Source organism: Phalacrocorax carbo, chromosome 7, assembly GCF_963921805.1.
Source record: "Phalacrocorax carbo chromosome 7, bPhaCar2.1, whole genome shotgun sequence".
NCBI lineage: Eukaryota > Metazoa > Chordata > Aves > Suliformes > Phalacrocoracidae > Phalacrocorax > Phalacrocorax carbo.
In genome coordinates this window covers 26,729,358-26,870,755 of record NC_087519.1, presented here as the reverse complement: position 1 = coordinate 26,870,755, position 141,398 = coordinate 26,729,358, and the positions used below count along the sequence as shown (strand labels likewise).

Sequence of the window (141,398 nt, the reverse complement as noted above, 5' to 3'; positions counted from 1 at the left end):
CGAATCTATTTGACTTAAAGGTCATGAGAGACAGCGTCATGATATTTGAGGGTCTTGTGATTTTTTTAAATGTTAATACCGCAAGCCCTATGTTGGGAAATTCACTGCCACTAGTTATCAGCTATGATTTGAAGACTCAAGTTGTTTCAGATCTGCTTTAATGGAGGTTTAGTGACAGTTATCAAGTTACCTGTAGGAAAGGTCTTTTATACAAGGCCCATGAGAAAGTATGAAACTGGAGAATTTTTCCTAATTCCTGTAACATTTCTGCTATTTGCTGGCCAGTCCAAAATGGGTTTCATTTTTTAGGATTTTGGCAGCTCAAGTCACCACTGCATCTCTAGTTTTTGTCCTCAGGGATCTCAGCACACCTCAGAGAGATCATTTGAGCTCCTGCCCACATCTTGGAGAGTGAGGACTGAGGTGTGGAGGTGAAGCATCTCATGAACCTGGTGCAGAGCTGGGTTTAAAGGCACATTTCTCTTTAGTGCTTGATTTTCGGAGCCTGCCTTTTCTCTGCCTTCCCCAGCCCTGAATTCTACCTACATGTCGTCTTGAAGCTGTTGGTTGAAATATTTCATAATTTTTTAATATGTAATGCTTAACAAGGGCACCAGGCAGCTTTTAAAAGGTCAGGTTTATATAAATATATAATGCATAGGTATAAAATATATAATTTTAGAATAAATTTTGAATGACTAAAACACGGGAAGGTTTTCTTAGGGTAAGCCATTTTAGTGCTAGGTCAGAGGACTCCTGGACACAATATATTTTAATTTATCAGCTTTTCTGGCCAGGTGTTGCTAGCAGGAAGTCAAAAAGGAGTTGAAATTGTCGGTGTTCAAGCCATGCCTTGGGCTATCAGACCCCAGCAGTGTTCACATGCTGAGGAGGCTCATGAGTTTCCAGCAAAACTCCTGCCCCATTATATCACATATTGTGCTGCTTAAAATGGTAAAAGATGGTTACAGGGTTGTCAGGAAATGTTGTAACTCATTGCGCTGGTGATATCAGAGCCATTGTCTGTTTTAATTCTGACCCCCATAATGAAGTATTGACTGTGCTTTACAATAAAGGCCCAAGATACAGTAATTCTTTGCTGCTGTTTTTGGCTCACAGAAACATAATTTTTGTTTTTCCAGTAAAAGGCACAAGCATATTTCCAAATTAGACTAACAAACCAGCAGCGTTAATTCTGCTGCACTGCTGGCTCAATACAGGGGAGCCCAAGATGCAGCCAGGTGGCGAGGCACCGGGTGCAGGTGCCAGAGCCGCAGCAGGGCTGGCCGTGCTCACCAGTGTGGCCTCCTGGCCCCGCGTACTGCCCCAGCCCTCCACCAAGGAAGCAGGGCAGGCAGCCCGCTGGTAGTGCAGCACCTCTGGCATCAGGAGGAGTTTTCTGCCTTTAAGTTGTTTCATATGTGTGTGTGTGTATGTATGTGTAGGTGCTGGCATGTTCTGCCATTGCATTATTGCAATTTTTTGCAGTTCTTATTTTTTTTACAGCCCTGCAATGTTCTTTGACTTGTGAAGCATGAATCTTCATGTAGAGTATCTTATCCTCCCTCCTTGGTCTCATCCATCTCACAGCACCACTACAGCTCAACCCCCTCCTCTGAAAGCCATGGGCTCCCCAGCCCCTGGTGTGGTCCAGGCATCCAGCACCAGGGGTGGGTATGGGTGTCCCCTACTGTGAATCTCCAGCCCTTCCTTGAGCCTTCCCCCATCTCTCCTCTTTCTGGGAATGGCTCCAACCTGCCATGGAGCAGGTGGTGTGGGCCATGCCTCTGGCTGCTCCGTCACCCTGGCACTGAACGTGGAGGTGACACTTCTTCCCTGCAAGTGCATGTGATGCTTACATGGAGCCAGGGGCACACCCAGCAGCAAACGCTGCCCTTGGAGTCTCTTCACCAGGGCTGGTTGCTCTTATGACAGATGGGTGTTTTCCCACCCAGAGCTACTCAGTGTATAAAAGAAAAGGAAGTGAAGTATAATTATGGTGTCAGCATAAGGGCTGTGATTCATAGGGCTGATGACATCATGGGGTCAATGACATCATGGGGCTGGATGCTGCCTGATTGACTTCTCAGCAGAAATTACGGAGGGTATTGGTTAGTTGGGAAAAGGCATCCTCAGTAACTCAGTTACTTAGAAACAAATACCAATGATTAAATGTTGCCATATATTACTTAGATTAGGTTAATTCTTGTTCTGCACTTAGATATAGAGGGGCAGGTGCTCAGCTGGTGCAAACACATCTGCCTTGGAGTAAATTAATCCCCGTAAGTCAGGGGAGCCTGTGGTATTTACACCAGTGGTTTACTAAACTTTAATGCATATGTGCAGCCAGGAAGCCTCTCCGGTCATTGCCCACATTATGCTTGGTGCCTGCCAGTCCCTTACTGCCGCTAACACCTAATTAATTCCCATGCTTTTAAGGAAATGAAGCCATACAGAAATATGCCACTGATAACAAATTACACAGTACCGATGCCACCAATTAATGCCGCAGGAGATAATACTATATTTCAGATGCTGAATGTTTTTTTTCCTCCTTAATTAATTTGTCACTGTACAATAAAATAAGGTTACTGTCCTGCCTGGAAGTTGCTAAATTAACATTCAGACATCATCCAGACTGCTAGAAGGGGAAAAATATAAGGGCCATAGGTCTTTATTTTTTATTTTTTTCCCCTCTTGTTTTCTTTATGTCTGAGAGCAAACAGCCAAATAAGCATATAAGCCTGCCGTACCACCAAGGGATTGCAGCAACTGTCCCAGTGCTCCCAGTCTACACCACCAGCACACCTCCTGTCCCAGTGCTCCCGTCTCACCTCTCCAGGGAGCCTATGTTGCTCGTGGCATGCTGTATACTGCAATATTTTCTAAAAAACAGTGGCTGCTAAGATGTCATTGGTCCCTCACACAATGAGCCTGTGGGGCTTGTTTTTACCTCCTTGCCCATGTGATGCAGAAGCTTCTGATGTTTCCCATGCAGGTGAAGATGTGAGCGAGACCTCTGGACTTCTGAGATTCCGTGAAACAGGTTGCAGCTTCACTTTCCTTAGAGAAAATAGGATGAATTATGGCAAAAGGAGGAAATGAGATGAAGTATGTACTCCTGCCAGGGCTGAACTTTGTACCCGCAAGCTCGAGTCACAGGGACAGTACCATTTATGTGAGCTTGCAAAGGAGAAGGTCTCTTTACCTAGCCAGGAGTGGTACAAATGCACAGGCTGAGATTTTTTTTTTGATTGAAAGGACATATGTGAATGCATCAGGAAATGCCGATACATGCTGGTGCCATAGGGCACAGAGAGGCATCAGGGAAATAAGTTGGGGCAGGTTACCTGCTCCTTCCTGGATGGCTCGGGAGGGAGCACGAATGGAAAGGAAAAGGGAAAGCAGGGTTGCTGGGTGGTGGCACCTGCATTTGTCCAAGGAGGAGGTGTTTACCAATGTGGGCTGTGGCTGCCTTTAAAGCACCCTTGTGTTATCACCAGGGTGCTCTGTGCAAACACCCTGGAACCACTGCTTCAGGAACACTTATAGGATTAAAAAACAAATTAGTCTCACTTCAGTTAGGCAACAGAGACAGGATGCAACACCAGTTCAGCAGGGCTGGCGTGCAGAGTGTAGCCTATCTCTGTTTGCAAGGATTAGCTCAAAAATAGCCAGGCTATTGTTGTTGATATTTTTATCTATTTATGTAATATATAGAACTGTTCTAAGTGTATGATTAAGAAAAAGCAGCCCCTTGAGACATTTACTACTTCCTCCACGTCGCACCATGGTTCTGGTCAGTGCTGGGTGGTGGTCAGCTGGGTGGGTACTGGCATCATTCTTGTAGGGCCATCAGAAACAGTCCTCAGGCCACCAGCCAGGGAAGCATCTCACACCAGGAGACAAATGAGGCCTCAAACAGAAACTGGATGTCAAATTAATAAACAGGAGAAGAGAGTTGGCTGGGTACAACAGCTCTTTTGCAGGGGCTCCTGCGTCCATGGCTCCCAGGTGGTGTGGCCAATGTGGCATGTGAGGCAGGTTGCATCCTGGTATGATGGCAGCACACGCTGAAGAAATGCAAAACGAAGCCTGTTTCTGACCCTACAAACCAGCTTTGAGAGCAAAGGCAGCAATTCTTGCAATGTGTTTTAAAAAACAGTGCCGTGTAGCAGCTCCTGAAGTCAGAAATGGTAGTGCTTCCCCCTGCTCTCCCCAGTCTTAATCCTCTCTCCTGCCAAGACATAAAGTTAGTTAAAAAGAGATTTTTTCTTTAAAAACACAGACTCTCATCCAGAGAGGACAGCTGTCAGCGGGGCATATTCTCAGTGGGCTCTTGGCGGCTTGGCTGTCTGGAAGGAGCATTTCACAGCAACGTCAAAGTGATCCATCCGGCTACTGAAATGAATTTGATAATGTGGAAAATCTGGGTGTTATTGAGAAATTAGATCAGTCTCCAACTGGATTAATTCACTGCTGGTAGCTGGAAAAATTAATAAAGTGCAGATCTGTACCAATCTAGGTGAATTTTCCGTAAAGCTGTAAAGTATGAACATTATCCACCCAAAACTGTTGGAATAGCAGCTAAGGCTCAAACCCGCAAGAGGATTTGTGTGCTGGGATGCTGACTGTCACAGTGCACCCCTGGAGCATGTCGGAAAAGGGCTGGGAGGGATGTCCTGGCTTCCAGCCCCTCTGCCAAGGCTGGCTGGACATTTGGTTGGGTGCCCCCCGTTGCCAGCCAGTTGCCTGGGTGGCCCGGCTCTCATGACAGTGCCTTCTCGTCTGAAAAGTGGAGCAGCGTTGCGGGCTGGGCTGGGTGTGCCTTTCTCCTGCTGTACCTTATAGTCTGGTGGCTTTGCCATGCTGTCCTGAATATGGAGCTGTACGTTTAAATCCCTTTGGGCATCAAAGGCACCAACATCCCGAATACCAGCTTCAGGATGCAGGTTTCAGAAAATAAAACTGGATGAGTTGACCTCTGACTTTGTGACTGCAATGAGTGCAGTGGAAATCTATTAAATGCACTTCTGGGGAATAATTTCCCAGCTTGTACTGGACTGATCACAGATGAGGTTTGAATTTGGGCTAGAGATGTAAAAAAATGCACAAATGATGCTGGGTTTTTTGCACCTGGCAAGAGGAAAGCATCCAAAAGTTAAACTGGCTTTGGCTTGTGTTAAGAGGAGTTATCTGCGCTGGCCATAAATCGAACTGGGATGGCTTAATTGCTCTTTCGCAGTAAATAAAGCAATAACTGAGACGTCTACTTTATAATATAGAGGGGATCTCCCATGCTATAGAGGATGATAGCTAGCCAGAGAAATCCATTTGGAGGCTCTTTGGGATCGATAAGCAGTTAAGAGAGCTTTGGGAAGATGACATTGCCTGTCTTTGTGCACAGGCACCGGGAGAGGTGCCTGGTTGTTAAAACCATGAAGGGCAATGCTTGGGCTCGGATCCATCAGGTTTACATGGTGATTTCTAGCTGAGTTTCCACTTGGTGCCCAAATACAGAGGGGTAAGAGCAGCTTGTACACCAGGCTAAATGGCTGGGGACCCATCAGCTTCAGTAGCAGCGTACGCACCCTCACCAAGGGATGGTGTCTGAAGACAGGGTGATGGACTTAGGCACCAGGTTTATTAATATTAGTGAGGGTTCTATGGCTCGGAGGGTATCCAAGGCCAGCCTGGCACTTGCAGGCATGTGGCAGCTCATGCCAGTAACCAGCCTAACTTAGGCTGGAGCAAATCCACTGTCAGGGTAGAGGAAGCAGTTAAGAGGCTTAGAGCTGGTTTTAGCTGAAGACTTCCAGGAGGCACTGTGACAGGGGGGTGGCTCCATCCAGCTGTCTGGGAAGGGTCTCTTCCACTCACGAATATACTGCTGGTGGGATGGTTTGTGCTCTTGACGTTTTGCTAGGCAGGCTGTGCTGTTTCACCTGTCTGTGGGGCAGTTGAAGCCTGCCATCAACCATGGGAAAAGTAAATGGCAATGACCGGCTCATCCCTAATGATTTACTTTGAAATACTGTTCTGCAGAAGTGAGATCAATTGCCACTTAGCTTCCAGCTTCTGCCCTGCTGGTCTTTTTAAACAGAAATATTACAGCCGCCTTCTAGCCCCACTACTCCTCACTCAGCCCATGTTTAATTATTAATTCTCCCATGCCGTGGGAGAGCCAGAGGGAATGCAATGGGAGCTGGACCAAGCTGCTGCCCCTCCAGCCCCAAATCCAACTGAGATTCAGAATAGACTAGGAACACCCAAATTGTGAAGCAATCACTGCTGTGATTCTGCTTAGTGATACGCAGGGGTTTCACCTGGCATCTCTCCCCTCGGGTACACGCACTTTCCTCACTCTGGTAATGCAGGATCCTGGAGTATGTGGGTGATATCAGACTCCTTCTGGCCTCAGAAGGAGTTAGAAAACCCTTCTGTCCTCTGAACTAGGTCCTTTTAGAAAGAGGAAAGTTCTCCCTGCTGGTTTTGGGGCAGACGCACCCAGCATCATGGTTTGCCAGCAAACACTTGGAAAGGTTTGGGGTCGGGTCGTGGCATGGAAAATTATATGTTATGTCTTCCCTAGTGAGCGCATGAGGAAATGTACTGGCTCACGATCACTTCACAAGGAGGAAAGGTATGAGGCTCACTAGAGCCATTATTTCCAATGACTGATTTGCTCAGCCTTATTTAATTAGCTCTTCTTGAGCCAATCTGCTTAAGCAGCAGTGAGTTTACCCTGTGCAAAGCACAGACTCATAAAACTAGGGCTGGATGAGGCGTCTGGTGTTCCAAGGCATCACCAGCTTTTGCCTTGATTATTTCCAGCAGATAGCTGTCTGATCTGTTCTCAGAAATGATAATGATAATGACTTTTTGGTGGGGAAGGTGGGGTAGCTCACTGCTAGGTGCTTGGAGATCTGGGCTGTTCAAACTGGACAAGCTTAATGGTAGAGTTTGAAATACAAACCAAAAGTGCACTCAGTGAGCTTGGCTGGGGTTTGGCCATTCAGCTGCACCAGCAGAAATATTTTTAATTATTTTTTTTTTCTGAAAGTATATTATATGTGTTTGAGCAAGCAGTAGTGTCACGTTTCTCCAAAAAATGGGGAAGTTGAACTGGGGAGAAAATATAGCCTAGCTAACTGCATGCTATAGGGAAGCTGGCTGGAAATGGAGGTGTTTGATCTGCAGACTGAAATATCAACCAAAGAAAAGAGCATGCTGTGCACCATAGAGGGGAAGCGGGGTGCCTGGGCTCAGCACTTCTCCAGTGCCCGGCTGTCCCCAGGGAAGGAAAGAAGAAAGGCTTTGCTGGGTGCATTGCTGGGAGCAGGATCAGTATTTAGCCATTTCCACTTGGTTTTCCCTTGAACCTGAAATAGACACAGGTATAAAAGACAAGTGCTGACCTGCTACTAGCCAGAGGGCACAAGTGGATTTTGTGCCCTGGGATAGCAGACTGCCCCACAGCACCTCCATGGGATTCGTTAGTGGGGCTGTCCGTGACCTGGCTGTCTCCACTTCCTAGAAAGCATAGGAGCAGAAGTCCCCTGAGACATCCTCCCCTCCCGCCTGGCTAAAATTAACCAACAGGTTCTGAAATTGTGGGGTAGAGAGGGGAATATGGATGTGGACGTGCTTTGTTTCCTCAGGTATGCCGGCTACAAAACCTGTCATCTGTACATGCTTCACCCTTTGCCATCGGGAATGTTTTCCCACTTGTGGTGCCCATTAAAATGAAACTTTAACTGTTTAAAATGATCCTGCCCTTAACTCTGTGGCCTTATTTAGATCTGCATGCTGCCTTGCATCCCTTCCTCCCTCCCCGTACTGCCTCAGTGCCCTCTGCACTGCCAGCCAGGTGCCAGCCCTGACACAGCGACATGTAGCATCATGATGTTGCACATGTACTGGTGGCATTTCCAAAAGCATCCATGGGGACAGATACTTGGGTCCTTGGCTGTCAGTGAGGACAGGGCTGGCCATCCCATGGGAGCATCGGGCTACCATCCCCTAGAATATAACCCCTTCACAGCATCATCCTCTAGCACTCTCCTGCCAATAAATCCCTTCTTTGCCTTCGTTCCTCCTCTGCTTTGGCCTCAGAATTATGTGTGGTTTTTTTTTTTTCCAGAAAAGGCAAATGCTGAAATGTTGCTGGGCTTGGAGGCATTGCATGGACATGTGTGAGCTGGGGGAGGGATGGGAGCTTTCTCCCTGCCCTTTGCCACACCATAAAACGTGCTGCAGGCACTAAAAAGCAAAGGCAGGGGTATTGCTGAAGCCTGCAGTGGCGCGGGAATCGCTCTCCAAATCCAAGATGTTCTCTATATTTATTTTTCTGCCTGGCTCCGTTTGCTGACAGCGAACAACCCGTGGCTTTGGGCAGCCTGCGCTACATATTTTTGTTCATCCGTCCCTCCCTGCCAAATGCTGAAGTCAGACAACTGGCTCCGGCTGGTGCCAGCTCTGGTTGCTCACACTGGGATTAGCACGTAAACTGGTTCAGTCCCACTGCGGAGGCCGAGCGTGGCCTTTTCTTTTACCCCGCTGGCTGCAGTTGCCTTGGTAAAAGATGTCTGTTATGACTTTGCTTTTGACTTTCTGCAAGAGGCCATTGTAGTAAGTTTTTTTTACCTGGTTTTTGCAGATGTCTTTTCACCCTGTGTGCATGTGGGAGACCATGAATGCTTCTTGGTCCACTGTGTCTCAGGCTGGCCTCATGCACTGTACCTGGGCCGGACACCTTGTTAGAAGAGTTTAAGGGGAAATGTCAGACCCCAGGGCTCTCCAGAAAACTAAGGAGTAGTCTCCAAAGCACTGGAGACCTAAAGAAAGCAAACCCTCTGCCAGGCAGTGAACATGACTGAACATCTCAGTTACAAGTAAAGCTGTCCTGGTCCACTTTTTTGCTTGCAGCATTCACTCTCTCCCCAGGTCTCTGCAAACAAAACTAAAATGAGCTGAAAAATAAAATAATCAAGTATCTTTTAAAAATTGTTAACTAAATATTCAGCCTTTTGTTCAGCTTAGAGTGATTATAGATGGATTAGCTGAAAGAACGGGGTTGCATTTTGCTTTTTATCTGAGGCTAGAGCACATTCCAGTTGCACTGCAGTGCAGGAACGGCCCTTGCGCATGCTCTTGGCCCCGTCCTGCAAAAACCAGGCACCAACCCTGCTCAACCTCTGCAGCAAGTAGCTCAGTCCTTGTTATCGCTTCTAAAATCCTCCCCATTATCCTGTGTCTCTGAGCTGAACTGAACCCCCCAAGAGCTAGGGGATGCTCAGGATGTTGCTTGGTGGCTAGCAGAGGGCTGGGCATGAGGCTTAGTGCCAAGCAGCTCCAGCAAAGCATCCACCAGCTTCAGCACATCTGGTCTCTTTTCTCCTCTCTCTGAGCCCTGTTTACACCTCGTTTTAGCCTGAATACACATGTCCTTCTTGAATTTCTTTATGAAGACAAACTTCAGTGAGAGGGCCTGAAACGGGAACTAGGCAGGTGATGGCAGAAGACAGTAAAACTAATACAGGGATCCTGGGCCACCTCATCAAATAACAGAAGCTGGCATAGGGGAATTGATTTCAGCAGAGCTGTGCCAGTTTACACAAGTTAGGTCTTTGACCGAAGTAATTCACTGTAATAAAGATATCCAAATACTGGAAAACTTCCAGGAAAACTATCTCCTTCAATCAGGTTGGTTATCAATATATATGCATTAACACCATGTGGGGCTGTAAAATCCCATATTTAAGGCAAATTATAGCTAGATTTCAACTGCGCTGCGGCATTACCTGCGCAACCTGCGAGGTTGTTGTCCTTGGCAGGAGCGAATGCTATTCCTGTTCTCCGGTGGACAGGGAAACTTGATCTTTGCTCTTCCCATCACTCCGGAGCGTGACCAGGAGGTGGCTGGCGGGGCTGAGACACTGGGTTTCTGTGAACCCGCTGGCGAGCAGGTGCGAGGGGGATTGTTGGGGCAGGAGTGTGGCCATGGTGCAGCTGGGGGAATGTGCAAACTCAGTCCTGCCTAGGCACTTGTCCTTGGAAAAGCCAGGGGAGTGCTGCTGGTGAGGAGGGGGCTCATTTTGGGGTCCCCAGGCTGTAACCCTGCCTGCCAGTTGCTCAGCAGTGGTGTGTCTTATTGCAGGGAGTGGTGCTGGTCAGAGCCTGTCTGCAGCACACTGGGCAATCCCAGTGCCTGAGTGTGGCACTGTGCAGAGATGCTGGTTATGCTGGCCCTGTCTGGGGTGACTGTGGATGGTGTGCCCTTGATCCCCTCCCCAACTGCTGGCTCAGGGCACCCCAGGAGGTGTTCTCACAGCATGGGTGCAGGGCACAGGACTTGGGTGTATCTTGCAAGTTCCAAGACTGTTCTTTGAAGCCTGCAGGTTTGGCTGCCAACAAAATAAAGCCAGGTCTAAGGCTTTATGTTTCCCATGCTTCAGACGGGTCGCTGCGAATGCTGAGCAGGCTGCTCGGAGGTCACTTGAGTGTATATGGTTTGCTTCCATAGAATATTACTCCTATTTTGAACCACCTTGTTGCGACTTTTTGCGTAAAGCCCCCTCCCCTTGGAGCAAAGTATCTGCTTAAGTCTAATTTCTTTAAATGGGACTTCAGCATGTGCTCAAGTACTTTGCTGATTTGGGGCCCAAGTCATTAGCTTTACAGTTGATTACTCAAGTGGATTTTAGGTGGAGGAACGGGAATGCTAACATCTAGTGAGAACAGCTGAGCCAACAATCAGGATTACATTGAAACCAGCTTCAAAGTATTAGCATGGACCTGTTGTGACCATTGGTCAGCCCTGGTCTTAGCATTATTTCTCACTGGCTCCATCTCCCTGTGGCACCCAGGTGTCCTGGCTGAAGGGAGCATCCGCTACAGCAGCTGGTCTTGGTAGCAGCCTTTGCCTGCTCCATTTAACAGTTTAATGGCATTTGTTAGCTTTAAAATTACAGTCTTAGCGGCTTCACCCACAACAGAGTGGTGAACGTTGCAGAGCTGATTGCGTGCACTAGAGGAGCTGATTACCTTCTCAGTGTTTAGGTCATCAGAAATGCAAACAAGCTGGCACTGTAAGTATACATACATTTTAAGGCAACCAGATCAGCAGTGCGTACATGTTCTCAGGCCCTCACCAATTACCCAAATTGGTATGTTCCACTCATTGCATTGGTGTATTTGGATATATCATATAAAAATCAATGGCTCACAGCTAAGGTTGTCTGTTGTACTGTGGTTCTCAACTTGTTGATTTTTTTTTTTTTTTAAGAAATAAGTAGATTATTTTCTACATACATTTATGAAGTTTGTAATACTGTAGATACAGTCAGGGCTGGAGTGTGTCAGCCCCGATGTGCTGCCTGGCCCCAAGGCAGCAGCATCGTGCCAGTCCCCATGCTCTGGCACGTGTTGGCCTGGCTTGCTAGTGGTGAGGGGCAGCAAAGGGTTTTTTCCTTTTTAAATAGTGATTGATGGATGATGTACAACCAACTGCAGGGGCTTGGATTCTGGCAAAATGTCAACATTCAGTGCCAATGGGCAAAAAGCGTATTTTCGTCCCAGCGCCCCCAGTTCAGTCTAGCCTGCGTGCTGCAGCCTCCGGCTGCCAGCCATGTGGGCTGGAGCAGCAAAAGCAGGGCAAAGCCCATGTTTTACACCATAGTGGGGCTTGGGCATGCTCTGCAAGCAGGCATGCTGCAAACTGAGTGCAGGGCACACTTAATTCTAGCTGAAAAGAGAAATGTCTCTGCACAGCATCTCCCCTCTTGTGCTTCCAAGCCAGCACATCTTGCATACTTCATCTTTTATTCCAGTTGCAGGTTGTCTGTGGTGAGGACTGCCCATGGGATGGCACAGTGGGTATTTGCTGGTGGCTTTGGGTCAGGCCTCAGCGTCCTTGATGCTGCAGAAAACACCACTATTGCTGAAAGCCTTCACTCTCCTTGGGAAGGCAGAGGCAAGCAGCTGAGGGCTGAAGAAGGCTGGCACTAGTTTGGGGGCTGTCTGGTGACACCCTAGGGCACAAGGAACAATTAAACGGTTAAAAAACCAAAGAAGTTTCAGTGAACAGTTTGTGTTTGTCTGTGAATGATTTTAAAGATTTTCCAAATTATTTAGAGAGAGATGAAGGGAATGAACTAAACATAACACTGAATAGCCTCAAAAAGGGTCAATGTTTTGCTTCAAACACACACAAGCAAACCTGCACAGGTCTTCTGACCTTTGAAAGAAACCAAACAGACACAAAAATCAGCTAATCTGAAATGAAGGGATGATTTTGCTGTTGCCAAAGAGGCTGAAAAACATCGCTTCGCTCAAGCTGTTATCTCTTCTCCCTCTCCCATGTCTTGCTTTCGTGTTGTACTGTCTCTGCACCCTGATGGTGGGAGCTTTGCACCTGTAACTGGAGATAACCTCTGTGCCTCTGGCTGTGCCTGCCTGTCCAGCTTGGGGGATCTTCATCCTACACTGGTGCAATTTCCCCACTTCTTCCTTTAGCATTTAGGATCGCAGCTCTTCACTGTGCTAGCGTGACACGAGCACGTTTGTGTGTGTGTGTAGACTCCCACAGATTAAACGTTGTGTTTTGAGCCTGTGCTGTGTCTTCCTTTTTATATGCATGTGCTTGCCTGATAGATGCAGACACACACCTCATCCCACATAACTCTATTGTAACCTGTTTGGGAGCTCATGAGGCTCAGGGGGGCTTTGAGCTGCGCTGGTGCTGGCGTTCACTCCCCCCAGGAGGGCACCATGCCAGTGCCTGCTTCCCACCTCCATGCTGGGCACAAAGCATTTCCCAGTGCAGCGTCATGGCTCTGTGGGCTGCTGAGATGTGAACAATAACCCCCCTGAAGCAAGGAGGTGGGAGATGAAAGGAAACTTTGATGAGAGAAATGAAGGGGCAGGGAGAGGAAGGGGGTGTAGTGTGATGACACCAGGAGGTGCTTAAAGCTCCTGGAGAGAAAGTGGGAGCAATACTATGGGTGAATGCAAGTTGCTGGGTTTTAAGGAGATGCTGATGGATGGGAGCAGCAAAGATTCTGGTGGCAGCCCTGTGGCTGCCAGGCCACATTCACAGTGTGGAGCAGTTTGGGTTGTGAGCATGTCACAACCTATAAACCCAGCCCAGTCTCCCTTCCTGCTGCTTTTGAAGCCTTTTCCTCAGCTTAGACAGCCCAGGAACTCCTCTGCAGCTGGCTGTCACTTGGTGAGGAAGAGCTGAAGGTGGGCCAATACAGAGAGGTTTTGCCCACTACTGTACCCCAGCTGGACTCTCCAGCTCAACTTTTCAGCCCAGCTGCAGCGAGGCCCTGTTAGGAAGAAATGAGCTGCAGCTGAGATGTGGTCACAGGATAAATAAGAACCCAGGTACACTGCAAAAAGTTCTGGCTAGCTGCTGTGGTGCTTGGTATTGCAAGCAGCTCTGGAGATGTGATGAGGATTGTGTGCAGGAGTGAAGTGCCTGCTGTGGGTGAGCATCTGAGGAAACTTCTCTTGATTTGGGAAATCTGGGTGTCTGATAACATTGCGCTGTTGTGTAGCAGAGAGCTTTTGCTGTGTGGACAATACCTGATGGGAACAGCAGGAGCCTTTGTCTTAGTGGCTGTGAACACATCCCTTATGGCGATGGGGTTATGAGAAAACGTATCGTGCCTGCCCTTTCCCCTTGGATATCACATCAGGTTTTCCTTGGTGCTTCCCAGAAAAGATGGTGCAGGCAGGGGCAGAGGTGGTGTGCTGCTGCAGAGGCTGAGGTCCTATATTGGGTGCTTCAGAGAGGAACAGGGCTAGGGGCAGGTAGGGTGGGCCTGCTGCTGGCCAGGGCTAACTCCTGGTACTGTGGCAGAGGCTGTGGATGGATAAAGTGCTTATTTCCCCCTCTGACAAAGTAGGGGCTGTTTGTTCCTTCCACCAGAGTGGTGGCTTGACTGGAGTATCCATGCCTTAAAACCCTGAGACTGAGTTAGGGAGTGAGCTGTTGGGAGGCTGTGGTATGGGACCATTTTGGGCATGGAAAGTAAGTGCAACTGCTTGCTCGCAAAGAGGAACCTGTGTGTCAGCAACATGCTGGACCCAATGTCCCATAGCCTGTGCTGACTGCCAGTGAGCTTTTGGGGTGTCAAAGCCCTCCCTTGATGGGGAGAGGAAGGAGCAATTGGCTGTCCTCTGCCAGATATCCTCTAGCTCTCCTCTTTGATGTCCCCAGTCCCAGACTTTCATGTGCTTCCCCTCATTTTCAGGAGTGATCTCATATCAGTGAACGATGGACCTGTCCTCTTGTTTGTGCTTCTGCTATGAGCCTGGAGTTTTGAGAACACACCTAGAAATGTCGCCTAAAAATAACGAGATTAATAATCCTCACTTTAGCTTTTCTAGAGAGCTGGATGAAAAACAGCAATGAAAACTCTTTCCCAGTGGGCAGGAAAACTTTTTTCCAGCCATCAGACAGTGAGTTGTAGCCCCCACAGCCCCATCTTCGGGGGGCAGTCCTCCTTTTTGTTTAATATTTAGCTTCTGGCACACAGCAGAGCTGTTGCTTGGAGGGATGCTGGCTGGTGGCTTTCCTGCCAATGCCCAAGGAAATGTGTCCCTGGGATGAGATGTCAGCCTTGTCCTGGCAGAGCTGCTGCCTTTCCCTTTGTGGCTGGGGAAATACTCCTTCAGTATTTACCTTTTGGAGCAGGTGAAGGAGATGTTTACCTTTCCTGTTCTGCACAGTGGCTTTTTCTGGGGGGTGTGGTCTCTGCCCTGCTTCCCCTCCATACCAGGTAACCCTCCAGTTCACTTGCCTATGCTCTTGTTACTGTCTTTCATTTACTGGAAATCTTTGTATTTACTAGGAACGCTGAGATTTATGCAGGACGATGTCAGATTCTATGTAATAAATTTACCGAGAGTTTTTTTACGTTACCAGCTACTTCTAACCTCTGTAAATTCAGTAATGATTTAGCTGTAAAGGGTTTGCTGTAGTGTCCTTCAGATATGAAATGAGAAAATGACATTGGAGGTTGGAAAAGTGAAATGTGGATTCATTTCTGTTCCCAGAAATGGGGCTTACTTGTGGACAAATTGGCATGAGACCCATAGCTTTTAAATGGGCAATGCAGGCTTTAGAAATGAATCACTTCCTATTAAGGAGAAAGGTTCTGCACTCCTGCATGCCTGTGGGGAAGGAGAGTAGTGCAGGGGGCATGTGTGCCTGGCCCCTGCAAATATTTGGGGTCACCTATGGAATGGAGGGAGCATCTTGTGCCCAGACCACTGGGTCCTTCCTCACATTGCATTGCTTTCCTGGGTATGTCTCTCTCTTTTTTTTTTTTTTTTTTTTTTAAAGACAGCCGCTAAGGCAGAGCCCCAGCGCTGCTGGTTGCTGACCTCCAGAGGTTGGTGGGAGAAAACCTCAGCCACCTGCATGGCCAGAGGGGTATCGGGTGTCCTGGTTCCTAGCCACGGGTGCAGCGCAGAGAGCAGCAACATGGGAGTTCTGGACTCAGCTGAGCACTGCTGCTTGTCGATGAATAGCTGGGGAGAGGAGACAGCTAGCCTGGATGAAGCCCAGAGCAGCTCTCTTAGCTTTTGTGCTCCCCAAGGGTTCTCATCTACTTTGTACCAGCAAGGAGCCCATCTCTGGACTGAGGGGTCTCTGTGTGGGCCCACCCAAGGTTAGGGCTGGCAGCTGCTGCTCAGGCTTGGGGATTTGGGGTATGCTGAGACCGTAGGAGTGGGGACAGACCTTCCTGGTAACCTGTGCTGAGATGCGCAGCTCTTCTTGAGAACCTCTGCAAATGCTGCTCTCCATGGGATGGAGCTGCTGAGTGGCCTCTTCCTAGGGCTTGTGCCCCTGAGCCAGGGATGTGCAACCTGAAAAGGGGTCTGGGATGAACCCAGTGCCATATCCATGGGGAATGACTGCAGAGAGGCAGGATATGTGTTCAGATTTCATTAGGGCAATTTCCTTTAAGTGAAAAATCTGCCTCCCTGCTCTATAAGCCCTTCCTGGCGAAGGCCATCACCTTCCCAGGCTGGGCTGCGGTCATCTCAAGTGCAAAGCTGGCAGAGAGGCAGGGGCACAGGATGCCACTCAGGTGGAGAGTATCCTTTTGCCCACAATGAAATAATCTGGTCACAAGTGATGATCTTACAAAAGGCATTATAGCACTTGCTTGTTAATTTTCAGAATTACTCCTGAATAAGTTTCAAGTTTTGGCTGAAAGATCAGAGCAGGCTTAGCTTTCTTTTTATCTAAATCCAGATTTTTCTGTTGGTTTTCTGTAACCAAGCCCTGTATTTGTAAATGGAAACAATTTGCTTTCCTTGTTGGCTTTTTTTTTAAAAGGGAAATATAGGTAAGAGTTAAAAGCTTTCTTTGCAGTCTTTGATCAAAAGTCTTTGCAGGTTTTGATCAAAAAGCTGTGATTTTGGTCAAAAAAGCTGTGTCTGTGTTTCTCCTTACCCTACCTGTGTCTCCCTCTCTGCTTTCCTCCCCTCTTCCACTTAGACAAAAAAAAGTTCCATGGGCTCAATTAGCATCGAGGAGACACTTATTTAAAGGGAGGAAGAATATTGTGGTGTTTGTCTGGCTGTTTTGGATTCTGTGAAGGAATTTCATCCTTTCCTGGTTGCTGCATCTCTGGCATCTCTCCCAGATCTGAACTCTCTGGAGGATGGAGGCAGAATTATCTCTGAGCTTTGCAGCTGCCAGATGTTAACTGATGAAACGACAGTCTTGCTGTTTCCCTCTTTACTCTGGGTAAACCTCTGCCTGCCTTCCCTGTTTGAAATGCAAAACTTCCTCACATCCCCTCTTGCAGGGTTCTTGATGTCTCTTGCCAATCAAGCCTGACAGACTTGCTTCATTCCTTTTCCAGCTATTTGACTTAAGAATTACACTTGAATGTGGCTGTGTAAAGTGCCTGGGCATTGTGAGCTGAGGCATGGAGCTGAGAACTGGGCAGTTATCACATGCCTTGAAGATAAGTGTCCTTTCCTGCCTGTCAGAGTAGTGAGACAGTCTTCCTCCCCCCCCTTGTTCCTGGTGCGAAACGGAGCTAAGGATGTGCAGGTCACTAGCAGGGTTATGAACATGTAGACCCTAGCTGCCCAAGCAGGAGGTTATGCACGGCAGGAGCCAGGATGTGCATCTCATGGACTTGGCAAATGGTTCCCCAGGAGGGGCTGCAGAAGGGCAGCCTGCATGTTGCCAACCAGCCCTGTGGTGCCCATCATCCCTATGTGAAGGGGCCCACGGGTGCTGCTGGGGCAGTTTGAATGTGCACCTGGGATGCGTATCTTTGTAAAGACTTTGTCGATATTCAGGTTTCTCTTGCAAGCAGTCAAATGATCAAGGTAAAACTTGCTGGGTGAGATTTAGTGTCTATGCTGTCAGGTTAGGGGGGTGCAGTAGGTCCTTCTGGCCTCCACACCTGTCTGTGAGATCAAAGATAAATACAGCAGGCAGGCTATGGTGCCTGCAGTGATATTCATTTGCTTGTGTATGTGTCTAGCATGTGAGTTTGCAGGTTTGAATATTCCTGATGTTTTTCCTTTACCTGGGCAAAAACTTGTGCTGTTCTGCCCTGGTGAAGACAGCAGTACCAGGTGTGCAAGGGTGCAGGACACATGCTCTTGCCCTTGAGTGTAATCATCCATGTAATTACCCTGTGAGTGATAAGAAAAAGGAAAAAAAATTCATATTACCCTTATGATAGTGTTCATGGGACCATTGATCAAGGTGACAACTAGAAATTCATCATGGTGTAGTAGGAAAAATGGGAACTTTCCTGCGCATGAGATGGGAAGCTTATCCAAACCAGCCACCGCAACCAGCTTTTTGCTCTCTAATGGGTGATTTCAGTAGGGAAACATCTGAACGGCACCCTGAAGCAGCAGATATGGAACAGGCTGCACCATTCTCCCTCCTGCCTGCTGCTTTAGGTAGACTTGCACCTTAAACTTTACGTCTCTTGTTTGCTTCCAGAAGTAGAACCACAGCTTAGACTGCAACAAGCCAAATGCTGTGATAGTGAAACTCCTGTGGCAGGTTCCCCTCCCCACTTTTTTTAAAGCTTCCAAAGACAAATTGCATTTTTCTTCAAGATAATGAAATTTCCTTGGAGGAGAGACATATTTTTCTGTAGCTTTTTCATTCAGAACATAAGAGTTTTTATTTTAAATCTCTATTGAAAGTGTTTGTCTGCCTATGTTTTGCTTTCTTCACTGTGAATGCTCTGACTTCACAGAGCCAGTGGAGACCCTGAGACGGAGTGTTTCTGTCACTTACTATAGCTTGCCTTGGCATAAAATTTAATCTTCAGATTTTTTCATCCCAAAGAAATGAAAGTTGAAGCCAGATTAGAAACAGATAAAAAGTCATCAATCTGCAGACAAAGGAGGTTTTGTTTTTTTTCTTTTGCATTTGCCTTTGTTAAGCCTCTGCCTTCAAAGGGAACAAAGAGATCCTTCCACCTGGAAAGACTGGAGGTAAAAAGGCAAAGACGTGGATCAAGTAGTATGCCTGATCTGTGTTCCTGTTGTCCTGTGGCTGGGATGTTTACTGCGACTTGCAACCATCCTGAAAAACTAAATTAAAGGGAAAACCCAGGAAGCAGAAATTGCAGCATCTAGGAAATCAAAGTGATTTTTTTTCTCCTCCTAAAAGAACTCACTGATCTTTACCTTGTCCTGCAGAGAAAGGTTGTCCTGCTGTCCATTGCTAGAGGAGCAGGCACCTTCCCTGCCTCTGCAGCTGGTGGCAGGGTGGAGCAGAGAAAACTGGCTCCATCGCATTATATGATGCCTGATGTCGCACCAGAGCCTGTCTTAATACCGCTCTCATCTCTTGTTCAATCATGTGTAGTGATTAATATGTTCTCAGGCACTGAGAGGCTTGAGGCACTTGGCACTTGACTGTCTCCTATTTCTGTACTTAATAAACAGAATATTCCACAAGAAGAACTTTCAATTTATCTTTCGCTACTTTGCAGGGAGTTACTCTGAGTCCTGGCTCTGACTGCATCTCTCTTTTGCCCAGGGAATTAATCTTTTTTAAACTCTTCCATACCCTAGCTCCCTCTGTTCTCACTCCAGTTGCCAAATTAACCTTCATCTCACCTCCTTTTTCTTCACGTCTCGCTTCAATTTAGTCCTCAAATTGTTCACATGACAAAGGAGTTGTCCTTCCCACAGCCTCTACTTCTGCTCTGATAAGATACCTGACTTTTCTGTGAATGCCTGAAGAGAATAACTTCTTTCTCTCCCTTTAGTTTCCATATGGTATTTTAAGTCCAGAAATCTCCCTGAGGTTATTTCTCCTGGGAGTACAGTAAGCAGTTTGGACTGCACTGTGCCAAGTGACTGAGTTGTGTCCTGAATACACAGAGTCTTTACTGGTGCTAATTAATGTTATTCTATCATATTACATTTATTTGGACTCAGAGGAGAGGGTTCAACTGCGCAGGCGGTGCTGCAGGGGCTGGATGCTGCTCACTAGCATTGCCTGTGCTTACCTGTCTCACCCGGATTGCATGTTGTGGCTCACTAGACAAGTCTGAAATGCTGGAAAATGGAAGGAATTTGCTTTTCTTATCAGAGAGAGGATTTATCAGCTCCTCAGGCTCTGACTTCTGGGAGGAAGCTGTAGGTGCATGCTTTTTCTCTGCAATTAATGCACAGGCAAGCTGCTGGGAGCAGCCTGCACTGTCCTGGCAGGATTAGGGATGCAAGAGCACTGCTGAGGATGGCTAGTGTGCCATGTGGCGATCTTCCTGCCCTCCCTGCAGGCCTGGCCTCGGCTTGGAAAATAAACTGGGAGTGTCAGGGCTGCTTTAGTGCCTGTGCTTATTCTGGCTACGGGAGGCTCCTGTGTCCTCTGCTCTGTGAGGCTGACACAGGGGAAGGCTTGTTTGACCTTTGTGCTGCTCTGAGCTGCTCCTACATTAGTAAGCAGCTTGCTGGGGACCTCCTACATGGAAGGGGACCTTGCCCATGAGCCCACTGGTCTGAGCAGGGTGGTAGCTCTGGTGCAGGATAGGAGCCTTGGTCACCTGCTGGGTGATGCACCTAATGTCACAGGAGGTGTCAGACTCCTAGGGCTCAGCTTTGCTGATTTGCAGCTCAAAGGGTTTGGGGTGACCCCCTCTAGAGCCCCCCTTGCAGTGTGGACCTGCCACCACACGGACAGGGATGCTTGGTTGGGATTCTTCTTTGTGCTTCAGCTGGTCCCTTCGCAGCTGATGCAGTGTGGTGGGGGAAGATGGGGACAGTCGCAGGCTGTGACACCTTTGGTCCCAAAAACGGTTTCAAGGAATTTTTTTGAAGGGTTATCATACGTTGCAGCAGAGAACTCTTGATGTTTCCTTTCGCTGGGACCCCAGATCTTCATCTTCTAGAAAGAGTTCGGCATTGCCTGAAGCATCATCAAAGAACAAAGGCAAAGCTGTTAATTAAGACGGAGCTAATTTCGGCAGCCAACTGCTGCCATCTCGATGTGCTGACGGCTGTGTGCTGTGGGAACAGAGAGACCTGCAGTACTCACTGGGCATGGGGCTGCCAAAAGCCTTCTTGGAGGTTGTTTTGTGCTTGTAGCAGGGCTTTGCCCTGTGTCCTTCCTGCATGGGTGACTGGTGGACAGAACTGGAGGTTACTCATGGCCTAGAGGGGTGGTTTTGCTTTCTGCCGCATGCTTGCTGAGAGCTGCAGCATGGTGCTGCCCTTGCCTTGAGTTTGTGGCCTTTTGCTCTGCTGGGGATGGTGTCAGCTCTGGGACACGGGGTCCTGGGGAGAAGCAAGTGAGATGGGACCTCACTGGTGGCTTTCTGGTCCTACAGTGGGGACCAGGTGATGGATAGGGTGCTGTGGGAGAGGAGTCCCACCAAATGGCCAGCTCAGAGGGGGAAACAGAGCAAAATGTGCCCAAAGAAGGGCTGGATTCAACGTCCTTGGAGCTTCCTCCAAAGGGATAATGGTGGGCACATCTCTGAGGTGGCCAGTGGCTACAATCTCATTGGGTGGGCAAGAAAGAGTGGTCCTGCAGCATGATGATGCTCTTTTCCTGTGCCTGCCCTCTGGCTGGTGATGTGGCCAAGAGGTTTTTCTGAGCCACTTGTTCCAGGAGAAGCAAAGTGTTGGTATTCAGAGACTCGGAGCAAGGCTGAGAGAATAGAAAGCTTTTTGAACAAACACAGCTGGCTTTTACCCAGCGCAGCCAACTCTTTGGCCAGCTGAAAAGAAATCAGAAGAATATTGATGTATTTTTCTCCACACACCCCCCCCCCCCCCCCCAAATGGTCAGGCTTTTTTTGGTCAAACATTAGTTTCTGAATGCAAGTTTTTCAGTTGATAACAATTATTTTGGGAAAAAAAACCAACCAACTGAGGCAGTTGTCTGGATAAGTCACAGGCTCAGCTCTTTGCCTCTTGTATTTTCAAACGATTAACATTTTTTTTTTTTGCTTTGCACATCATGAATATTCTATATTTGAGCTGTTACTGAGTTGTGCTAGATCAGATAAATAACATGGTGTTGCTTTTGTGGCAGACTGGATAAAGATGCAAATAATACTGACATTTACTTCACAGTTTTCTTTCTGTGATCCTCTGAGTGAGTAAACTGGATTGCTGAGATATTCATGGGAAGGAAATGAAGAAGGGTTGTCACGATGAAAGCAAATTTCCTTAAAACTTAGCCAGAATGTTCTTGGCAATTTTTTCTGTTATTTGCTCAGCTGAATAGGAGCTGCTTGAAATATATTTTGCACAACCGCAGAAGAAAACTCTTGTTCCCGTGGCGCCGCTGAATATTTTTTGTGCTCTTTCACTGAAAAGCTGATGATTTTCCAGTGCTCGGTACCTCTGTGGGGTTGCTGGTCCTACCGCAGTAGCAGACATGAGCCCTGGATGCAGACAGGCAACCATGATCCAAACAAGCCCTTGGTGCCTTCCCTGCCCTCACGTTTTCCCCTCTCCTGTGTGTGCTGGGATGCTTGAACCTGGCAGGAGGAAGGAGGGAGGGATGCGGTTGGCTTTGCACCAGGTGAAGCAGTTGCTTGGTTGGGGAGAGGAGCTAAGGGGGATGCTAATCCCTGGGAAGGGCAACCAGAGCTGGTTTGGTGCAGCGCATGGGATGAGCAGGATGGGGTGAGTCTCTTTCTGGAGGGCTCCTTTCAGCAGCTGCATGTGTAAATAGCTCCCAGCTGCGCAGGGGTGACATCCCATGTTGCCAAAGGCTCGTAGGCACAAGGCCACAGCCCTGTGTGTGGGTGGCTTTGGGGGCAGGAGCCTTGGGCTGGTGGTGATGGGGGGTGCCAAGGGCTGGGGACCCTGGTGTCTCCTGAGGCAGGGAGGACAGCCTGGTGCTCCTGGGTGCCCATCTCGCTTCAGGCCCTGCAGCAATGCCCAGCACATGGTGAGGGTGCCGGGAGGAGGCAAGGGGCTGAGGAGAACCCCCCCTCCCTCACTGACTTGTGTGGCCACTGTGCTCTGAGCCTAAGGTGGGAGCAGCCATGTTTTGAGGGGCCGAGGCCCCCCCTCGGTGTGGGGCCGCCTTTTTGTTCCAGCTTCCTTTTTGCGGGTAAAAGAGGAGGACTAGATTGCGGTGGTCTGAGCCAGCCGGCCCACCCACCCCCGCCTCGGCCCCCAGCCTGGGTCCCTGCGGTGCGGGCTCGGGGTCCGCCCCGTCGGGGGTCCCGCTGAGGGGGGCGGCGGCGGGCCGCCAGGGGGCGCCGTCCCCCTTCGGACGGCAGCGCGGGGCGGGGGCGGGGCGGAGGCGGGGCGCGTCGCGGCGATTGGCGAGGTGGCGGCGGGGGCGTGGCCGGGCGGCGGCGGGGGCCGGCGGCGGCGTGGCCGGGCGCCCCACTCGCGGCGGCGATGTGACCCGGGCGGCGCGGGGAGGCGGCGCGGCCCCGGCTCGTCCCGTCCCGCGGCCCCGTCCCGGCCCTGCCCGGCCCCGTCTCCGTCCCGTCCCGTCCCGCGGACGCACCCCCATGCCCGCTCACGGCCGCCCGCCGGTAGCGGCTGACGCCTGCGGAGCAGCGACGCGCGGGGCCCGGGGAGGCGATGGCTGCGGATCTGGTGGTGCTGCTCTGCCTGGCCGCCGCCGCGGCCGCCGTGGAAGGTGAGGCGGGACCGTGACGGGTGGGGGATGTCAAGCCGCGAGTGCCTGCGCTCGCCGCCTTCACGCGTGGGTTAGGAGCGCCGCCCGCGGCGTCTGCGACCGGGGAACCGGCTTCCCGCCGTGCAGCCTACCAGGCGCTGCGAACCGAGATGGGGCTGGCTGCCCTCCCCGTCCGCTTCGGAGGGCGCGGAGCTCCCCTTGGCACCCGGCCGGTTTGAGGCAGCCATCCTCCGGCAGCCCCGGGGAACCGGCCCGCGGGCGGTGCTGGCAGCCTGAGGCTCGCCCACGGGCCGTGGGTGGCCTCGGGAAGGGGCAGGGGGGTTTCCAGCTCTCGGGGACGGCTCTGGGAAACCCTTCTGGATCTGCCTGGGGCGGACGGCTCCTCTGGATCCTTTCCTTGGTAGAGCCCTACCCGGGGTCGCGGTGGGGCACCCCCCAGGGTCCCCTCTGGATCCCATCCCCGGCAGGGCTCTGCTCGCGGTCACGGTGCAGGATGTCCCGGGGCCGTGGCTGTGCAGAGGACTGCTTCTGGCCATCCTCCTCCTCTCGTGCCTCCCAGCACCCATGGGAGCTCAGGGGAGCTTTGCAGAGGAGGGGGATGGATGCAGCAGGAGGTGTGGGCAGGGGTTTTCCTTCCCTTTGGGATGGACAGGGTGGGGAGATGCTTGGCCCATTGGTGGAGTCATGGGGCAGATGTGTGGCCGTCCCTTCAGCAAGGTTCATGCTGCTGGGCTAAAGTCTTTTTTTCCCCGTCACCCACCTGGTCGTGGGACTTGCTGTGCACCGGGACGGTGCCCGCAGCTGAGACCCAGCCTCTGGGCGGTGGGCCTGGCCAGACTACCAGATCACCCCAGGCTCATGCTGGTGGTGCATTGCTGCTTTGTGGACGGCATGGCTTTCAGAAGTGTTGCTTGTATTATTACTATTTTTCTTTATTTTGCCATTGCCTCCATTATTCCCTGTACAACGCGCGTGAAAGGTCTTGAGGCAGGGATTGCCCAGCGCTTGAGTGGTGGCCGTGAGCTGGGCATGCAGTGTGGCCCCTTGCCTGTTGGCAGCAAGAAATGCGTGGTTGCAGAGAAATGATGCGCGAGGTCTTGTGGGCGAGCTGAGCTGCTGGCTGGCGTGGGGCTTGGCCCCTCCTTGGGGGGATTTAGCTGATGTGAGCGTGGTTGTGGCTGAACTGGAAGCTGCCGGAGCTGGCTAGAGACCAGTGGCTCAGCTCTGGGCAGCGCAGAGCTGGTTCAGGAGCTGAAATGCTGCTGTGATGGTCTCCGATGGAGTGGGAGCAGTGCTGGCTGTGTTTGCCCTCCACTTGCAAGCGTGCCTGCCGGATCGCGGTGGGCAGGCCCACTTGCTGCGGCGTCTGCTTTTCACCAGCTTTTGGCTGACCCAGGTGTTTGCTTTTCTTTTTGGGCTTCCTTCCTCCTCTCATCTCCTTAAAAATATCTTGACGTGGAAATGCTGATGCCTTGCCTAAGCGCGATGCAAACATGCGTATGTTTGTTTGCCTGCAAAGCTGCACGTGAAAATGCAAGACCTGTTAGCAGTGCTTTGCTAGCTGGCATTTGCAGTGTCAGCTGCTTGAGGCATTGCTGAAATCGTGGCTGTCTGGGAGACCTTGGCTTGGTCCCTGTCTGAGAGCACTCCTGGGTGTTGTGTCCATGTGTTGTGCAGGGTCTTCCTCAGCTTACCCCAAGCCACCCCTGGGAACATGTGCTGGACTGGCAGAGCCAGCATCTCTGATTGGGACCGAACCAGTTGAAGATCGGTGCTATTTTTACTCTGCTGAGGAAATTACTTGGACAGTAAAGTAGCATCCTGGGAGAGAACTTGGATTTAAGGGAAAATTTTGAATGGGGAATTTCTGAAGCAGAGCAATTAAGTCTGATTTGGAGTTACGATGACAGTCTCCTGGTGTGGTCTTATAAAGAAAACACCTTTTTATGGAGCTTATTTAAATCTTATGGATCCTCCTGATGCAGGGGTTGAATTTGCTAGATTAAAACATGGGTTTCTGTAACCGAGCTGAAGCATCTCTGAGAACCTGACCTACCCTGGGGTCTGGCTTTCCCCCTGGAGCGGCCATGAGACCGGTTTTGCCAGCAGCCCTCTCCAGCAGCAAGGCAAAGCCATGGCTGGAGCCCAGCTCTGCCACAGGCTGCAGAAGCAGCTGAGAGGGGGATGGCTCCCTGCATCCCAAATAATCCATGGAGACACAAAGTCTTTTTTTTCCAGGATGGTGGGGGGGAGACATTTGGGGGTCTGGACCCAGTGGTGGGGGGGAGGAGAATGCAGCTGGGGTCAGGGCCAGGGCTGCCTGCAAACGTATCTCGTTACCCTCTGTAAAACCTTGCTAGCTCATTGCCTGCTGCATGTGAACCCAGAGATAGTAGAGTCACTTATCTGAGTTTTGTTATAGTTACTTTATTGTCACTAAATCCTGTGGCTTAGCTGACTGTTTTCTGCTGAGCACCTGGATGTTTATAGTCATGTTGGGGTTTTTTTTGTGGCTTGTGAAGAGGAAGAGGGATGTGAGAAGATGACAGGAACAAATACTCTCTTTCCCACACCCTGCAATCACTCAGGAGCTGCTCGCGTGCTCTCTCTCATGTTAGCTGAACCAAATATAATCACATTTAGCATATGGAGAGGGTGGTAATGGGCCGATGTTACATGCTTTAACTCTGGAGCTGTTGGAGTTTGAGGTGTCAGTAGGTCAGGTGGGGCGGATGTCCATTTTGGTGCAGCTCTTCCACATATGCTGTTTAATCTGCCTACCTGCTTACCTATCTATCAGCTCCCTGCCTGGCGCCTGCTCTTTTAAAAATGAGGTTTTTCTCTCCATCTCCTGTATTGCTGCTTGCAGCATCGCAATAAGCAAAGCATGGGCAGGGAGGTACAAAGCCCTGCTTGGTACTTGTGGATCCGGCTTAATTTTGCTTCCTGTGCTTATCTGCTCACTTGCCCTCCTGGTCTTTGGAAACGCAGCCTGTGAGACGACTGGGAAGGGGGGGTTGGTTTGAGAGCGACATCCCTGGCTCCTGCTCCTTGCATGCTGCCTGCCCTGAGAGCCCTCTCCTCCTGTTTTGGCTTGGGATGTGCACATCTGTTGCAGGCATCCTTTGGGCTTCCTCTGCTTCCGCCAGGCGCTGGAGCGGTGCCTGTGCCGAGCAGGCTGAGAGCTGGTGGCCGCCCAGCCGCCCTTCCCACCACCACAATCACCATTACCACGTGGGCTTCCACCTTTGGCCTAGCTGCTTCACCCTGAGCAGAGCTGTTTTTCAAGGAGAAGCTAGAAATAAGTCTTCAAGAGAGAATTTGTAAGTGCTAGTATCCTGCATGGGAATTTGCAAGTGTTAGTATCCAGCCATCCCTTACTTTTACCTTTTTTGCACAAACTACCTGGGGGGGTGGGGGGCAGAAAACCCTAAGAGGGAAAAAATTGTTCTTGGCATGAGTGAGTGAGCCCAGGTCTTGTCAGCCTGAAGGGAAACTGTTTTGTCAAGTCATGGAAAAGGGGACTGAGACTGCGGATGCCTATGTTGCTTTTTTTTTTTGAGTAATTGCTGGTATTACTGACTCATTATGCCTTGCATCAGTCTTCCTCCTCCTTTCCTATTTCCCTTGCGCTTTGGGCTTGGAGGTGGAGATGCAGGAAAGGCAATGTCTCCAAAGGTCCTGCTGGCCTAAAGCTGCAGGTGACCCTGGTGGCTCACGCTATGCCGAATGACAAAGTGCTGGAAAACCTGAAAAAGGGGATTTTTATCCCTGGGATGTACAAACATGGCTCAAGTCCTGGTGGAGATGGCTGTGGCATGCCTGCCCCTGAATTGGTGGCAGTCCCACTTGAACCCATCTTATGGGTAACTTCACGTCCATCTGAATTTCATGTTGGTCTCCTTCCTTAAGGTGGAGGTCTTGATTTTTTTGCCTTAATAAAAGCTTTGGATTTCACCTTCTCTGAATAGTAGTGCAGCTGAAAGTTGAATAACTTACAGTGCTCTGGCAGCACAGCTCTGGGAGCCTATCAGAGATAGAAATGAGCTCTGGCAATGATGGAGAGATTGGAAAAGCAGTGCTGAAAATGGAAAGCCTGCCAGTTGGGCTGTTAGTATTTATTTGATGCCGAAGATGGTCTTGGAGCAGTTAATGCAAATAAAGTCCCTGAAGGAGCTACGTGATAGGCAGGTGTGGAGAAGGTGGGGTCTGTGATAAATATATTTATTTTTCTGCTCTGTCTGTTCACCATCTCTGTATGGAAATTGGGTTGCTGCCCTGTCTGCTGTGGCATGAGCTGCCTGCAGGGTTTGCAAGGTGGCCTCTGGCCCATGCCGGGTGCAGCTCCTGACGCAACAGGACAGAGCAAAAACCTTCCACTGGCGTTAAAAGAAGAAAATACTGAAATATGAAAATACTGGTGTTTGAAGTAGCCTGAATATCTTCATCTGGCTGTGGATCCAGGCCTTGGTGCTGAATAATGGAGGTTTCTAACAAAGATGGGTTCTGCAAGCTAAAGAAATACTCAGATTTGGTGAAAAGGGGAAAGTAGTACCTTGGACAATGGGTAACTCACTGCTAATCAGGTCAGCAAAGTCTTGGAGACTCTGATCCCTGATGCAGTGGGAGTGCTGTGGGATGAGGCTGATGGAAGAGATGTTCGGAGCAAGGCTGAGGCTCGCGGAGTGCTGTTCTTGTAATGCCTGTGGTGTGTGCTGCACTGCTCCATCTGAGGTCCAGCCAGCTTGAGGAGGTGTTTTTTACCTCTTCCAGCTGTGGGTACAAGCTCATCATACCCTGGCATGGAAATGGCTTCATGCAGGAGACCCAAACTTGTATGATATTGGCCAAAGGGTGCTTCAGCACTCCATTCCCTCTAAACAGATATGGTCAGTATAAGCAGTGATTTAACAGCACAGTGAGGCTGAGTAAATAGTTGGGGTTGGGGGAGGGAATGTTTTCCCCAAATGTTCATTAGAATTTGAAAGCTCATTTCAATTTGACCTTGTTCTCTTTCTGCAAACATTCAAGCTATCAAGCATTGCACGCATGAATACTTGCGCAAGGCAAATGTTAAGCTTGGATATTTGCTGGGTAGCAATTTTGGAAGGCATAGCCTCGGTTGTAATGTTAAGAAACTGGTGGGAATTTGAGTCCACTGGTGACTGAGAGCACCTTGCAAAGTGGTGCTGGGTAGTAGGAGTGGCAAGTGAACATGAATCCAGAAGACGTTCAGATGCATCGTGGTCCACCTGTGAATGCAGTGTGCCTCTGCTAGCTCAGCCCCTGGCACCCCCTCTTCCCCTCTTGGCAGAGGCTGGTGCAGGAGCAGAAGTGTGTAGAAAGGGATGGAGCGATATCAGAGCAGTGTCTGGAGAGAGCTGGGACCTTGGGTGGCCCTGGGGCACCAAGCTGGTTATTGCACAGTCCAGCTATTAGGGGCTAAAAATAGTCTTTCCAAAAGCAAGCGGCTTAAGAGGCTGCTTGGGAGCATGCAGGTGAGGGAGTGGGTATGGGGCTGACGGAGATACCACCCAGTACAGGTAGAGGCAGCAGAGCCCTTTCTTTGGGGACAATGAGAGCAAACTCTTGCCCAAATCAGCTCTATGGCTTTCCAGGTAAGTGGCAGAGGTGGATGAGCTCCCCCCTTCCTGCACCGTAAGTGCAGTTGCTCCCAGCCACAGCTAATTTTTTTGTTGTTTTTTATTTTTTTCTGGTCACCATCCATTTTCCACAGTCGCATCATGGGAAATGGTGAGAAAACGGGATGTGTGTTTGTAGGAGCTAAAGGGTCTGTGCTTTATTTATTTATTTCTCATAACTTTTGAATTATTAAAGCACATTCAGCGGAGATTAACTTTCCCTGCTCAATATTTATTATTGTTTCATTTCCTTGGAAGTTGGAGCTACAAGAGCTTTGATAAATGGACTGAAAGGTTCTGTAGTTTCTCTGTAGCTAATCTAAATATCCCCGTATCCTTTGTTGAAAAGCTAATTTGTAATTTCCTATGGTAATGCTGCTTAGTGAATTATAATGATACACCAGGGTCTGCTTTTCCCCCTGGTTCCCTGCTGGAGGAATAATGCTACCATTGGAAAATGGTGTGAAACCTGGAAACTGGCCATTAGTCCCCTAAATTTTTGGTCTAATAACAAAAATCCAGAAAGCGTGTGGACCATATGGTCTGTTTTCTCATGTCTGGGCTGGGAAGCTTCTGTCTCCCCTGAGTTCAGTTTCTGCAGTAGGGTTGGAAGTGTTGGCCAGAGCTGGCACTGCGTGCCGATGCCGCAACCCGTTCGCCCATGTGGGTTTGCATCTGCAACCGGAGTCTGTTGTATAAAATCTCTGCTTCTGGAAACCTCTCCCACCACCCCAATTACAAATAAGTGTTATCAGTCTTTTGAATAATTGAAGAGGCTTTCTGTTGAATATTTAATTACAATAATATTTGGTTAGCAGCGGTTGTTGGTCTCCTTTTGTGCAATTGAGAATTCCTGCAAGAAAACAACCTGTTAAAAGAAAATGTTGTCTATGATCATTGATTTTTTTTTTAAGCTAATCAGTTACTCAGTTGAAATTGGTTAATTAGCTCGGTTCCATTAAGACTCTTTGGCATTTAAACTTGATGTTTCTAAATAATTATAGTTTTGCCTGCTAAGCCCACAACCCAGGGTGACCTAATTACTATTAAAGCATACGTGCTTTGGTCTGGCTTTAATAAGTTCCTGCTGGGAGCCCCACAGTGAAAAATCACAGAAACAACATTTCAAAGGGGAAGGGGCTCTGTGCTGAGACCCAGCTGAAGAAGACACCTTTCCTTCAGCCTTGCTTCTTCCATCCTAAACCTGGTGGGTAGGATGCTCCCAAGGTGAGGTGAGAAGCCCCAGAGCATCCTTGAGGCTGGCATCTCTGTGCTGTCCACTTTCAGGGCAGGTGGAAAGCAGTTGCCTGGAAGGGGGAGAGGCTTAGAAGTGGCTTTAGATAATGGTTGTAATTTGTTTGTTTTCTCTTCTAAGTGGTACCCCTTAATAAGCAGGTGGAGTCCTTTCAAGGTCTTTGCAGACGGGAGGAGAAAAAAAAAGTAGTATTAAGTTTATAATGGTTTTTTTCACTGTTAAGTGTTTTTTTTTAACTTGGAAATAGCCATGCCAAGTAATTAGGGATTAATAAAGCCTCAGGTATGTGCTTGTTAGTGTAGTGAGAAAAACGTTTAATATCTGGGGAGGCATCCAGTCAGTGTTACTGGTGTTTGAAGCTGATTAAGTTTTAATTTGTTATGCAGCAAATAACAGTGGTGGCTGAAAATAGGTAAGAGGCTGTGGAAATCCTTGCTTTCAGGCTGTTTCCTCCCATCCCAGATGGGGGCTTTGTCATGACTTTAAAGGATTGTTTCATGATATTTTTCTCCTCAAAAGTCCTTCTCTCATCCTGCCCACCTCTCTGGTGCACTGGTACCCTGTGTACTGCATCCCAGCAGCAACCAGGCACCAAGTTTGGGATTGTTCAAACCCAACCAGCATGTTCCTTGGATTCCTTTGAGCATAGCTGGGTTTTGGTGTCTTTGCCTGGCTGTGTTTTTTTGAGGGGAGGGGTAGCTCAGCCCACTGCCCCGCTGTTTGACAGCATGGGATGCTCCCTGCTCCTGGCTCTGCCATCTCCTAGGGAGCCCTTCCAGTCCTGCAAAGCCCAAGACCTGTTGCATGTCCACATCTTTGCTTCCCTTTTCTGATTTTCTTTCCATTTGCAAGGCAGAGTCTGGGGACACCTGTTTTCTGCCTGGCCTTGCTTGTTAGTCTGGGGCAGGGCAGGTTGCCTTCCTGTCATCCTCTGGGCTTGGCTCTGGATGGGGGTGGTGCTTCTCCTTGAGCTCCAAAACCTGGGAAAACAAGGCTGTGGTGTTTGCTTTTGAGCACAAGATCAATCCCCCTGGGCCTGCTGCCTGCTGTGGGGGGCTGTGGGTGAGCCAGCGACAATACCCAAAATGTGGCCGGGTGGTAAAGTGGGAGGGACCTGGGACTGGTGTTGGTCCCCTTTTCTCCTGGTGCTAAAACCTATGCTGTGGTTGGAGGGACGGAGCAGGGAATGACAACATTTGAAGTTTTATGGAGGTTTTCTAATTTTTTTTTCTTCAATCAGAGGCTGAGGATGGGCCTTTGATTACTAGAGGCCTCCACTTGCTTCAGCTGCTTCCTTAGCTGCAGGGTCAGAGCCGACTCATTGTCATCCTTGCTAGGGTCCTGTTGATATGAGGATAATTGCTTTTTGCTCAAAAGACATTAAATCACTGCGGAAGAGGCGGTATAGTGTGAATTACATCTTCCCTGGGAAAACCAGGAGCCCAGCAGAAGGGTTGAAAAGGAAATGCCATCCTTGTGAGGCAGGAGGAGAGCAGGGCTGGCTGTGGTGGTCTGTTCCTGTCCCGCTGGGCAGCCTCCTGCCCTCTTGCTGGGGGGAGCTCAGAGAGGGACAGTCTGATGTACTGGCGACAGGCTGGGGTGGCCTAAAGAAATAGCCAGGAGCTGGCCTTGCTAGGTGACTGAGCCCTTTAATTTTATCTTTTTTTTTACCGAACGCCTGTAGCTTTGTATGTCCAGATGCCCAGGAATGAGATGGATGCATAGGGATGGAGCAGGAATGGGATGCTCTGAGTGCTCCACGAGGCATCAGCTCTGCTTTTCATTTAAAACAAATGTGTTTGAAAAAAACCCCAAAATTTGACTTGTCAAGATGACCAGTGTATTGGCAGAAGTACTTCTTGCAATGTTTTTGACTAGTTCAGTACCTTTGTTTCACGTAGTGTACCTGTGGTGCCAGCAAAGTTGCTCCATAGGTGGTGTTGGCCTGCAGTGTGTAGCATCACGGAGATGCCATAATCACATGGCTGCTCCGTCCCTGCACTTCTCCTGTAGTTACTTTTAAAGCAGTGATGTTGGGTCTCTGACGTATTATTGAGTGCTGGATATTATGGGCATGACCTGGCTGCAAGTGAGCTTGAGATGCACATAGCTGCTCCCCAGCCTGTGGGGTTTGGCTGAAGCTGTCCAGAAGCTTCACACAAGCGGGTGAACCCCTTTGGAGATGACAGACTTTGCTCTCCATGCTTTGCCCCTTCGGATGAAATTGTTTGTGGGGGTCTAAGTTGTTTAAGCCCATCAGGCTCTTGACAGAGGCACCGTGAAATCACATATAATGACCTTATTGGGACCAGATATGAAGCTGTAAGACAGTAATTTCTGGTTTAATAAAATATAGGAGGATCAAGCCTATGCTGCGTTTCCTGGGGAGGGACACATGGCTCTAAGCCATGTGCATCACACCAGGTAACCTTACTTTTGCTCAGTGAAATGGAGAAGAGCATCAGCTGTGCAGGAATTAAAGGTACAAGTGACCTTTTCTTTGAACCCACCTCCCGAGCTCTGGCCATAAGCTGGCGATGGCCCCCTGACCCGTGGATGCTGAAGGTGGCCTTGCAGAGGAGAGGAGGTGGATTCAGGCTGGTGGGAGCTGTAAGATTGTGAGCTAGTTATGTTCGGTATCTTTCTAAAAATTGGCTTTTATTATCCCTCCTCGCACTGTGCGTGGGTTATTACTGAAATGGCTGGCACCACTGCGCACACGCGGGAGTCTGCTGCGCTGAAAGGCTTGCTCGAAAGCTTGCCTAAGGCTATAAAAAGACGCTCATTAACTTCAATGGGCTTTGGCTGAGGCCAGGGAAAATGGGCTGCTTTGAGAAGGATGCTGGCTTAGAGCACCCTCCAGCTCTGCCTTTGTGTGTCAGTGCTGGCCTTAAGTTGCTGGGGCAGGCGGGGGACGGGGAAACCACTACTTTTGCACAGTCTGATCCTTAACTTGTGAGAAAATGGTCTGGCTGCCTCTGACCAGAGGGACACACTCAGTGGCATCCCCTGGGCTCCCTGCTGAGGGGAATTGGGGAGCGATTGGTGGGTACCTGCCGTATCCTGTGCCCCAATAACCCCTGTGTTCTCTCACCCCATGCCAGGCATGGAACCCACCGGCTGGTGTGCAACTCGGTCAGTCCCAAATGCAATATCTTGAATCACCATCCCAGCAGATTTTTGGAGGTAGTTTGTGGCAAGGCATGCTTTTATTTATTTCTTTAAAGCTTTGTGATGTTCAGGGGAAACTGGGGTGTCTTTGAAACATTTAAAGTATTCCTAATAGGTTATCCTGAAAGCTTTCTTCAGTCTTGAATGAATCAAAGTGCAAATGTTTATAATGCAACACCCACGCAGGCTGGGAGAGGAATTTTATTAAGGCAGGAGAGTCAGAAAACAATAATAATAAACTGTGTTTTATGAAGTTGGTGAGAAACTTATAAACTAGGTGAAGTTTTACAGCATATGAATTTCATACAAGTTGTAAATTTGAATTCCCAGGCTGGTCCTCAGGTCTTGCTCTTTATTACCTGAAATAACATTCTCCACTTTTAATAGCTGGCTGCGGCAGAGCAAATGTGGTTTTATGTTTCTAAATGATCTGCTGTGCGAGTCTCAGTTTCACTTATCCTGAAGACTTCAGCCCTTTCCTTGAGCAGCGCAGTGGCTGTTGCTAATTAGCAAATAGCTGCTACTTGCTTTGCTGTGTCAGGGGCGACCTTGGAAATCCTGCATACATCCCCTGGTCTGGATTATTTAGATTTTTCCAGCAGAAACTATTCTACTGTCTGATAAGATAATAAGTTTTGTCTTTGTTAAATCTTCAGCAAAAACAGACTGAAAGGTGTTCCTGATAAACCAGCTTGTTGCACTAATTAAACCTCTGTGTTTCCCTGCTTGTGGCACTGCTGGGGGGTACATGAGCACTTGCTGGGGCATTGTGCAAGGTGACTGTTGCCCTTTCAAGGCACTTGTTGTTTGTTTTTTTTTTTTTTGACATTTTCCCAGCAAGAAGGTTTTCTTGGGGTACAATTCATGGAGTGGCGACACATTGCTAGCTGAGCTGGCTTTCGTGTCCCCTTCCATGGTGGATGTCATCCTGGGGGTGGCTTCTTGAGGGTGGCATTTAATGACCCACCCACTGTGCCTCCAGCTTCTGTCTGCTGTCGGTGGCTATGCATGAGGGAAGCATATAAAAATGGTTTGTCAAATCTGTGTCCTGTGTATGTGCATGCTGGCAGATTATTCCTCTTCAAAAAATATGTGATTACTTAAGTAAAGCATTCTAGCTAATTGCCAGATTATTTCTATGATTATTCCTACTTCCATTACATTAGGGAAAGTAATTAGGGATGTTTTTTTAAATAGGCTTCCCACCCTTGGATCTGCTGGGATTGGCGTATGTGGGTATGTAAACATTTAATTTCCAAGGACTTTTTCCCCCCTCCCCTTCCTTGAAGAAACAGCAATGATAAGTGATTGAAATGAGGCAGAAGTTATGCTTGGACACTTTCCCTAGCATCCAAAATACAATAGAAATTAAAGATGACCCACAAAGGAAAATGAAATTGAAGTTTTGCTGGCACAATGCACCAAGCGGGCTTTTAAAATGAGGGTTTTCTCTGTGTATTTGAAGTTGAAGAGAAGAGGTTTTGCCTCAGGATGCTGGGGGTGATGGAGAAAAAGTACAAGTCAGTAAGAGCTATGTCTGAGCGTGGGGGGCTTGGCTGAATCTTCCTTCTCTAGCTGCCTGCTAGCTCAGGGGGATTTTTGAGCTCATTTCCACTCATGGAGGTCTCTCTATCATCCAAACAATTTAGACTTTTTGCACCAAGGCGCTTTGATGCTTGGATTCAAAACCATGTCTTGTTTTGAAACTTGTTGCAGCATTTGCTATGTGTTTGTAAAGCTGGGAAGATGAGCAAAAAGAAGCTGAAATCAAAGTAAAATATGTAGTTAGATGCAAAAATGGCTTTAACTGAGTGATCTGGTAGAGTTGCAGATTAAAGGAAAGTTTGAAAGCAATAATTCATGCAACTTTCCTAGAAGTCTTCATCCCTCGAGACCCCCAGAGCTGTTCCTACAGCAAACAAATACCCTCGCCAAGCCAGCGGAGGCTAGAAATTGCATTCCCCATCCATCTAACGAATAAATACCAAGCCCTAGTGTGGTATCAGAAAGGCACCAGGGGAAAAGCTGGCTCAGAAGAAAACCTGCCTGGCCCCAAGGTTTGGAGGTCAGAAGCCGTCACTGGTGTGCTGTGTGGCTTTGGTTCCTATCCTGCTGCTGGGAGGTGCTCATAAGGTACTCCTGGGCCATTGGTGCTTAAAATGCTCATGCACCCATCATTTTTCCTTCTGGCAGGGGTTATTTATTGAGGTATTACCCTAGAGCCACTGTTTGTGTGCTTTGGTCTTTCAAAGATTGCATTTGTGCTGTTCAGCTGTAATTGGCAACTTTTGGACTTTTTGTTTGCTTGCCTGTGTGCTGGAAAGCCTTCAGAGGTTGTTTAGGAGGCAAAAGGAGCCTGTAGATCTAGATTTTTTTTGGTTGTTGTTATTATATATTATAATTAAAACATATTTTTAGCAGCTGAAATTTGAGCCTGTCTGGGTATTTATACGGCAAGATGTTTTGGATGAGGAATAGGCCAAGACAGTCACGTGGTTGGGGCCAATGTGAAACAAAAGAATCCATTTATTATCCAGGCAGGAAATTTGTTCTTTGGGATGTTGTAGCTGCAGACATAATGATTTCATTTCCTCCGGTTCACCCAGATTAATGGCTTGTGCTCTTTTGTTTGTGTGCCTGTGTTATTTCTGCAGCGTGGCTTCCCCTCCTGCTCTGTGCTGGCATGTGTGAACATGTATGCAAGTGCCCTGGGCAAGGTGGGGGGACGTGAAGTCTCCATGTTGGGCTGTGGCAGGCTGGTTGGGTTTTTGGGGAGGGTTGGGGTGCTGGGAGAGCTGAACAAAGTCTGTGGGACCACTTGGGGTGACCTTCCCAGTAGCAATGGATGTCCTGGTACACATGCATCTCAGAGTCTTCTCCTGCGTCTCCATGGGTCTCTTCCACCTACTATGGTCACTGGTGTTTTTTCTGTGAAGCTGAGATGGGATGGGGGAGATGGAGGGACAAATGCAAGTGTTGACCTTATGGAAGGCATGAGAGCAGCATGTCTTCTCCATGGCCACACTCAAGGGTATATGTAGGTGTTGTGTACTTGGTGGGAAACCTGAACCTTTGCATCCTCCCAAATATCGTATTGGGAAACAGACCCTTTTCCTAGGGAGCTGTGCTGATGCACAGGGGTGCAGGTGTCACCTATGTGGTGGTGGGTGAGCAGCTCCTTCCTTGCCAGCTGGGTTGGCCGTTCACACCAGGCAGGTCCCAGCCCCTTTCAGGGCCGCTGGCCATCTGGAAGCTGGCAGCACTTACACTTCTTCCTTGATTAAAAAAACAACAGACCCATCTTTGTGGACACTACAAGATTAGCGGCAGCCTTAATTGCTCCCTTTCTTGCTTTCTGAGTGTTTGGCTTTCAAAAACGATGTGACAGACAAACGATGCCTTTGCGTTGCTATTGCCTGAATGGTCCTTGTGGGATTTTGGCATGGAGCTTTCAATTTGTGTGCGGTGCAACTGTGATCTTCTGTTCTGGATTAATCTGGAGTAACCTTGTGGAGTTGAAGTGCCTGTCTCTGAAGAGGAGTTAAATACAGTACTGCCTAGGATCCGGGGTGGAAAAGGTTGGGTGACCATCTTGTTGCCCTCATACACACTTCTTCATCCTTCCCTTGCTTAGGTGTTTAAATCTGGGGAGGAGAGAGAGTTTCTGACACTCCTTCTGGAGAAGGTTTCCCTGCAGGGATGTACCTTGCTGAAGGAAGACGCTCTTGGACATCAAGGTGCATCTGCTGTAGTTCCTGCCATCTTCTGGGTGCTTGTGTGTAACAATCCCATCTTGCACGTGTGTTGCAGCTTCTTGCTTTTGTTCTCCTGAGCTTTTGTACCACAAGGGGTGCATGGGGCTGAAGGAGTGAGCCCACCATCCATAAGCTGTGGAAGAGAGGGGTGGGGAGCTCCCTGGCAAGCTGCAGATGCTTTCTCCCCACCTGCCTCCCCTGCCAAATTGCTCCTGTGTAGTCCAGGTGACAGAGTTTGAGGATGCGACAGCTCTGTTGCACAGAAGATGATGGACAGTAATGAGACCCAGAGCATAATGTGCACTAAAAGTGATTTATTTCAGTAAGGAAACCACGATCAGGGAGGATGGGTCAGTGTCATTGGAGAAGAGGTGGATATGGAGATGAGCTTAGGGGGAACTTTATCATCAGCCGGTGCTGCTTTGAAAATGAGCAGAGCTGGCGTTCCGTGAAATGGAGCTGCACTGGTCATGCCAGGACAATCCCTCGCTTGTGGTAGACTGTAGGCACCTTCCAGGGGTCAGCCAGTGATCAGGCTGGCAGGTTGCTGGAGGTGGCTCTGGTGGACTTCTCCTTGCTTACCTCCCTGCAATCCCATGCTGAAGTCTTCTGGTGAGGTGTCACTTGTGTGTTAAGTCAGCTCTACCTGTGCACTCAGGAAGGAGACCATCCTGGTGAGGAGCAGAGGGTAAATAATCCACTGAACCTGCCTTGACATGTCTCCCGGGACACAGATGGCCGTCCTCATGCTAGAGCCTTTTCCCAGCTTGCACCCGTGTAGGTGCCGGGGCCGGTGGCACTTTGGAAAAGGAGCTATTTATCACCACCCTTTGGTGCAGCCTGTCAGCCAGCTCCCCACCCACTGCACAGACCACTTGTCTAGGCCATAACGTGTTAATTTCTCCAGGAGGAGGCTGTGGGGACCGTATCAAAGGCCTTGGAGAAGTCCAGGTAGACAATGTCCACTGCCCACTCCATGTCAGCCAGGCAAGTCACTTTGTCATAGAAGGCCACCAGGTTTGTCAAGCACGATCTACCTTTAGTGAAGCCACGTTGGCTTTTCCCAATCATGTGCTTCATTTGACTTGTGATGGCCCCCAGGAGGATTTGTTCCGTAACTTTCCTAGGGATTGAAGTAAGGCTGATGGGCCTGTAGTTACCCATATAGTTACTATAGATCCTCCCTGGAGCCTTTCTTTTAGATAGGGGTAATATTTGCCTTTCTCCCATCCTCTGGGACACCCCCGGTTCTCCACCACTTCTCGAAGGTTATGGAGAGTGGCCTTGCAATGATGTCAGCCAGCTCTCTCAACACCCTCAGGTGGATGGTGTCAGGGCCCATCGATTTGTAGGGGTCAAGCTCCTGTAGCAATTCATGTACTATTCCTTCACTGATGGTGGGTTGGTGTTTGGATCAATCGGCAATTTTGTTCCCAAAGCCTCAAGCCTGACAGTGCTGGTAAAGAGAGAGGTGAAGAAAGTGTTGAGGACCTCTGCCTTTTCAGCATCGTTGGTGATTGACTATCCTTTTCTTTTTAACAGTGGGCCATATGTTAAGATGCGGGATAGTTACAGATCCTGGCTGTTGGCTGCTTTGACCAAATCTGAAAGTGCAAAAAGAAGAAAAAGAAGTCCCAGGCAAGGCTGGGAGAGCCAAGGGATGGGTTTGCAGGGCATTTTGGGAAGCAGCTTTTGGATGTGGGGCCAGACAAAAAAAACCCAGTGGGGTCTGCTCATGGGGCCCTCTGCCCTTTGTGAGGGACCTCTTGGCTTTGCCACATCCCTTTTCCCCCCTTTCCCATGCATGCAGCCTTATGGCAGGGAGGGCTAGGGAGGTGATGGGGCTCTCTGCCAAGGCATCCCCAGGGGATGCAGGCAGAACCTTCCCCCATCTCTGCTGCGTCCTGACAGAGGCTTCCCCGTGCTGCTAGCAGCTCTGTGTGCTGCCGCGGCAGCACAGATTTATTTCCCTTTGCCTCTCGCGCTCTTTGCCTCATTTGCACTCTCAAGCTGACTCCATATGGTGCAAAAACTGGAGAGACGATGCTCGGCACGGCGGCCAGCGCTGGGAGGGGAGGTGGTGTGGGGAGCCACTTGCTGACGAGCTTTTGCAGTTTCTTCCATTTGAGGTTCAATATTTCCACCTCCTCCCCCCGACGGCTGTGCTGCAGTGGCCAGGGCTGAGCTCGTCCTCTCCAACGGCAGCCAAAGCATCCCTGTGTGTTTCTGCCCTTACTCCCCTGCCTACCCCTTCTCCGCCCTGAGACCCCCAGTGCACAAGCTGGGGATCTGGGAGATACAAGCTGGGGTATCTGAGGATACATCCTCAGACCAGTGATGCTGTTGCTGTTGTTCAGTTCTTATTTACACCTGAAAATAATGGGCTGGCATCCCTGAAGGTTTAGTATGTGTTGGATGATGCATTAAAAACTACAGGACCAGTCTGGCTGCAGTGGTAATGTGTTGGGGCTATGCTGGCAAGCTTGCTTTGTGCTCGCTTGTCCAGAGCCAGGGTTTTTCTTTGTAAGCCTCTAATTTTGGTGGGGGATTCAGTTTCTGGCTTGACTGAGCACTCTGGCTTTGGCTGTCAGCAGCCAGGAGGTTTGTCGGGGAAAAAAAGGGAGGCTTTTCACCAGAATTTTGGTGTTTGGGGAAAAATGCCAAGGACTTGGATGTGTTTGGGAAGGGATGCTGTTCTCTAACCCCGAGTCCCCTGACAGCACTTGCTTGCTGTCTGAGCAGTCTGTCATGTTTGTAGCTCATGCAGAATCCCTTTGACATTTTAAAATAAGATCTAGTAAATAGGAGCTGGATGATACCAGGTGCATCCCTCGTCGTGAGGGCTCTTTGACAGCACGGCTGGCATTTTAGATCTAGGGCTCTGAGATGCATGTTTTTGTAGTGAGCGTGAAGCTTTTCTGCAGAACATGGTCCAAGACAATGACTCATTCCGAATATGTAAAGAAGTGATGGCGTGTAGGGAAATGCAGGATAAATGTTTTGATTTTTAGAGCTTTCCTCATAGTGCTATCCCAGAGTAAGGCAAAATAAATTAGCGGGGAAGGAGAGCCGCAGGGAAAGGCGGGGACAGATCTCGTGCATTAGTTCAGCAAAACTTATTGCACCTACTCCATTGTTGCCTCTGTGCCGGTGGCCTTGAAGGTCGGCTTTGTAGCTGAGCATGGTGCAGCCATAAGACACGTGTGAGCACACTGCTGGGGAGACCCTCCTGCAGTCCCATGGGTGAACACCCTGTGCATATCCAGGCATGAAGACTGAATGTCCTTTCAATTTATCCTAGCACATGTGATTGTGGATGCTGTTGATATTTACGGCTGCTCTGTCTTCTCAGTTGACTAATTCTGTATTTAGAGGCTATCACTTCCAAGGGAATCCCAGTTGATTAAGAGCCCAGTTCCACTGAACTTGTTAAGCTTCCATGGCCTTTGCCTGTGAAATCTCAAACCCTGCCCTTTTTTTTTTCTTCTTTTTGGGGCTCCTTGGTTTCTCATAGCATGATGATCAAGCCCCCTCTTCCCAAGAGAAGAGCTCCTGGCAGAATGTCCTCCTCTGTGGTGAGCTCACTTGCTTTCATTCAGCCTGGCTGGAGCACACCATGTGCAGCAAATGCTGGTACATGGCTGTTGAGCAAGAAGTGAGCTACAGAAAAGTACAAAAAAATACAAAGTTGTTGACATCGCTCCCTGGCGTTTGGTTTATCCTTGCTATCCCTCAAGGCACTGTGCTTCTGCTGGGCTGTGTGATGGGTGTGGGGTCCTGGATCCTCCTCCCTCGCTTGGCTGGTGAGATGGTTGTCCAAGCCAGCTGGTCTCCACCCAAGACATTCCCGTGGTGTGAGGCTGCTGTGCCCAGCTCTTGCTGAAGCCACCCAGCTGTGTGACAAGGGATAGTTTCCTCAGGCTCCTGACTTTCAGTGTTCATCTGCTTTGGTGTGTGTTCCTGGGTGGTGATAACATTGGATGGTGAAGAGCAGGTGATTGCCTTTGCCCAACCTAAGCAATTCCTCATTCAAGCCAGACCTCACACCACTTAGCCGGACCTCGAGTTGAAGTGTACTATTCCTGGGCAGCATTGCAAGCTTTTTGGAGGGTAAGGTTTCTGTGAAAGCCTCTGCCTATCCACTGGGTGGCTGAGTTCCTGTTCCACATCTTCTGGAGGATGAAGCAAGTAACTGCCAAGCTTGACATACAATGATTTTTCAGGGCAGTCTGTGGTGTTCAGTGATGCTTGCTGGTAACCCAGCCTTGAGAAAGCAAAGATGAGGATTTAAACGTATAGTGATGTTGTTCTGGAAAATGTTCTCCTGAAAGATAGCCTTGTCATCTTACAGCCCTGGATTGCTCCCCTGGTGGTGGTGTGGTGGAGGAGCTGGGCTCTTGGGATGGCTGGGCCTGTCTCGGTGGGCCAGAGCATTCATTAAAGTGCTCTCTCAGCCCTTGGCACTGCTTGACTCTGAGTTGTCAAACTCATCTGAACCCATTGGTAAATACATATGGACTATAATCTATGCATATAATATGTGTGGATTTTGTATATCTGTGGCCTGTGTGCAATTACAAAATTTATGCTATTGGTGACTTGCTTTGTCACTAGAGGAGCAAATGAAATCCTTGTATTTGGAAAATATTGGGTTACCTGTACCATGATATCCTAAGACTCTTCCCATTGCCTCCGATGTCTGGTTTGAGCTCAGTGAATTAAAACTGGTTCCCAAATTTTCTAAAATAAGTTTACAATTTGGAAAACAAAAGGTGTTGAAAGCCCTATCTTTTCCCTCTTGATATTTGATTTGGTCCCCTTGTCCTTTTTATCCCATTATGTGTGCTTTTTTTGGTAGTTCTCTGTCATTTCCTTCCCTTTCTTTATCTCTCACTCTGCAGTTCTCTCTTTTACACTCTATTCTGTGTCCATCCCCCATCTGTCCCATTCCTTCCCTCCCCCCCCCCTCCCCCCCCCCCCCCCCCCCCAGTTCATGTGCAAACAGGTTGTCTCTTTGATTTACTGTACCTCTCCTTGGTAGGATTATGATAAATGGATTGTATGGCTCTGGCTGAGCTTGTCCAACCCCATGTAGCCGTGCTGGGTCAAGTGTGAAAACCAATGAGAGATGCTAGTATTGGATCTCCTCTGTGTGGTCTACAGGGAGGAACAACTGTTAGTAAATGGGACCTTGTCCTTATGGTCCACACTTCACATCACCTCCTGAACTTTTTCAGCCTGTTAGGCATGGGGCTTGGTGGAGAGATTTTTGCCTGTGCTTTTCTCTTGCCTGATATTCTGGGTTTACCATGTGTGTGCAAATGCACATATGCTTGCAAAAATCTAGGCAGGTTATTTTATTGGGCGCTTTCTGGCACATCAGCCAACATATTTCAATTTACTATATCCTGATATGGATAGTGTTTCCTGCTTGTAATTAGACCGTTTCATCCCACAGTCACAGCAGGCAGCAGTTTATTGATAAAGTTGTTATAATGTTGCTGAGCAAACACCCCCAAATCTGAGCTTCATTAAGTTATCGCCTGCCCTGCTGCGATGCATCTTCATTGCGTGCTGAAATCTATGCCATTGACGGGAGATCCCGGAGGAGGTCCGGGGCTATGCTGTGTGGCTGCAGCTTAATGCATCCCGTCACAAATTGACACAGCACGCTTGTCCTTGGCTGATATATATAAATTCTTTCCCTTTCTGACTGAAAGTGGGGGTTTTTTTTGGCCACTGCAGATCATCTTCTGCTGGCTGGTGGCTGTGGACGGTGGTGTCACAGCTCAGATCTCTTTGCAGAGCAGGCACGGCTGCTCCTTTCCCCTGAGAGGTTCATAGAGACCCCAAAGCATCAGCTGTTTCCTTCAAAATACAACCAGAAAATGTTTTGTGTTGACTTGTTTTGTTGTTTGGAGCATTGTCTCCCTTCTTGACTGGGTTTGTTATTTAGCGGGTAATCCTTCATAATGAACCCGCAGGAGATTGATGGGGAGAGCTTGTTATGCACTTCCAGAGCAGTTGCACCATCATTCTGTACCAGCAAAATGCACCATTAAAGGCAGAGAGCCATGGGAATGATGGGACATAATTAGTTGTTGCTGTAATGTTTTTGATTGAAAGTGTATCGATACTGTAAGCGGCTCTTTTGGAAGCCGGTGCTCTCAGGAAACTTAAGAAAAGCAGTGCTTATCAAAGGGGAGAGGCTGATCCTGCTCTCACCTTGCCCGCCTCTCCAGGGCCATAACTAAACCGTCTGGGAGATATCACAGTGTTCATGCCATGCAGCTACCAGCTCCTTCATGGCAAAAGGGGCAAGCAGTGGTGCTCCCTCCTAATTAGGAGCAGGAACCGGGGTGTGTGTGTGGAGTCCCACAGAAGAGACTTTTTGGGTGGGATGTGCACCCAGCAGCTTGCCACCTTGGTCCATGCAGCAGAGTGCATGGATCTTGTGTTCCTGCTTTTTCCCAGCTTAGTCCAAAGTTCAGGATATAGCGAAACCTTGCACAGATGAACCTGGGCTGCACTCATGGGATGTTCTGGTCAGAAGCATGGTCATGGAGAACAACCTGGAATTACTCAGGCAACCTCCTGGTGTGTGCCTGAACCCCATCATCTATGGGGAACAGTGAGAATTAAATTCAAATTATTCCACAGGCACCTGTGGAACTTTCTTTCCATTGACATCGAGAGGTGTGACGCAAATCACAAGTGTGTAGGTAGCAGTGATGAAAGCCATGATGCAATTTGGGCTCGACTTGAACTCACGACAAGCATGGGAAAGTAGAGCTTGCAGAATCATAGCAGTTAATGTTATTTAGCACTTGTCTTTGTAACAAAGCATCTTGGCTCTGTTTCTCTATTGTTCCCTTTCTCTGGTAATGTCACCAAACTTGGACAGACGCTTTCCAAGCTGTGCATTTGCCTTGGGCTGATTTTACTGAAGCTCTCAAGAGAGAAATAGGGGTAGAAAGAAAGTTTGGCATTTATGAGCATGAAATAGAGGGGAAAATACAGAGCTTTGGTTGTAGAAAAAAGGTGCTGTTGTTCCCCTTCAGAAAGTCATGCTATGGGCTGGGACTGCCCAGGGGATGTGCCCTGGGTCTGGACAGTGTGTGCACTGACCCCATTGGTGCTTGCTTGCTCAGGCTTGCTTTGTGCTCTGTGAGGGCACATTGGGATGAGTCTCTAAAGATCCCACCTGCAGACCATCCTCTGTCCCTTTGGACTCTAGATCTGAGCCCCACATGCACCCTGCCCCTCCCTCAATGGCTGCCCTATCCCTCTGAAAGTCCAACTATTGATATGCACCTCTCTGCTCCCCACGCATCTTGGGGGGGGCTTATTTCCAGCAGCTGGCATCCTTTCCAAATCTCCCTCTATCCATCTGTTGTTATCAAGCCTCCTCTCTCCTTATTTTGCTTAATTTCTGTCTTTTTCCTCTTGGTTGTCTTAGACATGCCTGCGTCTGTTTGCATATGCCTGAGCATTTGCTTTTGAGTGCCTTAGGCTGGTTCCTGCCGTTATCATCTTGCAGGAACAAGAGCTGCTGCCTCTTGTCTTGGGAAAGGGACCATGTCTCCAAGGCATCTATTGAGGAGTGCAGCACTTGTAGAAGTTTCTTTGTGGCCTCCCTGAGCAGAAAATTTGTCCTATCTTTCTTTCCAGATGACGGTGTTGAAATGTGATCAAGTTGGGTTGGCCTCCTTGCCTCCATCTCTCTCTGCCTGTAGCCAGACCCTGCTCCCTGTCAGGCAGAAGTCGCACTTTCTCACTGTATAATCAGCAGGAGCCCTCCACATTGGGGAGATCTTGAAATACTAGTTTCAGGCTGGGGATTTCAGGAAATAAGTTCCACTTTGTTTTGGGTAGTTCAGAAAGGATTTAAGCCTCTTCCAGAAAAACCTGTTGGGAAGGGTGGTTGGTGAGACAGCATCAGCTGGTGTGAAATGAAGGCTCCTGCAGCGGATCCTGTGCTGCCCTGCTCTATGCCTGGCTACTCTCACCCCAAATAACTTATCTTCCCCCTGCTGTTTGAATGACTCCAGCGCACCCTTCGCTGCTCTGAGACACAGCTTATCCTGCTGCAGGTATCAGCTCCAGACACATCTTGCACCCGTTTGCCTGGGAGGGTGCGGGGAGCCTGCGATGGCAGCGAGTCCTCTCCGCCTGGATTGCGCGAGTGCCATCACAGATGGATGTGCTGCTCGGCGGCGAGGATGCTGGTGCATTCTAATTGCTGGCATCTTTACTCGTTACGAGTGTAATTGTGAGTAGACGTTTGTTTTTGTATTGATAATTAGGGACTGGAACAGATGGCGAAGGCTTAGTTTAAAGTAATGTGTCCATTAAAGAAAATCTACTGTATACAGCTGAAGATTCTTCATTCTAAGAGAGCTCAGCTTGCTGTAGCAGAGACTGTCTTCTCCCTAACAAGGGCTTTGGCTGTTACAGCCTGGTCAGCTGCCTTTGGAGGCTCAGGTCCTGAAGTGAAGACTCCTCCAAGCGAGTGTTAGCTCCATCCTGGGCAGAGCATCCCCTGGGCATGAGCCATGCCCACATGCAGGTGGTCAGGTGAGGAAGGAGTTGCTGGGGGAGCAGTACCCTGAGCAGGCAAGGGGAGGGCAGCATCTTGTCCATGCTTGCCTGCTGGGCACTGAGCCTGTCTGCTGGCACAGTGGAGGCCAGGGCACTGGCTGGTGCAGGTGAAGTGGTGGCACGTTGTTCACCCATTGTGGCTAATGATGCTGTGCTAGATGTAGGAGGCATGGGGAGATGATGTCCCCCTGTGCTGACATTCCTGGGGGGCTGCCCAGGCTGGGGGGACAAGTGCACCTCTCCCAGCAGGAGCCCCCTGTCCTAGGCAGGGCCCTGGTTAATCAATACACAGTGCCAAATAACAAGGACTGGTCCTTGCAGCAGGATGAGGTAAGAGGAGAGCTGCTGTGAGGTATCCATGTCGATTCTCTGCTGGTAGTGACGCTCAGGTGCTGGTCCACAGTAATCCCCTTGCTAGCAGGCAGAGCAAAGAGGTTTTTTACTGTCTGTCCCTCCTTTGCCTGCTACTAAGTGATGGATGGCCGGGGGATTGATCCCCATGTCCCACCACCAACAGCAGTGTTTTGCAGCTGAGAGATGGACATGTGAGTGCTGGGTGTCCCCCCTTTATCTGTGGGATTCTGGGGCAAGGGGCACTGGCCTCTGCAAACAGCCTGCTTGCTGAAGGAGGGTGCTCTGCAGAGCCTTAGCCCCTAGTTGCCTGGCCATAACTGTCCCTGTGGGGTTTCCCCTGTGGTCACAGCATCACTCATACGCCCTTAAAAATGAAGTAAAAAGCCAAGATTTCCTCCAAGAGGAAATAGCAGAGGTCAATGGGAAGTTGCTCAGCTGAGTCCTGGTGCCAGTACCTTTGCAGTCATGGGGTTTTGGGTGAGCTCAGCAGGAATTTGAGCTGAAGGGGGGGTTTGGATTTAACCACTTTATATTTAAAACAAAACAAACCAACCCCCCCAAAAACCCAAACAACCAAAAATCCCAACCAAACTATTTTGCCAGGTTATGGATCTTCTTTATATAGCAGTGTCTTTGGGAGTCAGGGCAGGATCTGAGCAGGAGATGGTATGTGGAAGCTCAGGCTTTTAGAGGTGGCTCTCACCCCTCTTTTTCCTTTGGATTGCAAATTGCATTAGAAATATGGAGCTGTTGAAGTGCAAGTTATGCATCTGTGGTGGAAACTTTGAGCGCGACTTCTCTGGCCACAGGCCACGCAGTTCCCTTAGGACTCAGGAAATCTCCAAAGTGAAAGCTTCTCTGTTTTTTTTCAATTTATTTTAGTGAGTTATTCTGGAGACTCCTGCTTTGGGAGCTGCTACATGCTGCACCGGCACTGCTGCTGTGCCTTCCTGCTTTCTTTCCAAAATGTGGAGCCTTTGGTGAGGAGCAGAACAGGAGGGAAGTGGTGAGATTTTGGGAGGGAGCTGCTGGGAGGGAATCCTGGTGGATGCCACCTCAGAGCAGAGCTGGTCCTCGTGTGCTAACATCCTGTACCACGGCTGTACTTTATCAAAAATACATTCCTCTGTCATTGCCCCACTGAAAAAAAGAAAATCCACACTTGGGGAAGGAAGCTGTAAGTGCATGGAACAGGAAGGGAGATGATGGAGTGACAATACTTTCTGGATAAACCCTTGCAAGAAGTGCCTTTCCTGTAACTAAGCATGACCTTATTTAGAACAAAGGGTGGGTGAGCCAGATCTGGGTCCCAGCCTGGCCACGCTCCCTGTGTCACCCTGGGCTCTACTGCCCCAGTTTCCCCTGTGTGGCACAAGGGCACCACATTTGCTGTGGGGGGAAAACCCAAGTATTTTAGAGCTCTCAGAGCATCCCTCCCCACATAGCCCTGCTGGGAGGAGGGACTGGGGGATGCCTGTATGGCCTTTTGCGTACACCTTTGCATCAATTTATGCACGGGCACGTCTGCCTGCTTATCTGAAGGGCCATACTGAGGATTAATGACTGCTTAACAAGGCACGGGGCTGATTGCAAGGGAAGGAAATATTGGTGGCAGGGGGAAGGAGGAGGGTGGCGGGAGCAGAAACTTGCTGGAGATCTGGAGCATGAGCCCTGAGCCCCATTTGGGGCCAGGGAGGAGTTGCAGATGGGATGTGTCATTTTCAGTTGGCTTTTGCCAAACAAAGGAGCTGAAGCTGCAGATGGAGGCATGCTGTGGTGGCATGAATGCCACCACACTTTTCTGTTCCTTGCACGGACTGGGCCTCTCTAAGGGTGCTGTGTGTCTCCTCTCTGAGGGTGCTGTGAGCAGGATTGGACTGGCACTGTGCAAAGTGTGGGTGCAATGGGCTGTGGGCTTTGAACCACCCCCCGCCACAGCAGCATCCTGGGACCCATTAGGGGTGCAGAGCTTTGCAAACTCCCCAAGTGCCTTTTTGCTGCATCTCTGGGGGGTTGCCTTGCTCTCCCTGCCTCTGTGGCGCCGCTCACCTCTCCGGGAGCCAGGAAGGGTCAGCAGCTATGACGGGGATTTCAGGAGAGGGAGTGTTTATCACTCATGGCAGGGTGGGGAGTTCCCGGTCATGCTTCTCCAGCTTCCCATCCCGGAGCAGCCGGCAAAGGGAGGGGTGGGAAGATTAATAGGATTCTCATTTCCCACTTGTGATTGCTGGAGCAGGCACAGAGATAAAAGCAGCAGTCCGGCAGCAGTTCATATTCCTGGGCTGGTTTTTATTTTCTGACCTTTATTTCTCTGGCTGCATCCGTTTTCCTGGTGCTGTAAAGCTGTTATGAGTACCTGGGACCACAGAGGAAAGGGGAGGTACGGGGGATGCTCAGCTATACCAGCTGCCCATGGCACATCTCCTCCCATTTGGTTGGGACACAGGAATCAAGGAAATTAATCTGCCTGTCTTCTTGCTGCAAACAAATAAATAAAACCTTGAGGATTTTCCCCATCTGCTTCTATATGTTTTTGCTCTCACTGTTATTTTTGTGGTTTTATTTTTGTTAAGAATAGAAGTAGGGAAATGTCAGCTGTATTACAGCATTTAAATATTTCCCACCAAATCCTCCATCAAAATACCCCCAGCCGAGGAACGCTGCTCCAACAATGTGATTTTTTTATTTTTTTTTTAATTTGCGTATTTGAAATCACTTTGAAAAGTAATAACTGTGTGCAATGGCAACTCGGCACCAGAAAGATGTATTGCATAGAAGGGGATGTCTGGTGTTGCAGAGCAAAGCAAGTAGCTGTGAGCGAGTTGGATGGGACCTGCTGAAAAGCCTGCATGTGTGTGCTGGGGGAGAGGGTGGGCTCTGCCTGCAGTAGGAGATTTCCCCCAGCCTCTCGCTGCTTGCGGGAGTTAATGCAAACTTGCTGCCTGGGTTTTGTATGTGCACATAATGACTCCATGAAGTGCAGCATCCTTATTTTTTTAAATGGTTTTTAGTTGGTAATGTGCTTTTCCGTTTCTAGGCTTGGGAGGGTCACGGATGGCAGCATGGGTTGGGTTTAGGCTGTGACTCTTTGCAAAGAGTCTTGTCCTGCACCATTTCCTCTGGGGTGAAGCTGCCCTTAGTTTATTAGATGTATTAGGGTGCCTGCTGCTTCATTTCTGAGCAGCTCCAAGGGTCAGATGTACACTCCATGAAAGCAACTGAATGTTTTTCTGTGGCTCTGCTCATAATTTTGTGTCATCAAAAATTTTGGGAGTAACCAGATTGCTTCCCTTTTCTTGTGTTTCCTCAGAAACTTTGATGGATACGCGGACGGCAACGGCCGAGCTGGGCTGGACTGCCAACCCTCCTTCAGGGGTAAGTGCCACTTGTCCAGCTGATTTTTATGTGACCTTGTGGGGTTCATGCTGTTTATCTTAAAATGCTGGTGGAGAGCCAGGGAAGTCAGTGGGAACAGTGATGCCCTATCGGGCTTGCGTGGGGTGGCCAGGGCATTGTTGTGCCGAGCTGCATGGCTGATCCAGGGCTGAGCGTCCCTTGTCTGAACTGGTCCCAGGGTCTTGGTGAAGATGGAGCTTTTCTCCATCCCTGTGTGCTGTCCTCCTCTGTCTGTCTTTCTCGCAGGTGAAGGGTCCAGCCCTATCACTGCTCTCCATCCACTGGCTCGCGCCTTCCTTCTCCCTGTGCCAAAAGGCTTGTAATTAGGAAACATTAGCAGGCTCAAAACAGCTTTCATACCTGGAACATCATCTGTAATTGCACTCGGCAGTGCTCTTCCCTGGCTATTAATGTCACTTTTATGAAGTAATGAGGAACAAAACACCCTGAGGCACTTAAAACATCTTTTTTATAGAATACAAGTCTTTGAGGAATGGAAGCATAAAATAACCTGACTCACATTCCCCTGACAGAGAAAGTGAGAGATGGAGCTGGGGAGAAGAGGAGTGGTGGTGGGAGGGGATGCGAGTTGATGGATGGGCATCATGGTAGGACAGGCAGATGGTTGGGCAGGGATGGGTACAGCGGCAGAGTCCATCCCTGGGGCTTCCAGGACATAGCACCAAAGGGAAAAGGATACCAGCCTGCATCTTTATTAGGGTGTGACTGGCTTGTCTGGGTCCTCAAAAGAAATAAGGTTACGTGCCATCACCAAAGCTGAACCACCCATGCAGTGGACATGAAATCCTCTCCAGGCACATCAGAGGCCCTTGAAACATGGGGCTTTGCCACTGAATTGCTTTGGAAAAAATCTGGGCCCAGATAAACTGCTGGCAAGATGCAGGGGGTCTGTGTGCAGGTGATGGAGATGGGATATAAATAGCTGCCTGCAGCTGCTATTGCTGAAGGCCCACAGAAGGCAGGTGTGGAGCTTGTGTCATAAGGCATGCTGGTCTCACCCTCTGTGGAGCAGCAGAGTGAAGCCTCTCCGTGGCCCACATCCCTGCATCCCTCCGTGTGCATCCCTGCATTACTGGTGATTCTTCTCCTTTACAGAGGCATATATTAGATCTTCCACAAAGTATTTTAATGTCCCAAGTCCTTTATTTAAAAGACATAGGGTCAGTCTGTAGCATGTGTTTAAGTGTGACTTCCTCTGTGAAGTCTGCTTGCTTGTGGACTGGGCTTTTATTTGTAGCATCAGGTGCTTTGCTGGGTGGATATGGAGCATCTTAAGGCATATTTTGGACTCCTGGAGTGAACCCTCCTATTGGTATCATGTCCCAGGTGAGGCAGGTTTTGCAGTAGGTTGGACACCAGTTGAAAATAAGCAATGTCTTCCTCTTGCTCCAAGCACACTATAGCCTTTACAAGCTGCCCAGTTACAGCACTGACTTTTAGGGTTTGTCCTGTTTCATAGTTCACAACAAATATTTGAGGGCAGATTTGTGTCGCTTATTGGCTTGTCCAGTGATAATGGCTGGTATTTGGGTGAGGCTTGTCCAGAGTGTGGGTGCCAGGGAGGGTTTGCAGACTGTGACCCATCCAAGCAGCCTGGTGTAGAGATGCTAAGATACATGTGGGGATTTCTGCTTGTGTTGGAGTCAATGAATAACCCAAATTTCGTTGGTCTTTCCTTGGTTTTAGTCTTCAGTTCCCCAAAATCAGCCACCTCAGGGCTGTGCTGTTTCTTTTCAGCCCAGACTGCTGAAAGCTGGGGTAGGAAACCAAAAGCTTCCCCTCTGCCCTGCCTTCCTCCATGGAAAAAACAAGTGTGCTGGCAGCCTTGCTTTGGGGCTTAGCAACAAGCCATAGCATTGCAGGAACGAGCAAAGAGAGGAACCAGAGAGGGAAGCAAAGAAACAAGAGGGAGAAGAGCAGTAGCCATCTATAAATGGGACCTTCCTGCTCCTTGGGGCAGGAGGGAGGAGGTGGGAGGATGGGAGAGGGGCTTCTGGCTGCTACTGGGATGTCAGCTTCTCCCAGGTTCCTCTCATCTGTCTTGAGGCTGGAGGTACAGGGATTTGATGAGCCACCTCTCCTGACCCCCGTGTTGCCATCAGCATGGGTTGTGCGCAGGCTTTGGGTCCCTTTGGGTGGTGGCATATCCCCATGATATGCTGAGCTCTGAGAGTGACAGTTCACCCTGGCAGATGTGCCCTGGGGCTTGAGTGGGGCTGTTGATGTTAATGTTGGGGCACAGAGGCTGGCCAGGCAGCAGGGGCTGTGGTTCCTGGGGATGGGCTGCAGCAGGACGTGGGCTGTCCTGCTCTCCCCGATGGATGTGCTTTTAATATCACCAAAGATGGAGAATATTGTCTTAATGCCCAGCTCCCTGTGAATTATTTAGTGGGATCTTGTCAAAATGATGCATTTGTCGCTGTTGGAGCATCGATGGCAGCAGCCACTGGCACTGTGGGTCTTCCTAGCCACGGGGACCGGCTGCTCTTCAGTGCCTGGTTGCAGGAGTGCTCAACCCAAGGAATGCCCAAGGGAGCATCAGGATCTGGCCCCAAACCCTCACGAGGGTTTTCCAAGTGGTATTTCATGTCATTCTCAGCTGCAGGCAGCCCTGTGCACTGGGCACCTGAAGTACAGCAGGGTCTGCTGGCAGGTTTTGGCTCTCAGTTTTGAGGCTCTGTTTGCAACCCCCCCAAAAAAACCGCAGCAAAGTGCAGGGGATGCTCAGTGGAAGGAGACAGGGAGAGAGCCAGCTCCCTGCTGGGCACTGTGAATAAAAGCAGAGTGGGCCAGGTCCCCTCCTGTGCACCTGGCTGGGGTGCAGGGAGCTGGCAGGTGGGATGTAGAGGAGGATTCATGCAGGAAAGATAGTGGAGCAGTGGGGCTGTTATGCTGGTGGGTGAGTGCTAGAAGAGAGCTCGTTGTCTGGCATTAATTAGATGACAGGGCTGTTATGCAAAGCCCAGGTGGGAATGGGAAACAATGCCAATGCCCTTGGTCAGGGAGGACCTTCCAGCTTCTCATGTGAAAAGGTGTCTAATAATGAAAGGACATTGAATCTGCACATCTTGGTCATGGTGGAGAGGGGTTTTTGCAGCGCCTTCATGGCGTGGGATTAGAAGGGAGAGCGCTCGGCTGGATGTGTGAGGCTTTATTGCTGTTTGGTAAACATTGCTTAACAACAATGTGCAGCCATGAGCTGTGATCTTTGCTTAAGCTTAGCAGAGCCAAGTAGGTGGACCCGGGAGCAAATGTTCTGCTGTGTTTGTTGGCAGTGTGTGGAGGTCCCTCCTTTGAAAACAAAATAAAAACCTGTATTTTTTTACATCAGGGCTGTGGTCTACAATGAGGCAGCTTGGTTGTTTAATGGAAAACGGGAAAGGGCAAAATCTGTAAGGTTATAGGGGTGTTGTGGTGCATCAGCTCTTTGGGAAGACTCAACGCTATGGGGCAGGTTGGTGTCATCCATCTGCTGTTGTGCCCCCGCGTAAGCACAAACACGGGCAATTGCTGCTATAGCATCGCTCCTGGAAATTATGCATGATATTCAGAGTGCTGCTTAAAGATTGCCATATGAATAATGCTGTTATGAGGAGACTGTAAACATGGATTAGTTAAAATGAATGGATTATGAGGTTGTAAATCTGTCTGTAGGACTCTAATGCCATCATAGACTGTTCACAGTTTGCTGCTGTCCCTTAATTGAAATTGTAGCCTGGATTATATTAATGCCCGTCTATAAATCGAATTGCAAATCTATATTCTCTCTCCCTCTCTCTCCGTGGCAGTAATGTTTTATTTAGTTAGTTTTCTTTGCTGGGGGAAATGATCTGATCATGCCCAGAGCCTGGGGTCAGGCTGGCTATCTGGCCCACGTGCTGGCTCATCCTTTAATGAAGCCGTAGCCTCGTATGCTGCTTTCCCTCCTGCCTCTGAGTGCCTGGACCATCTTTCTTCCCATTTTTACATCCTTTCCAGGGCAGTGAAGGTGATTGGCCACATGGAAAAGATGTTTTAATATCAGCTGGGAGTGATGGGGAGGGGGAGCAGGCATGCATGGGCAAGAGGGTGAGGATTGCTTCTGGTGCTGACCCAGGTGGTGCTTCTGCATGTGCATATCATGTGTCCACAAACGTGTTCCTGCTGCCCTTTGGGGCTTTGAGATCCTCATTCTAGCCCAACCCTGTACTGTGCAGGGTAAGTGGCACCTCTGTGGCTCACAGGCTGCTGCTGGTCCATTTGCCAGCCTCTCACAGCCTCTTCTCCTTTCTACAGTGGGAAGAAGTCAGTGGCTACGACGAAAACCTCAACACCATCCGTACGTACCAGGTGTGCAATGTCTTCGAGCCCAACCAGAACAACTGGCTCCTTACCACGTTCATCAACCGGCGTGGAGCTCACCGCATCTACACCGAGATGCGCTTCACTGTGCGGGACTGCAGCAGCCTCCCCAATGTCCCTGGCTCCTGCAAGGAGACCTTCAACCTCTACTACTACGAGACAGACTCTGTCATTGCCACCAAGAAGTCTGCCTTCTGGACGGAGGCACCTTACCTCAAAGTGGACACCATTGCTGCTGACGAGAGCTTCTCCCAGGTGGACTTTGGTGGCAGGTTGATGAAGGTGAACACAGAAGTGAGAAGTTTTGGGCCCCTGACCCGCAATGGCTTTTACCTGGCTTTCCAGGACTATGGGGCTTGTATGTCTCTGCTGTCTGTCAGGGTCTTCTTCAAGAAGTGCCCTAGTGTGGTGCAGAACTTCGCCATCTTCCCAGAGACAATGACAGGAGCAGAGAGCACCTCTTTAGTGACCGCCCGTGGCACCTGCATCCCCAATGCTGAGGAGGTGGACGTGCCCATCAAACTGTACTGCAATGGGGACGGGGAGTGGATGGTCCCCATTGGCCGCTGTACATGCAAGGCTGGTTATGAGCCAGAAAACAATGTGGCTTGTAAAGGTAAGGTTGCCCTTGGGTAACAGGGTGCTTTTATTGTTTTTAAGCTTTGCTAACAAAATGTTCATTCTCAAACAAGCTGTTTTGAGCAATATTGGTTTTGAAATTGGGCCTTCACCATTTACCTGCCCTGAAGTGGTTTTGCTCCAGGGACCAGGCAGGGATTTGGGAGCAGTGGTCAACCCGTGGCTTCTTGGTGCACTCTGGTCAGTGGCCAGACTTGATGAGTGGCATGGCAAGGACACAGCTGCCACCACAAGCCTGTTGGAAGCTGCCTGTGTGATCTGCTGCCTTCAAAGTGCTGTGCAGGCTGGCACTTGCTGGCAGAGCCACTTTCACCTGCCTCGTTATTTCCCCAGCAAAGCTGCGGTAGCCGGGCAGACACTGTTGAGCCTGACTGCAGCGAAGTCATTGTGATTCTTGGCATTAACTGGAATTTTTTGCTGGTTCTTTGGGTTCCCCTAGCCACACTGCCAGCGTGCTCCTGCCTGTTGGAGTCCTCTGCAGCACGGGGTCATAAATATGGAAATAGCGCTCACCATTTTTCATCTCTGTGCACTGTTCTAATGAATATTTCCCAAATAACGTTGGAGAACTTGTTTTTCCTATTAGCTTTACTCGCTGCCCTTTACTCCTCTCCCAAATTAAGGTATTGTTTTTATATACTGCTTGGAAGGAGTGAAGAGGAGAGGAGTGTTTTCATGAGAAGCTAACTTCATTTCATAGGTGCTTTCCAAATAGCTTCTAGAAGATGGTCACCACCAGGTCCAGGAAGGGTTGGGAAGGAGGAGAAGGTCAAGGTTAAGTATCAAAGTTCTTTAGGGCTGTTTTTGGGGAGGGGGGTGATGGGAAGAGGTCTGGCTTGGACCTCTTTTGGTATAGGTGGCAGCGTGTGTAGCACCAGGCTTGGCTGTGATGCTCCTTGGGTTAGCCACCACAGTGTTTCTTTTCTACCTGTAACTCCAGATATATGAAAATGGAAAATCTGGGATTCAAGCTATGGAGAAACTTGTTCGTTCATTTGCTTTAAACCTGGGAACTTGTGTAGGTTTTCACTATGAAAAACCACATATCTGCCTGGCCAAGGTGGAGATGGTGATGCCTTCCTGTGCAAGGGCTCTGACAAGTGGGAAACCAGAGTCTGTGCGCTCATGGCTTGCTTTCACATTGAGCAGCATTGCTGGTGGATTCCTCAGAGTTTCATGGCTGACCCTGAATGTGGTTTTGTTCCCAGCAGGGCATGGTCTATTCCTGTGGGGAGCTGAAGCGCTCCACCAGAGGGAGGGCTCTTTACAAACTGGCACATTTCTGGTGAGACATTCCTCTGCTATTGAACAAATAAACAGAAAGTGCATGAGGGTTTTTGGCAAATTGACGTTTTTTATCATAGAAAAATAAATACTAATTTTAGCTGAAGACTGGAATTGGGAAGTAATGTCATTTTGCCAGAAATATAGGAGAACAATGATAATGTAAAACTGTCATAGGTCTTCATGGTGTTGACTTTTCTATCCGAAATGGTGTAGGAAGTTGGGGTTGTGAATGCTTCTAACCCCCCGGGAGGAGCGTGTTGCACCTACCCAGTGCTCATAGTTTGGGGCAGGGCAGAGGATGGAGGACAGCAAGATATGAGAGGCATGGGAGCAAACCTGCTCAGGGTGGGCGTTAGACCATCTCAGTGGCTTTGTTTCCTTTTCTTGTGCAAATCCCAGAACAGTTATGATGTGTTCGTGCAGTCAAAGCTGCACAGGGCAGACCCCTGTGTATTGGGAATTTGCTGAGTTTTCTGTGCCACAGCACCCATCTCCAGCTGTGCTCCCACTCTTTGGCAGCGAAGGAGAAATCCCTTGTGCTGCCCGAATGTGGGCTCTGCAGAACTCCCGGTGAGCGTTTTGCCTTTGCATGGGGAGCATGCTTTGCATTTGGGCTCCCTGAGGGGAAAACTCAGGATCCTGGCAGGTCTAACGGGGTAGAAATGTCCTTTATGGATTGATCAGCAGCATTTGGGATGCTGAAAGGCACTGAAGTATGCTGTGGGTGCAGAGAAATCAAGTGTTTAAATGGCACCAGGCATGTGTGTGATGAGGAGACAATGCTTTTTTGATGATCCTGTGGGTCCTGTTGGGTGCTGGTACAATGCTGTTTCCAGAGCAGAGCTCCTATAACTCCCCTCTCCCAGTCCTGTGAGAATATTCCCCAGTTCCCATGTCAGGGACGCATGAAAGGCTGGGATGGTGAGCAGGACCTGCATGTTTGAAGGTCCTGCTCAGTGCTGGCAAGGAACACAAAACCTATAAACCTGCAAGGCCTTCCTAGAAGTTCACTAAAACCATCCCTAAAAGCCTGAGCCAGGGCTTACATTAGGACTGTTGGAAAACTGTGTTTGGGTAAAAAAATCTGACCTTGGGTTGGAGACCACTTTTTGATAGCTCACGTGCACCCTTTGGCTGTCAAGCTCCTCCTTGTATCCCCATGGACCTTGGAGACCACAAGGGAAGACCTGAGCCCACTGCCCACTTCCCAAAGGTTGGCAGGCAGAAGGTGACACACTGCAAAGTTTAGGAATAATAATTTGTTGTTTTCTATTTGTCTTTGTGCTCTCAAAGGGGTCATATGCCCCTGCCTTGTTCACCCGCAGGGTTTGCCTTGCAGGGATCCAGGGATCCTTGCCAGGATCACACCCCAGCTCCCGGGAGGCACATGTTCATGACATACGCTCAAAGCCTTTATCAATCTGAGATAAGCCACTTAACAAGCCTGGGGGAATTGTCACCAAGGAAAAAAAACCCAAACCCCTTGGTATTTTAAAGCTGAGAAAATGGGCTTTATTCTTCAGCAGTGGGGAAAAAAACAGGGTTGAATTGTTTAGCTCCCCCAGTCCTCTCTCATCCCTCCCACTCCTGGGATAGAGGCTGTGCCTATCATGGGGCTATTAGACCGGAGCGGTTTCGCGCTGACAGCAGAGCTCAGGGTTGCTCGGGGATTCATTAATACCAGCTTTTATCACACTTAGCTGCTCGCGAAAAGCACAGGCAGAATGCAGTCTTCCTCGGGGGCATTTTGAGTCCCAAAGAGATTATCGTTGTGTTTTAGGGTCAGAGTGATGGGGGGTCACTACCACCACAATGCTGAGAGCGGGGTGTGAGGGAGGGAGATTTGCTTTATTGATCTGCCCTGTTGTTTGTTTCTGTCCCAGGCTGTTTGGGGTTTGGCATAGACCCCCTGGCTGGTGCAAAGCCATGTTACTCTCAGCTGGGTGATGGCATGCCGTACCCGAAAACCTGGTAGGACTGCCTGCCCCATCCTTTTCGGCACCTTGTGCCTGTGAGAGCTCTGGGCCAATGTGAAATGGAGGCTGTTATTGAATCCAAAATGAATAATTCATTTGGTGTGATAGCCCATGCTCTGTTCGGGTTGATATTAAATCCATTCGTCTTGCTCTGCCCCGTCCCTCAGCCTTGCTTTATGGCTTCCTTGCGTGGTCAAGGTGCAATGCATCATGCTGGCGAGGAGGTGGGAGGAAAAGCAGGAGTGGGGATCATTGAGAGGCCAGGGAAATCATTTGAGGCCTTGGATGAGCATGCTGGGTGGAGTTCACTTGTTCTCAAGGAAAGTTATTAAACCCTTTCTCTGCTGGTGTTTCACTCTGAAACCTAATAATGGCAAGGTAACCCCTCACTAGAATAACAGCAGTTGTGGGTCTCAGTTTTTATCACTTTTGACTCTGAGGATGGGACACTGAATGGGTCTGCTGGAATCATGCTGACTCTCTCTCTGACCTTCCCAGTACCAGGCGATAACCCAATTGCAGAGAAGCCAGTGAAGGAAAAAGTCTAGATCTAAATCAGCTTTGTGCTGAATTTTTACTTTGTATTTATAAACCCAGGTAGAAGGGGCGAGAGAGCAATCCTGCTGCTTCCTGGGCTTGCTTTCATTTTTCTCCTCCTGGCAAATTCCTGTTGTAGTGTGGTCGGCAGCCTCCAAGCTGCTGTGGCTCAGGATAACGAACCGACCTGCTTGCTTGCAACAGCTGGAAATCTGAGCTAGCAGGGATGGCAAAATTAAAAAAAAACTCTCACAAAATAAGAACAAAGCTGGGCTGCAATGCCTACAATGCAGAGGCTGCTCCTTGAGCATCCTTGCTCCCAGGCATCCCTGGCTTTCCCCATGGCAGCCATTCCCCTACCCTCTGTGTCCCCCAGCCCTTCTTCAGCTGCTGACAGATGCACCAGGCTGTGCCGAGCCATTGCTTAAGCTGTGTGTGGGTTTATTTTGGCCTTGTTCATCCCTTTGGCTTCTTTGTCTCCTTCCTCTGTTTGTCCTTCCCTCCTGCCTTGCATGTGGGGGCCTGGATATGGGAAAGGGCTAGCTGGGGGGTGGGACACGTCCTGCTGGTTGAATGTTAAGGAGTGAATGGCCCCGTGCTGAGTCCCCTGTTATCCTCCCCTCCTGCCAAGCAGCCCTGGCAATAATTATTGATTTCCTCCATTTATCCATCACAGAAGGCTATTAAAAATAGCATACAGCAGGATTTATAAAGTTTTTTAATAATAATTACAAACATTTTGTAACTACTAGTAGTAGAATAATTTGCTAACACTTAAAATAAGGGAGATGCCAAGTTTTCCCAATCAAATTGTTGCTTGTGCTGAGAACTAGATCTTTTTGGTCTTTTTGGCTGTGCCTTTGCCTGCCTTTTCCGTGTGCCGTGGTCCATCTTAGTACACACACACACACACCCCGGTGCTGGGACACGAAGGAGAGGTTTGCTTGTGTGACAAAGGTGATATTGGCTTTGTCCCATGGGCAGATGGCAGCAAGGGAGGCCATGGGCTGCCTTGCTATGTAGCAGGGACACAGGACCCTGCTCCCTTGTTCCTTGGCATGCACCTGTCCCAGGGTCCTGCAGCACTGTGCCCAGCCTCTCTGCCTGGGTCAGGGTGAGCATGCCAAGCATGCCAGAGGCTGCAGAAAGGCCCTTTTTTGCTTTTTATGGTGGTTTTATTTTTGTTATTTTCTCTATGCTGGTGGTCTATGTACTTCCCCATATCTGGGAAGCACCTCTTTTCTAGCCTCTGCTGACTCCACTACCTCTCATCCACAAGTGATCCCTTTTTGTGAATGCTTTCTCCTCTAAAACAAGAGGTAAAAAGAAAGTGCTTTCCCTGTCTGTGTCTCCTGCCTGCCCTTGGATTTGGTTTAGTTGAGCTGTGGCATTCCAGCTTGCTGGGAAGTGCATCCTTTTCCCTGTCCCTGGTTTGGTGGCTGCAGGTGTTGCAACAGCTGGTGGCAGGGGTAGGTGACAGAGGAGTGCTTCAGTGTCCCCTGGGGTGCAGTGGCATGCTGGCATCTGGTTCTGTCCCAGGGCACGGTGCCTGGCAGGGCTGGCAGTGTCCCTGAGCAGGGTAGGCACATGCGAGGGCTGGACTGCCAATGGAGACCCCTGCCTGTCATTGTAAATAGTTGGGCTTAAAAACCATCAGTGCTTCCTCAAGCTCTTCCCAGAGGACCAGGACGAGGTCAATCAGTTTGTTCCAAAACCCTTCTGTCTCAGTCTGCTCTCATGGACAAATGGTTGATGCACTGGTGGGATGTCTGCCAGGCAGCTCGGGTGCAAGGGAGTCTCTGCGGCTGATGCTTATGATGCTTTAGGTGGCTTTGCAGGGCAAATGTTTCTCTGTGGGTTTGGAAGTAGGATTTCAAGCTTTTCTTTTGGTTAGCATCCCAAGGAGGGATGGCGGGACAGTGTGCCAGCATGTCGGGGCTGTGGTGAGTCTCCTCCTCCCTGTGTATTGCTGCCCCTCTGCTCCCCCGGGGCTTGGCCACCTGGCAGACACTAACCATCAAAAGAGCTGCTTTTAAGCCAAAGTGAGAGCATCCACACAGCCAAGGCACCTTCCACCCCTAAGGGTAGCAGGAACATCTGGGGGTTTTATTTCAGGTTTAGCCAAGCCACAAACCTCTGACTGCTCGAAATGGGCCTTTTTCTCCCTCCCCCCACCTTTTTTTTTTTTCCTTTTTGGGCGCTATCAACTTTACTGCTCCCTCTCCTATCTTGTGTCAGCCTGAGCTGCTCTCTGCAGCTGGGCTGCACTGGGAAGTGCCAGCTCTCCCAGCTCTTTCCAAACCTCAGTGGTGATGCTGGAGGGATGCTCCCCTTTGTTGCTGCCAGGCAAAGGCAAAGCCCCTGCAATCTTCCTGCTTCCACCACTGGGTGGAACAGGCAGCCCAGTTTTACCATGGCCATGCTGTGGAGGAGAAGCATTTGAAACACTGATCATTGCATCTCCCTGCTCCTCCTCCCCCCACCCCCCACCCCACCCCCCCCCCCCCACCCCCCCCCAAAAAAAAGAAAAAAGTGTGATTTTTCTTAAATTATGCCTTAATGAAGGCATCCATTAACCCCATAATAATTTTGCAAGGAAAATGTCTGGGAAAACCTTGTTAAATTTTTTCTAATGCGTGTGATGGGTTTTAATGGAAATCTTAATTAGACATTATTAGCCAAAATGTTCCTCCGGTGGATTCAGGCCCTTTTGTCTCCCCCAGCACAAGGATGGGGAAGGACCATATGTCCTGGCTGCTGCCAGTGGGGAGACTTAGGCACCACAGCCACCACTCCCTGGCTCTCTCCCCCACATCCTGAGTGGGGTCTGCAAGGTACAGGGGGTCATCCCTGCCACCTAGCCCCCTCCAATGGAGAAATTAAGGAGAAAACCTGGAAAAATCCCTGGGCAAGGGTGGATGAGGGCTGGGCAAACATCGCAGGGCTGGGCTGCCCTGGCCAGACTTGCACTGCACATGGCCTTGGAGGAATTAGGGAATAGCCTGAGCTGTGTTGTATGGCATATCTTTTTTTTTTCCTCCAAGTTGTACCATGGCCTGTTTATGTATTTCCCCTCTCCATAATGAGAACTTTTGAGTGTTATACTGATTCCAGTCTTAAAAGAGGAAGAAAAATTCCTCCCTTGATTTCCCACTCCCTCCTTCCCTGCAAGGGTCTTTTCATGAGTTGATTTACAAACGGGGGCATAAATCTGTTTCCAAAGCCTTGGCTTGTTAATGGTCCATCTAGGAAACTTTCTGTGGTAGCTGAAGTGCTTGGGGAAACATCTTTTTGGGGGATATCGAGGTGCAAAGCTCCATGTGTGCTTGCAGGGGCTGCTGTGAGCACAGATCCTTGAGCATCCCTGCAGCGGTGGGGCTGCAAAACCCACCTGGCTTTCCTAACCTCACTTGCTTACACCAGCCCAGGGGACCCAGTTCTCACCCTGCCACCATCATGTTGAAGGCCCTTCGCTCTCTGGCCAGAGCGGGGATTGTTCTCCTGGACAATGGGAGAGCCACAAGGAAGCACAGGATCCGGCCCGTGTCCGGTGACTGCATTGTTCCCACCCTTGTTTGCAAACAGCCAGCACCTGGCAAACCCAGTGACTCAGGCCCGGGGAGTTTTAAAGCCTTTCTATAACTTTTTCCTTTTTGGTTTTGTTTTTGGGTTTTTTTTAAAGTCATGAGAGAGCTCTTTTGGGAATGGCTTCAGCTGGTGCTGTTTTGCTGCTGTTTGCTTGCAAGGGAAGAGGATCCTGCCCATGTTTAGGGCTGTACCGCACTGCCCAGCCCATGGCAAGCTCTTCGGGAGCCAGCATATCTCCTAGCCTAGCTAGCAAGAATAATTAATTTAAAAAGTTGTTGTAGTAGTCAGGCTTCGTAGGTTTCCTGCAACCTCTTCTCTGGAAACAGGCCTTTGTTGCTGATGTTTTAATAAGTGAAAGGTTCATCACATAAATGCAAGCCATGAATAAGCCATGGGCTAGGTGAGCGAGTCATGCTGCTGTAACTCACCTTGCTCTTCTGTGGCCATCAGAGGAGCTCTGCATGGGTTGGACCTGCCAGCTGGGACCTGTAGCACTGTGGGTCCATGCAGAGGAAGGATGAAGCCCACCAGGGTGAAGGAAAACCGAAAATTAATCAGCACAGATTACTGAGGCTTTAATTTTCCACCCTTTCCAAACCCCTGTATCTGCTACCTGGGTTTTTCTGCACCAGGATGGTGACAAATGGAGCGGTGCTGTGGGTGTTAACTCCAAGTGTTTTAAAAGTGGGTCATTTGTCACGCCTGGTGGCTTGTATCTCAGAGGATGTGTTGAGAGCAGGAGCATGGTGATTAAATCAAAGCATCACTCGTGCACTTAAGCAGGGCTTCGAAGGAGGCCTGAAGAGCCACGGGAAAATCCATCTGTCTTCAGCTGGTGCAGCAAACTCATGGCTAAGAAATGATCCACACCTTGTCTATCAGAGCATCAAACAGACTAAATATACAGTTGTGGGTGCCTCAAATTAAGATGTGCAAACCTACATGAGAAGGAAATTGATACTCCCCCAAGTAGGGCTCCCGGGAGAGCCTTGCCCAGTGAGCAGCAACTGTGAAAGTGTAATTTATGGCATGGGATGGAACTGCATTGCTTTGTCTTCATATTAAGCTTAGGCATCACCTGCTTGTACGAAAATGTTTTTTAGGAAGGAGAGAGCTGTGGGCTGGGGATAGGAGCTGGTCACCTCAGTGCTGTCGGTGTGGCCACATCCTGCATGGTCATCACTGACCTCCTCTGCTACTCTTCCATGTGGGCACAAATGATGCTGCAAGCCAGTCTGGGCAGATCTAAGCAAGGCTATAAAGCTCTGGGAAAGCAAGTGAAAAATATTGGTGCCCAACTTATCCTTTCCTCCATACTACCTGTTGGAGAAAAATGGGTGACTAGAAATAGGCAAATAATACAAATCAACCCCTGGCTACATGGCTGGTGTCAATGTGAGAGTTTTGGCTTTTATGGCAATGGGACGTTCTTCAACCATAGGCTTCTAGGGAGAGATGGACTCCACCTGTCTGGAAGGGGCAAGGGAATCTTTGACAGCAGGCTGGCAAACTCGGTGAGGAGGGCTTTAAACTGAGGAACTTGGGGGGAGGGGACAAACTGGCAATGCTAATGCCATCACACACAATAGGGGAATAAGACAGGACAACCTGAGCAGTGATAAAGGTACTGTAGCTGCCTCATGCAAGTGCAACCAGGAGACCAGCCACCTCGAGGGTTTGCATAGCTGTAGTGGGTCCTCGTACGCCCCTCTGGGGAAACCTGTGCACTCAAGCACCTTTCTGAAATGCCTGTACACCAACGCACACAGCATGGGGAATAAACAGGAGGAACTAGAGGTCTGTGTGCAGTCGCAGGGCCATAATTTCATTGCAGTTACAGAGACATGGTGGGATAGCTCGTATGACTGGAATGCGGTCATGGATGGCTACAGGCTTTTTAGGAAAGACAGACCAGCAAGGTGAGGTGGGGGAGTTGCTCTTTATGTGAGGGAGCAACTGGAATGCATTGAGCTCTGCTTTGGAGTGGAAGGAGAACAAGTCGAGAGATTGTGGGTAAAAATTAAGGGACAGGCAAATGCGGGTGACACTGTTGTGGGTGTTTGCTACAGGCCATCTGATCAAGAAGAGGAAGATGATGAAGCCTTCTGCAGACAGCTGGAAGTAGCCTTGCAATCGTGGGCCCTGGTCCTCATGGGGGACTTCAACCACCCTGATATTTGCGGGAAAAGCAACACGGTGAGCCATGCATGATCCAGAAGGTTCCTGCAGAGCATTGAGGACAACTTTTTGATACAAGTGGTGGAGGAGCCAACGAGGCGAGATGTGCTGCTTGACCTTATCCTAACAAACAAGGAAGGGCTGGTTGAGGATGTGAGATTTGGGGGGTAGCCTTGACTGCAGTGACCATGAGATGGTTGAGTTTAGGATACTGCAAGGTAGAAGCAGGGCTATGAGTCGGGTTACTACCTTGGACTTCAAGAGGGCTAACTTTGACATCTTCAAAGACCTGCTAGGAGGAATCCCATGGGCTAGTGCTCTGGAAGGCAGTGGGGTCCAAGAGAGCTGGACAGTATTCAAGGACCACTTCCTGCGAGCTCAAGATTGGTGTGTCCCGAGGAGGAAGAAGTCACAGAGGAGACAGGAGACCTGCATGGATGAGCAAAGAGCTTCTAGAGAAACTCAAATGGAAGAAGGAGGTTTAGAGTATGTGGAAAAACAGACTGGCCACTTGGGAGGAATATAGGAACATTGTCAGGGTATGCAGAGATGTGACGAGGAAGGCCAAGGCCCACTTGGAACTGAATCTGGCAAGGGATGTCAAAGATAACAAGAAGGGCTTCTTTAAATACATCAGCAGTAAAAGGAAGACTGGGGATACAGTGGGCCCACTGCTGAACAAGGAAGGGACCCCACTGATGCAAGATGCAGAGAAGGCAGTTACTAAATGCCTTCTTTGCCTCGGTCTTCACTGCTAAGGCTGGCCCTCGGGCATCTCGGCCCCCAGAGAAGAGAGGACAAATTAGGAGAAAGGAAGACTTACCATTGGTTGAGAAGGATTGCATCAGCGATTACTTGTGCAAACTGGATCCTCGCAAATCCATGGGCCCCGATGTGATCCACCCACGAGTGCTGAGGGAGCTGGCAGATGCTGTCACTAACCCACTCTCCATCATCTTTGAAAGGTCATGGAGGACCTGAGAGGGGCCTGAGGACTGGAGAAAAGCAAATGTCACTCCAATCTTCAAAAAGGGCAAGAAGGAGGACCTGGGGAACTATAGGCTAGTCAGCCTCATCTCTATCCCTGGAAAGGTGATGGAGCAGTTCATCCTGGAGGTCACCTCCTGGCATGTAGAGTGAAAGAAGGTTATTAGAAGTAGTCAACATGGATTCACCAAGGGAAGACCATGCTTGACCAACCTGATAGCCTTCTATGATGGTGTGACTGGCTGGGTCAACAGAGGGAGAGCAGTGGATGTTGTCTATCTTGACTTCAGTAAGGCATTTGACACTGTCTTCCATAGCCTCCTCACAGGCAAGCTAAGGAAGTGTGGGTTGGATGAGTGGACAGTGAGGTGGATAGAGAACTGGCTCAACAACAGAACTCGGAGGGTTGTGATCAATGGAGCAGAGTCTGGATGGAGGCCTGTCACTAGCAGCGTTCCCCAGGGGTCTGTGTGCTGGGCCCAGTCCTGTTCAATGTATTCATTGATGACCTGGATGATGGGATAGAGTGTAACCTCAACAAGTTTGCTGATGATGACAAGCTGGGAGGAGTGGCTGATACACCAGGAGGCTGTGCTGCCATCCAGCGAGACCTGGACAAGCTTTCTGGGCCTTGCTGTCTAAAACTTGACTGTAAAAGCTAGAGGCATCCTGGGAAACTGATATACAAGGGCAATTAGGAACTGAATTTCTGCCCTAGTTCGACCAGCTTTCCCCTGCTGGGTCTGTAGCCTGGAGGGTGAATTGCCTGTGAGATGAGACTTGATATTGACTTGTTTTGATCTGATTTTTTAAATTTTTTACTATATTATAGTATCTGTCTGCATCCAGGCATTATGTCACCAAGGCCCTTGAAACCAATTGATTGATAAAGCTGCCCTGGACATAGTTTTGGGATGGGTTGATGCACGCTGGCATGTGTTCTCCCTCTGTGCTGCAGAAGGAGTGGGTCGCCCTCCTTGGGAGCAGGGATTACTTTGATGCTTGTGGATTTTGCTCTGTTGCAAAATGGGTAAGTTGTTTGAAAGCTTGAAATGGTTCTGGGCATGGCAAAAAGATTCTCTGCCTGTCTGGGTGCCGCTGGGGACTGTCATCTTCTGCCTAAATCCAAATCTTCCAGTTCTGCCATGGGCATCTGTTTTAGAATGCTGGGTGAGCGGGGCCGGTGCTCGCAGTGGAACGGTGGTGCTGGGATGAGGGTGACAGGGTGAGACCTGGAGCTATCACAGACCTCCTGCCTCCCTATCTGATCTGCTCATGAGCTCTTAATCACATATTATTATTTAAGACAACTTGCTCTTAGAGAGCCTAAGGTGTAAATTATGTTTCACAGCTAAGAAAAGCTTCCAGAGCTGCCTATGTACAGTAAATCCCTGCAATCTTGGGTGGCTTTGACTTATGTGTAACAGATGTTGAGGATGGAGGAGGCTGTTTTTTGCCCACTTGTTGCTACCACCAGCGTGGGACATGGGTGGGGATTTCAGCAGGGAGAAGCTGGCTGTGCTCAGTGTGTGTGCTGTCCCACCCTACAGCCTTGGGCACCTCTCCTGTCCCCGGTGGTGGCACCAAACACAGTGCTAGTCTGATCATGCTGTTTGCAGATGGCCCTTTCCCTGCCTGGAAGCTTTTGAGCAGGTTGCCTGCCTGCCTGCCTGCCCACTGCAGCATGGGGATGAGCTGCTGCAGAAATCACAGAATCATAGAATGGTTTGGGTTGGAAGGGAGCTTCAAAGATCATCCTGTCCAAACCCCCTGCTGTGGGCAGGAACATCTCTCACTAGGTCAGGTTGCTCAAAGCCCTGAACAACTTGACCTTGAGCACTTCAATGATGGGCCATCCACAACTTCTCTGGGCAACTTGTTCCCATATCTCACCACCCTCATAATAAAAAAGTTCTTCCTTATGTCCAACCTAAACCTACCCTTTTTCAGTTTAGAACCATTCCCCTTGGTCTGTCACTATAGGCCTTGATAAAAAGTCTCTCTTTCTTACAAGCCCCATTTATATATTGAAAGGCTGCAGTAAGGTCTCCTTGGAGCCTTCTCTTCTCCAGGCTGAACACCACCAACTCTCTCAGCCTTTCTCCATACCAGACATGTTCCATCCCTCTGACGCTTTTTCATGGCCCTCCTCTGGACCCGTTCCAACAGACTCCAGAGCTGGATGCAGTACTCCAGGTGGGGTCTCAACAGAGCAGAGTAGAGGGGCAGAATCACCTCCCTTGACCTGGTGGCCAAGCTTCTTGTGATGAAGCCCAGCATATGCTTGGCTTTCTGGGCTGCAAGCACACATTATTGGCTTGTGCCCAGTTTGTTACCCACTGGTCCACCAAGTCCTTCTCTGCAGGGGTGCTCTCAATCCATCCATCCATCCCCTAGCCTGTACGGATACTGGAGACTGCCCTGACCCAAGTGCAGGACCTTGCACTTGACTGTGTTGAACTTCATGAGGTACATGTGGGTCTGTTCCTTGAGCCTGTAAAGGTCTCTCTGGATGGCATCCCTTCCTTCTAGTGAATCAACTGCTCCACTCAGCTTGGTGTCATCTGCAAACTTGTGAAGGTGCACTCAATCCCACTGTCTATGTAATTGATGAAGATATTACATAGTACTGGTCCCAGTATGGAGCCTTGAGGGACACCACTCACTACTGGTTTCCATTTGGGCATTAAGCTATTGGAATGCTGCCTGCTCCAGCTCCATCTTGCTTGTCAGTGGGCTGTGGAGGATGACCTACCATAGCTTTTCACCCTTGTGCTTCAGTCTGGAAACTGCTTCAGCTGCTCCTTGCTCCATCCAGCAATGCTTGCAACCAACAATGTGATGGTAATTATATTGATGCTTAGTTGCATCGAATTACTGTAACCTGTTGTCTGCTTTGAACTCTCCTTTGAATTTGCAGGTTGCGGTCTCAGTTTGTACTGTTCAAGCCCTGGTGGCTGCTGAGGTGGGTCTGGTGTGTGGGGTCTCCAAAACACCAGCATGTCCACTGTGGGATGAACTTCATCTCCACCTCCTCACTTTGCTCTTGATCTGCAAGCGAGGGCTCCGCCCTTGGGACTGAGCATCTTTTGCAATCCAGCCTCATGCAAGGAGGAGAGAGTATAAATTTGGCCCCAGACATATTTTCCATTGGTGGGTGCAGGAGAACCTCAAAGGGGAGGGACGTGGAAGGGGATCCAACTGTTCCGTCTTCCTTGCGGTCTCTTCTCGGCCCCTTGCACCGCAGCAATGCACCGAGGAGCCTGTCTGTTATTTTTACTCTTTCATCTTTCCTTGCTTCCTATTTCTATCTGGTAGAGGGTCCCAAGTGCCATGAGAGAGCATTTTTTTCCAAGATATTTCTTTTGTAGCGAATGCTGTCGGCTGTTGCAGTGCCCAGTGGCAGCTGGGCTCGGCTGCTGCGGGTTTGGATGCTCCTGGGACCAGCTCTCCTGCCAGCTGGAACGGGGTCAGGAAGAGTTTTTAAGCTCAGCCATATGCAGAGAGAGGGAAATTGGAAAGTAAAAATTTCCATAGTCCTCTGTGCTTTCCTATGCTGTTATACTGGGGGTGTTTGAAAGTTGGGCAGCAGTGGGATGAATGCAGTGAGGTGGGGACTCAGCCAGCAGCTTACTGGGAAAAGGTGTTTGAAAGTGGAGCAGTTTGGGCAGGAAAGATTTTAAGAGTAGAGTAGAGAGGTAGACCATGGACAGGGAAAAATAAGTGGAAGGGAGACCAGTAAAACTTTCAGAACTTGCTTTTTAGGCATTTTCTGGCTCCAGGAGATTAGGGCTGATAAGAGCGACTCAATAGGGGCAGGGCAAGTTGATGGCAGCGGCCATCATTTCACTGCTTAGGGTGGGAAAGGAGGTGTTATTAAAAGAGAGAAAAATCATACAGAATGTATATATGTGGTGCTCATATATGGAAATAATAAGTAAATTGCACCCAGCTGCAGGAAATGCAGCTTTCTCCTGAAAATGCCACCCCCATGGGTGGAAAAGGGAGTGCTTTGCTCATGCCTGTGTGGGATGATGGAGGCAGTTTCCCAGGGGCTGGGGCCATGTGTGAGCAAGTACATGCGAAGGCGGGAGCAGCTGCTGCCTCTGGTCCCCTGGTCGGTGCCTGTTTCCCCTTTCTCTGCAGCTGGGTAGGAAGGCACCTTTCCTACAAGGAATAGTAATTATGGCTCATTCTGATATAAATATTTATGGAGGAGCTCTTTTAATTACTTTTCTAATTGATTCCATGCATGGGGCTCTTGGGGTGGATGAGGGATGTGGGAGAGGTGGTTGTGCTTTGGTTGGGATGCCCTCCCCTTGCCGACTCCATCCTTCCGTGCTGAATCCACCCCTGGGCATGGTCCTCAAGTAGTCAGCCAAACCGCAGCCCCCAGGGCTCATGTCTGCCAGGATGGGGGGCTCCTGCTCCATGACAGGGCATCCCACCACCCCGGTGCAACCCAAGGCATGATGTCTTCCAGTGCCATGGCATGGGCACAAGAAAGCCGTGTGTCCGTATGTCCCTGCCCATGACGGCATCCCCGCTCCAGCAGTGTGAGCCTGGCCCTGTGGCTGAAGCTCTCCCCCAACCCCATCCTGGGGTGACTCATCTGTTGTGGCGTCAGCACTAATGAGGAACCACTTCAGACATAATTAATAAGCACTTGATGCTCTCTAGATTGAGGGGATACAGTGTGGTGTGAGCTGGCAAAGGAGGAAAAGGTGCTTAATTAGTTCCTATTAGGAATGGGAGATGTTTGCTTCCCAGCCAGGAAGGGTTTGTGCTTTGGGGAGCCCAGGGGCGATGCTGTCGTGATTGGAAGAGGGCCTGGAGTTAGAGTGACATTGGTAGTTCCTGAAGTCCCCAGGAGGGCTTTGCATCATTTTGAGGGTGTTTCTAACTACAGCCCCTGCCAGCATCTGTGTACCTGGGGGAAGAGCCACTCTCTGAGATCCACTGTGAGTTTTGGTGGCAGCTCGCTTTCCTGCTCGTTAGGTGGCTTGATAGCTCTCATAAGCATTGAGGGGTAAACATGATGTGCTTGGTTAAGTGATACATGAAAGTATTGCCCCTTCTGTACAGCTTCCAGTTCATGTCCATCAACTCCTGGTGTCCCACATTGCTGTCCCCACATGGGGGAAATAACCTCGCTCTGTGACTCCTCTATCCAGCCCAATGCATGGGGTGCGAGTAGAATACTGTTTGGGGCTTGAATTTTTGGGACATGAGTCCTGGCCTGAATCTTGATCCCGCCAGTCTTTTGCTCCAAACTCATTGTGAGGTTCATTGCAGATGATATTGCAGTGCTGGGGATGCATCAGCTCACTGGGACTGGTCCTGGTGGTCCCCTCTCTAGCTTGTGCTTGGCCCAGTTGACCAGAACTGGTGTAATATGATGCACATCAGCATTGCCAAGGCAGCACATGAACATCACTTGCCCTGGTGGCACCAGCCACCCTATGCTTAGCCTTAGTTATATCACCCTTGTTAAGACCAAGTGTGCCCCAGGCTGCAAGGGTTACCTGAAATCCAGACTACAGTTGTGCCTGTAGTTAAGACGGGGCACCCAGCTGTGATAAACTGCCCTGTTTGTTAAAAATGGGTGAAGCGGTGGGGATGGGGGTACTGGGGGTCAGGCAGGAGCAGCCCCTTGGCTTTCCTTCTCTGCTGCTGGAGCCCTAGTGCTTCCCCCAGACGCCCTGCTCCTAGTGCCATCTGGCTCCCCAGCAGCATACCTGTTCTGCTCACACTTTCTCTCCTTAAACTGGTTTTTTTTTCACTGCTGCAGGATGGATTTCTTGGCTTGCTCCCCAGCCCTTAGCTCTGGTTTTGATGTACAGCAGAGATGTAAATGTTCACATAGCGTCGGTCAGGGCGGAAAAGTAAGGGGTTGAACACTACTGTCTATTTACTGGCAGATCACTCTCCCCTTTCCTTGTATCACTGTGAACATGTAAACTTCCCTGTGTATGTGCCTGAATTGTCTAGCATTTGATCAAATTAATTAGTGTTTGGTCACTGAAAGTGGGTGCTTGGAGAGGCAGAGCTGGCCTCGTCCTTCCCTGCAATGCCCCTGTCCTCTTCTCCATAGTGGTGCTTTAATTCCCAAGGGGGAAGAGCTGAAACACCCTGGAGAAATGGAAATGGGCTGGGGGGGTCTCCATGAGCTGCACCATGTCCCTGTCAGATGTGTTTCACCCCTGATGTCACGTGCAAAGGTGCTGGAGCAGAAGGTTGGACATCATTATTTCCATGGCTGGTTTATGGAAAGGAAGGGAAGACACTGCTGATGGGGGAGCTGTGACGTGAGACTGGGCAGCCTCAGCCCAGTGCAAAGTAGAAACTACAGTGGAACAAAGCTCAAGTGGGAGAGCAGTGATTTGCAAAAGTGACCTTGAGAAGTGTGGTGGTTGTTCCTCACCCCCCCCACCCCCCTTGACTGTTTTGGAGAGCAAAGCGAGTTTCCCTGCTCTGTGGTGAGCTGGCAGCCCCACGGCGCCATCTGCCCAGGGCATGCATGCTCTTCCCCTTCTCATCCAGCAAATGGATCTGGGACAGATTTCATCTTTACACCTTCAAAAGTTCCCCCAACCATGAAAAAAAGAGAAAGTCAAGTCCAGCGTGGTGATTAAAGGGGCAAGCACGGACCTGTTGGGAAGGCAGGTGCTGCAAGCAGCAGGGCATGTGGGAGCCAAAACCAGCTGCTTCCATGCCCTGCTCTACACTCAAACTCATTGTTTAGGGTCATGATACCAGCTAAACAGTTGGCATCGGAGCTCTTCTGCATCCATAGACCCTTAATTTTCCCAAGCCTGCCTTCCTGGAGGAGAAACACTTCTGGGTGAGCATTGGCTGTGTTTTGCTTGTAGCCAAGCATGTGCAGCTTGGTCTGCCCCAGGGGAGCAAATCCTTGGTTGATGAGGGATGGAATTTTTGGGAGAGGCGAATGCGGTTGTACCCACACCCTGTTGCCTCTAATTGGCCTCGTACAGCTACCTACCCCACAAGCACCTTTGAAATCTTACCCCACGCCTTCCCCCTTTGGTTCATTTCTCATTCATGAGGAGAAGAGCCAAAAAAAAGAGACCCTGAAAAGCCACATTGAATTTTGTGTTTTTTCCATGAATAAACCATGGTGGGCCAGGCTCAGAAGCTGCTAACTTTAATTTACATGTGTCCCAAGATGGATCTAAACCCATTCCTCCAGAGGTGAGGGGCCAGTTTAATTAATCGGCTGCATCACGAGGCACTAGGGCCTCTTTGCTTTGTGCACTGGGGAGAAATACAGCCCATCGCCTGCAGGATATGAACCCAGATGCTGGGAAGCTCATGTTTATCTCATGAGTTTTTTGCTTATACAGTGTTGAAATACGGAAATGCAATGCAACGAGGCAAGCACTGTTTGTAAATAGGTTGGGCGAGCACGAGGCCCCAAGGCGGGAGCAGCTCCAGGCAATCTGAAATCACAAGAATTTGTGTGTTTGGCTGCAGAAATGGTGAAGCTTGCACCAAAATGAGGTTTTATCCCTCACTGGGAAAAAGCTTTGCCGGGGTGTCCCATCCCCAGGGTGCCAGGGTTTTCTGGCACGGCTCAGGGGCTTGTGCTGAGCTCTCTCACCAGAGGAGCAAGCATCCATCTGTCTGTCTGAGATTGCTTTGGGGCTGGGGATGCTTGAGCTCTAATGTTTCCCCATCTGGATTCTGTTCCTTACCCTGCCCCAAGGACTGGATCTAGGAAAGAAGATTTGGTGGCTGATGGGGTGTTTCAGGGCCGAGTCTGGTCCCCGTTTCCCTTCTTGGCATGGGCTGGCAAGAAGGACACACGTGATGGGTACCCTCCCACGTTTCCTCGCTGGAGCACAGCATTGTTCTGGATACAGAAACCTCTCCAGATTAATTTGTGGATGTCTTGAGGAGGGTGGCGCGGCAGGATACCTGCTGGCGTTGGCGGCTGCCTGCCAAGCTTGCTGCGGCTATGCCAGGGCTGAGGTGCTTGGGAGAAGCTCTTGGCTTCATATAAAAGGGAATTGGGTCATTAAAAATTAGAAATGGGTGAAAAAAAAACAAACAAACCCACAACAAAAGCCAGCCCCACAACCCCCTCCCCACAGAGATGCAGAAGGAAAGGGATGATGGGAGAGCATCAAGTCAGGGATGCAATTAAACCTCTGGCAACTGGCACCCACTTCCTGCTTGGATGTTTGCAGGGAGGATAATGAGGGAGATGAAAGCAGGTTGAGAAGGCAGCACCCTTGTAGCCCTTTGAAGACAGGGAGATTGCAGCCTCTGCTGGGGAGCAGTGGCATGTGGGTGACAGCTTGCCTGATTCTGCTGTTTATTCCCCCAGACTGCAGCCCACATCCCTGGTGTCATCATCACATCAAAGGGATTGAAACCCAAACCCCCTGGTTGTGTTGTAGCCTGTGGTGGTGTTGGGGCTCAGCAGAGCTGGTGTGTGTGTCCTCAGGGGACATGGTGCCACCAGTCCCCTGGCACTGCCTGACTGGAAGGGTGACCAGAAGCTGAGCCGGCAGCTGCCCTGGAAAGCTGTGCCGGCTGCTGGAGTGCCTGCCCCTGTAATCACAACATCCTTGAAATGTTGTTTTTCTATAGCATGCAATTTCACGTGGGTGTTTATTTGCCTGGATGGTGTCTTTCAGCTGAAAGCATCTAGGAGGGCTTCCTACTCTGCATGCAGGCTGCACGTGGAGGCAGCAGGACGGGGAGGAGAGCTGCCTTGCCGCTAAAATATTCGTAATGGGGGCTAATCAGAAAACCTCTGTTGGAAGGCTCAAAAACTGATGGACTTTTTTTTTCTTTTTTTGGTGCGCTTAGAGATAAATACATTTTGTGTTGAAGGTGTCTGCAAAATGTTTTAAGGGGCTTCTAGCAAGCATTTCTTTTTTTTTTAAGTTTTAATCCAAAATTATGAACCTTGTACCTTGCGTAGATAGTGTCGGTTCTAGGAGCCAGTTTTTTCCTTAATGAAAAATTGTCATTTACAGAAAGGGGGGAAATGGCCTTCAATCCTTTTCCAGTGGGCTGTAAGTGGAACTGCGGCTCGTTACTCCTTTGTTCATGGCTTGTGGTGTCCTCAAACCCAACAGGCACCTTCCCTGCTGTCCATCTCCTGGGGTGCTGGTAGGCACCAGCCATATGTCTTTTTAGAGCAGGCTGGATGATCCAGGGTTTTCTAGTGCCTTTGCATGTGGCAGTCCTCTCCACACCTCGAGCTTACTTGAGGGCATAGCCTTGCACAGCACTATTACATCTAACCCATTTTTTCCTCACCTGCTGTGCTGGTGTGACCATGGACATGTTTATGGGCATGGTTAAAGACACTGGTTTTGCCCCGCAGAGGTATTGGACCCAAAAGGGAATGCAAAAAAAAAAAGCATGAATATGGGAAAACCTGGCAAATGTGGTTAGCTCTGGCACAGTGGGGACATCAGGGGTGTGGGAATGATGTGGCACAGACTCAGTGTGCTGCGAGTGAAGGGAGCTGCGGTGGGTTGCTGGTGAAGGCTGTGGGGGGAGGTGGGGAATTGTGAGCTGAAGTCAGTAATTCTCTGTAGAAGCTCCTATTTTAAAACCTGAGAAGGAAAAATGCCACTCTGCATCCCCAGGGAGCTTTAGAGCAACTTAATATAGAGGAGGTGTCTCCTTTCTTTCTGGTGTGGTTTTTTTTTTTTTTTTTTTTTTTTTTTTAACTAAAGCTTCCCTGAGAGAGTAATTAAAAAGTATAAGTTCTAGGTGCTAACAGAGAGGGTATAGTTTGAAGAACGAAATGCTTGGATACCCCTGTGCTTGCACCGTTTCCACTGAGTATCTGGTCTGTTGACAGTGGCATGCCTTGGGCAGGAGCAGGGGTGGATAGGCATAGAGATCCTGCTTACCTCTATCTCTTTCTAGGACCCCTGGCACCCAAAACATAAGGGTGTAGGACACATGCCATTAAGGCAGGAGAGTTTTCAGCAGCAAAAAGCCTCGCAATGCTACCGTGTGCTGCTACTGCTTCAATAAATCCTCCCACCCTGTGCAAGCTGCAGAGTGAGGAGGGAGGCAGTGATGGGGATGCAGGTCTATGGTGCCTTTGCTGGGTGTTTTGCCCTGTGTGGGACATGGCCACAGCCCCACCCCAAGCCTTTGGGGGGGGTAAGAGGGACAGCTCTGGCCAGGAGTTCCCCAGCTGCATCCAGCCCTCTGGGGCACTGCAGATTGGCTGCCACCCCTACCATCACATCGTTAAGCTGCGCTCCAGCAATGCTCTCTCCCACCCCCACATGCCTGCATCAGCCCTCGGAAAGGGGTCCTGCCAGCGACCCCTGGCCCTCGCTGCCTGGGGATGAGCGACATCCCTGGTGTGCAGGCAGGATGATAGATCTGCAGGCAGCTTTGGGTTATGGGGGGGTTTAAGTGCTGAGCAGGCAGCCCTGTCGAGCGCTGAAGCCGCTGAGTGGCACAGTCGGGTTTTGTGCCTCATCATTTACAAACACACCCCTAGTGCTTAAACACGAGCAAATGGATAGTTAAGCACATCATTAATCTTATCCAGCCCACGTAATCAACAATCAATTAATTCTTCTCCAGGCTGAAGAGATGCAGATTGCGCCACAGCCTGGGCACTGGCAAAAAGAGCCTGTTTCCACAGGGAAAACTGAGGCAGAGCCTCATCCTGCACTTGTCTGAGGTGCTATTGCAGATCCAGATCTTGCCAGCTCTGGGAAACTTTCTTGCAGCAGCCCTTAAATCAAGGCAAACATTGCACTTGCTGTTAGTGGGGTGATTTATTGCTCCCTCGTGGGCTCAAGCCCTCTGTCTGAGTCTTATATTTGGACTGCATGTTTACCATCTGAAGGATTATGGATCCCATGCTGTGTGCGTCTCTATAAATCCCACTGTGGCATTGCGGGGGCTTGGAGGTTTCGGCTTCATCTTTGGTGTGAGGTTTGTGGTTCAGCTGCCCCAGAAAGAGGGGAGACATGAGCAACAGTGAGAGCAGAGGGCTGCAGCCTGTGGCATTTTGGGGAGGAAGGAGAAAGCATCAGCCTCCCTGAAGTCTCCCACAGTTTCAGGGCAAGCACACTGTAATTACAGGAGAGAAAAGCTAATTGGTAATAATAACAATTAAGAGCCACGTGCCTGCAGATTAGAGGAATTCATGGATAAGTGAAGTGATAAAAGAAACCTGAGGACGCTGGGTTGCAGGGTGTACTTTGTTCAGGTATTTTGACAAAGCATCACTTGGATTAATTGTAAGTAAAAATCAACAAACCCCTTCAACTGACCTACCAACGTGCCCCTATGCTTAAAACCAATGTGTGTTCATAGCGCTGTGACCATCTCGTCTTCCTCTTCCCTCTCCCATCCCCTTCCATCAAAACACAGGTGGCCATTCCCTGATACTGCTGTCCTCTCCTTCCTGCTCCTCCAAAGAACCCAGCATGTTTCAGGCATGTTTCTGAACACGTCCTCCAGCTCTAGAGCCCACAAGTCACCTGTTGCATGTCTTGTGGCTGCTAACACTTGCTGGTGGGAGTGCAGTGCTGCTGGGACACTGCAGGGAGGTGCTGGTGGGAAGGGAAGAGGTGAAGAAATGAAGATTCACCTCAAAGTCTTGGTGTCCACATGTGGTTGTGTCTCCTACCTTGTGAGTCTGCTCTAACTCTGCTGCTTCATGCTGTTGTGAGTGTGGCTCAGGGAAGGATCTGCGTATGGCTGCCTTCTGCTCGGCATCCTGAAGTTCCCCCCCAACCCTCATGTGCCCACCCAGTGTCCTGCAATGCACGGTGACCCTGCATCCTTAGCTGCCTATCTGCACGAGGTGGTGGGTTATGGCCCTAAGCACTTCTGTAAGGGGCCATACGTGGGTGATGGCCGCTGTAGGATGCGGAGGACTTGGTGGTCCTACTGTGGTAGAGAGGAGGAAGGGCAGCAAGAGATGGTGGCTGGTCCCTCTGGCTGCCACATCCCCACTCAGCTGTTAGTGCCATTGGAGAGACGGTTCATCATAGCTAGTTGTGTGCCTCAGGCGGGGAAAAAGAATCCCCTGAATAATAAAATTGTAAAATATTGTTTTGATTTATCCTTTTTTATCATCTTTTAATATCTGGAAAGGCTGTGTGAGCAAGAGGCCTTCAGGAGTTTTGAATGACAGGTTAAAGGGCTCCAATAAAGATTAGATGGTCCACTATCTCCCAAGGAAATTGCATCAAAGTGGTTACTCCTGCTTGCTCCTATTAATTTCCTCTTCATGGCTGCTAGGAGATGCCTCATATCCTGATGCAGCAGACAGGGGCTAAGAGGCACTTTCCATTATCTCAATCATCTCTGTGTTTATGAGGCACTTAGGGTGTTTCTTCGCAGAGCTCTGCCTTGGAGATGACAGCATCATGGGGGCAGATCTGGGAGCCAAATGGAGGTGGGGCTGCCCTGTGTGCGAGGCCAGGAACAGGCTGCCCCTTGCCAGGTGCTGGGCCTGGATGGAATTCTGGTCCCCTGGGTATGTGTGCCAGAATACAGATGTTCTGCAGCTTTCAGTTTTGTAGGGGTCACCTGAGGGTTTTGTTACATGTCAAGGGTGGATGAGCATCCATTCATCAATGCCTAGCTGGTGAGGACTGGTGGGGTGGGGAAGAAGTGAGGGACCCCATCTTTGTCACTCCATTTTCACCCTCTGACTGCAGAGCAGCGAGACAGTTGATTAATGAAATCTCCCCGTCACTTACTAAAGCCTTGCCGTAACTGTAACTGGAGCATCTTCTCATTTATGAATTAGTTGCCGTTTCCTGCTTGAATGAACTCAGAGGCCGAAGGCCAGGAAGGTGGTTAGCCCCAGCCCTGGGCTGTGGGGGATTAATGGGATGGACCCGTAAGACACTGTCATGGGTGTCACACCAACTTTTAAATTAAATATTAAAATTTTGCATGGAAAAAGGGTTGCAAGCCCTGAGGCATGCTGTTGGGGTGGTGGAAATGGATGATTCAGATCAGCAGAAGGGGAGTGGTGTGCTGCCCCTGCATGTCTGTGTCCCCATGGGTGTTGCCAGGGAAGGGGGTCCCACAGCCCCCTGCCATCCCCCTGCCTGGGTACAAGTGGTGGGGAGCGAAGGAGCTGCTGCAGCCCCCGTGCTGTCCCTGGCTAATTACTGTATTGTTGCTGTATGATTTCAGTGTTTTCCTGGTGGCTTCAGAAATAATTCATGGCCAGTGTGGAAAATTATAGCTATTGTGGTTTTGCAGGAAGGTGCTACCCCGTTTAGTTGATACAGGTGTGAAGCTTTGATGTGTCTTCTTTTATTTCTTTTTTTTCTTTTTCTCTCTGTCCTGTTTCAAGGACAGGGCCTGCTTTCGCCTCTGCCCAGGGATGATTCAGTACCCAACTGCTTTCCTCTCCTTTTTTTTGCAGCCTGCCCAGCAGGGACGTTCAAGGCCAGCCAGGGTGCTGGGGTCTGTGCGCCGTGCCCCTCCAACAGCCGCTCCACCGCCGAGGCCTCGCCGGTCTGCACTTGCCGCAATGGCTACTACCGGGCAGATTTTGACCCACCGGCAGCTGCCTGCACCAGTGAGTAACAGATCAGGGCTGGCATTGGGGGCTGCAGGGTCTCGCTCCTCTCTGCTGCTGGGGAAGTGGTGGGAATAAAGTCTCAATCCGTGAGCTTTTTAATCTTATTTTCTCCCCCTCTCCTGCTGCGGAGGGGAGTGAGATAGCAGCTGGGTGGGTGTCTGGCAGCCAGCTGAGGTCAACACACTGCAAGGGTTTAGTTTTGCAGAGAGCTGGGATACCCATATTGAATACCTGTCCCTCTCTGCGTGGCTCAGCACCACCTCTGCGTGCTATAGAAACACTCCTCGCACCAACAAGAATCCCTTGACCACCGTGTTGGCATAAGCAGATGATGTCTCGTTACCTTTTGCTCTGCTTTCCTGCAGACTGCCATGGCACGCACAAATGATGACCAATGGGATGGTCCTTCAACCCAGCTCTCTGGCAGCCATTTGAATTTATACTTCACCCTGGCATTGGTGGTGATGGCAGGGAGATAGTCCCCAGGGTAAATTAGAATTTAAAGTTACCTGCTGTTGCTCTCTTGTTCATAGATGAACACTCCAGCAGATGCAGTACTTTTTTTAGGAGGGAAGGGTGCATTAAGCATTGGTATTTAATGGGGCACTGTGTGTGATGCATCGCTGCTCAGTTGTCTGCCTGCACTGCCTGGGATGGCAGCTGCAGCCTCAAGCATGTCTCTTGGTGAGAAAAGAGCCCAGGAGGGAAGAAAGCTGCTGTGCTCTTCAGCCCGCTGGGAATGTGAGTCTCAACTTTGTCAACTCCCCCACTAAAATACGCTCCAGGCCCTTGAATCAGTCGATCAGGGAGCTTTAGCACAAGGATGCTTTGGACCCTTGGTGCTGGGGAGCGCCTGAAACGTACATCAGAAATGAGGGAAGGATTTGCATGTTTTGCTGGATCACTTGAGCTGTCAGAGTGGAGGTAGTTGGCAGGTAGCACAACTGCAGATGAGTCTATATATCTTTATTATTTCTTGTTATGTAGCTGATTTACAGTATTGCTGTGCTATAGGAATACAGTATTAAAAAAGTCCATTTGCTGATTTTTATTTCTTTTTGTCAACGCTTAATTTTATGATGCTCTAATTTGAGATGCCAGCTGTTCAACAAAGTTTTTCCATGTCAGAGGAGTAAATTACAGTGTGGAGCTGCAGGCGCTACCCTGGACCAGAGCCCTTCCAGAGGGTGATGCCTGCGAGCGTGGTTCCTGCCCTTTACCCCTGGCATGGGAGGGAGGGGCTGCAGTTAAGGGAGGGGGAATTTGGGGAGACAGTGGTTTGCCTCTGGGCCAGGGAAGAAAGGTGGTTTTCTCCCTTTTTCTTGAGAAAAAGCTTGAAAAAATATTGTCTGCTTAAGGTACAAAGAAGGTGACTGTATTAAGGTTCCCAAGACAGGTTGCAGCTTTTTGGGGGTGACTTGCTGTTTATTGATCCTTCTCCCCAGCCTTTGTGAGTACTCTGATCTGTTTGCTCCTGAGGAACTGATGTCTGTCCCTTGGCTCCTGCCCCTGATGTGTCCCCTACCATCCCTCCTGTAAACCCCCTTTGACATCTCCGGTACCTGCTATCAGGGTTTTGGGGGGAGCCCCACCATGAGACATCTGTAGTGCCTCAAGTCCACAAAAGCCCTTTCCAGTGAGGATGCCGCACTGGCCACTGCTCCCTAACATGTTCATTTACTCTGCTAAAGGGGAAAAGAATTAAAGGGAACAGATTTTTTTTTTTTTCTTCCACAAAACATTTTGTTTTAAAGCCTGTCATTTTTCTTGGCATTTTAACAAGATGCTTTCATCTGTGGTATCCCCAGCAACGGCTCAGAGAGGCTCCCAAAGTGCCTGCCTGGATGCAATTAAGGGAGCAGGGGGAGAGCGAAGCACAGGCTGGACAGGGTTGGCCACCCATGGCCCCCTGGGCTGGCTGGTAGTGGTGGCCTGTGCAGGGTTTTCAGCTGCAGGTCCTCCACATGGGGTGACCTCTCCATCCCACCAGCCATGTCACCCCTGTGCTGATGAAGCCACCTCTGCCCAGCCCACCCCTGCCCAATAATGGGGCTAATTTATCTGCAGCTGCTAATGATGTTCCCCAGCACAGACACGTGGAGGGCTCCCCCAGGATGATTTTCTCCAAGACAGAGCATGCTTAGCTCTCTTAACCTTTCCTTGCAGGTCAAGTCCTCCATCATTTTTATTGCTCCTCCTCCATTGTGGCGAAGTCCTTTTTGTTCCTCAGAAACACAGCGCCAAGCCCTGCTGGCATGAGTAATTCATCACTTTCCTTATATAATATAACCCAGCAGCCAAATGTTGTGGTTTTGGCTGCGGAGCCATCCTGGCTAACCCCAAATCCTTCCCAGACCTGGGCAGATGTATGTATGTACCTCAGTGATGCTCTCCCACCTGGATTGCTCCTGAATTGCTCCCTATCGACTCCAGCTCTGTTCTGGCAGCAGGTGCAATTGGAGCCACGTTCAATTCTCCACCCTCTGAAGTATTTGCAATGGCTCCCGGCGGATTTGATCAATGCCATTTTGATCTCTCGGCCAACATCTGAGCTGCTTGCAAAACAGTGAGCAGTGTGGGGCACAGAGGAGAGCCTTCCTTTGTTCCATTAAATACCCAGGCTCTGAACTTGAGATGTCGAACTGTTAATAACCACTTTCCATTTTCGACTCTCTTTTTGCCCGCTGCTCCTCCATTTCTCCATGGTGCTGCCTAAGTGGTGTTTCTCTTGCTGTGATAATCTGTTTGAGGTGCTTCTCCATGTGAACTCTTGAGCTATCTTGGTATCTCCTGATCATTAAAATGGGTCCATCTTCACTGATGGATCTTGTGTGCGTCATGCATAAGGGTTTTTTTTTGGAGACTAAGTGGGTTTGTGGCATGGGAGTCCCCATCCTCAACAGTAAAACCTCTCTCAGTGGCTGGCAGTATGGGTAATCAGTGTTGCTGATGCAGAGAGCATGACCCTGAATCAGGGAAAGCCAAGAAGACCGAATCCCTCATGAGCCAGGAGGTGATGGGTAGACTGGCAGATGGAGCTGTGGGGTGTCCTTAACCATGCTGGAGCCTCCCAGGGCTCCCACTGAGCCCTGGTAGGGCTGGGTGTACATTTTGGGCAAGGGCCTGTCTCAAGTGCACTCCTTCTCCACAGGCGTCCCATCTGGCCCCCGCAATGTCATCTCCATTGTCAATGAGACATCCATCATCCTGGAGTGGCACCCGCCACGAGAGACTGGGGGTCGGGACGATGTCACCTACAACATTGTCTGCAAGAAGTGCCGGTCGGACCGACGTGCCTGCTCCCGCTGTGATGACAATGTCGACTTTGTTCCCCGGCAGCTGGGGCTGACGGAGACCCGAGTCTTTATCAGCAACCTGTGGGCGCACACGCCATACACCTTTGAGATCCAGGCTGTCAATGGGGTTTCCAACAAAAGCCCCTTCCCACCGCAGCATGTCTCTGTCAACATCACCACCAACCAAGCTGGTGAGTCTTGGGACAGCACTGTGCCTGAGGTTTTAAGCCATATACAAGTTGCAGTCTCTGAGTCCAAAGGAAAAAGCTCCTGGGGGTATGAGTGGTGTCTGACGGCTGCGGTAAACCTGCACTCAGTGCTGGGCGGGCTGGAGGAAAGCAGCAAGCAGGGAGAAAGGCCAGGAAAAGAGGGAGGGAGAGTGATAGGAGAGTTGTAGGGGGTGCCCAGGTGCTTTGCCCTGGGCAAAGCTAGAGCTGGGTTGTGGGAGGGAAGGGGGTCAGGACTGATATCTGCTTTTTATCCCCCTCTAGATTGCTTGGGGTTGAAACAGCATCACTATTTCCCCCCTTTCCCATGTGGGAGCATGGAGATGGGGTGAATCCAGCTTCATTGCAGCATGGGGCTAGCAGCATCCCAGGGCTGAGTTCAGGCTCTGTTTCCTCTGGCACATTCGTCTCCTATCATTTTCCCCTTGTCCCCTTTTCCAGACTCCCCAGCCCCTTTACCTCCCTCTTCCCAATCAGGCATCAGGAGCTGATCAAGCAGCTCTGGGCCAAACCAGGATGCTGACAGGGTGGGTGTGCAGATGGTAAGGGGGAACCCAGTCCCAGGATGCAATGACGAACACAAGGGAGCTGAGGGGATGGAAACCTGTCTGCTTTGGGCGGAGAAAGGGGATGGTAATTTCCACTTTGCGCCAAGGGTATAATGCAGGCAGCCTTTGCCATCCTGCTCCCTCAGGACAGCATGAGACAGAAACCTGGCATAAATATTTTAGTCTCCCAGCTTTGGGGAATGCAAATCTATGCTTGTGTCTGGCTGGCACCTCTGTCTCCTGAACTATGTGCAACCAAACCTGCCTCTGGTCTCCAAGCCTTTTCTCTGGGGTGGGAATTTTGGGGTGTTTCTTTGCTTGTCTCTCACTCTTGGGCTGTCCGGGAGCTGGAAGCACCAAGGGCACCCGCATCCATGTGTCTGAACCCCACCACTCTGTTTGTCTTGCAAAGGCTGAATATTAATGTGGAAATGCTCCCAGTGCCTCAGGACAGGCTGTGGGATGACCTGATGGAAATGCATCAGGTGTGTCAAGGGCAGGATCGGTGCTGTCCCTCTAAAATCCCTTTGGCTTTGCAGTGGGTTTTTCCACCTGCTTTCACCATGTGGGGCTGGATCTGGGCTGGTTAGTTTATCTCACCCTGCAGGGTTGCCTCCACCACACAGCAATTAACAAAAACAGCAATCAAACTAAGTGTTTAATTTCAGCCCAGGAGCATCTTCTCAGGGTGGATGTGGAGAGATTGAAAAAAAAAATATATGGGAGTAAATACACCGGGTAAACAAAGGTGGTGCTGGACTACTGACATCTCCCAGTGTGGCCACGTGGAGTGGGGGTCCCGCTGCCTCCAAATTCCCTCTGTGGCACAATCCTGCTTGCCAAGCCGGTCATGCTGAGCTCAGCTCTGTCCCAGATCCATGGGGAGGAGGCATTTTCCCTGCCCAGCGCTGCCTGCACTGGATAGGGAGCTGACCCTGCAAGCAGGTCATGCCAGCGATGTTTAGGTGTGGAGAGACTTGGGTACCTTGCCTGGAGGCTTTTGGTAGGATTAAGTGCAGGATCAGGGCCGTATTGGCTGGCTCTGGTCCTTTCAAGTATAACTTGGAGGGCAAAAAGCCTTTGGAGAAGTGGCTCCTGGCTAATTTAACAGCTTGGTGTCCTTGCTGGTGGAAGGATGGTGTTGCTGCTGCTGGGGCGCTCAGCTCCAGGCATGCTGGGCTCCCTGGGAGGCGCAGGGCAACCCTGGGATCGCTCCAGTGCATGTGGAGAGCAGGGCAGGGAGCAGCTGCAGTGGGGACAATGTGCCTGGCAGATATTTTAGGAAACCTCCTTGCTTAGCTCCAGTCTGGTGTATGAACTGAAATACTATGGGTGGCTTTACAGAGCAAACGTGGTGTGTGGTGTGGCTGGCAAGACCGACTAGAAGTGCATGGCAGGGAGGGAAGGGGGTCAAACAAACCATGCCGGCCTTGGATCCGATGTCAATTGCATGCTCGGCCAGTGCCGAGCATTTTGTTTTCTCCGGGGATCGTGCGACAAGTTGCCTGGGACCCCTGTGGTTTGCTGCCTGGGAGGTGCAGGGATGGAGGTGCGCCTTTTGAGCACCCTTGTGCCATGGCCTCCAGGTGGGCTAAGACCTGAAGGATGGTTTGAGATTGCTCTGCAAGTGTTTGGGCTTTGGAAATAAAGCTCCTGGGAGAAGCATGTTTGGACACTGATGGTGAGCATCCCCAGAGAGTCCCTAAGAGCAGACCCCACAGCTCTTCCAGGCCAGGGCTGAGCCGAAGCCATGCTAGAGCTCCAGCACCTTGGTGTCCCCTTGCTGGACTGGAGTGGCCCTGCCCTGCTTTCCCATCATCGTCCCCAGGGTGGGCAGATTTTTCCTCCTACATCCTATTACTGGCAGCACATGGAATCGCAGCTGTGGTGCAGGTTCCTGCAGAGCTGGCTCCTCCAAGGAGGCTGTTACAGCAATAGATGGCAAGCAGATCTGGGGACCATCATCGAGCCTTGGTTTGTCCCTGCTGGGGAGAGCTTGACTGTCTTTGCCCTGCCATGGGGAGACAAGCAATCCCAGGGAGAAGGAACACTGAGTATTTCTGAGTGCCTAATTAAAAAGAATAATTGGTTTAAATACCAGAATTCCCTTGCCAACTCACTGCTCTGTTCCATGTAAGCTGCTGAAATGCTGCTCTTCCCACTGCTAATGCATGAGCTTGTCCCATGGGATGAACAACCGCAGGCATGGGAGATTTGGGATGCTCCATATGCCCAGGAGATTTTCCCTCTCCCAGGGCTGTTGGTCCTACCCCTCTCCGGTAATTTTCCCTCTCTTCTTGCTTCATCGGCAGCACCTTCCACCGTCCCCATCATGCATCAGGTGAGCGCCACGATGAGGAGCATCACGCTCTCCTGGCCTCAGCCTGAGCAGCCCAATGGCATCATCCTGGACTATGAGATCCGCTACTATGAGAAGGTGAGCCGCATCTGCACACCCGATGTCAGCAGCACCGTGGGCTCCAGGCCAGCAGCGGTAAGCTCAGGTGGAAACCTTGTGACTGAGGGTAGGCTGGGGGCACGCGGAGCTTCGTACCATGTTGCTGGGAGGCTTCTCAGGTCCTGAGCTTGCTGAAAGAGGGGGAACATCAACATGCTCTGAATCTCTTTGCTGGGAAGGGTCCGGGTGGTGGGACAGGTGCCTGGTTACCCACACTGGCTCTGGAGGCTGGGAGTGATGTGCAACCAGGGTAAGGGAAGTGATGTTGTGGATGCAGATGCTAATTCCCTCTCCATGGGCAGCGTTTTTCCAGCACATCAAAGCCCATCAATGCCTTGGTTCTGGTATCTGCTAGGGTGAGCAGGGACCTGGAGCATGGGGACAGAGTCAGGAGGAAAGGAGGGGGCTGGTGAGGACTGGTGAAGGTTATTAGGGTTGTCCCTGTCCCAGGTCACTGCCTCCTGCTGGCTTGTTTCACTGGCAGCTGTCCTTCCCTGCAGGGGACATGCTCTCGACTCTTGCGGTGAACCGTGCCGAGCCCAAGCTGTTCCATCCCTCCCGTGACTTGCCAGCTTTAATGAATTCCTCTAAATGTGAATAATTAGATGATTTCACCAGCGGCCCCTTTATGGCAAATCACCGGGGAATGTTGCAAAAAATGAGATTTGAGATGCGTGACATCTCCACCAAGGTTTAGTACCAGGACCCCTGCGAGCAGAGCAGTAGAGGCTGAGGCTTTCGGCAGAGGCAAGCTGCCCTTGAACCTGCCTGAGCGGGATCATGTATGGTGTGTTACAGTGTTTCTATAACTGCATGACATTTCTGAACTGTGCAGGAACATCAGTGGTTTGAAGATGAAAGGAATTTGCTCCTCATGGGTGTTTTTGCTCTGGATGCTCTTACTGTTTCCCCCTGCTGCTCCATGTTCTTTGCTGTGGTGCACCAGGGGCCTGTGGGGGAGGCACATGCTGCAGGGACCTCCCCAGCTCCCCAGAGGCCGGACAGAGCTTGCAGATCCTGCTTCTGTGGGATCCTCCCTGTCAGGGATTGAGGGTCTGATCCATCTTGCTCAGGCTCCGGTGCTTGTCCTTCTGAAGCAGAGCCAGGGCCACCACTTTATCCCCCTGCAGACAAACCTCATCCCTGCTGTTAACAGGGACGGGTGCGCTGCAGGGTACATTGTCCCCACCACTGACCATCTTTCTCGGCTGTGCCTACAGGACCACAACGAGTACAACTCCTCCATGGCCCGCAGCCAGACCAACACAGCCAGGATTGAGGGGCTGCGACCCGGCATGGTGTACGTGGTGCAGGTGCGAGCCCGCACTGTGGCTGGCTACGGCAAGTACAGTGGGAAGATGTGCTTCCAGACGCTGACGGACGGTGAGTGCTGGATAGGGGGACAGGGTGGCGAAGGGGGTGGTTGTCTTTCCAGCAACAGCTTCGGGCTCTAATTGGATTAAACGAACTTGTCTCTGCAAACCTCTCTCCCAGTGGGCAGCGGGCAAAAGCCAGGTGATTTACAGCAATGTGTTGTTAATCACCAGCTGGAGGAGTAATCTGCTTTAAATCTCTTAGCTCTCTGTTTTCTCACTTGCTATTTAGCTGTGGTTTTGTCCTTCCTGCCTCTGTGGTGACAGACCCGCCCTGCCACTGGCTGTGAGTCTGGCATGGCAGGGAGGGGAGGAGCAGGGGGCTGTAGACCCCTGGAGGAAGAACTCCTGGGATGCTCCCTAGGGGTGCTTTCCTGGGGCGTTCAGAGCTGTATCTGAGCCATCAGGGCAAAGCTGGGAGGGTCAGACCCAACACTAAAGCTGATTTCCTACCTTGAGGTGGTGTGTCAAAGGAAAAGGGTCAGCTCACAACCATCGCTGCTTCTTCTGGTTGCTTTCCAGAGTCGTGCTGCTGTTGTTCTGTCCCCAGCCCCTCCCTGCGACCACAAATACTAGATCCCTTTAGAGATTAATAACTCATGGGAGGGTTTTTCATTAATACCATTTTCAGGACTAATCCAGAAGTCACTGAGTGAAGCAAGGCTCCTTTTGTGGACCTCCTACCCTTGGAGCAGCAGAAATCCCTGCAGAGTGTCCCTTCTCTGCCTCTGTTGGCATGTATCCTGCTTCGCTTAGGTGACACCCTAGGGTCCCAGACCTGCTTGGCTGTCTTGCCTAAAACTTCTCTTCTTTCCTAAAACTGGGTCACTCTGTGCTTGCACTTGTGTCAAGTGCCAGCTGGGGCGGGAAGAGGAAAACCGAAGGTAAAGAAATGGTAATAAACTCTGCCAGTGCCTGGAACATTCAGGATTAGAGAAGCGAGAAGAAAAATCCTGCCTCAAATAAGCAATTAATTGAAATTTAATAAGAATGGATAGTGTAGATTATTAAATACTAATTGATTGTTAGATGAGAATTTCTCAGGATTTAAGCGACATGCAAGAGATAAATCTAGTTGCTAATAATTAACCATGGAATAGAAAAATAAAGATAAAAGGGTGCTAAATGCTTCTTTTTGGAGTGAATTTTCCTTTAACCCTTGCTTGTGGCTGCTGGCACAGCCTGGTAGACCTTGCTGGGGACAGTTGGAGAGGAGGGGTGTTTCTGGAGGGCTACAGAAGCCTCCAGGAGTGTGGGGTCTGCCACATAGCGCCCACTGCATGTACCTGCACTGCTAATGGGACAGGGCAGGAGAAGGGGAAATTGGGAGGGGACGGACACATGGAAGTTGCAAGTGGTGTTCTTGGGGTTCCTCCAGGCATGTCCAGTCCTCCCTGTGCTACCTCGGCTTTTACCCCAGCTTGCTGCTGAAGTGGGGTGGCCAAGGGGACGCAGGGAGTTTGAGGGATGCTTGGTGTGGAAGGGATGCTGTGGTTGCTATGGCTCTGTAAAGGAAGTTGGCTCATGCCATCTGTTGAGATGTAAACACCTATAAGCAGACCTGCAGCAAAGGTGCTCGGGTTCTCCTGGGCCCCTCTCTCAAGGCTAACTGTTGTGTGGTGGACTCTCCAGTGTCTAATATGGGTGAACTCCTGGCACACCTTCCCCATCTGGTTTGTTTATTAATGGTGTCTTTCCTCTTCCTCTTTTCCTTCAGTTTGTAGGAACTTTGTGTTTGTGAGGCCCTGTGTTAAATTTGGACAAAATGGCCAATAGGTTTAAATTTATTGTGGGAAGCGAAACCCCAGGGGCACAGATTAAGCCACCTTGTGAACCTCATTTCTGTGGGAAATGGGGCCCACACACATTAGTTTGACTTCATTCCTAGGACCTTTTCTTCCACATTTTTAACCCCAAGTATATGTGAGCCAAGCATGACAATCTTTCCTGGTGCAATGCAGGACTGGCTCATCACCTGCCTCAATCAACGCTCCCATCTGGATTCCCCCTTTTCCCACCACCCTTCCATGGGAGCAGCACCCATGGAGTCAGAGGGGGCATTACGGGACCCCTTCCCAGGAGGCTGCTCTTATTCCATGAGTGTGCAAGGGAGAATTCACCCTGTCCCTCTTCTCTTGCAGATGACTACAAGTCAGAGCTGAGAGAGCAACTGCCTTTGATTGCGGGGTCTGCAGCGGCCGGGGTGGTCTTCATTGTCTCACTGGTGGCCATTTCCATTGTCTGCAGTAGGTAAGTCATGGGATGCTGCCTCCCTGCAAGGCAGAGGTGGTAAAACGTAGCTGGGAGAGATTTGGGGTAGGAGGGGAGGGGAGACCTCCACAGCTGGAGAGAGCTCTGAGCTGCCACTGCTTGCTGCGTATGGCTGGCAGGGGAGTGGTTCAGGGCTGTCGCCAGCCACTCATCCCTCAAGCCCAGCTGTTTTCTCCCCTCTTCTCCCAGGAAGCGTGCCTACAGCAAGGAGGCAGTGTACAGTGACAAATTACAGCACTACAGCACCGGGCGAGGTAAGCAAGGAAAAGCAGGCAGGGGAAGCACTCCTAAATCTGCACCCAGCATGTGTCCTACTCCTGCACCCTCAAATGTGCACAGTCAGGGAATGAAAGCCCCATGGGGTGGGTGGAGAGGACTGTAGGGTGGGAGTAGGGATGTCCACAGCTGTGTGTCAGGCTTTCTGTGGGGATTTTGCAGTGATGCAGCGCTGTGGGTGGGAAATGAAGAGCAATGGGGATTTGGGGGATGGGCATGGATTTGGGGAGACAGAGGGAGGTAAGGGGCAGACGTGACGCAGGGGGACAAGGCATGGGGAGAAGATGCTGTGAAGACTCCCAGAGGAGTAAGGGAAGGAGAGAGGCAGTGTGTGGAGCAGGAATGAGCTCCTGATCTCCTGCCACATGCTCTACCTGGGCCAGGATCAGTGCTGGGTTGCTCTTACGGCTAAAGGGACACCAAATTTGGGGAGAGTGGCTGGGGAGTGGGGGCTGGAGGCTGATGTGGCTGATGCTTTCTCTGCACCCTGGTCCAAGAAGGATGTGTACCCAGTGCCTAGAAAGGTTCAACTGCCTTTGGGCTGCTGATCCCCATGGCAAACAACTAGTAGAGCCTGAGCCTGACGAGCCTTTTTCTAAGACACCTTTGCGGTTGGTGGGGCTGTGCACCAGAATAAATTTGAGGCATCTGTTGTATATAATGTGTGCTCAGGTGCTCCTCCAGCTCCTGGTAAAGCAGCCAGTGGGGCTGTTACGATCATTGGAAATGATAATAGAGCAGCAAAGCAGCAGCTCCAGGGGGTGAAGAGTTGCCACCTGGTGCCTGCAGGCTCTGTGCCCTGTCCCCACAGGATGTAAATCCCATTTATACCCTCCTAGAGATGCCTCCCAGCTGCATTTTGCTGCCTTGTGGGAAGAAACTGTCCCTGGGTCCTGGGCACCTGCTTGGGGAAAAGGGATGGCGGCAGGATGCAGGGATGGATGAAGGATGGCTGGGGAAGGCAGGGAGCAGGATGGCTGAGGGGAGGGACAGAGATGGAGCGATCAGCCTGGCAGAGAAAACAGGAGGGCTGACAGGGAAGGGAGGGGTTTGGAGGCAGCCGGGAGAGCCCGGCCAAACAGCAACAGTGCACTAGATCTTTTTTGACCTTCTCAGCTTCATACCAAACCCTCTCAATGTGATGGCGGGGCTGTGAGGGGCCATAAACCTCCCAGCGAATGATAAACTGTTTTCCAAACATCACCGGGTGATACTTAAATACGATGGACCTGTGCTTTTCCTCCCTCTTTTCTTTGCATTTCTCCACTGTGGGTGCTGAGGGAAGATTTATTTGATGTGTGATGGCTAAAGCCCTGTCAGGCTGCAGGTGGACTTACTTTTCCTGTTTTCCCCGTTTTGAAACATTCTCTACCGCCGCATGCATCCCTAGCTCGCCCCAAGCACCCTGAAACCCAGGGTGTTCAAACCAGGTAGGAAAGCAATGAAGCGGGTGTCTGTGTTTAGTTTTTAAAGCTGGGCAATGTTAGGATTGGTGCCCAAAAGCCAGAGGTGCTGGGGCTCCCGGACGCGCAGCAAAACCCTTTCAAGGTTAGCGAGCCTCCAGGCACTCGATTATTGCAGACACTCGAGCAAAACAGGTGGGAAATTTGTGGTGAGCAACTAATGGAGTAACGAGTGCATCCGCCAGAACAAATTACCCGCGTGTTTAGCGGCATGGCAATTACAGCCTGCCTGGCGCAGCACTGCCGTACCTTCCTGGGGCCCCCCGGGGTTTGCCGGCTGCCTGCTGCTGGCAAGGACTTCCCCGGGTGGGTTTTGGGGTGAGATGGGGTCTTTCAGGTTGCAATTTCTCATGCTTTACCTCTGCCACTGCTTCGCCAGGAGCTTTGGGATAGGGGAAACAGGGAAAGCACTGTGTTGAAGCAGCAGTGATTCAGCAGGCAAAGGTTTTCCTCTGTCCCGATGATATTTATTCCCAAGGAAAAACGATGTTGGAAGGAATCTAGCGCTGGAGTCAGGGTAGTGGTGCAGAGTCCTTCAACTTTCAAAGAGGGGTAAAAAATTTGCCATCGTCTGTGGTAGTGATAAATGGCCCAATCCAATTTCTAGGAGTTTCAGGGTATTTTAAGAGCACAAAGCTCTCTTTGCAGGCAGGCTCAGCATGGGTTGCCTTTGATGTTGTGCTCTGGTACCTCGCATTTCACCCAGCTTTCACTGGTGTGGTGATGATGAGAAGCGGCTGAGGTTTGCAGAGATGAGTAATGGGTTTAGGTGCCCTAATCCCGCTCATTTGGATGGGATGTGGATTACGGGGGAGCTGAACCTGGTGTTTACTGAGCCCACGGGCAGACCCTGGGGCACATCAGAGGGTATTTGAAAACCAGCCTGTGTTGACAGTGGGCAGGAAACTTTGGCATTATTGTCTCCTTTATTTCTTCAATATTTTGATCAGTGAGTCAGTCTCGGTTACGATCCTGTAAATCCCTTTGTAATCCTGGCTGGAGCATCAGCTGCTCTTGTAAAAAAATTTATGGGGCAGTTAAAGTGTATGAGACAGAGCCGTAAAGGGATTTATGAACTGGGAGATGCACAGATGGCTTCATTGCAGCCTTCCCTGCCTGCCTCTGAGGCGCAGAGCTTTTGCCCCAGATGCCCCTTTTGGGGACTAGGATGCTCCTGCCTGGTCCCTTGCAAGTCCTGGGGACCCTGCAAGTGGTTCTCCCTTGGCAGCTGTTTTGCACCACCAGTGCCCCACTATAAGGCTTTCATGCCTCCTCCTGAATTACTTTCTGGCAAACTTGCAAAGCAGCCAGGAGCCCATTTAGATTCCCGGTGAGGAGCCGTGCAGAGGCAATGCTGCCGTCCATGCAGTTGTCTGAGCATCAGCTCTGGAAAGGCCCTGGGAAGCGGCAGCACCATGGGATTGTGGCCCTTGGCAAGGTCTTTAGCAGCATAATCAAAACCCATTAATCGCCATAACACCGAGGTACCCTGGAGAGGAGGACTGGGCAGCAATGTCCCTCCTGGTCTTCTCCAGAGATGATCTTGAGGGGGCTGCTATGCCAGCCCCGGTCCCCTTGTTGGGTGAGAAATGGCATGGGTGGCTGAACTCCCAAAGGGGCACTGCAGCCCTCTCTGGGTCCCCTATGGGACTGCAGTATAACATCAGTGCCCTGCTGAGCCCTGGGGATGGTGGTGACTGTACTCTGCCCTGTGGCTGTGCAGCCTGGCAGCTCTACAAGCCCTAGGGCATCCAAACATGATGTCTGCAAACCCCATCTGGGGAATCTGGGGGCCTGTTTTGTTTTTTCCCCCATTTAAAAAGGGCAAGATTTGCTGCATCTCCCTGTGGCGTGGCTGGATCCTGCTGCTACACATTGCCCCCAGGCAAGGGACTGCACACTTGTCATGAAGGCCAGCCAGGCTGTATTTTATGGCTACATACAGGTTGTTGATTATAATTGCTGCACTCTGTCAATTTAGTGGCTGCCACAAAGCTATCGGAGGCCTTTTTGGGTAAATAAATATTTCTTCACTAATGCATGGAGCCTCAAAAAGTCCTCACCTAAAAGCCAGCTAATTGTAGTTCAGGTCTGGAACTGCTCCCCCATCGCTGGGGAGGAGGAAGAGGAAGGATAACAACAGAGGAGTGGAGAGCAGAGAGGGAGATGAGGGGATGCAGGGGAGGGTTTGGTGGAGTGGGTGGACCAAGAGTCTGTGGAGGTGGCACAGTAAGCACAGCAATAGCAGCCATCTTAATGGGTGTATGGAGGGTGTGAGGACATGGGGGTCTCCAGTTCTTGGCCATGGCATGACTGCTTTTGGTTTCTCTCCCTTTTGCTGTTATTCCCATGTTTCCTGCAACAAGGGTCCCCAGGGATGAAGATCTACATTGATCCCTTCACTTACGAGGACCCCAACGAGGCGGTCCGAGAGTTCGCCAAGGAGATTGATGTATCCTTTGTAAAGATTGAAGAAGTCATTGGAGCAGGTGGGTCTCGCTGTCCCCTGTCACCCATCTCTCCCTGCCCTCTCTGCCACTCCTGCATGGCCAGACACACACCTGGAGTAATTTTCTGGGGGTGCACATTTGGTCCTTCACGGGGAAACTCTCAACAAAGCCTTGAGACATCAGGCTTTCCTGGGTTTGTGATGGGTTAGGGTGGACACAAGGTTGGTTTCTGCTCTCAAAGTTCCTCCGAGGTGGGAAAGGCTCCATGAACATATTTGCTGGGTCTCCGTGGAGCCTCTCAGGATTTTCTACTTGGCTTTTCCACAAGATAACAAGAAAAATCCAGATCTCGCTTTAGTCTGTGCCATATTCCCATACATATGTATATATACACACGCATGCACATATCTGTATATCATCTGTGCTGCTTTTATTGACATTTTAAAATAACTATGTCGTACTCATAGAGAGAAAGTGAGAAGCTGGGGGGTAGCTGCAAAGAAGCAATGAGCTAGTTCGGTCAGGATCAAGTTCAGTGATGTATCCACTGCCCTTTGCTGCTCATCAAGGCAAAGTGGCTGCAAACCTGGCTTACATGTAATCCCTCCACAGGCAGATTTTACCTTGCACAGGAAAAGCTCTCCCACTGAAAGTGAGAGTATGTTTTCTCTGTATTTTAAGTCAGAGAACAGCAATAAAAACAATCCAATTATTTTCCATTCCAAGATAAGTGATGTGCAAAAAGTCAACCAAGATTATCAATGCTGACACCTTGTCTTTGAGGTAGTCCTTAGATGTTGATGCTTTTGCTCTGCAAATCCTTCTTGCGGGGGTTTGCAAGAGTGCCCTCAGCCTCTGCTTCTGTCAGTGCTGGGCTCTGCCACCTTGTAGAAGGTCACAAGCCCAAACATGTCCTCAGCAGCAGACATTGCCCCATTTAAAGAGGACGGGTGAGTATATTTATAGAGAGTATTGCTGAAGCATTAACTTGCTGGCATTTCTCAGCCAGTTGGTTTGGAGACCAAGCAGCTCAAACTACTGTTACTCTTTGCAATGTTTTATGTAGAGGAGGAGGTGGTAGCGGATGCTCTTGCACTTGCAGGGGAGTTTGGAGAGGTGTATAAAGGACGCCTGAAGTTGCCTGGCAAGCGGGAGATCTATGTGGCCATCAAAACGCTCAAGGCTGGCTACTCTGAGAAGCAGCGCCGGGATTTCCTGAGCGAGGCCAGCATCATGGGGCAGTTTGACCACCCCAACATCATTCGGCTGGAAGGGGTGGTGACTAAAAGCCGACCAGTCATGATCATCACAGAGTTCATGGAGAACGGGGCCCTGGACTCATTCCTGCGGGTAAGGCAAGGTGGGGCGTGCAGGCTGTTGTTCAGCTGTGGGATGTGGGAATGAGGTGTTGGCATCCTATCCTGTAAATCCCAGTCTGTTTCCTTAGCTTGGGAGGTGGTTGCAGTGTGCCGTACAACCCCAAAACACGTGTGTTTTGGTGCTGGCATACCTCTGCTTTAATCAGGCAGGGCAGGGCAGCTGGGCAGTCCTCTTGGGAGGTTCATCATCCTCCCAAGGTTGGGGGTGAGCAGCTCTGGTCCCGTGGTGGGGTCTGCACACTCACCCTGGTGCCTGCTCTTTTCTATCGCAGCAAAACGATGGGCAGTTCACAGTGATCCAGCTGGTGGGGATGCTCAGAGGAATTGCCGCCGGGATGAAGTACCTTGCAGAGATGAATTATGTGCACCGAGACCTGGCTGCCAGGAACATCCTGGTCAACAGCAACCTGGTGTGCAAAGTGTCAGACTTTGGCCTCTCGCGCTACCTTCAGGATGATACATCTGACCCCACCTACACCAGCTCCTTGGTACTTACCTCTTGCAAGATTTGGTCTTGCTCATCTCCCCCATGCCTGCCCTGCACCTGCTGCCAGCTGAACCTGGGAGAAGGGTGCTGGATGTACACCCTGGAGCTTCTACCATCTCAGGAGGGTTCCCAGCACTCTAGGCTCATGGCCTAGAGACCCTGGTTCTGGTTCCCACCCATCATCCCTTTTTCCCTCCTTTCTCTTCCTCCCTTTTATGAGTTTTCTGCCTCCCTCCTGCCCCAAGCACCTTTCTGCCCTGAACAGTTTCCAGACAAGACTCTTCCCTCTTCTCAATGGAGGGAAGGTGCACAGAGGGGTCCCTGGAGAGACTGGGAAGGGGAAGGAGGGAGATCACAGCATCTCCCCAATGGCACAGCGATGGCGTTTTAACTCCCCTTCCCCCAGTGCTCCAGGTCTGGTCTGCCTTTCTCTTCTGAAAACTTGTTCCAGGCATTAATTAAAAAGACAAGCATAATGGGAGCTCTGCCATTCCCTAGCCACCCTCCTGTCCTTAATTAACTCGTTTGTAGGTAACGGCAGCCCCACTCTCCCCTTGTTTCCCACTGCCCCAGGGGAATGCCTAGCTCCCCACCACGGCCATCCTCCTGCCAGTGGGCTCATGAAACCCTTACTGGTGTTAAGGATGAACGGAGGAGAATGGGATGAGCAACCCATTGACCTCATCTAATCAATTAATGAAAAGACCATGCGTTGGGTGCAAGCACAAGGCTGCACTGACTCCTGCAGAAGCAGTCTCAGGCTGCCGAGCTGTGCCTAGGCACTGGGGCTGGCTCCAGCCTCCAAAATGGGAAACTCACAGAGGTGCCTTTGAGGCTGGCTTTGTGTTTTGGCCCAGCTACAGCCCCTTGCTCTTCCTCCCCTGCTCACAGGACATTTCCCCCCCTCCCTGGACCTGGCCCCACTTCCTGCTCACGGCTGTCCTGCAGGCAGTGGCCTCTGAGCAGACACCCATCATATAGTTTTTGTTCAAAGACCACGGCAGTAGCTGCTGGGATGAGGCATGAAGTAGCCTTTCCCCACCTTTAGAGATAAAAGAGATTATCTCATCTGTGTTTTTATTTAATTTAGGCCATAATAGATCTCCCCAGGCAGCTGGGAAGTGATGCTGTGCCTACGATTACATCACTTTGCTTCCCACAGCAGGTTTTTAGCTCTAGGGAAAAGGCAGGAAAAACAACCTAAGCAGTTAATTTCTTCATTTGTAGTTATTCAAATCAAAATTTTTGCTGTTCATTCTTCAAGAGCAGCTGATGCTTCATTGGAAAGGCTACAGAAAACAATTGCACTGAACGATTTACAATGCAATTCTGCCCAGAGTAAATACTGAGCACGTCTGTGGTTTTCCTTCATCACTTGGCTTTCTTTGCTGTTATTTTAGCAGTGCTTGCCCAGGGAGCAGTCCTCTGTACATACTGCCCCTCTGCAGCATCCCTGCCCCCTCGGCATGACCTCCAGGCCCTCCCTGTCGTGCCAGGAGCTGGGACCTGCCCTGGCTTGATGGGGTGACTTGTGACGCCAAGCCTGGTTTTGAGCTTTTAGGAGAAATGAGAGTGTCTCTGCCAAAGGCACTTTCCTATTTCAGTGCTTTCCAAGTCTCCTTCAGGGCTTAAAGGTGTTATGCTTTTTGCCTCCCACTCCAGTAGTGAGGCTAGAAGGACCTTCCAGCAGCTGTGGGAGCCCAGATGATGCTGTAGCAGATGCTCTTAGGTTAGACCTTGTTTCCATTGAAAACTGAGGGACAGGGATACCTGTGGCTCCTTATCTTGAGTGCTAGTGCAGTCCTGTGTAGCCCTTGTCACCTGATGTCTACCCTGGGATGAGACCTGGGAATGGGCCACTGATGTCCCACGTCCTGCAGACCAGCCAGAGAAGGGAGATGTCACTTGTGGGTGACACCTGAGTGGGATAAACCCTTGGATAAACCCTTTTGTTTAGTTTAGCTAAATTGTTTTGTGCAGGTACGAGAGAAATTCATGGAGGCTTTTTTGGCTCCTGCTTCCTTGTCCCGTCAGGTATGACCTGCCAACTCCTCAGCAGGATCTCAGCGGCCAGGGTTGTGCAGATGGCTGCAACCTTGGCTCATGGGTGTCCAGGCTCCTCTGCCAAGGGAGCTGTTTCCCAGCTGCCTTCTCTTTTTCTGTAGGGGGGAAAGATCCCTGTCAGGTGGACGGCGCCAGAGGCCATCGCCTACCGCAAATTCACCTCGGCCAGCGACGTCTGGAGCTACGGCATCGTCATGTGGGAGGTGATGTCATTTGGAGAGAGGCCCTACTGGGACATGTCCAACCAAGATGTAAGCACTGTGGTCATCCACGCAGCTCTAGGAGGTGTGGGGGGGCTTGTTCCCAAAAGAAAGCCCTCGCCTGAATGGCTCTCTGCTCCTTCCCAGAGCCTTGGCAGTGCTCGGCTTTGGAGATGAAACAGGCTGGTGAGTGAGAGGATGCAAGGAGGGAAATTGGGAAGAAAAGCCAGCAGGCTGGTAATTGGACTTCAGGAAGCTGCAAGGCCTTTGAAAATGTTCAGAGGTTTTACGAGCGGGGAAAGAGCTTTGGTAGTTGGACTGCTGTACTCCGATGCGATCTGCTGAGATAATGAGTGGCAGATCTCCGCTGGGAGGAACGGCAGCATGCAGAGCATCAGAGCGGAGATTAACCTTTGAGAGCCCTGGCTCCGTCGGAGCCGGGAGCGTCTCCTCCTGCTCCCTTTGCTGATGATCAAATGGGCTGGCAGCTGCCTTCCTGGCCTGCAGCAGTGCTGCCTTTAACACCTCTGCCCACACAGGCAGCTTGGCTCAGGGAGAGGAGTGGCTGGGGTGGTTCACCCCCCACTGTGGCTGCAGTTTTCCCTGTGTGAGACCTCTGAGTCCCTTGTCCTTGTGCTTCTTTCTCCCCCACTGCCCTGCAGGTCATCAACGCGATCGAGCAGGATTACCGGCTCCCGCCGCCCATGGACTGTCCTGCCGCCCTGCACCAGCTGATGCTGGACTGCTGGCAGAAAGACCGCAACACCCGCCCGCGCTTCACTGAGATAGTCAACACCCTTGATAAAATGATCCGCAACCCGGCAAGCCTCAAAACTGTGGCTACCATCACCGCTGTGTGAGTCTCGGAGCGCGCGGGAGATGCTCTCGGTTTGACATCCCAAGCTGCAGCAAAAGGCTTCCTGAGCAGTTCGTGCTGCTGGGGGGGAAGGAGAGGAATTCATAAATCATTCACCAGGTGCAGGGGGTTTCTGTCTTTTCTCTGCCTGACAGACAAAGAACACGTAGCTTTCAGCTGAGCAGCAGCAGTAATTCTTTGCTATTGATTCTTTATGGCGTGTGACCGTACAGGTGCAGTGTCTCCTCTGCCAGTGCAGCTCAGTCCCTGCAGCTCCTGCAGCTGGTTTACAACATGTGGGGTGGCAAAGCGCTGCTTGGGACAGGCCTCTTGGCCTTCCTTGTCTCACGTGTGTGCCAGGAACAGGGCAGTGCTAGGGGGAGCATGAGGGCACAGAGGGGTGGATTGAGGAACACTGCCATGCACCGGCCAGGCTTGTGCACAGCAGCCCCTTGGCACCAGCCGGGCTTGTCCCCAGCAGTGTGTCCTGTTGCAGGCCTTCTCAGCCCCTCCTCGACCGCTCCATCCCCGACTTCACTGCCTTTACCTCAGTAGATGACTGGCTGAGCGCCGTGAAGATGAGCCAGTACAGGGACAGCTTCCTGACCGCTGGCTTCACCTCCTTGCAGCTCGTTGCCCAGATGACGTCCGAGTGAGTTGGGTGCAGTGCCAGGGCTGGCTGAAAGCTGGGTGCTGCCTGGAGCGGGTTGGGGTTGTGGGGAGGTGGGAAGGTTGGTGCGAGGCACCTGCAGAGGAGGGTGTGGGCATCCTTCACACTGATCAGCAGAAGCACCCTGAGTCTGGAGGTGGCTGCATTCACCATCTGGGGGTCAGCGTGCAGGTCTTGGTCCCTCCTTATCCTAGTGATGCTCACAGGGCTGCGCTTGGGCTCTGTGTTTGTTCTTCTGAAAAGCATGGACCAGCTGAGCTTACATCCCTCACCTCACTTAGAGATGGCAAAATAGATACACCAGCCCTCAGCTGCCCACTGATACTCTTCGATCTCTCTGTCTGTCTTTCAGAGACCTCCTGAGAATAGGGGTGACTTTGGCCGGGCACCAGAAGAAGATCCTGAACAGCGTCCAGTCCATGCGAGTACAGATGAGTCAGTCTCCAACCTCAATGGCATGACGTCCCTCGTTCGACGGGGAGGGGACGGGGAGGGCACGCAGTGAGGGACAGAGGTGGGAGGGGAGGAAATGACTGGCGCCGCGGGACAGCATTTGGAGAGGTGCTGCCGCTGCCTGGGGACTGTGACCGCAGACGAAGGATGTTCCTGGGACTCATCTCTAACGGTGACTTCCGTTCCTCACCAACAGAAGCACACTTACCAATGTCATGGGGAACAGCGTTACGTATAAATATGTACAAATCATATATTTAAAACAAAACAAAAACTACAAAAAATGATGAAGACAAACCAATGTGCGTTGGGGAAGCAAACGCAAACCCTAGAGACCAGACTCCAATCCCACCACCAGTGAGCAGTGGTCAAAACTGAGAAGGAGAAAGGAGCTGTTGGGGAAGGGAGGGGCACGAGATGGAGTGTCCTGTCCAGAGCAACCACCTTCCTTTTCTGTTTTTCTTTCACCCTCCCTCCCTGCCCTGGCCCTTCCTGCTCATTCCACTCCCCTCTCTGCTCATGGATGGGGTGGAAGTGTCTTCAGACGTCTCCGCAGCTCCTTGCTGTCCTGCCTGGGTGCTGGTCTGGTAACTACCAAAGGACTTCACTGACCACTGCATGGGAGATCCGACTCAATCCAGTTAATGTCTTCATATTGAAGAAGAGATGTACCTTCAATAGAAAACCTTGGGTTTTTTTTTTCTTTTGCTTGCATTTTTTTTGCAAAAAGGAAAAAAAGGATTAAAAAAAAAATCCATCCTGGAAAACAGAAAGAGGTGTTCCCCTGTGTGTGCGCTCATGCGCTTGTGTACGTTGTCAACCTACTGTGGACTCACTGCTTGTCCCTAACTGAAGATCATCATCAACCCTGCGGCCAGCTGGCTCCTAACCTGGGGGGTGCAGAGGGCCCAGGGTTGCCCCCACAGCCCCTGGGAGCAGAAGGTAGCAGGGAAGCGGCCATCAGTGAAGCAAGTGCTCAGCATCCTGCAGGTGGGGAGGAGGATGCCCAAGGGCTGGCCAGCACGGTGGGGACAGGACAGGACGGGACCGGAGGAGCCACTGCGTGGTTGTGACTGGGTTGGTGACTGCTGGAGAAGGAGGAGAGTTGCTCTCGGAAACAGACTGCTAAGGCCTCCAGAGCCTCGGTGATGCGTGGAAGATGGCTATGGAGGACTTTTTTTCCCCATCTTGTGGACCTAAGGATTTTGGTATTGAATTACAGACTTAGGTTTCATGGCTTCAGAGGTAGGTCCGTTTGTCTCATGTACCTCTCTGTCCATCCATCCTCTGTATTTTTCAGCTCACTTTCTGAAAGTCTCTCCCAGTGAATGTTTCCCCGTGTTTAATTTGATTTTTTTTAATTTGTTCCACTGTCGGTCTCCTTTGCAAATTGATCTAGTTAAAATTACTAGGCATGTGTCAGTGTTTACACAGAATATGGTAAGACTGGGCAATCTAACTTCCCTCTGTGGATTGCACTGAGAGTTTATAAAATGAATGAACTCTTAATAAGGCTTTTACTTAGAGAGTTGTGTGCGAGTTGTAATGATCCATCACCGCGCTCTTGCAGGCACCATGCGGGCAGCAAGCAGCACCCACGTGGCAGGGGGAGCGGTGGCACAGGCAGGTTGCCTGGCTGCACCTTGAGGGCTGCTGGTCCCTGCCATAATTTGGTGGTGTGGTGCCTCATACGTGTACGAGAAACCTGCCGTGCTACTCGTGCATCCATCCCCGCCATGGGGATGCCCCACATCCGCTTACGCTCTGGGGATGCCCTGCATCCATCCATGTTGTGGGGATGTCACGCACCCTCCTGTGCCACAGGGATGCCCCAAATCCATCTGTGCCATGGGGATGCATTGTGTCTGTGCCGTGGGGGTGCCCCATGTCCATCAGTGCCATAAGGATACCTCGTGTCCATCTGCACCGTGAGTTTGCCCCTTGTTTGTCCTTGCCATGGCGATGCCCCACATCCATCTGCACCATGAGATTGCCCTATGTCCATCCATGCCACGGAGATGCCTCACCAGATTTGCTTGCTGCCACCGAACACAAGGGGATGAGCCCTTTCCCTGCCTGCTGCCAGCACCTGTCCACACGTCCTGGGTGTGCGTTTTGTCTCCCGTGCTGGGGCTATCAGGGCACTCTCTGGCAGTGGGGACCTCCGTGTGTCCTGTGGGGAGCACGTGCTTGGTTCGGGAGGATGGCGTCTGACACCAACAGCAGATGAAGAAACCTGGTGATGGGGTGCTCTTTACACCTCCAGTTTTATTTCTGTAATCGTCTGAGGAAGATGACCTACTGCTTTGCTGAAGAACAGGAACTAACAAGATGCAGGAATGAGCTTGTTTCAAATCACTGAACTCCCCCCAGAGAAAGAGGCAGAGAAAAACACCCCTTGTTTACAACAGCAGGGACTGCTCCTCGTCCTGTCTGATAGACGATTGCTAATACCTCTCGGGATACTTGCGTCCCAAATCTGTATTCCAGGATATTGTCACACTGAATACAACATGCAGATGGAGCAGGCGCCATGCATACTAATACGCCACCTCACTGCATTGATATTCGCCGGTAGTGAAGGATCCTTTGTGTTTTTTTTTATGATTTCTCTTTTATTAGAATGAAGCTAAAGGCATTTAAAGAAACGAATGACAGTGACACAGGCTAAATATCAAAACTCCACCTTCATGACTCCCCTGCTGCGTGTTGCCCAGCCGTGCAAGCACCTGCAAGGCAGCTGGTCCTGCAGCCCCGCTCAGCATCCTCCTCACTCTGTGCCTGGGGCTGGCAGGATGATGCGATGACACTGCAGCCCTTTTTTAATATAAAGCATTCAGTCCTGTCTGTCCAGCCCAGCAGACTGAGTACCCACAAGTGGATAAACCAGCTGCCCAGGTGCTTGGATACTCCAAGAGATGCTGAGTAGCCCTGCTTCACGTCTTGGTTTGGTTGCCCAGGGCAGATGATGCTTGTTGCCTTCCCCAGCTGTCAACTTGCCCATGCTGCAAAATGCCTGTGGATGAAGTGCCACCGCTCTTGTGCACGTGGGAGGATGGCTGTTGGCAGATTTCTGGCTGGGGAGAAACTTGTGCTGTGGTTGCCAGTGTGGGAAGGAAACAGATCTGGGCCCCAGGACTACGGCCAATAGAGGAGGGGAGCAGCTTTCAGCTGAGAATGGTGCAGCACTTGCACAGCATAAGGAACAGGAGGGTCCATCCTGACCTCTTAAAATTTGTGGGATGCCTTCCAAACCCTTGTTAGGCCTTTCAGATGGCTAACTCAGCCTAGTGCTTGCCCGGTCTTCTTTATTGCTTGGAAAACAAGGAAAATGACACTGTGCTGGAAGTCAAGGGCTCTGTCGGGGCTGGCCTTATGCAGCCTCCCTGGTGCTCCATGGGCTGGGTGAGGAGGTGGTGTCTCCTAGACCAGTCTCAGCCTCAGAGAAGCTTCATGCACCATCCTAGGCTCACCCATGACACAGCCACAGTTGGCAATGCTGGGGATGTTGGTCTCACCACCCTGCTGCTCTTTTCCAGCCTGCCAACATCTGATGTTTCCTGGGCTGTGTTGTGGCAGGAGATTCCCCTATCCCACCTCTTCTAACCAGCCCGTTGCATGAGGGTGGCATCTCTTGCTCACGCTGCCTCAGTGGGGTGAGTCCATCAGCGGTGGCTCAGGGGCCTGAAGATGTCCCCTCCAGGGTCATGTGAGAGCTCAGCAGCAGATTGACGGTGCTCAGGGCTGAGCAAGGAGACAGAAGGTGGTGCAAACACATCCTTTTGATGATGAGGCATAGTTGGCCAAGGGTTGCTGTCAAGATGATACCTGATGGAGGGCTATCACAGGCCACCTATTCTCCTGTCTTTCAATAAAGGCTTCTCATCCGAAATGGAAGATTTCACCAAAAGCTGTCAGTTTTCTGATCTGATAATGGAAAACTATGAGGAAAGTGCAAAGTAGCCATATTTGATTTTTGCTTTTTTATTGAAAAAAATAACATTAAAAAAATCAAAGACTTCTGTTGGACTGTTTTGTTTCTTTGGAGCCCTTTATTTCAAGGAAAATAAGTTTTTCAAACTGCGAAGTCTTTCTGTCCAGGAGTGACAGCATTAGCTCTGCCTGGCCGTGACAGCAGGGTAGCGTGTCCTTGGACTGGCCCTTCTTTTCCTTCGTCAGATGCCAAGGAGGAGGTTCTCACCAGCGTAGGAGGTGCAGGGCACCATTAAAGAGGAGCCCCTTAGGTCAAGGCTTGCTGCCAACATTCACCTTTCTGCATCAGCAGGAAACTCCCAGGCACTTGGCTGTAGCCACGTGGCTGCACTGTCCAAGTCATTCAAGAAGTCTCTTCCATTGGTGATGTGATGGAGAAACTGTTGGGATGCTCTGGCTTTGCCTTGTGTGGAGATGGGGCAGGACCTGCAGGCAGTGGTGGGACCTGGGGCAGGAGGCTCTACTTTACAGCTACTGCTGCTTTTTTTTGTGGACAGAGGATTGATGCAGATTTGGTCCGTTGGATGCTTTGCCAATGTGGAGGGGCTCTGCTAAATGTGGGGAAAGAACCAGTGGAAAAAAAGAAGAAAAATGAAACCGCTAAGTATGGTCTATAAATGGAAGCTCCCATTTCATGCCTTCTTCTGATCCATGCTGTGGTTGGTGTTGTAGTTTTTCTTTGATCCCAAAGGGGAAGGGAGGGCTTAAAAATTATTTTTTTTTCCCTCCCCAAAGCTTTTGTTTGCACAGAAAAAAAAATAAAAAGGCATTTCTGATTGAAGTGAACCAGCACCTCAGGCCTTTCCTCCGGGCTGGGGTTCCTTGCAAGGTCCTGGTGGGTTCATTTGCCAGGTGCTGGTGCTGGGAGGTGCCCTTTGCTGGTAGACCCCACTGGGGCAGATCCTGGCCACTGCTCATAGCTGATGCTTGGCTGTGGCATCTTGCTCCTCTGGTTGCATTCCGCCTCTGTGCTGAGCAGCGGCAGATGGATGCGGCTGCTCGCCTGGGTTGCCTTCGAGTGAGCCCACCTCACGCTCGCCCCTGATCCAGTCCTTTCACGGAAACACTTCATAGTTGTCAGCTCCTTATCTACATTTCTATGGCAACTGCAAAAACCTCCACCCTTTCATGTCTTTTTTAGGGGTTTTTTTTTGTGTCTGTGTCGCTTTGTCTTTTTTGCATGTAGCATTACATGAATAAGGGACTTTTTGCTACAAAAACCCTGCTCTGAGCTTGGCCCAAGGTCTTGGTGTGAGAATTGGTGGGCAACATGGTCACGTCTGGACTTGGTGTTGCCAACTGGCTTCACATTACCCCCTCCTTTCTGTGTCCTCCTGTGCCAGCCCTGCTGTGTTGCTCCCCTCATCCCCCCCCCAAAAAATCTCCATTAGCAATTCAGCTGCATTGTTTCTCCCTGGGCGTTGCCGTGTCTTTTATACAACCCCATCCCTGGCGGGCTGCGCCACATGCAATGGAGGAGACAGCAGCTTTCTCAATAGTAGTAATTAAAATGAGATGTTGTGCCGCTGCAAGCAAAGGTGAGCTCAGCCACTCGCACATCCAGGGTGAGAGCGAGCTTTTGAACATGGAAAAGAAGCATGTATTAATAGCATTATTATGTGCCTCTTTCTAATAAAAAAAAATTATATAATTTTATGCCATTTAATGACCTTCAAATTAACAGTTCTTTGAAAGCACTTATGTATATTTAATTTTAAATGTTGCTGCAAGTCAGAGTGGGGCTTGTGATGAAAACAGCAGGAAGCCAGTTTTTAAGTAAGAGCGAGCTCAGACCATTATTCCTGAGCCTGTCAGCTTCGGTGCTTGTAACGCTCCTCTCCCTAGGAGAAAACAGGGCTGTTGTTCCCCCAGCCTCCCCTTCCACTCTCCTTCATCTCTGCTCCAGGAGCTCCCCGTACACCAGCCTGAGTCCTGAGGGAACTTTTCTTCTGATTTCCACTCCTTTGCAGGGCGATGAGCGGGTGTGGAGGATGCCGCTCTGGGATGTTTGATTCAGAGGGAGGGAAGGGTTGTTTCGGGGTTGATTTGCAGAGGTGTCATCAGTAAAGCCTCCTGCATCCCTGCCTGCTGGCCAAGGACATCCTTGTGGCAACCAAGGGAGCATCACAGCTGGCTCGTGGCATGGGATAAATCATTGGGCATCACTGATGAAGGGTTTTTTTGCACTGCCACAAATGCTGCTGTTTTGCTATGGGGACAGACACGTTTGCGTTCATTAGGGTCTAGACTAAGGCTTTTGCCTCTGATCCATAAAAGCGGCTGATATATTTGAGGCACTCCATGTTCGTTTGGAAATCATTACTCTTAAACATTGAATTTGACTTTAAAAAAAAAAAAAAAAAGATCAATGGGTTTCTAAGATGAGGAATGGATTTACAAACCCCGCGGCAGATTTTCAAGCTCTCAGAAATGTACCGTAGCTCCAAGGCCACCCGTCCTCATTAAACTGCAGATGGGAAGCCGGGCAGTTGGGGCCAGGGCTTCACATCCAGCTCATACACGTATCCAGGTGCTGCATGTCTCCTGCTCCCATAATGTTCCTGCTGCTTGAGGAGCTGCAGAGGGTTGTTTAATGCCTGTGTTGTCATCTGCTTTGGTGGCTCTTGCATGAAAGACCAGGATGGATGCTGGTCTCATTACAACTTGGGTGCCTTCCAAATTATTTTCAAAGGCCCTGAAGGAGACCTTCTCTGGCAGTTCCCGGTGAAGTTCCTCTTGATTTTGGAAGAGCCAGAAACTTCCTGAGCAATGACAGAGGAGAGGCAAAGTCCACGCCGATGGGACTCTCGTGGAGACATGTTTCACCCTGTCAGTGGTTTCCCCACTGCTCCCGTTTTGGCTTGTTTTTCACAGAATTGTTGTGGGTTGGAAGGGACCCTTAAAGGACAGGGACTGGTTGTGCCTGTCCTAGCTGAGCTCAGCCTCCTCCAAAACCTGTCTCTGGGAGGTGTGAGAGCTGCTGTTGTGTTTTGCTCTCCCAATTTTGATGCCCTTAGGTTTTGGCTCTGAATCCACATCTCGGGGGTGGTCTGCTGGATCGTGTGTGTCTGTTGTTGGACCCTGATGGACTGCATTGCCATCCCAAGGCTTGGCATGGAAAAAGGAGCAGACACAGCTGCTCTGGTCAAGAGAGGACTTTCTCTGCTGTGCGTGGTGGGAGGAGAGATGTGAGATGAGAAGCAGGCATGTGTCATTGGGGACTGTAAGCATCCATGGTGTTAAATCTGGTCTCTTGGTTTGCATCAGAGAAGCACATTGTTCTGGGCAGGGAGATGCATCTGACCTTCACCTGGGCCTTTCTGGGTTGTCAGAGCTGCTCTGGGGATGGTATCTCAGGGCCACCTGTACCACAGGGCTTTGGCTGGCCATCCTTCACAGAGCAGCATTGTGAGCATCCCTACAGCCTGGGCAGAGCTACTCACTCCCTCCCTGTCTGTGTCTGAGCATCTGTGCTGCATCTGCTCTCCTTCTTTCTGGCTATCAGCATTTAAAAACATTGTGAAGCCCCTGGCTGTCCATCCCCCGTTGTGTGGCTCTGCTGTAGTGGCTGTTTTAGGGACATTGCTGGGTCCAAGCTGTCCCTAACACACAGACAGCAAGTGGAGGAGAAACCAGCGCCATTGCTAGGAGAGATGACTGTGGATGGGGTGGCCCTGCTGGTGGCAGAGGCAGGATGGTGCTGAGGGCTCCTGGCCTATCTCTGGAGGGAAATGCTGAGGAGGTTAATCTGAACAAACCAGCCACCTGAATTTTAAGTGGATTATCTGAACTCTGCTAGTTCCCAAAACAGGCGCACGCGCCCTTTCAGGGCAGCATGGAAGTGGATTAGGCCAAAATCTACTTAAGGCTGCGTTAATTCTAGATAAGTGTTAGGGGGGATTAATGCCTATCCACTTAAAAAAATTAATTGGAGCAAACTTTTCTTTGTGTCCCCAAGTAAACAAGGCTCAGCAGCTTTCCCTCATCTGCTGACCTGGGCTGTGGCTTTCCCTTCTCTGCTCTCCCATCCCTGCACGTTTTCCAGGAGCTGACATCGCGGTGGGGGTGAACCTGCTCCTCTCTCCATGATCATCCTCAGAGGTCTCATTATGCAATTGAACCCTTGCGTGAAGGTGGGGAGAAAGGGCAGGAAAATTATGGTCACCATCAGTGCAATTATCAATGCTAATTAGCACTGAGCGGGACTGACAGCAGGAGGCGCAGACCATGCCAAGTGTTGTCTAAGGAGCAAGGTGAGCCTTGTGCTGGAAACATGGACTGGAGCCTTGCAGGGGCTTCCACGGGCAGGCGACTGCAAAATGTGCACATCAGTTTGTTTATTTTTCCCTGCCACGTTTTGGTTGAACTCTTTTCAGTTTCCTGAGCACAAATATTTTGGGGAGGTCTCCACAGCTGGAGGCTGCCAGTGGTCTGGGGCTTAGGCTCTGGTCTTTTGTCTGGGGTTAGTGCCTGGGCAGCAGCACTGTGTCCTGACCCCAGATGGGGATGGGTTGCTGGGAGGCTCCTGCCCCGATGCCCCAGGGAAACGGCGAGGTGCAGCTCCCCTTTGCCGAAGGGTTGGGTGAGGGCCGTAGCCAGGCTGGTGCCTGGGTAGGGCTGGCGGGAGTGGTTAGTGATATGACAATGGCTTTGAGGCACTCCCTGAGCTGGGGGCAGCTCCGTGCATGCCTCCATCCCTTCCCCTGCTCCCACCTGCTGCTCCCCCTTTCCACGGGAGTGCTCAGGAACAGCAGCTGGGTTGGCAGTGCAGTCCATCCTCTGATCATTTTGGGTATTTGGGGTTCTGCCCTGACTGCCCCATTCCCATGAGCATGGAAAGGGAGAGCGCTCCAGGGCCAGCACGCTGCCTGCATCCCAACCATGCCATTTGCTCCCCTATAGCCAAGCTGATGCTGATAACACCTTCCTTTACAGGATGCCCTCTCATCTCACAAATGTGGCCTTTTTATTGCTATTTGTGTCATGCCAGCACTTACAGGCTGAGATCAAAGCCCGCTGCGCTGCTTTGCAGGGGCTCCTACACTGGAGCACAGGGATGAGGATGTGTGACAGGGTAGTGATTCGTTGGCTGTGTACCTGGGGCATGCTTGACCGTGCTGCCCCCTCCCTGTCCTCCCCTGGCTGCTCGTGACCTGTCCATCAGGTCCTTTGGGACTGATCCTTTGGGATTGGCCCAAATCATCTGTAGCTGCCCCTGGATCATTTTTGCCAGGGCAAAGGGAAGGGCTGTAGCTGCCATGGGAGAGCAGCCACCACCCCGGGGAAGGTGCAGGCTCCCCAGGGTAATATAAAACCCCAAAAGCCTTCCCTGGCTCCACTGCTTCCAGGCAGGTTGGATGGCTGTGGCTAAATGAGCTGGGAAAGGCCATGGGGGAAGGTGGTGGTGGAGCTGGGAGCAGCACTTGGGGCTGGAGCCATCGCTTGGCTTCAGCTTTAATGTGGCCAAATCTGCAGCCGATATAAATCACTGTCACCCCACTGACTTGGGTGCAACCACCCTAATTTACACCAGTCCCTGGGGATCTGCCCGGCTCAGTGCATCGTCTACTGTCCCCTGCATCCACTGCCTTTCGTAAAACATTTGTATTTCTGTTGTTGCTTTTCCCCAGCTGTTTAGCTGTTCTGCTCCCATTAATGTTAATGGGAGCCATGGGACTGAATCTCCGAGTGTGGCACTGAAAATGGACCCTGGTGCATAAGAAATACACAGTGATATCTCTTCCTGCAGCCAAAGCTCTTTTTTTTTTTTCTTTAAGATAATCTCAATTTCTCTTACCCTTTCTCCCATGTCCCTTTTTCCGCCAAACATCAAATTACTAAATAAAAGTTTCGTTACTAGCTGGGTTTGCTAAAAAAAATTATTTTCATTCAGCAGAATGATGAATTTTAATAGGAGCAAAATGTCAGACACAGCTGGAGTTTTTTATTGAAGCATGGGTATGTTCAGAGAGGCACAGAGATGCCTGGCAATAATTATACCAGCAAGCCCTGGTTATTGGTGGCCCAGCAAAGGGACGCAGTGGTCAATTGCTTTGTTATTTATTGTGATGTCTTTATGTTTCCAAGGTGCAATTGTATATTAAAAACATCTTTGCCTCTCTGAAGTGACTGAATAATGGGATTTTGCTGCTGTGTGGCACTTCTTGGTTGCAGGGTGAGAAGGAGGTGCTCCTGGGGCTGCTCTTTTGGTTTGGAGACCACCTGCTTTACCCCAGCAGTGGAGAAAATGGGTGGGTTTTGTTATTTTGGAAAGAGTGATTTCTTGGTGCCTGGTGGTTTGCTCCTGCTTTAGACCTGGGGGTGCTCATATTGCAGTGGAAGGGAGGGGAAAAATCATCTTCATGGCTGGGGGACATGGTAACCTTCCCACCCCCACAATGAAGTCTCAACCTCCCCTCCTCAAAGCATCTTGGCTTCACAAAGAAACATGTCTCTTCCATTTCTTTTTTTTCCCCTGAGGAAAAATTGGGAGCTTTCAGTGAAATTGTCACTTGTCTGACAGCATATTAATTAATTACTGCTTTTTGTGGTGTGGGTTGGTTTGGTTTTTTTTTTTTTTTTGAGAGAGGCTGTGTCGTAAGAAGTCTTTGGATTTCGGGGGGTGCAGTCCCCACCGGCCGCAGGGCAGGGGATTGGGGTGGGGCTTGGTGTCGCTGCGGATCTCAGCTGTGAAGGAGCAGCCTGCATTTTCGGTGCTGCCTCTCTGAGCACGGGAAGTGCTTATTCTCACCCTTTTCTTGTTCCCCTCCCTCTTGCCTTGCAGGGGCGTGAGCCCAGCGTTGCAGCCGGGCAGCAGCGACGGAAAGGGGTTGCCACTGGTCTGCCGGGACTGCTCCCCTCTGCCACCCACGAGATGATGATCCGGGAGATCTCCGCAGCACGCCGGGAGCCCCTTTGCCCCCGAGCCGCGGCATTCCCTGTGCCAGCCGGCCATACCTGTCCTGTACATAACCAGTGAGATGTCTGTAAAAGATTTCACCCCTTGTAATTTTTTTTGCCCTTCTCCCCACCCCCCTTCCCCAATTTGTTGATTGTGTTGAAATTGTTGGAGTTTGTAACAGTAACTTTCAGAGAATATTGTACTAAAGAGAAAATTGCACTCAATAAAAATGATGAAATAAACCTGATCTTTCTTCTTCCCCTTCCCAGGGGTAGCCTTTCCCACTGCTGGTTTCTCTTCAGCTCAGAGCTGGGTGAATCTTTGCCATAAATATTCATTTGGGGAACTGGCAGCGCTCCATCGCTCCTTGACTTACCTCAAATTTTGATGTCTATCAGATTTGGCTCTCCGGTTTGTAAATGAAGTGACTTTATTCTCAGCAACCCCTATCGGAGGTTGCTTGCTGCAGAAAGCCAGGAGAAGGAATTTTCTTGGCACGGGTTTCTCTGCAAAGTATGTTTCAAAGCCCTCGTGTGCAATTGCTCAGGAAGGCCATGCTGGAAGTGCTGACTGGGACAAAAGTGCTGTCTGCACTGGGAGGGCACAGCAGCTCCTCAATTCCCAAGTCTTGCTGGAGCCTGTTGATTAAAAGGCTGATGCTCAACTTGAACCTGCTTGCTTTAAGGATTACTGTAAATGATTGCAGGAAAATGGATTCTTCTTTTTGTATTGGCTGCGCTTGGGCATTTTATCCAGGTGGGACCATGCAGCCCAACTGGGTGATGTTACCTGAAGGTTGGTGACCCTGCCGGCATTGGGTGACCACAGGGAATGTCCTCCAGCCAGCGATGACGGCTAAAACGGGAAAGTTTTGTAAATTGATAGATTTAGAAATAGCAACAACTACCCAGGTATTTGGGGTTCAGAAAGAGGAGCTGCTACTGGGAGAGCTTTCGAGGTGGGGGGTACAGGTTTCCCATGCCCTGTGGTTTTGGGGTGATCTCACAGGGAGGGAGGTGTCTGCTGGTTTAGCTGTAGGTGGGGCCAGCACATCCCTGAGGTCTCTGCTGCCCTGTAATTCTCAGATCTGTGGTATTGCTGATGTGGGGCTTTCTCACAATTGCTATCAAGAGATCTTTCTGAGTTCTTGCTGCATCTCGGGTGTCTTAAGAGCTGGTGTTTTTTGCTATAGTGTTTTTTGAGAAAGTGAATTTCACATGCTCACGGTGACAGCTCCAGGTCCCTGCAGGCAGGACTCTGCTGCCCCAGGCTCACATATGCACAGTGAGGTTTGCCTCACACTTTGTATACAGGGGGAGAGCTGCAGACCCAGAGTAACTGGTTTTGGGGATTTGGTTTTTTATTTTTCTGCCAAGCCCATCCTGACAAATGAAGCTAGAGCACCCATGCCATAAAATCCAGCCTCCTGGCAGGTATTCGGACCATTTGCAAGGTGCAAATGGGCAGTGGCTAATGGAGGGCAGAGCTGAAGCTGTTTGTGCATCCTTAATTAAGTAGATATTTGATTTAATGTGCTACCGGTGTGGTTTAAATGTATATTCATGTTTCTTGAATCCTCTGGGATATTGGCTCAGAGGGGGACCCCTTATAGAGGTCGCCCTGAGGTTTTCCCCTTAAGTAACCAAAAGACATTTATAACCAGTGCTTAACATTCCCAAAGTAGCTTGCCTGGGAATAGCCTTTTAATAGGGTCTGGAGGAGCCCTGCTGACAGTTTTATGGCTTAATGGGGATCTGAAGGTTGGCTGGGGAGCCTGGGCAGCTGCATGGGGTCGCGATCAGAGCCCAGAGCCACTTAGCAGAGCACAGCTGGGGCAGAGCTTGAGCTGGTCCTGCCCTGGCTGGACAGCTGCCTGTCTCAGGGTAGTCCCTGATGGAGCCTCACTTTACTGATGCCAGTTTATATGGCTGTAGGCTCTGGCCCCTGCATTTTTTTTTTTCCTGGGAGGGGTATCCAGTCACCAGCTTCGCCTGCATGACATGTCATTTACCAAGGCCACACAGAGTCCAAAAAAGTTTTCCTGAGCTTTGAATATAGATACAGGCAGCTGTCACAGCCAGAATAGAGACTAGCCCTCAAAATGAAAAATCTTTCCTTCATGGCTCTCAGGTTTGAAAAATGGAAGCAGCGTGTTGGCTCCAATTACTCTGCAGCGGCTCCCAGAAATTTCAATGTACCTGATACTCCAGCACACCAGCTTGATGCCAACCTAACTCAATCACCGTCAAGTAGAGTAACTCCCAATTTACCCCACTGCAAGCAGAAAATCGAGCCAGGACTGCTGTTGACACAGGGCAGGTAGGAGGAGCACTGCTGGGCCATCTCCCTGGAAGGCACGATGTTCTATGGGGTGCAACTGGGGGCTGACCCAGGGAGGGTCACCCTGGGATCTGGTGAGAGACTCTTGGGCTTGGTAGCTGCCTGGGCTGGCACAGCTTTGCCTCCTTTCGTGCTGCCTTGCAACAGGTGGTTTCTGTTTGGGAAAGGCTTTTCAGGAGCCAAAGCAATGGGGACCAGTGGTGGACCACCCACCCAGCAAGTTTTCAGCAAGGGACCCACCCGGTCTCCATGGTCTAGGCTGTCTGTCCTTCCAGGGCAAAGATGATGCTCACTGCGGCTTGAACAGGCTTTCCCCATCATGCACCCTGCCGAGGGGAGAAAAGCTGCCTTTTCAGAGGTTTGTAAAACGCTCTCCTGTGACAGCCTGTGATTTTTTGAGGCCTCTGGGACGAGTTACTCCCTGCAAAACAATGCATGAGGCACAGCTCTGGCCTGATGACAGCCCTGGCCCAGGGGAAGAGGGGAATTGGGAAGGTACTGGCTGCACAAAGAGATGTGGCAGTGACAGAGGGGGAGGTCAGAGGCCCACGCATCCCCAGCCCTCTCCCACCTCCCCTCCCTCCTGTGCTTGGCAATGAAAGACAAATAAAAGACAAGCCCAAGAGGACTATTGGCTAATTTGTAATTGGAGCAATATGGTCAAATTATAAAGTTATGTGCCAACCTGCATTAAATGGCAGCATCTGCTGGAATTACTGGAGATGCCTCATCGCCTATTAAAAGTGCTGGGTTTTTCCTGGAGGACAAGCCAGGCAGGCTTGCAGCGGTGCTAGAGAGCCTGTGCTGGAGCCAGGAAGGCTCAGATGGAGCAGAGCTGAGGCTTCCACTGTGTTGAAATCTCCTCCAGGCCCTGTGGGAGGGGTTTTAGGGCATGCTCTCAAGAAAGCCACCTCCTGTCCCAGACAAATTTCTTGTTTCTGTTTATCAGGTCACACCGCACAAACCTCCTAAGCAACATGCATGAACGAGTATGTGCATGCACAGCCACGCACAGCTTGCACACTCCCTGCACCCCGAGGTGCTTGGGACAGGGCAGGATTTATCTCACTAAACTGCTTTTAGATGGTTTCCAGTTATTGCCTTGATTAAACTTGCACAGCCACCCCACTGCCCCCAGAGTCACCACCGGCGCCGGGAATCGAAACCCCCAGCCCTGTTTCAGAGCCAGTTGGGCAACCCCTTGATGTGATTGCTTCTGCTCACGCTCTGCCATAAGGACGTCTGTGCATCTCTGCAAAGGGATTGCCCACAGCATTGTCTGTGCTAGTGCCCATGGGCATGAAGAGCAAGAGAATGAGAAAACTGATAGCAACAGCTTCGACTTGCAACACCTCTCCTCTGCAGAGGATTTTTCTGGGCATTTTGCGTGAAGCTCCCAGAAATGCACTCTCACCAAGCTAACTGGGCAAATGGTGCACCTCCTGTGATTCAGGCAGGAGGGAAGACTGCTTTGAGCTGCTACTCTGCTGTGAGTTGGGTTCCTCTGCCCCACCACAAGCAATGGAGGGGATGCAGCATGCTTCCTTGCAGGACCAGCCCTTTGGCAGCACCTCTCGGACCCATCTGGCCCTGGAAGGGTGGGCAATGCTTTCTGCTATGAGGTGCACCAGGGTGCTGGCATTAACCTGAGTGGGAAATTGTCTCTGCTGTCACCCCAGCCTTGGGAACTGTCCCTGCTTCTTGTGGACCTGCTGGGGATGCTGGTGCCTCCTTGCTAGCCCCTTTCCACCTGGCCTGATGGCAAAGCAGTGCTGCGGGTGGGGTTGGGGAGGGTGTTAGCTTCAGCCTGGCTCACACAGGAGCAGCATGGGCAAGGCCTTATTTCTGGTCATGCACCAGGAGGGCTAAATGCAGAGGCTCAGCAAGAAGCCTGTTGTGCTGCTGCATCCTGCATGGCACATGCTGCTGCCCACTCCCCAGCCAGCTGGTACCGAAGGACCACAGAAAGTGCAAAGCTGGCTCTCCAAAACCCCAAAATATCCCTTGCATCCCAGCGCTACAAGGTACTCATTCATTACTCCAGCTGAGAAGAAGTTTTGCCCTCCCTGGACCTCTGCCGTGCTTGGCACGTGGTGCTGGAACTGCTCCTGAGCCTTTTATCTCCCGGTGCCACGCGCAGCCCATGCATTATTTACCGCGTGCCTTCCCAGCACAGTGCTGCACACCGAATTATTCATTTCCCTTGTGGGCTTTTTCCACGGCTCTCTAATCAGAGTTTCTTAGTTCTTTATAAACACTAATGAATTTATTTCCTGATGCCCTTAAGAGGGGAGATGGGATATTGTATCTTCTTTATACACAGCAAATTTGAGCACAGATTCAGGGACTTCAAAGCGGTGTAGGCACCCCAGGAGGCCAGGAGTGCTGGTTTGCTATGGACTGGTCGTGTTTGGCACCCAACATTTTCAGTGTACCCTGCAGTGGCTATGAGCACTCAGCCAGCTCTATGTGTCCTAGCAGGAGGGCGGATGATGCCCACCCCAGTATTGGCCCCCATGCTGGTGGTCCCTGCTCAGCCTTCATCCCAGCAGCACCTTCCTCCCAGGGGACCTGCCTTCCCTCCTGTATTGAGCACTTATTTGACCGCTTGGCTCTGCAAACATATGGGTGCAATATCATGTGTGGTGACTCCACCATGGGACTGCTGCCTGTGCACTTGAGGCAGCCCATCTGCCTTAATGCTGCAGAAGAGGTTGCAGCTTTGAACGCCAACCAGGTCTGTAATAGCTCCCCATACGTGTGTCCAACTACAGCGCATTAATACCTGGGTTCTGGTGGGATGCAGCTGAGCCTGTTCTTAAAGTAGCTCCTGTGTTGATCGTTGAAGGTCACCAGACATCACACACATGCAGTCTTTTAAAACAGGTGTAACCAGACGAAACATAAAACCACCTCAGCAGCTTCATCTACCACCGTGGGGTTTTTTCCTGGGACAAGTCAGGGAGAACCCTATGGGTTATTTGTCTGGGACATGCTCTCCCCAACACCCCAACACAGGCACGAAGCTCAGGTCTGCCCATAGCTGTAACCGTGGCCCTGGGCTTGCCTGTGGGTGCACTGAAAGCCACCTGGGGTGCAGGAGGATCACTTCCTCACCTGGTCCTTGTTCCCATTTGCTGCTGCATGCATTGCTAGATAAGCTTCCCTCCCCTCTTCTCTGCTTTCTGAATTATACCAGGGTCCACAGACAATATTTGCCACTCCATTGGACCTCTTTTCTGGGTGCTGTGCCCTCCAGCACTCCCGGTGCCCCGAGGCTCCTTGCTTTCCCCAACTGTCCATGTTCCCTTGTTCTTCAGGTGGCCTTGCACTGTGCTGAGCCAGCATCTTTTTGCAGTGCTCGGTTCTTTGCTTCCTTGTGCACGCCCCACTGCTCAGCTCTCTGCTGGACCCCTTTCTTTTAGATTTTCCCTCCTGCTAAGCCCCAACTAACTTGACCAGGAGAGTGGAGAGAAGCAGTGTGTACCAGGGCAGGAGATCTCAGGTCAGCACCATTTTCAGCTTGCGGAGGATTTCTGAACTGAGGTGTGATGCGTGCAGTAGCCGGGAACCAGCTCGGGGCTACGAGCACTGAACCCTGCTCCCGCGGTGCTGAGCTGCACTAATGAGCCTAAGTGACAGGCAAGGTCGCCTCTGAGCCTAAACTAATTAGCACTGCTGGACTGTGCTGTGGGGCAGTAAGCCTGCAGGGTGCTGGGTGGTGCCGGGAGGGAGCTGTGGCTTCCACGGGGCCAAGCCAGACTTAGGTATCAGCAGCTGATACCCTTTGCTGGAAGTGGTGGTTAGTGCTGCATCCCCCAAACCAGAGGTAGCCTCCTGAGGAGCAGTAAACACTGATTTCCAGCCTGTTCTCATCAGGAAAATGAATGCACCTGGGCTGCTGCATGTAGGTGCTACCACCACGCGCAGGGCCAGGTTCAGCTCCTCTGCAGGAGACTCCTGCATGTGGTGGGCAACTTACCCCTCTTCCTCATGTGCCTGGGATATGAGCCTGTCCAAGAAGGTGGCAGCTAGGTTCCACACTGGTATTACTGAGCGTTTTAGCAGGGCCTGCTGTGATAGGACAAGGCGTAATGGTTTTAAACTAAAAAAGGTGAATTCAGACTAGATATAAGGAAGAAATTTTTCACAATGAGGGTGGTGAAACACTGGACCATGTCCCCCAGAGAGGTGGTAGATGCCCCATCCCTGGAAACATTCAAGGTCAGGTTGGACGGGCTCTGAGCAAGATGATCTAGTTGAAGATGGCCCTGCTTATGGCACAGGGGTTGGACTAGATGGCCTCTAAAGGTCCCTTCCAATCCAAACCATTCTATAATTCTATATCGAACCTTCAGTGTGCCAGACAAAACCAGATGCATCCAGCAGTGTGCGGAGGAGATCCAGCATGTGTGTGCCCACTAACACGATGGATGGGGAACAGACCTTGCACTGTTCAGGGAAAGAGCCTGAGCATCCTCCCCTCCACACCCCCATCTCCCCATAAAATGCAGATGAACATCCTTGTCCTTTCTGAAGCCGTACCCAATGCAGCCTGGGATCTGGGTGAGCTCTGGGCCAGCCTGTGGCTGTGCTGTCTCGGTGTCACACCGTGCACAGCCGTTATGCCATCAGCACACCCATGATGCTGTAGAGCTCCAGCACCCACCCTCCCTCTCTCAGCAAAGTTGCCTGTGAGACGCTGCTCTCATTAGAGCAGAGACACCTGTACAGATAGCCATGACAAGCAGCAATTATTGCACTGACAAAATAGAAGTTTTGAGCTGTTTTGCAAATATTTTTGAAGCCCCGATACAGCAGCAGAAGTAGGCGTAATTACACATAAAAATGTATCTCCTTTATAGTCTTTTAATTATCTACTCAGGTGAACCATAATTTGAGGGGAAAAGCTGGAAAAGCTTTAAATCTGTTCATTTCTAATAATAAAAAATGAGGTGGGAGAGTGTTATTTTAATGTAATTAAGAGAAGATACAGCTAGATGGATGGGCTAGTGAGCAGGGATCTCTGCTGTGCTCCAGAGACCTTGGGGTCTGCTCCCTTCTCTGTCGCCACCCGTGTCCTTTCTTCTCGCCAGGCAAAATGTTGACACCGTGGAAGTAATATGTTTCTATTCACATGTGGTGCCTATACTATTGTGTGGCAATACTAACTAGTCTTATCACCAACCTTCCCGAGCCCGGCTTTGCCATGACCTGCCCTGTAAAGCCTGGGACTGTTGGGGGACCACCCCTGAGACTTGTCTGGTCCTGTGGACTGCTCTCTGGCTGCATGGCAGCAGAACCTCTGGAGGCCAACGTGGGATTGGGAGTTGTGCTGGGAGAAGGGGATGGGAAAGGACGAGTCAGCTTGCAGAGCGGTGCCTGCCAGGGGTGGAAATCCCGTAGGAACACTTCGCAGTCCTTGAAGTAACATTAGGTGGGATGGGAAGCCAAAAGCACCACTGATGCTCAACCTACATGATAGATGATCTCATTTACTCTATCTTCTTTTTTCCTGTTCTGTGTTTATTTTGCTCACCAGGTTAATCTCGTCTTTCAAACGGAGATCCCTTTGCAGAGCAGACAGGCTGGGCATCTCCCAGGACTTGGGACTCCTTCCTGGGGAACTAGGTGCTGACACCAGTGGTGGCAACTACGTGGCTCTAAGCTGAGTCCTGCATTAAATCTAGTTCCAGGGCTCTAGTTTCTGCTGAGCATGGGCTTTCCTGGGACACGAACAACTGTTTCTTTCCCTCTCTGCCACTTCAATTTCTGAGGTGCTGTCAGATGAGGCACCTTTTAAAATAAATTATTTCCATCCAGTCTGCTGTAATGTACAGCTTTCTAAGAGAGGAACAAATGCTGAACTTTATTTTTCTTATAATGGCTCCTCAGAGCCCCAAATAAGATCAAAACCTGTCTCTTTTGGGCTGTGTGCTCCAAAGTGTCGTACGTGTCCTGCAGAGCCTGCAAGCAGAATAGATGATCTGTCTTCTGGGAAGGAAAGCTAAGGCACAAGGGGAAGAGGTGACTTTTCCAGGAGTCTGAATGCAGTCCATCCCAGGGATGCTGCAGTTGCTCATGTAACATATGCAGCTCCCTGTGTTTGCATCTCCCAGGGATCCAGCTAACAAATGGGGAAAGTCAGGCTGTTTTTAGCAGAGCACATGCTTTCCCAGAAAGACAGAAGGCCTTGCTGCCTAGCTGTGCCACTCCTGTTATCGTGAATGTCAAGCACTTTACAAACAGAGGCATTAAATGTCAGATCCCGTCCCTTACAAGCCCTGCTTGTAATTTGAATGCTCAGACATGTTTGGTGGTCATCTCATTCCCGTTTTCTTGCTGTGATAAGCAGTGTCCCTTGTACCACAGGCAAGAGGCAAGGTCTTGAGGCAAGACCACAGAGCAGTGCTTTACATGCCCCTGTGGACCTTCATCCCAGTGTCTTAATCCTCCCTCCCTGATACTTGAAAATATTTGGGATCAGATCTTTGCCTGGGCCCCTGCTTTTGGGTGAGATGTTCAGACCCCGGTGACTCTGGTGGTCCCTGTGCTGGTCCCTTTAATCATCAGACCCAAGCCTTCCCTTGCAGCTGCGTCCAAGTGAAAGCTCTCCTTAAAAGCCCCAGGCTCCAGGTTAGGCACTGTTGCTCCAGGATTTCTTGAGTGGTTTTGTCCTTGCTTTTCTCTTGTGTAAGTGAGATGAGGCATGCTGCAGCCATCTCTCACTTCCTGTGCTGCAAATTATCTTGTGACTCCTTTCCCTTTCTGTTGTTCTATGAATTCTCTGTATTTGCTGTTATTTTGGATAACAGTGCTGCTCAGGGTGGACCAGCAGCGGTCTGGTTTGTGCCCTTAGGGAGATAGCTTTCCTGCTCCTACATCATTGTTTTCCCTTGGTGTACACCCAGGTGCTGTGCTAGTCCCTTTTCCATGCCTGGCAGTGAGAATAGCCACCATTGCTGCCAGTTTTCTGGATGCTTGTCCTTGATGTAAAAGCTTTCCCCTAGAAACAAAGGACGTGCCAACTCCAAGTACATGGGTGATGTAAATGCTAAGCTATATTCCATTTGGTGCCTTTGAGGATGGGGTTTCTCATTTGTGCTGTGGCGTTGACACAGTAAAATAATACATAAAATACACATAATAAATTAAAGCAAATACTGCATGCCGGTGCCCAGAAATTTGGAACTTGCTGCATGCTCAGTGCAGGCTAACAAGATGCATTTTAATAATTACAAATGAACCTATGGCCAAAAGAGCCTTTACTGAGCACACCTGTAATGAATGCTGATGTTGCTGTTCCCCACAGAATGCTGATAATCACATTTGCTAGTGCATTAGAGCTGATTTAGGGGTAAACAATAGCTTCTATCTGAATTTGTTTTACAACTTATTGACTGTAGCTTTTTCTGTTAATGAAATATTTGTAAATATTTTACAGGGCTTTCGCATTTCAGGTTTGTTTTTGTTTTGGTTTGTTGGTGGTTTTTAAAAAATTTTAATTTTTATTTATTGTGAATTAACAACAGTTGTGTTCACCTTCCATATATCCCAAGGAGCTCATGGCTGTTTCCCCCCTTCTCCATCCTTTGTTAGAATAATTGTTCTTCCCACGGTGACTGCTGTATGGTTTGTAAGCTTATTTCAGGCTCAACTGTGGGGATTAGTGATAACACTGCCTATTGTATGAAGGTTCATATTATTTAAAATTGGAACTGGAACAAAGGCAATTCAAATCTAGTTCCTTGCTGTATGGGTAAAATAGCATTTACTGACGCTGTCCAGGAAATAAAAGGTACGAGCTGAGTTTCTGCTTGTCCTGAGGCCAGTGAAGGAAGTTAAACATGGCTGGGCAGCCTCTGTTCAGTGTCAGAGCTTGGGAAAGAGGGGGGAATGGCTTTTCCTGAGTTGCCTGTGTTGTGATAGTTGTTATTAATGTCCTGTTAAGAACTGCTGTTGACCTATAGAACTCAAAGTAGTTGGTGTAGCAGGAAGGGGACATGGTGTTGCAGTGGAAATGCTCACGTTTTAATTTCTCTTTTTGGCTTGCTAAAAACTTCCAGTACAGTAGGGTTTTGGGGGCATTTCAATAGGTCCATACCATCAGCTAAGAGTGGGGCCAGGGCTGCTGCCAGCTCTGGTGGTCACAGCTGGCTTCATGCGCATGACCTTGTTGTAGCCGGGCTTCTGCTAAGCTGAAGGCAGGGAGCCCCAGCTGGCAGCCCCTTCCCCTTTCTGCATGGCCGGTAACATGAGCCCAGGTCTCCAGCAGATAGCCATTACATATATATATATATATGCTTTAAGCCAGGCTAATGCCAGGCGTACATGCAAGAATGTGTTGGATGGAGTTTGTGCATGCAAAGCATGTCCCTGGGCATCAGGTGCCTCTCAGAAAGCTTCTGGCCTGGTTAGACCAGAGGAGCCTTGTGGCAGGGCTGTGTGGTCATCCTGTCCCTTGCGGTGGGGGAAGCCAGGTGTGCAAGGAGGTCCCAGGCTGGCACAGCAGCAGCAGCGCTGGCCTCTCTTGAACCTGTCCTGTGGGATTATGCAGCCCTCTGCATGGCAATTCTTGTCTTTGCTCTTTAGATTTCATTCTGACTTGGGATTCAAGGGATGAAGGAGAGATATTGCCATCTCTCCTTCCATGGAACTTCCACAGCTGTTGAGTTTCTTATTAATTTTTGCCAGCAATTTCAACCCTCTGCTCAGCTCACCCTCTACCCCATCCCTGACCCACCCAGGGCTGCATCAAAGTCCTGCACTCCATATGCCCCGTGTGGTGATGCTGACTTCTTCTTCAGGCTGGAAGATGACTAATGTGACCTGCCCTGGCCACTGCTCGTCCATAACCTGCCCATAATCCTCCTCTCCTACCCCAGCAGCAAAAGGAACAGAGAGCGTGGGGTGCGCGCAGGGGGCGGTGAGAACCTCCAGATACACAAAAGCTGGAGGAACCACCAGCAGCTGTAACCCTGGCAACTGTGTCTCAGGATTTGAATGTAATTATACCTCGAACGTGATAAACACTCCGAAGGACTCCTTATGTGGAGATCATACTAAACAAGTCTTTGAAATTACCCTCATCAAATATTGATAGAGGGAGAGTTTAAAAAAAAAAAGGAGAGAGAGATAAAAAAGGTGAATTCTTGCTCTTGCCCATGGGGTGTGTGTTAATGGGGATCTGTTGGTTTAGCACCTCAGTGCAAGCCCCGCTGAGGCACACAGCAAAATTAAAAGCAGGGGCGGGGGGATAAGAGAAATAAAACCATCAGGTGACGCAGCTGTATCGATTGGCATTTTGCTTTATGTTTGGCATGCAGGAAAGCCAGCCCAATAAACACCATTTATCTTGCCCAGCCAAGGCAGCAAAAGGTTTAATTGCTGCAGGGGGGACTGGGCGCAGGGGAAGGGGAGTTTCTGAAGGTCCATCCGGGTGGAGGGTTGTGGTGTCAGCAGAGCACTGAAGATGGGGATCTCCTCTCACCTGTGGGTTTGGAGACCGCAGGCAGAGTGTTTTCCATAGGGAGCGCAGGTCACAGTCCTGGGTTGTTTCTAGCGCCTGTGGAGCAGGAGGCATCCCCGGGAGTGGTGGTGCTGGCTCAGTGCTGCAGCCGTGCCATGTGGGGATGCTCTGCCACTCGTTTCTCTTTGCTGGCATTCATCTCCTGCCAGCACCATCTGTCCTTGGAAGAAGTTCACCAGGGATCTGCCCTGGCCCTGGCAGTGTGGGAAGGGAGGGAGCTGGACTGCACTGCTCCATTTCCACCCTCTCCTTAAACCTGATAAGTGTGAGGGGTGTACTTAAAAACAACTGCGTGAGTTGTGTTGGGACTGGCAGATGCCCTGCCAAATGCTTAGAGGAGGTTTGGTGAGCAGAGCAGCTTCTTGTCTCTTGAGTGATCTCTCAACAACATGTGGGACCAGGAACACAATGGGCGAAGAAGCACCCTGCACGGAAAAAAAGGGAGCAGCTAAAACTTCATTGAAATGGAGGGTCTGCAGATATGGAGGAGGAGTAGAGGAGAAAGTAAACAGCTCTTCACTCTGGCTCTGCAAGTAGTGAGTGTCAGGAGAAAGAAGGCTAGAGAGAGCTAACTTTGTTGAATTGCTGATTGTGAGGTACTTACTGCTTTTATGAGTTTGCATTTAACGCAGAGAAGAGGCAAAAAGCTGAGCACGTGGATGCTTTTGTTGCAGTTTTGGTGGTTGAGTGTTGATTTCTTGACCATAGCTAACTTCTGCCTGAACTGATAGAGATCCAGGAGGTAAATGAGTGTTTGCCCTGTGTGCTGGGGTGGTATGACAGCAGTGCTGATGCCCTGTGTTGCTTTCCTGTGACTATAGGTTATATTTTGTGTGACTATATGTTGTATCACTTAAGTGTTTGCAGAGCAAACCTTGGTGACCATAGAAAGGAGGCAGCAGCTATCTCAACAGGATCCATCAGTAGAGCAGTGCCCAGTGTTGTGGCCTGGGGTGACTGGGAGTGCAGCCAGAGAGCAAATGGGATGCTTCAGCATTTTAGTATGGATGATGGAGGTATGATGGAGTTACCAGTTTAGTGGAGAGTCATGCATCCCTTGTGGCCAAAAAAGCCCCAACCCTCCAACCCACATACCCTAGAGAATCACTCTTGTTTTCTGGCAGGCCTGGCTGAACCTGCACTTAAAACTGTCTCTTAGCACTCCCAGAAGGGACCTGGCAAACACCTCCTGGGCAAGAAAATCACTTTTCAGCTCCAGCCACCCAGATCTGTAATGTCAATCTGATGCCATGAGAAGTGCCAGGACAGATGAAGGTTTTACAGCCTGTGACCAAAGAGAGGTGGCACACAGTTGAGACCCATACTCTGTGCCCATTAGTCTGGTGCCCCTAGCTCTGTGCCAGAGCAAAGATGCAACCAGCTCTGTTTGCTGGAAACAGTGGACAAAGCTATGATGCACAAGCACTGCTGGCTATTTTATGGGCTGCTTATAAACAGTTGGAAACCTCTGTAATGCCAGTGCTGAGTATTAGTTACTGTTGATGTAGCTGGGAGAGGAAATGAGGGGGAACTGCATCTCTAAAGGATTTTGCCTGGGTTGTTGGGGTTGCTAGTACAACGCAGAGGGTGGCTTTATGCAGCACCTGTCAGTTGTGACTCAGGCTTGGAAAGCAGTAGGTCTGTTAGGCTCCTTGGTGCTGGGAGTTGATTGCTGAACAGCAGGTAGTGTGTCAGAGAGAAAGAGCTGCAGGTTGTCTTCTGAAAAGTATTTGACAAATGATTTAAAGAAAACTGCACTAAACCTATGGCAACTCTGCCTCCTGCAGAGTTGCTGTCTGAAGTATTTCCCCATCCAAGGACAGGTTGGGGTGGATCCTGTAGAGTGCGGGGTGGCGACCATTTGCTGTGAGCTTGACCAGTGAAGAGGGGTCTACACAACATTTTGTATCCAAAGTGTTTGAGGAGGGATCCAGATAGTGTCTGCATCTCTTGTTTATGGGGGTAAAAATAGATTAAAAAAAAAAAAATCTCAGTCTTCCCTTCCCACTGAAAATTACCAAGCATTCCCCTTTCTGGAGCCTTTGGAAGGGATGAAGGAAGCTGGGTTCCTATGCAGCACCTCTGGAAAATGCTCCTTCCATTAGCAGAAGATGTCAATGTCTCTGCAGATCCTTTTGAAGGGAGAGCTGCTGCATCATGGAGCTATGAGAGGTGCGAGTAGGAGGGTAGCTGTGGACAAATATAACCCAGGGTGTGTGCAAGGAGGAAATATCTGCTGAGGTTAAAAATGATGCTTTGACCTACTGGAAGAGCTGCCCATGTGAGGTGGCCAGGGTACAGTGAATCATATAACAGAACAGCTGACTTCTTGGGCTGAGCCAGGCCAGAGGAGCTGAATCTCCCAGGAAGGCTCCTGGAGTTCATGCTTAGATGGTTCCTTTAAAGGTTAGTTCTCACTGGCAGCATCTGGAAGGAAATCTGGAGCGCTCAGAGGGAATTCAACCCACTACAAAGAGTCTTCATGTTTGTTGGTTTTCTGGTCTTTTTTGTTTTTTTTTTTTTTTTATGTTAAAATTTGCTCTTATTAATTTGTTTAGGGGGAGGGAAAAAAATCCCCCCCAAAATCCTCTGAGCTTGCCTCCTGGTGCAGAGGCACAAAGAAAGCACCGTTCCCGGAGTCAGTAGCAGGGTAGACTGCGCTTCTTCCTGCTCCAAGGTGGTAGAATAAAGAGCTCCTGCAGTCATGTTTTTTTTTTAGGAGATGCATTGTTAAAACCTTCCTTAGGGAAATCCAGGGAGAGTAATTGCTCTGGTCTGACTCTGCCCGCTGAGCCGCTTGAATTAAGTGGGTGTTTCGGCATCCTGAGCAGAGCCTTGTGGGAAGTGACCTTTGCCTTCTGCCGCTGCACTCTGCAACCTGCCGCTAATTAGGATGGAGAGAGCACTCCTTTGTTTTCAAATACTAGTTTACCTTCGTCTTAGCTTTCTGCCGGGAGCTGCCCGGTGTGAAACAGGGCACAGCGGATGGTAGTGCTCCAGCACTGTGAAACACCACTTTTAACACTGCAAAGCTGAGCGGGAGGGAGAGGCAGGGCTTTGAACCACTTGCTGAGTCTATTCACAGCAAAGCCTCTCATTAACCAGCGTCAGAATTAACATCTGAAACGATGCTTTGTTTAAAAAAAACCCTGAAATTCATTTCCAGGACTGCTTTCATTCAGTATTTGCAAACTTGGGAGGCCAAAATGAGGAGGTGCTTTAGCAGCATCAGAACAAGGGCCTGTTGCTGAAGTCTGTGGAGATATGCAGGGTTTGGGGCAGGTGTCAGGCTGGTCCACAACCCTTCATAAGAGACGGGCTTTGCCTGCTGTTGGACCGTTCACTCCTGTAATGGTCTGAGAATTGCCTTGGCTCTGCGCACTAGTAAAAGGGTGACAAAGAATTTCTACCTTTTGGAAAGCACCTTGTTTCCAACCTCAAAAAAAAAAAAAAAAAAAGGACAAAGATGATGAAGTCTTCAAAGGTAAAATTCAGCACCTCCCCTGCAGGAGTAACTGGAATATGGGGCGCTTAGAGGGTTTAAGCCAAATTTGCTCTCAAAGAGGATTAGTTAAACTGTGCTAAATTTCTATGTGAACACCCTCATTCAAATGTAATCCAGTGTATCATAATTTGCGTTGGAAATGAGTTTGGTAAACCCAATTAATATCACCTCAATTCTGAATGAGGGCATTCCATAGGGATTTACTAACTTTGAAGTAATCCACTTTAAATTCACATGTCCAAACTTTACCTAGTGCTCCTTGTTAGAGAGTGGTTAGCCACATCTGATGACAAGCAAATGTGACCCATAAGAAACCCGACAGATTTATCTGGGTGTGTGAAAGACCTCTGTCCAAGCTGTAGAAATAGGTAGACCTCAATTCTTCTGAGACATCTCAAATCAAGGGCATCCACATAAAAAAGCATCAGGCATGTGAGTTAGCTGAGCAGCAGGTTGGTGATATGGGCTCCAGACAGTTCAGCTCCCAGGAGGACATCTATGCAGTGCAAAAACACATCTTCAGGCAGCAGCTGCTGCTACTGCAAGCCATGTTGCAGCCTGTGGTCCTGTAGGGCAGGAGCTCAGTGGAGTGGAAGTTTGGAGGCAATAAATGTTGGGCTAAAAAAGCAGCTCCCAAACCCTTGATGGGCAGAGGCCACCCTCTGGCTGCCTGTTGGTGACCAAGAAGATTGTTCTGATGTGGCCAGCACAAGAGCATCTGAGAGAAGGAACAGTCAACTTCTCAGCCTCGTCACATGGTGTCTGTTGGGAGGAAGCCTGTGGAAAGTCCTGCTTTTCCTAAAAGCAGGTAGGAGAACACTTCAGGTGGTAGGCAGGGTGCTGTGGGCTTGTTGTCATGTCTGAAGGCTCCAGATGTGCACCTGAGCAAACAACCAGCATGCTCCATGGAGCAGAGGGCACCTCTGGCAGAATGTTTCTCATCATGCAGAGCTGCGCATGCTCCTCTGCTCTTACTCGATTGTAGGATTGTCTCAAAATAGGAGCACTTTACCCTCCCAGGCCTCACAGTGCTGGGCAGCAGAGACAGGAGCAGACAGAGAGGAGAGTGTTGCCCTGGGATCAGCCCTGGGCTAAAAGCATCCTTTGGTGCATATTGTGGCAGGGGTCTGGTCCCTCCTGGGCACGTGGTGTGGCAGCTCTTGGCTGGAAAGGAGGAACATGCCCTACACCTTAAAGATTAGGGAGAGCTGGGAAGTGTCAGGCAGTCGAGCAGGTACTCAGTGGAGTGTGACATGCTGGAGAAGGCAGTGCAGAGACTGAGTAATCCACCCTGCAGGGACCTCGTGACCAGCATTGCCACGTCAGCTCAGCCTCAGCACCGTTCTGCAGCAGGGTGTTGCCCAGGCTTACGGGGTCTTCGGGAGCTGGCTCTGCTGTTGTGCTGGCCACAGGCTGGCTGCCTGCCTTCAGGCAGAGCTGTCTGCATGGAGCGGAGCAGATGCTCAGATGGTGTCTGCATGGAACCGGCTCAAAGCTAACAACCACAGGAATGACTGCACTGCTCTGCATCGGAGCTGGCTCTGCAGGAGCTAGCTCAGCTACTTCCGACCTGCTTGGGCAGCCTCCAGCCTGGATAATCTTGCAGCAGATGGAGAGGTGACCATACTGCAGCCTACACCGGATGCTGCCGTTGTTCTGTGTTCACTAAGTTGCACCCAGGGAGCGAGGGCTGATGCAGGCTTACTCAGCTCATGCTGTGTGAGTATTATCCGGTGTGAGCTTTCTAGGAATCGACACTCAAGGAGGAAAGTGCTTGGCAGAGCAGGGCATGGGCCTGCCTACCTGTCATCTCCTTTGCTTATCACCAGTTTTCCTTGTGTCCATAGATACCGCTGAGAAATATTGAAGCTTGGATAGAAGTGCCGAGTTGGCAACTTTTAATATTGCTGAAACGTAATCAGCTTTTGCTTCTACAGCAATTAGCATGTTATTACCCATAATGTTTTGCATGGCAATTTTGTTGTAAACATTTGTACTAATTCACCATAACCTAATTATTTTTATGACATGTAATTATGAAATATTTTTGGAGGAGGAATGGTTTGATTTTCTATTTATACCATTATTTCCTGGAAGTGTCAGATATTTTTAACATCAGGAAATAGCATCTCCCCCCTTCCCCAATTAGACTTTTCTATTTACTGCCTCAACTTGCCAGGAGAGCACAATAGCTGGGACCACGTTCTTACAGAGATGTGTGATTGATTCCAGGAACAACTAATTGAGCTGTAATTTGTGGTAGCGTGATACTTAAATGTAGGAACATAACAGGTGGTTTTCTTTGCTGCTTAGTGGGTACATGTGATACGTCCCAGTTAAGGCACCTGCCATAATGTCTCCTTCCTAGGTATTTAAGGAAAGAGTAATGCGCTGAAGCCATTGCCTTAGGACCATGTCTGTTGGGAATGCAACCACCCTGAACTTGGAGGCAGGACCTCTTGCAGGGGATGCTGGTGGATTTTGACATCAGTAGTCTGGGAGGTCTGGCATCCTGGACTAAGACAATTAGGAAACTCCTTGGCCTGCCCTGTCTTCTGGCTTGGTGTGGCTGCATCAGTGTGCTGAGAGGATGGGGATGCAGGGTACCAGTAGGCGGGTGGGGATGCCTGTCTCCATTATGACTGGGGCATTGGCAGAAGAAGGAGGGGAAATGTCTGGGCTCTGGTTCATGCTCCAAGGAAAGTTCCTGAACCTAAGCTACAGATGCAAATACAAAATTAGTTCCTGGAGCACAGCAGTGACAAATGCAGCCTTTAGGCAACCCTGCAGGATGATGTGAGAGATGGTTTTGAATTCCTGTAGCCAGGGAAGGAAATCGAATTGTCTTACCCGCTCCCCGCATGTATTCTGTTCACTTGGTGACTGCAGCAGGCAGGGAGCTGTTCGCCTGGCTTTAAAAGGTTGCAGCAGCAATCGAGTGGGTGTGTGTTGCATGCACTCAGCCAACATTTAATGGCAGGAGGCCCTCCTTAATCTCATTCATGGAGGCATTGTATAGAAAATGTTCAGAATTCAGACTTAATCTTAACGAGTATGAAACTTGGCAGGCTGAAGGGCTTGTATATCTTGCCTGATCTCCAGTCTGGAGAGGTCTCAAAATGGAGCCGTGTGTATCACATTGACATCCTAGAAGAATTTATTTAAAAAAAAAAGTATTTTTAGGTGACTGTATGTCATATAAATCAGATTTATTTCAATGCCTGTCATCATAGTTGAAGCAGTAACAAATCCAGTAATTGCTAACCCTATGTTCGCATAAGCTCTGAACATGTAACTCTGAGCTACATTTATACAGCAGCTTTTAGCTAATATAGTCAATCCTTTGCCCATTTTTATATCTTCTGGTTGGCGTATGTGTAGCTGTACAGTGTGTTAGCCATGTTAAGCATGGCGAGTGTTGCACGCAGGCTGCTGTCTCAGAAGTTGCCTAAAATTATCTGTTAATCGTATGTTACTGATGAGGACCATGGAAATTGAGTTAAGAAAAACTCACTGGCTTTTAAAAATCACTTTCAGTGCTGTATATTAGTGTGAAGTCACACTTCCAGAAAGCCCATAAGTAATCAGAGGTGCAGCTCTGAAATGATACAGTGATTTTTGTGACTGTAAGACCTGAGAATTGGAGTGGGCTGTTACATGAGGAATTTTATCAGCTCTTTGCCCTCCCTGAATACCAACAGCCTCCCCCAAATTCCCTCAAGTGACTTGTCCATCAGCCCTTTTTAAATGAGATTGCTTTGTTCTTGGGGGTATTCATTGCTTGTGAGAATAGAGAAGGTGACTTGCAAAGTTCTTTCATCTCCAAAACCCAGTGTTATCCTTGATCTTTCTGCAGAAGTAATGAGTTGAGATTGTGGAAAGACTATCTTATGAAATATCTTGAAAATGAAGTGAACTGTGCACTGAGTTGTGATGCAGCTGATACTGCTACTGAGGTTTCCCTTAGCAGAAGCTGAATGTTTTGTGCCCAGCTATTGCTGTGATTTTTTTCAGGGATTATGCATCAACAAGGTCATTCCATACATCAACAAAGAGTTAAAAATGTGTCAAAACTTCATATTGTGTTTGCTGCCTATCAGCTAAACTCCCTTAAAGGCACCACCATTAAGCATCCTGCCCAGGCACTTTGAGAATGAGTGAAGGATATCTAAAAGGCCCCAAGTGGCTAGCAAACATTTCCCCATACACCGATAACATAAGGGGATCCTTTTTGTATATGCTAAGTTTCTGCATGGGATGTGTAAGCATTTAGTGGGACAAATGCAGTTGCAACTGATGAAAATGAGTCAGTCCTGCTATTTTAATATATATGGGGAATTGTATCTTGCAACTGGGTGGGAGCAAATAGAATATTTCCAAGGTATCTGGTAAAGATCAGACTGTTTGGCCTAATTTAATACTATGTAGGTCAGGAAATTGGAAATGGCAGTTCACTGCTGTGGAGAAGTTTCCTAGCTTATGACTGGAAATAACACTTTCAAGACGTCTTTGATATACTTTGATACTCTAGGAGTTATCTATTGGTTGTGTCATTGCTTTGTTTTTTTTGTGGGAGTGGGTGAAATAAAAAAAAGGAGGCAGAGACAAGGGGCACCTCTCCTATATCAAGAAACTTATGAAAAATCCATCCCTTATCACTGCTGGAGGACTTATGAAGACTGAGTTAACTGTCTGTAAGACCACATGAGCCAGATCGTATTTGTGGGAGCAGCCAGATTACTATCATCTACTCATAATAACAACCCAAAATATTCCACCTGCTTCAAGTTCACTGGCAAAGCACATTCACCTCTGCCTCTGATGTAACCTGCTGTGCTGCATGCTTTATATATATGTGAAAATAATACTTTATTAACATATATTGTTTTGTGTGTTGGCAGAATGGGGGTGGAGATGGGCAGCCTGCAACAGGCGATCTTCTTGAAGCATCTGTCTTAGAGTGCTTGTCAAAACAGATTTTTAAATGTTTTTTAAAGGTCATGTAAGTGTTGGAGGGTTAGTCTATGGTGTACACACCTTTGTCAGTGTGGTGGTGAAGAAAACCATGTGCAGAGCTGACAGGTATCTGAACACCCCAAAGCCAAATGTGTGTGATCTCATACCGGCCGTGAATTTATTTTATTTGCTGTGATTATACCTGAAATGTGATTGTGGGTTTTGTCATGCCGGGATGTTGAGGGAGCATTGTGGGAGCTGACAGATGGGTTCATATGTGTTTGAGAAGATGGCTGAGACATAAGTGTTAAAAATTTATGGTGGCCATAAAGACCCATGGAAATGATTGATTCTGCTCATTGCTTATGCAGATAATGACAGGTTTTAGAATAAAACAGTAACTGATAGCCTCTGAGCTGTGAATTAAATTTCTCTTTCCCTGATGTCATCATGATGTCATACTTTATTGCCTATAATTTAAAAATCTATCTGTGCCCATGGCTGTTGTCACCGTGCTGGGGTTCATGTGCGTGACATCACACGTGGTGTCAGCTCTGGTCTCTGATGACAGCGCTCTTCTAATTGTGATTTAAAGCACTTTCCTGTCCTGATGGGGCAAGTTACAGCTTTCTTGTGGTGTATTGTATTCTGGACCAACTGCTGCCGCTTCTGAGGAAGGAGCGTAAATCAGAAAGGTCTTTGGAGGACGGCAATTGTCATTCTTAGATGCTGTGTGCTCAGAAGCATATGGGCTTTGTGGCCTGGAGGTCACTGTCAGGGTGAGAATGATAGGGGATGAAAGGGTGACTAACGTGTTTAATCCCTGGGTCCTCTGCCTCCTCTCTCCCAGAGAAATATTGGACTGATGTTCTCTAAGAACAAATAGGAAAGAGACAAAAATATGGGCCAAGACTCATGCACGGCCAGGTTGATCTTTATGGTTCTCATTGGAACATACCTTCTCCTGCTCAAATGAAGGATGAGTGAATAAAAAAGACCCCAGGTGAGAAGTGATGTACTTCTAAAATCTAATAAGATGGTTTTTCCTCCTGTCCTAGGGAAGTGTCTTGCTCTTCCAACAAAGACTGAAGAAAGAAAAGAACCCTGACTCTTGGACCTAAGAAAAGGTGCTCCCAAGGGCAGGTGGAACACAAGCAGTGAAGCCAGGCCTGGGCGTAGGCTGCTCGGATTTAGTGAACGGTTCAGGTTGGTATTCAGTTACCATGGTGATAAGAGTGGTTTCTAACCAGGATGGATGGATGGAGCGGGGGTACAGCAGGGGGCTGTAATCCTGTGTTCCCAAGGACCGTACTTCACAGGAAAGCACACCAGTCTCTCCTGTGGTCTGACCACGGCGAGCCAGTGGAGAGCCTGGAACAGATGTTTTGCCAATAAACGCCAGCACTTTTGTTTTGGAGAGGGATGGCTGCTGGAACAGGTCTCTTGCTGGCTAGCATCACCGTGCCTTTTGTGTTTTCCCACCAAGTGCCTGACAGCATGTAGTAGTCCTGTTCAGCCCTTTGGACTTCTGTCTGTAAACCTGTGTGGTAGTTATTTTATTTTTAAGTGGAAGGACTATTTTGACACTTCTGCTATATCCTGTCCTCCCTTCACCCTCCTGCCCAGCTGGCTGAACTGTATCTGGATTCCCTCTAACAGAAGGGTAGGCGCAGGAGCAAAGTCTGTCATCTTTTTGCAAAGCCTGGGGCAGCAGATTGCAATGTTTTCTGTCAGTTCATTAATTAGGAGTGCATTAACTTCTGAGACTAGAAAACACTGGAAATACCAAGGTTCCTTCTTGATGTTTTAAATAACATATTGGGTAGTTCTGAATTGGTAATTACCAGGAATTACTCCTGGTATTACCTGGAGTTCTTCCGTGATGGGACTCAGAGCAATGCTAATGAAAGAGCCAGTGGTTCGTTGGCCAACCCAAGTCATGCAGTATGGAAGTAGTAAAGAGTAAACATGGGATCCATGGTCCTGGCACAACAGATTAAGCTTCGTACAAGCCTACTGCCAGCATATAGAGACAACCCTCCAAGAGTAAAGTGATATTTATTTTCTGGATTGTGGCAGATACATTGTCCCAGAACTGCACCAGGAAACCTTAGGAAGTTGACAGCAAACATCTCGGTGATGTTGTGAGCTTAGTCTCTTTGGATACAAGCTACTGCAGAAGGAGAAAAACAAATCAAAGACGTAGTGGCAGCAGCAGTGACACTGGGTTTTTTTGTTTGTTTGTTTGGTTGGTTTTTCTTAAAAGGCGCCACCACGGTGCAGCTGGCTACTTGCTCAGCGCAACAGAGCACCAGAGAGGAAATTCCTCCCCAGCGCTCACAGGTGATCAACTTACACATTGAAGCATGAAGTTTGATTACCCTTGTAACATTTTATTAGCTTGCATAGCTGCAAATGTTATTAATGCTCATAAAATTATCCAGTCCCTTAAAATGTCTGGTCCACTGGTGCATGTCTCTGGGACTTCCTGGGGTAGTGGATTCCAGAAGTGACTGCACTGGGTCAGGTCGTATTTTTCTTTTATTTCTCTCAAATCTACAGACTTTCTGTTTCATCACATACCCCCTGTTTTGCTTTTAAATTAAGGGGCAGGCTAATGTGAAGCAGCAAACTGGTTTTGATTGCCATCTTTGCTGTTGAGTGGTTTTTATTTTTATGTAGAAATATATACATGTATAGAATGTATTTATAAGTAATGTATGTTTCTGTATATATGTGGATGCAAGTGTGTGCATCTATATATGTGTACACATAGATACACACACGTATTTACTGTGGCACTTAAGCATCCTGTTCAGTGGCTTGGGTGCCAATGGTTTGTTGCAGGGATCACCATCCCCCTCTGTGTGCCTGTGAGGGATGCTCTGGGAGGCAGAGTAACAACAGGGAAGAAAAATGTTGCTCTGAGCCGTGTGTCAGCAGACTTCAGACACAATGGGGCCCGTGTTTCCAGACAAGCCTTTTTAGCTAATTAGCTTAGTAAAAAAATCTATTTCTCTTCTTAAATTCCCTGCCATCCATCTACCTAATAGAGTCAAGCAGCTATATATTGTGTGTGGGGCATGCAATGCATCATCTATCTCCAGTATTTATCTCATTGCTCCCAGCCTGGCCTCTCCATCTCTCTGTCCACAGAGGCTGCCAGGTTGCTCATTCTGGCTGCTCCTTTCTGGCAGTGACTGTAAAGTAAACATGCTGGAGATCTCCTCCCCTTCTGGGTTTCCCTTTGCTGTCTCACAGCAGCTCAGCCATGCCTGTGGCCTTGCTTGCCCATTTGTGTTCCTGCAACAAATATCCAGAAAGCAGAGCCCCTGCAGCTGGGTGGTCTGGGTGACCTTCTCATTCTGTGTTGGGCAACCTGTGTACGGTGAGAACTGGTCTTAGCTCCACCTCACCTCTGGAGCTGGGATGGGTGAAGAATGGGTCTTTGGGTAAATCAGGGAAAGCCGCTTTGGCTTCAGCATAACTCAGGCAGGAGGATGTGACCCTGAATTTTGGTCGCATGGCTAACCACTTGTAATCAAGTGGGAACACCTCTTCTTGAAAGACATCTAAATCTCATGGGCCCATATGGCAACAATTTTCACCTAAGGTCCGTTTCTGGATGTTTCAAGCTCCAGCCTCTGGCTGTTAGATTGCAGTTAGCAAGATTAGAGAGCCACTAATATCAGAAACTGTTTTGTGTAGGAATGCATGGACAAGTTATGCTGCCTTTTAACCTTCTTCGGAAACTATATTGATGGAACTCCTCAAGGTTCTCACCTTAAGGATGGTTTTTCACACCCTAAATCATTATTGTAGCTATTATTTGAACTCTCTATTTCTAACACTTTTTTTTGGAAGTGTGAATGCAAAAACTGGACACAGTATTCTTGCCTGCACCAGGTAGCAATGTGAAATACAAATCCCTTTGAACTCCACTGGGCAGAGAAAGTGTGGTTAGTCTCAGCTTGATGCTGGAAGCTTGTGTTTATTCAGATGTCTACCCTGACCTTTGCTCACTGCCCCAAAATGGGGCTCACTAAACCCTACATCCCAGTGAAGTGTATTGCACTTGGAGATGATGTTGCATGCATGTGGGTTGTCAAGTACGTAGGGATGACAAATGCTTGTTAAATGGTGAGCTGATTGCTTCTTTCCTGGTCTTGGTCATTGTTTGCAGCTCTCTAGGTATTTGAGTAGTGTGGACTTGGCTTCTCTGGCTGGAGGACAGGTGCTGCTGCATTGAGTGGGTGTTTGTCTTGAATCTTCTTTTTTCTTTTTTGTCTGTTTACAACCTCATGTTTGCTTGCATGAAATTGTTGAACCACTATTAGTTTACCAAGGAAACATATTTCCTACAGATTGGTGACCTGTCCTTGCCTGGAGTTGCTGTGCTATTATCCTTTGCATTTCTTACAAGTGCTCCCAGCCGTTTTTGAAGGCATTGCTGAAAACCTTTGAATGTTGACAGTGAGCTTCTATGGTCTGTCCCCTTGTTCGTATACCTTTTTACTCTGTCACTTGTTTAAATAACAGAAATTAAAGTGTTGGGCAATGATTTCTGAAACTGTTTAAAAACAGAACAAAAGCGCAAGAAAATTCTGGAACAGAATGCCTTTGTTGGCGAGAGTTAAGGTTTGTAAATATTTATTCTTCATGAGCAAAAAATATCAGGCTGTTGTGATAGAAAAAGCAAGCAATTCAAATTTAAAGTGAAAGCGCCCCTGTATGAACTGTGGACCAGCAGAAATGTCAATAGGTCAGAACCAACTGTTGTATTGGTATGGCAGCTCCTCCGACACTGAAATTCAGAAGAAGACCTTCTATCCTTTTCTGTAACTTAAAAAATAGATACAAGTGCATTTGTGTTTCTGTGTTCCTCTTGGTGTATCATCTTGCCAATGCTTAACCTGTGCTGCAGTCAGCTGCTGTCCCAAAGCCTGCCTTGCAGCTGCAAGCCCTCCTGTGTTCATCCTGGTGCCTCCTCACGTGGCCCAGAGATGCCTCACCTTCCACAACCTGCCCAGTGCAAGTAGTACCTCATTTCTTGTCCATTAAAAATAAAAAAATCTTCAAAATCTGTATCTCAGTTAAACACTTTTGCCATAGGTACCATGCACTGCACTTGATCGTGAAACATGTATGAGAGAAGTTCAATAAAATAAAGTTGTGGGGCAGCATATATTTACCCTCTTTGCTTGGCCCCCAAAGTGTGGTAGTAGCTTTCTGCCATGGCTCGCTGCAGTGACTGCGAAGGTCTACTAACAGCTTCTGGGAGATAATTCTGTGCTGTGTGGAAGCAATGGGAAGACCTTGAAAATGTTGTTCTGAAAGAAAAGCAATATTCTATAGCAACTGCTTTTGACTGGCCTTCAGAGTGTTTTATAAGCAGAGTAAGGCACAGAGGAGGATGTGCCAAGAAGGACTTGCATAAATCGCCTTCTAAGATGCAACGTGAAACCCCACCACGTGGCTCTGCTTTTTTCCTTGCTCTTGGCTCTGCTTTTTTCCTTGCTCTTGGCTCTGCTTCTCTGGCTGTCTTTTGAAGCTGGGTGGATCAGTGACACCCAAACACTTTCCCTGGCTCCTGCTAAGGGTCAAAGTAGTTAATGCGAACAATCAGCACTGGTGCTCTGTAAACCTCGGTGGGACTCCCTGGGTGCAGATGGCTGGCGTTAAGGCACAGTTTTCAGCCCCAACATGGGTCTACATAGTTGGAGATTTTCTTGTGTGGTTGACATCAGAGTGAAGCCCAGAAGTTTTGAGGAAAACCAGCACAGTTAAAGGAATTCCATATGACTGATACAAGGGTTTCTAGTTTCAGGGAAAGAAAACCCTGGGGGTGACACCTGTCCTTCAGCAGGGACTTGATGTATTTCTACCTGCAGAGAACAGGAGCTCCCTCTATATTGCCAGAGCCTAAGTATGAGATTTCCTGAGAGACTGCCTAGTTAGACCCTCTGAAAGCAGCATGAGGGAACTTGCATTGGCCACCTGGAAAGTCTGCTAGGGATTTGGCTATCCAGGAGCTTTTCTTTCCTGCAGAGGAGGGAGGTTATTGCAGCATTGTGCATTTTGCAAAGTCAGAGTTGAAAGCTGGGAGTTGGACATAAGAAGTTTTTCCTAAAATAAATAAAATAGAAGTATGGGAAAAAAACCTGAAGACATGACAAGATAGCCTTTGTTCTGCTTTGTATTCTCACGTAGGAATACTCTGTTCTGCTCTGCATTAATCTCTGGTTTACTGTGCAGCCTTGGTGCTTAGACACTGAATCCTCAAAGGAAGCATGTGTGAAGATGTTCATGGAGGTCACTTCACCCTGGATCTTTGGGGCATGATTTACTTTTTGTGAGCAATAATTCATTACTCCTGTGGTACCTTGATTTCCCCATCATAGCAGGCGTGCTGCAGTTGGACAGCAGGAAGGAAAGCTGTGAGCTGAACCAAGCAACGACTCCTGCAACCAGAGCAGCTCTGTTGAAATGGCTTCAGCAAGGAGCTGGAAAAATGATGGCCACAAGGAGCCTGGAGTCTCCTTTAGCTGTGACCTTCCTGATCCTGAGCAAAAGGTCACATGCCATAGCAGATCCTTTCAAAAATAAGATCCTCTCTGAAGCTAGCAGCTGAGAATTAGGTGTGGAGCTGGTAGAGAGCTCGGTGCAGGCCTTGGGATGTGATGGACATTAGTAAGCTGCATTGCTCCCTCTCTGCTGTTCTTTGGAGTTGTGTTTTGGCAGGAATTAATGGATCTGGAACAGGATGCTGTGGTTGAAGCACTTGGGTCAGGTAACAGCAGGCCTGGAGGTGACCCGGTTTGCTTCACCAGCTGTTTGACCATCCTGCCTGCCACTGCAGCATTGTACAATTAGAGTTTCGCAGAGCATATCTCTGTGTTTTGAGCTGTGACGCTCATAATTTTCAGGCCTTGTTATTTGGTCCTGTGGGCATGCTCCGCCTTATGAAAATGGCCACCTAATGTGCCCTGATGATTAAGCTGAAATTGTCACACTGGTGGGTATGTGTTTCACCACGGCTGCTCTGTCTCCCCTGCCCTGGTGTCAGGCTTGTGCAGTAATTCTCTTTGCATCCCTGACTTCTGCAGCACTGGGGAGAGCAGGGAATTTTTATCTTTTCCTGTGCAGTTAATTAGGAAGCATTCCAGTTTGTGCCGTTTGGTGGGGAATATATCCAGGCTGTTCAGCGATGCTAGCAGAGAACAGACCTTGCAGAGAAAATAGGAATTCCTGATACTGCTACCTAATTTGGGATGAGCTCAAATTCACTAGCCAACATACTATAACTTTTAAGTCTCAAGACTGCAATCGTTGGTACTAATAGAATAAAAAAAGAATATGTATCTAGGAGCGGAGAGGTTGGTCTGTCCTTGCCCTGGGACAGCTGGCTGACTGTGTGTTAGGTCAAGGAATTGGAGCAGGACTTAGTTGCTGGAGGACACCAAGTTCATGGGGAAACAAATTACTCAGCAACTCTAAGTGGTCTTCACATGACAGGTCAACAGCAGCTCTTGCTAGTCACTGTTGGCTAAACAAACTAGTTTGGTATACCAGACAGCAAACTGCATTAAATGGCCTTTGGATTGGATGAGTTCTGTGATGGGATTAGGCTTTGTCCTGGAGCTCCTGGAGAAGCTCCAACATTCAGGAAGGTACCTCCAACCTGAGTGTGGAGTGAGGGGAGCAGGTGTAGCACCACACAATGTCCAAGTGTGCTCTTTATTCTGCATTTTCTCACCAGCAGCTGCTGGGGTTTCATGAATGGGAAAGGGAGGCAGCCCACATGCTTCAGGCTGAGAAGGATAATCTATTTACATGTGATTGACACTGGGGAAACGTTAGTGAACGCTTGCGGGAGAGTGGCAGCTCATTGGGATTCAGGGCCATGCTGTGCTCAGTCACTATTCATCCTCTGAAAAAATGCACCACCTGGCAGGATCATTCACCTCGACCCTCAGTGATGAAAGAGGTAGCCACCAACTCTCAGTTGCCAGTGGGGGCATGTCGCTGAGAATGACAAACTGCGGGAAAAGGAGCATGGGGTAGGGAGGGGGGGATTGCCTGGGGAGTGCATGAAAGAAACATTTGTCTTGGATGAGCTCAGGGAAAGTTGAAAGAGCAGCTGCTGTCGGATAAGTACTGTTCTCCACCTCCTTCTGGCTAGGCGGGCAAAGAGACTCCTGCCTGCCACAGGGGTGGGGATGTGTGCATGGGGACCAGTTTATGGACGGTATGGCATGAGGAAGACCAGCCTGCAAGCCAGGCCACTTGGGACAGAAATGCCTCGCTGAGACAGACCAGTGGTTCATCTAGCCCAGCTGCCTGCCTCTGTCATCATCATCAGCAGGTGCCCTGTGGAGAGAGCATGCGGCCTCTCTTGCTCTCTGTTCCCTCTGTGACCAGCATCTGCAGTCATTGGAAGAGGGGTATTGAAGGTATCTTTCTGCCTTGTCCCTGTAGACTCCGGTTTTGTTTGTCTGTTTGTTTGTTTTTTTAAACTACCTTCCATGAACCCATTTAATCCCATTTTGCTGCCTGGTGGCCCTGTGTTTTGGTGCTGATTTACCATCACCCACAACCCAGGTGAGTTTGTTGTTGTACTCCTTGCTGTTGTAGCATTGCAGCTGTACAAGGGATGAAGAGCCTGTCGCTTCCAGCTTTCCCCAGGTGAAGAGATTGGGTGATGCAGGGTGGTCGCTAGCATTGCAGGGCTACCTGCATCTTCATGACAAGTCTTGAACTTCAGCTGTCTTCAGCTGAAGCTAGTTTTGTCATCGCCTGACAGTTGGAGGGAGCTGCTCTGTGTGGTGCTCTGCCATGCCACTGTGTATGGGAAGTGGCTGTATGAACATCTTCTCTCTCTCCTGCTCCATTCCCATCTCTTGGCATGCTTAAACTTTTTGGCTTAGGTAAGAGCTCCTGGAAGAAAGGTGTTGTATAGTGGGGTTAAGTGTTCTTGCTCATCTGACCTGTGATCTTTGCTTCTGCCTTAATTAACGGTCACCCCCTGACTCTCGGTGTCTTGATGCCACGCAGGACTCAGCAGGCTCTTCTGATACTGTAGCTCTTCCAAGCTGGAGCTCCAGGCCGAGGGATGAGAGATGGTGTCTGTCAGTGGGCTGTTGTTAATCTGTGTTGACTTGATAGGTAAAGTCTGAGTGGACCCCTCTCCTCTAGGGAGGCACTCATTCACAGTCATTAACCTTTATTTGGTATGGCCTATTTACTCAGGTAGCAAATTAAGTCAAATTGGAGTGGCTTGCCTTAAACTGAGCAATGGCCACTTGAGTCTGGAGTGATCATGTCCACACAGAGGTTAATGCAGTTTAACCCAATCACTTTAAATCTACCCTCACTGCTAAGGGGATGGATTTCTATCACCATCCCTGCACAGGCCTGTCCCTTGGTGGGGCAGAGGAGCAGCCTGCTCCCAGTGGGCAGTGCTTGGAGAGGGGACCCCAGCCCTGCTGCTCCAGCATCTCAGCACAGCCTCCCTTTTTGCCCAGCTGCCAAGCCTGGTTCTTGGCAGTGTGAATATCTGTTTGTGTGCTGATTTAGGATTCTAGCTGAAATAAAAGGAGTAATGATAATTGCTGTAGTTAGACTCCTTCTAGCCTCTATATGATTTTGCAGCTTTTACCATGTACAGGACAGAACAAGGTTCCTGAGAGAGGCAGAGTTAACTAGTGACGTAATGAATCTCCTGCTTATTGGCAGGTGCTGGAGGGTTGTACTAGCACTGTAACTTTGTCAATCTTTGGCTGAGTAATAATAAATGATCAAAACAGGAAGGCCAGAACATGCTTCTCTCGGACCTGGAAACAGTCCAGCTGTGGTAGCTCTAACCCAGGCCCATTTGTTACAGCTAAAGCAGGGTTTTGCCTGTGTTGTTCCCTTGTTTGGGGATGGCTGGAGCTTTTGTCTAGTTGCTGGTCCGCTTCTGCACCATCAACTGTGTGTAAGACCTTTGCAGCTCACTAGGACCCCCTCTGCCTCTGTGCTTGAGTCCAGTGGATATACTCCCCACCTATCTCCCAAGGCCTGTGTGTCTGAAGACTGCAAAGTGTTAACATACTCCAGCAAGGCTGGATGAAGAACTACTCTAGATGTGTGTAGGAGACACACACTTCCCACTTGGGATCCTTCCTAAACCTGCCACAAACAGAAAGACTCAGTATCACAATGCTGGACAAAGCAAGTGCTTTTAGTGTCCGAATGCCTCCCCAGGCAGTAGGACTTAATCTGCAACCACTGTTTTGAAATGGCAAGTTACCATGCTTTACTATGCTTATAATTTGATGACCCTGTTGCTCCTCTGCAATGCCAGACATTATCAGCAGGGGATTTGCCATAAGAAGGCCAGCCAGGGTCAGTCTGATGCACTGGCCTCTGTCAGGAACTATCCCAGTGCTTAACATCGCTGGTAGGACTCTAATATTAACTAATTGTGCCAAGCCTTCAGGAGGAAAGGCTGTTGTAGAGAGCTTAGGCTGTGATTTCCCAGAAGCTGAGGCTGACGTTGTGCTTTCAATCTGATTTGGCTACCTTGAGCTGAGCCCAGCCTGGACAGATGCTGCGCAGCTCTAGTCCAGCCCTGGGGAAGGCTCAGACTAGTGGAAGCTGGTCTGGGAGGCTGGGGTGGGTTTTGTCCTTGGAGTTCATAGCTTTTCTTTGAGCACCTCCCCTATGAGGAAAGGTGACTTTAACCCCTGCAGCCTACAAGCAGGAAGGAAGGAAAGGGAAGGGGAAGGACCTAGTGTTGCTGTGCGGTGGGCAGAGATCAGTGGGAAATTGCAGTTGCCCCCCAAATCTGCAAAACACGAACTTCCCTAAAAGTGAGCACTTGATGTGGACGGAAATGAGGAGGAGACTGATACCAGATATTACCCTAATGAATAAACAAATGTTTTAGAAGATGGACTCCTCATGCAATGTGTTATTTTTAACTTAGTGGCAATTTGCATGCTAGTCAATTTGCATACATTAAATACATCTCCCCTTCTGTATCAGGTTCCCCCTCCCCTTCAGTATAACATCTCATTATAGTACTGCTGGGACTGAGGAGCCAGTGGCTCTGGAGGGGATATTAATTTGCCCAACACATGCTGTGTAGGTTTTTATCACTTGCTGCACATTGGGCCTAGTGTCTTTGAAGTTGCTAGTGCCTCAGAGGGCCTTCTGCTTGAGGTAGCTGAAATGGAAAAGAAAAAGGGGGAGAGCTGCCTGGAGGAGAAAAGCATGGGGAAGAAAGGAGGT

The 141,398-nt window shown here is 49.7% G+C and overlaps 1 protein-coding gene across 4 annotated transcripts; it reads left to right on the top strand.

Annotated features, from left to right (window-relative positions):
* The first annotated feature begins 22,856 nt into the window (after window positions 1–22,856).
* On the top strand, window positions 22,857–110,032 carry EPHB1 (EPH receptor B1). Of its 4 annotated transcripts, XM_064457137.1 has the most exons (19): window positions 22,857–23,131; window positions 45,048–45,226; window positions 46,792–46,889; window positions 49,220–49,284; window positions 53,602–54,283; window positions 78,271–78,426; window positions 81,581–81,916; window positions 84,813–84,994; window positions 86,179–86,341; window positions 88,473–88,581; window positions 88,792–88,856; window positions 92,708–92,830; window positions 93,894–94,141; window positions 94,443–94,658; window positions 96,823–96,972; window positions 97,584–97,777; window positions 98,274–98,429; window positions 98,800–100,145; window positions 109,678–110,032. In XM_064457137.1, exons 4-18 carry the CDS (start codon window positions 49,228–49,230, stop codon window positions 98,906–98,908), a joined length of 2,946 nt encoding a protein of 981 aa, XP_064313207.1. In that variant the 5' UTR covers window positions 22,857–23,131; window positions 45,048–45,226; window positions 46,792–46,889; window positions 49,220–49,227; the 3' UTR covers window positions 98,909–100,145; window positions 109,678–110,032. The 4 variants fall into 4 exon arrangements, with proteins under 4 accessions (XP_064313207.1, XP_064313206.1, XP_064313208.1 ...); XM_064457136.1 differs by lacking the exons at window positions 45,048–45,226; window positions 46,792–46,889 and adding an exon at window positions 109,068–109,144; XM_064457138.1 differs by lacking the exon at window positions 46,792–46,889.
* Window positions 110,033–141,398: the final 31,366 nt, after the last annotated feature.

What these genes read in the sequence shown, in the direction of transcription:
- EPHB1 (XM_064457135.1), top strand. Translation starts at nt 23,074, where the DNA reads ATGGCTGCGGATCTGGTGGTGCTGCTCTGCCTGGCCGCCGCCGCGGCC. An exon ending in CGCCGCGGCCGCCGTGGAAG is followed by an intron (nt 23,132 to 49,219) that starts GTGAGGCGGGAC and finishes GTGTTTCCTCAG; the next exon opens with AAACTTTGATGGATACGCGG. An exon ending in CTGCCAACCCTCCTTCAGGG is followed by an intron (nt 49,285 to 53,601) that starts GTAAGTGCCACT and finishes TCCTTTCTACAG; the next exon opens with TGGGAAGAAGTCAGTGGCTA.